Source organism: Vitis riparia, chromosome 18 (genome assembly GCF_004353265.1).
Source record: "Vitis riparia cultivar Riparia Gloire de Montpellier isolate 1030 chromosome 18, EGFV_Vit.rip_1.0, whole genome shotgun sequence".
Classification (NCBI taxonomy): domain Eukaryota; kingdom Viridiplantae; phylum Streptophyta; class Magnoliopsida; order Vitales; family Vitaceae; genus Vitis; species Vitis riparia.
Window position 1 is genome coordinate 29,734 of NC_048448.1, and position 121,896 is coordinate 151,629.

General features: G+C 35.9%; 5 protein-coding genes across 9 annotated transcripts; 3 read left to right on the plus strand and 2 right to left on the minus strand.

The window, feature by feature from the left end:
• Positions 1-872: 872 nt before the first annotated feature.
• On the minus strand, positions 873-2,641 carry LOC117906915 (protein FAR1-RELATED SEQUENCE 5-like). Its single transcript, XM_034820192.1, has 3 exons — positions 1,847-2,641; positions 1,255-1,713; positions 873-971 (listed from the first exon to the last, which is right to left on the minus strand). The coding sequence occupies exons 1-3, from the start codon at positions 2,639-2,641 to the stop codon at positions 873-875; spliced, it is 1,353 nt and encodes a 450-aa protein (XP_034676083.1).
• A 275-nt stretch (positions 2,642-2,916) lies between these two features.
• On the minus strand, positions 2,917-3,432 carry LOC117906917 (protein FAR1-RELATED SEQUENCE 5-like). Its single transcript, XM_034820195.1, has one exon. The coding sequence runs from the start codon at positions 3,430-3,432 to the stop codon at positions 2,917-2,919; it is 516 nt and encodes a 171-aa protein (XP_034676086.1).
• A 65,880-nt stretch (positions 3,433-69,312) lies between these two features.
• LOC117906374 (chaperone protein dnaJ 10-like) lies at positions 69,313-99,317 on the plus strand. 3 transcript variants are annotated; one of them, XM_034819372.1, is made up of 11 exons: positions 69,313-69,426; positions 69,579-69,728; positions 80,511-80,570; positions 82,695-82,777; positions 82,910-83,069; positions 90,864-90,993; positions 91,483-91,641; positions 92,309-92,487; positions 92,594-92,674; positions 92,764-92,922; positions 98,765-99,317. In XM_034819372.1, exons 2-11 carry the CDS (start codon positions 69,642-69,644, stop codon positions 98,882-98,884), a joined length of 1,218 nt encoding a protein of 405 aa, XP_034675263.1. In that variant the 5' UTR covers positions 69,313-69,426; positions 69,579-69,641; the 3' UTR covers positions 98,885-99,317. The 3 variants fall into 3 exon arrangements, with proteins under 3 accessions (XP_034675263.1, XP_034675261.1, XP_034675262.1); XM_034819370.1 differs by having other exon boundaries at positions 69,595-69,728; XM_034819371.1 differs by lacking the exon at positions 69,313-69,426 and having other exon boundaries at positions 69,444-69,728.
• A 949-nt stretch (positions 99,318-100,266) lies between these two features.
• LOC117906679 (UPF0496 protein At3g19330) lies at positions 100,267-101,937 on the plus strand. 2 transcript variants are annotated; one of them, XM_034819818.1, is made up of 2 exons: positions 100,267-100,569; positions 100,717-101,937. In XM_034819818.1, exons 1-2 carry the CDS (start codon positions 100,512-100,514, stop codon positions 101,784-101,786), a joined length of 1,128 nt encoding a protein of 375 aa, XP_034675709.1. In that variant the 5' UTR covers positions 100,267-100,511; the 3' UTR covers positions 101,787-101,937. The 2 variants fall into 2 exon arrangements, with proteins under 2 accessions (XP_034675709.1, XP_034675710.1); XM_034819819.1 differs by having other exon boundaries at positions 100,268-100,569; positions 100,720-101,937.
• Positions 101,938-106,033: 4,096 nt separating this feature from the next.
• On the plus strand, positions 106,034-112,300 carry LOC117906680 (UDP-rhamnose/UDP-galactose transporter 1-like). 2 transcript variants are annotated; one of them, XM_034819820.1, is made up of 5 exons: positions 106,036-106,579; positions 107,172-107,356; positions 109,183-109,383; positions 111,147-111,308; positions 111,421-112,300. In XM_034819820.1, the coding sequence occupies exons 1-5, from the start codon at positions 106,453-106,455 to the stop codon at positions 111,778-111,780; spliced, it is 1,035 nt and encodes a 344-aa protein (XP_034675711.1). In that variant the 5' UTR covers positions 106,036-106,452; the 3' UTR covers positions 111,781-112,300. The 2 variants fall into 2 exon arrangements, with proteins under 2 accessions (XP_034675712.1, XP_034675711.1); XM_034819821.1 differs by lacking the exon at positions 111,147-111,308 and having other exon boundaries at positions 106,034-106,579.
• Positions 112,301-121,896: the final 9,596 nt, after the last annotated feature.

Genomic DNA, 121,896 nt, shown 5'->3' on the forward strand with positions numbered 1-121,896 from the left:
AGTTGAGGAATTTTCTCAACCGGTTGAGGAATTTTTCACCAGTGGCTATCAGTTGAGGATTTTTTTAACTAGTGGCAACCAGTTGAGAAATTTTCTCAACCGGTTGAGGCCAAATCTCAGCCAGTTGCCTCCTGCAATGCTATTGTGCAATTTAGGAGTACGACTACCGTCCACAAAAAGAGTATGAGTTGTACCAATAACTTTTCACTACGTAAACATTCGACAGGGTACCATTAAATTCAATTAAAAGGTTTGAAATTGATGGAAACTGGCATTACAAATTACCTAACTACGATTTACCCATTTTGAGTAAAATCACTAAATTTACCTATTTCATATGAATTACATCATATTGATTACTTTCCTATAGTTAACTCATAACCACCTAATTGTCAAACTTTAACCACAATTGAATTTAATTAAATCCGCATAATTAACCGTTTTTTTCGACATGATATAAATGAATTGGTTTCTCCATTTACCAATCATTTTATCACTTGTTATCAATTAAATTATAAATGTAGAGGATATTGCATTCTATCAATCAACTTGACTGTTGATCAAAATTCAAACTTTTCATTAAATAGTTAAGTTAAAAGTACACATTAGTGGAAGTGATAACGTTAACTAATATAAATATTAATTTAATACCTACCATCCCTTACTCCGTTAAGGAATAAAAAAAAGGTTGCATATCCTTTTCATTTGGATATTTGTTTGGATCCCCACCTTGACATGGTGTTGTCATATTTTGTTCATGTTGTTGAAATTCTGCTATCTGCACATGCACATTCCATTGTTTTTTTCAGCTGTCCAATTCTATTCCAATTAATTAAACCTAATCATTAAATAATGCATAGCTGAAATTTATGTCAAAAGTGTTTCTTTATTCCCGATCTTACATTATTAAGTTCACCACAATCTATGTACATGTCAGATTGGTCATTCGACAAATGCTCCCCTAACATTCCCTGCATTTTTCAATAATTAAGTGTTGTCAATTATTATTGAATTAGATGTTATCAATGTTTGGAAATTATATAACAAGCCTATTGTACATACATGTACGGTTGCACAAATGTCAACTGATGAATTTGTTGAAGGCATCATTTCCATTTGAATGTCACATTGGGAAGACAAATTAGTTTCCTCCTACGTACTCATAATGCCATCAAAACAATTATGTTAGTTTTTTATGTAAGTACAACTACAAAAATTAATCTTAGGGGCAATTTTTTATTAAATATGACATACCATATAACCCTGCTGAGCATTTTGAGGGATTGTAGCTTCTGGACATTTTCGAATTGTGTGACCCACTCTTTTACAACGACTGCATCGTCTTCCCTTTTGAACATTCATTGCCACTTTGCCTGGATTCCCTTTAGTCTTCACAATATTTGGATCACGAACTTGGTTAGTACCTGTCGCTCCATCTGCTGCTATTTTCTTCCCTTTCAAATTATAGTTATAGAGTTCCTTCATTCTCGCCGTCAAATTTTGTATTTCATTTTTCGCCTCTATAAATGAAGATGACGTATTTGACGCAAAGTAAGAGAGCTTGTTGCACATCGAACTCAATGAACCATATCGTACAAACCGATCCATGTCGTTATCCGTCTCATTCTCTGGTACTGATCTTGTATACACCTTTGCTAACTTTGTCCACCTCTTCATAATACATGACTGAGGAATCTCTTCCAAATGCTCCACCTTCATAACAATTGACTCACATCATGCATGAGCATTTTAATGTTACAATATCCGGGCAAAATTGTACTTCCCAATTTAAGTTCGGGTGTCTAAACTTAGATAATGTGTATGCCCACATTGAATGATCACTTACAAGACCTACCACAAAGAATAACTCTGCATTTTTCATCTCCTCACGAAATTTAAGGAAAGATTCTTTCGTGTATACTGTCGCAACATGATTTTCAAGTATGGATAGTTTGGTTGAAAGCACGGGTGAAGAATTGTTCGACTCGAACTCTGCCTTTACCTCGTTTTGCCGTATTCTCAGTATGGCTCTGTCAAATTGTTGTACAAACTCATACAGTCGCAAGCGAATTTTTAAGAATCTATTTAGATATGCATTCATACTCTCACACCTTTGTGTGGTTCTCATCCCTCCAAAGAAATTTCCACGTAAATACGCCTCTACCCATCTTTTACGTTTCCTATATATCTCGGTCACCCAACGATTCTCATTAAGTCCCAAATTTGCAACCATTTCATGCCAAACCTTTTCAAATTCTTCTTCATTCCCACGCATGAACATGCACATTGCAAAAATGCTTGAGAAGTCCTTAATATGCACATTCGTGAATGCATTTCGTTGCAAATGCCATGAACACAATCGATGACACGTATCGGGTAATACTTTTTTAATTGCCTTATGCATAGCTTTATCCCCATCGGTTACAACAAATATGGGTTTCTTATTCATCATTGCATCAAGAAATGTCTCCAACACCCATTCATATGTCCCAACACTTTCATCTATCAATAACGCACAACCAAATACAACAGTTTGGTGGTGATGATTAACACCGACCAACACTACTAGAGGCTTTTTATAGGCATTTGTCCTATAGGTTGTGTCAAATGCTAGGACATCTCCAAAACGCGCATAATCCATTCGAGCAGTTGAATCAGCCCAAAACAAATTTGCTAGTTGACTTTCTTCATCAATGTTGAATTTATAAAAAAAAAAGAATCCATTTCTGCCTTTCCACACAAATAAGCCAATGCCGCTTCTGCATCACCGTCTTTAATTTCACTTCTATGCATTGCATCAACGTGATTGTATATATCTTTTTGTGTGAAACCGACGTGCTCATGTCCCCCTGATTGTTTGACCATATAGTCTATAATTTGTGTGGTTTTAACACCTACTTGACGCAAAACATCAACTTATGCCTTATCTGGATTACTTACTGTTGGATGAGAGCGAAGGAATTTTCTGCTAATAGGATCGACCAAATTATGATTATGATCTCCTATAAATTCCTTTACAATCCACTTTCCATCTTTCCTATTCAAGCCTACACGAAATGAAGCTTCACATCCAACTCTAGTCAATGATTGTGGCTCATGTTGTCGCTTGTCATTTTCAATAAACTTTGTCGCTCGCTGTCCTTCTCTAAAACACACCCACTTTCGAGATATTATATCTCCATTCTTGTCTCGCTTCAAATCATTTTTTCGAATACTAAATCCGGCTACTTTTGCTAACATGTTGTAAAATGTTTCAGCCTCATCTATGCAATCGAATTGCAATTTGTAGACTTCTTCATCTGAAATACCCTTCAACACATTCTCTTTCAAACCGTTTCCACCCAGGTGGTAAGTGCCACTGATATATGCATCGTCATTGACGACGTCCTCCTCCTTCACTTCAAACTCCCGCTTGATTGTTTTCTCCTTCATCGATTGCATCAGCTACATTACATAAATAACGTAAAAAAGTGCCCCAATAATACTTTAACAAATTATCGTATCACTTTTGTATAAATTGATTGCATACTTGAAGATAAACCGAATTCGACAACTTCATCTATTCTCATTTTTGGATAAAAATTGAGAATTTGAGAAATTATAGAACCGGTGTAGACTGTACACGTGATAATTTCCCATGCTTTTCAATTTAAAAGGTCATAGTTGCAAAATTGATACTTGTTTGCTATACACAATCATAATCAAAACTTTTTAAAATCATTAAATATCACTTCAAAATCATTATGTTGAGGAAATAACTTGTGAAAATGCAAATGTGACACCAATACCCTAAAAAGATGGCGTTAGACAATGATCGACGTCTGACATCTATAGAGAAACGCACCATAATTTAAATTGACCTTAGACAACCAAGTGAAGGAATAGTTAAAGTCAACTTGCTAGACATGGTTCTGCTATTGAGGCTAAGGTTATAGTGCTTTTGGAGGTCCTTGTGCAAGAACAATATTTCAAATTGTCCAACTTTTTAGTGGTAAGGGATGGTGTTGTTGGTCTTGATGAGCATAAAAAAACAATCGGTTCAATTGTTTGGTTCCTCGTAAACCGAATCTATTATCTTCCCTTGCTCTAAGCCATTATAATGTGGAAGAAAGTGGTTGACCTACAAATTAACCGGATGCATTTTGGTGCTGCTTAAAAAAATTGGCAGTGTCTACCGGTTGAGAAAATGTATCAACCGGTCTTATTTAACCGGTCGACCTCTACATGTTCACTATTATAATATGTTAACAGAGTAGCTAATTGTTTGTTTTCATTGTTCATTTCATTAAGGCCTTCATTCCTTATCAGAACGTTAGAATGTTGCCCTATTTAGGCGTACTATGTTAACAAAAATTCCATCATTAATCTTAGTTGCCATATTCAAGGAGTTTGGCAGTCACAATAATTAATACCTCTCATGCACATTATTTAAAAACATGGAAAATCACTTTTATATAATTCTATCTAAAAGCATGGAAGCTTTTGGGTACGCCGCTAAACTTATTCCAAACTTACCCCATATTGGGAGTCAATAATACACATTTCTTAAGGTTGATTCTCTCCTTTTAAGTCAGTTGAATATGTATTACCCTATAATTTTGATGATAGTGTGATTTTTAAAGCCAACATGAATCACTTATATTAAATAAATTAATGTCAACTGTTCTTCAATAACAGATAATAATGTCATTATGCTGGAATCATGTCTGATTGGGGGAAAGCCCATAAGAAAATTATTTAGAGCTCCCTTTTGGTAGTCTTGCCTTAATCTGCATAGCCTCAACATTAACTTTCTATACATCTCAAGTCAACCACACGCATTTCCTAACTCCAATCTCATTAAAATCCATCCAATCATTGGAAATTAAACTTGCCCCTCCTTGTAGATTTTCACCTTGTTGCTCTGACCTTGTTTAGGTGTATGGGAGGTCAATATTGTCAAATATATAGTTGTACCTTTTCTTAGTTGAACACAATCCTAATTGTCAAATTATGTCTACTAAACCTGATTGGTGAAAACAATTTGTCGAAGGTTATCTCTACACGTAATGAGAAATTATTCAACCACTACACACTGATTCAACAGATCACTGATGCATATTACTAACAATGTGCTATAGACAATCAAAATCCAAACTCTTTAACATCATTACATACCATTTAAAAATCACTATTAGGTTTTGGGAATATTTCCCCATCCATTTGAAAGATGAGGGCATTCAGCTTAAGAAATGTATTATGGATTTGTTTACCTAATCTTTATTGAGTTAAAGATCATACCGTTCAAATGGAAAGTCCAAGTGTGATGCAGCTTGACCTGAAGATTTGTCTTCTGGATGTTTTTTGTAACCTGTTCTCCAATATATAGCAAACCTCGTTCAGTCTCCAAGCTCCTTACAATATGTTCCCTTCCAAATATATACTAACATATGTATGTGGTTGGTTGATGGAGTTATTACATTTTTTAATAGGTTGCCACATGTTGAAAACCTACCACCACAATGGTACACTTGGTGGTTGATAGCTTGGATATTTGCATCAGTTTTTTAGGTGCCATTAAATATAACATTTATAGCAGGTGGGAAAGTCAGTCTAATGTGGATATTTTTTACACCCATTTGAAATGGATATATGTATAACTTAACAAAATATAAAGGGGAGATATGGACTTAATTTATAATATTGACATTTCTTACTGTTGTTTAGCCTATTTATTGTAACTATGTTTTCATACCGTTTCCTACTTACTATATTTTTTCATCAATTAACGTGATTTATTTTTAATTAATGCTTCCTAATATATCCTAGATATGAGAAAGGTTAGTTAATTAGACTTAATTACGTAAAATGAGATATGTTATGATATTCTACTTATGGAAATTTTAAATAAAATCAGATTCATTAATTTATTTCACTCACCATGGTATATCGTACTTATTCGAACAATTTGTCATACAACCATAATTAATTTTAATGCCTCTATGGTAGTATATGTTAGTTAATTAAAATTTTAATCTAATAGGTGTGACTATATATTAGTAGGTTCATTATACTATATTTTTTCATGAATTAACGTAATTTATTTTTAATTAATGCTTCATAATATATCATAGATATGAGAAATGTTAGTTAATTAGACTTAATTACGTAAAATGAGATATGTTATGATATTCTACTTATGGAAATTTTAAATAAAATCAAATTCATTAATTTATTTCACTCACCATGGTATATCGTACTTATTCAAACAATTTGTCATACAACCATAATTAATTTTAATGCCCCTATGGTAGTATATGTTAGTTTATTAAAATTTTAATCTAATAGGTGTGACTATATATTAGTAAGTTCATTATACTATATTTTTTCATGAATTAACGTAATTTATTTTTAATTAATGCTTCATAATATATCATAGATATGAGAAATGTTAGTTAATTAGACTTAATTACGTAAAATGAGATATGTTATGATATTCTACTTATGGAAATTTTAAATAAAATCAGATTCATTAATTTATTTCACTCACCATGGTATATCGTACTTATTTGAACAATTTGTCATACAACCATAATTAATTTAATGCCCCTATGGTAGTATATGTTAGTTAATTACAATTTTAATCTAATAGGTGTGACTATATATTAGTAGGTTCATTATACTATATTTTTTCATGAATTAACGTAATTTATTTTTAATTAATGCTTCATAATATATCCTAGATATGAGAAAGGTTAGTTAATTAGACTTAATTACGTAAAATGAGATATGTTATGATATTCTACTTATGGAAATTTTAAATAAAATCAGATTCATTAATTTATTTCACTCACCATGGTATATCGTACTTATTCGAACAATTTGTCATACAACCATAATTAATTTTAATGCCTCTATGGTAGTATATGTTAGTTAATTAAAATTTTAATCTAATAGGTGTGACTATATCTTTGTGAGTTCATTATACTATATCGTACATATCAGAAAGGTTAGTTAATTTATATGATTTAATTAACTTAAGTTGTCATATTTTATTTTCCTTAATATAAATTTTGTGAAATTAACTTCAATTAATTTATTTAAGGTACATCAAAAGATTTATTCATTTAATCCATTATATGTTAAATGAGTTCATATGGAAACTATTAAATTAAAAGTGTAGCAAATATAATGTAAGACATTAAGTTAATTAAATTTTATTAGTTCATAAATTGGATGTCTTTCCATATACTAGGAAGGTCGACCAATGTTCAAACCACTTGTAACCCTCAGCCCCTTTGTCTTCTATTCCATTCTTCTTCATCCTCACGCAAGACCTGAACCCGTCCGTCTTCCACTTCAGTCTTCTTCATCATCACGCAATACCTAAAGGCCACTCGGAATATTCATGGCTCCAAAATGAGCACCGGCCGAAGCATCCTCCACCGACAGGAAAGGGAAGAGAACGGCGGTATCAAGGATGCGCGGGACCAAAAAAAAGACCTCCGACCGACAACAACCCAGCGACAACAACCTGAACACCTCGGATGGAGCACAACACACCACCAACAAAGGAAAACGACCGGCCGTCGAAGCAAGTGCGGAGGTTCGTAAGAAGGCCACCTTTGATCGATCTACGTTCGCAACCCCTGACTTAGCACAAATATTTCATATTCTTTTTACCAATCGAACCGTAATCCTGAGTAGGAACATTAATTTTGTAAAGCTCAATTTTTTCCATTTTGACGTGCTTTTCGCGAGAATGGGTTGGCTTCCTATTGTCTCCGTGAAAGAGTTTGTTTATCCTAGGATTGTCAAATGTTTCTACTGCAATATGAAATTTGAAGATGAATGACCAATTACTACGAGCATTAATGGTGAACCGATCAATTTTGATGTTGCTGAGCTTTGTAAAATTTTAGAAATTCCAAATGAAGGGGTTTGTTTATATGAAGGAAAGAAGTGGCCACGGGTGGAAGGTTTCAAAGCTACAGAAGCTATGCAGAGGCTATGTGGTTATCCAAAATCTGGTAGACCAACTTCTCAATCATTGACCGTGTTGAGTCGCATCCTACAACACATGATATTGTACATTTTCATCCCCAAAGGAGGCCATCGAGACGATGTATCTTTCTTGGAGGCATTTTTGGTTGACAGCATTCTCACAGAAAGAAAGGTTAATATGGGTTACATATTTTTCCGGCATATGAAAGCTTCTTCATTAAGCGAAGATTCAGTGCTCCCATATGGCATGTTTATCACAAAGATTGTCAAATACTTCAATGTCAATTTGCGGAATGAGACTGACGGGAAGCAACTGAAATCATTTGATACATATAATGCAGCTTCACTAAGGCGCATGCATTTTGTTAGAAAAAAAGATGGTTCATGGGCAAGGAAGTCGACTGTCCCCCCTTCAGAGGTGGATGTGTCTTCGGACAACGGGTCCTCCGAAGAGGACGAAAATGAAAATCAGACTGTAGAGGCAAGAACTTCTGAAAATGCAAATGTGACACCAATACCGTCAAAAGAAGGTGTAGGAGCTACGACGGATGCATATCATCCTTCACATATAAGTCGGAACGAGGTTGAGGCTTCGGATAACCTGACAGCCCAAATTAGCTCTCTTGGTACCCACTTAGAGGAGATGACCTTAGCCAATGATCGACGTTTGACATCTTTGGAGACTCGCATTGATGGCTTCCAAGAGGAATTCAAAGCGGGTATGCAGGTTATACGAGGGCAGCATGATGAGATGATGGCATTCCTGCGAGGCCACTTCCCGCTTCATGGCCCCTTCTACATTTTGCATAGAAATATATTAAGTAACGTTTGGGGATTTTTTTTAAACATTTGGATTATGTAATATGTTTTTCTATTTATGACTTCATTTTAAGACGTGTTTTGTTACTTATAGGCCATTGACAAAAATGGCATTAACGTTTTCCTTCTATGCTAGTGATGGGAGATGGATGATGTACTTACATTTAGATTTATGGATTAAATTATGCATCCCTATATTGTTATTACAAAGTTTGTTTTTCATTTCCATTAATTTCATATTCGTTGTGCATCTTATGGAGTAAAAGGACTACCTTCCTTCATGGAATTTGACTATGATGGTTTTCGTTTTGGTCAAATATTTCTTTGAGGTGTCCTCCTAGGAATTTTGCTGCTTTTCCGACTATGATGGTTTGGTTTTCAAGCTTTTCATCTAATGTGTGTTTCTTATGGAAAACATTCTTGGTTAAAATCCTTATCATTGACCGGTTGATGAAAAAATGGCATGTCCTGAAAATGGTGTTGTTTATGCTGTTAATGCCAGTGTTCTACTAGCTGTAACTTACTTCATTGCATTGCTCTCCATCTTTAGGAGACTATTTATGCTTTGCTTCATCAAGTGAAAGATTCCCTTTTTAGTTATATGCTAGCTTTATTTGAAAGAGGAAGCAGAAATCTGGAAAACTGCTGTCTAAATGTTGAAAAGTATATTCCTCAGGTCTTTGGTTTAATTGTTCACTGATTTTTTAGGGAGGTGTATTATGTTCCTTAAAATGTTTTGAATAGGCTGTTATTGGATTGACTTAATGCTTGGGGATTTTTATTGCTCTTGGTCTTCTCCTTTGGTTCTCTTGTTCATTTGTGCTTCCTAGGATACCCACACCCATCCTCAACCCGTGTTTTATTGGGTTTACCTCCTTTTGATGTTTTTAATATATATACTTGCTTAAATTTGTCAAGATGGAAGGCAATTGAGTAGAAAATTGTAATTTGGATTTAGGGGACTAGGAACATTGAATTTATCAAAATCATTGAGTAGAAGCTGGATCCTTGAATTAAGGATTGAGGGAGTGATATAACTGGAACCATTTTAGAGGTGTATAGTTCACTGTTAGAGTTGAATGGGAACAAGGCTGTTGGAACGGATGGTTTCTCTTTGAATTTTTGGCAATTGAGTTATGATTTGGTGAAGAATGAGTGATTGGTTTTGTGTTATGAATAGAATAAATAATTTACAAACTTTAGCTTTAGAAACTTAAAAAAGATTTAATGAGTTGCATTGTCTTATATAAAGGAGTGTGGATGACTTTGGTTACTTTAGCTTTGGTTACTTAGATTGATAAAGATAATCTATCTTCCGGGAATTATATTGGTTTTGTTTGATTGCAAGTTAAGGGCTTCGTTGGTGATGATGCATGGTTACTCTTGATTGGCACAACATTTGTGTGCTACATAATCACATTGGTAGTGTCTACCGGTAGAGATAATTGCTCTACCGGTAGCACTTTACCGGTCGACTGGTACACCCTCAATTTTGTAAGTTGCAATATGATGTAGTGAGAAGCAACATGTGTTTTATGCTGAAGGCTAAATAATATTTATATACATATTTCCTCACTCCTATGAGCCATGCCTAATTAGGCATGAATGAAGCTCATGTTTTCATGCTCTATATTTGTTTTCCTTCTTACATATTTGTCATGTCATGAGTTTTCTCTTCAAAACCTAGAATATATCTAGAAATCCTAAACTTAGTGTCTCATCCAATTAGAAATCCTATCAATATAAAGACTTATCTTTATATAAGAAAACCTTAAGACAATTTCATCTTCTATAAAATAACTCTAAAACTATAATCCTTAACTAATAGAAACTGAAACAAACTATGAATTTGAGGGACAGTCTAACAATATTGATTTTTCCATTAGTTATGCAATATGTAATTTGTTTTACTTAGATTACTTGTATCATCAAATGCTTTTCTCTTTATTCATAAAAACTTTTCTACGGACTATATGAAATAAAAACCATAATCTTTAGAATTTTTTATGGCTAATGTGAACATTTTGAACCATTGAACCCTGCTTTATAAAATTAGGACACCTCCTTTTAATTGAAAAGCCATGTAAAATGTACGACATTGAACCTATTTCTGATGATGTTTCCTTGTAAATATGAGGCTCCTAACATTCAAAGAAGTCTACATTGCTTGTAATCTTAAACATAATATGAACATGTAATAGTCCTTACTAGTTGCCTTGGTATTTCTTTGCTCTTCCATGTTACATGTAAAGGTTGTAGACGTCAAGGAGTCTACATTAAACCTCTAAAGTATTTATATTAAACTACTTTTAAGTTAAGAACTAAACCACTTTTAAGTTAAATATCATTGATAAATAGTGTTAGTATATTCAATAAATATAAATTACCGAATTTTTTTATTCTCTAATATTTACCAATCGGTCGAGAAAATGCATCAAACGGTAGCAAGTTGTTTTGCTACCGGTAGCCACTGGCCATTTTGGGTGGTGCATCAAGAAATGACCAGTGTATATCGGTCGAGTGCACAGGTCAACCGATTGAATATAACCGGTCGATCGGTTCCTCATTAATACAATAGGTTGAGATATGCTTGCCTGCTTGCATAAATTATCGTACTAAGTTTTGACCCTCTTTTTCCTTATTAAAACCATTCTTGATTTACTATTTTAAATAGATTTTGGGCACAATTAGATCATCTCAAATTAATTTGTGTAACTTGTGAATTTAGGTAATGGAAGTTCCTTAAAAGAGACTTCAGATTCACCTCCTCTTGTTGGTGCTGCCTCTCTTGGGCTCATGGGCCTCGTAGGTGTAACTGTGGACAAATTTGTGGAGTTTTTGGGTCTGTAGTAGAAATTTGGTATGTGGGGTGTTGAAGATTCTTTAGGCTTTTATTCCAGTAAAATGCATGAGATCAATTTTGATCCATGATTTTCCGTTTTCCTTTTGTTTTCATCAGTGTTCTTGGTGATCGGGTTTTCTAAGCATATATTTGATGCTGTTGTAACTTCTTACTAAAGTCCTTTTGGAAAACATCAATGTGAACAGTAGTTGTCTACTTAATATCCAAAAAATATTCGTAATAATGAAATTTGTTCTTTCTCATCCCTAAACTTTGCTGAAAAGAGCTTTCAAGCCTAAAACCCTTGTACCTAGATGTGTTTTTGTTGTAACTAAACACACTGTAATGCTGTTTTAATAGCTAGAAAGAGATTAAGGCAATAAAAAGTTGAAGCACACAAGGCTCAAGTTGATTAATCTCTTCTAGTTAAGCATTATGTTATTCCATCTTCTGCTGTTCTTGCAATCTCAACGGTTTTATTTTTTGCTCTCCTGATTTTTCTATTTGTTATTGTACAATTTTAGTTATCTACATTTAACACTCTGTGAGTGCTTTGAGTTGCAAGTTTTCTTTGATATTGCAATTATGAAAAATTTATATGTGGAAAATACTTATAAAAAATAATCAATTTTATAGCTTGCTATTTGTGTTTGGTGCTTTGACATATCTAGTCTTCAGCTTGAAGAGTGAAATCTAGAAAAATACCAAAGTCAAATTTCTGGGAATATGAGTCATGAAATTTTGGTCCCAAATTCCTCTGTGCAGCAATAATTTCCAAAAAGAAGGATTAGGAAACACAACCTATAATTGAGATATGGTTTCTTCAGCGGAATCTAATTGAATTTTAAGTTTTGGCAAGCAACTGACCATGGTGAAGCAGGTCCTAGCTAAAGTTATGCAGCAGAGATGGTTTTGCAGTGGTTCAAAGTGTGTTTTGGGCTTCTGCGTATTGGACTTATAATGGATTTTGATGTAAAGCTAAATTTTATCAGATGAAATTGCTTCATCATCAATTGGTTAGGCTGCTCAGCTAAGCAATTTTCATGTTTATGATGATTGGTATCTATAGCAGCATGAGGAAGTTGTGAATTTTTCTCATACATTTCTAAATATGTTTCTTGATAAGTGGTTATAGCTTAATGTAGAATGGTAAAAGAGAAGAAAGTAGAATTGGTGACAAAATACATAAATATATGGTTTACTCAAATATGGCTAATTATATGATTAATCTGAAGATTACAATTTGTGTTTCAGAATTGGGATATCTGGGAGAAGGCATTGCCCATTGTGAAAGATATATAGTGCAGCTTTGTGATGTTTTCTTATATGTTTAATTGTAGAGAATGTTATATTAGTTTGGAATATGCTAATATTCACTGTGTCCTATAAAATTCTTTATGCTATCTCTTTTACTTCTTTTCATATGTATGACAATATCATGTTGATTTTCTTTTACCCTAAATGTTATTTGGAAAGAATCTATCTAATAGCTTAATGGTAGGAAGTAAGGATGCTAGCAGCTAGCTCCAAGGGTACTCCTAAAAACCATGGAGAGTTAAAAGATGATACAAGCTCATCACGTGAGGAAAAGAAGGTAAAATTGGTATTTTCTGTTACACAATAAATTTATGTGTGCATATGTGCTGAAATCTATAACTTCATTTTATGCATGTATGAAGCTGAATTTCTTTACCTATCAAAAAAATAAAAATAAAAATCTCATTTTCTTTGAGGTGCATTTGGATGTCTTATGAAAACAAATATCTCCATTGTGTTTTGCATAGATTTGAAGTTCAAATCTCAATTCTAGAATGGTGCTATAAAAGAAAATGAGATTCCTGGTAACAGGCCGATGGCATGGGAGCAATTTTGACTTCCCCAAGAGGGGCACTGTTTTAACTTTTAATTTTTAATCCTCACTTGTGAGCCATTGATTTCCATCGTTGTGAGCCTTTAAATTTCCATTAGACATCTAACTGCAGTTGTAGTGTTTACTTCTGACCAACAATTTTCATGCTCAACACATGTTAATGGTTAGATGGAATTTTACTAGCAATGGAAACTTATTGTTTGTCATGTGCATTATATATTACATACTTGCCTATTGTTATGTCCAACACTAGGTATAGTAGTTAAGCGTTTCCCATCACTTCCATTCCCACAAGTGTCATGTCTAGAACCTCATTTTTTGTAAAGCTGATCTCAGCCTAGGAGAAATGAGGAGGGTCATATTTGGTTGACAATGAAAATTAAATCCTCAGTAGAAGTCTTAAATCCTCAAGAACATTTGTCCACAAAATTTTCAAGTTAGTGCATGGCCATTTGGTGTGACAGAAGATGATTCTAGATGGGATTAAAAAAAATGTCAAAAGGATAATGTATAGCTGACCCAAAATTTTAGAACTTGTTTCAAGGTTCAAGAGGACCTAATGCCCTTGAGGCCTTGTTCAAGTGGTAAAGGGTTGGGGAGGGTTTGTGGGAGGTTCCAAGTTCAAGCCCCAATGGGGATTCAAGAGGACTTAGGTCTGTGTTTCAACTCAAAATTCAGAATGGTCACATTGATAATGGAATCATTCATTTGAAAGGAAAATAGTTGACTCCATAACATTTTATGCCTAAGTATTTTAATCAGGGAAGTGCAATTTTTTTCTTTTTTCTTTTATATTTATTTATTTGTGGGGGGTGGGGAGTGTGGATGGTGTTCTCAATTGTTATGATAACCTTGCTTGGCATTTTAATTGGTGGTGTCCTGAAGAATTACCAAGTTTCGAGGATTTGATGTGATAATTTTTGTGAGTATTCAAGAAGATGCTCCAATTATCAAGATATGCTTGAGGTTTTTTTTATGGCACCATTATGTTTTATATCACTTAAGCTAGAATTGATCTGCACTAATTTGATGAAGACAAGAAAAAAACTCTCTGATGGATCTCCAAATTGAATATAATTCAACAGCATGAAGATTTAATCCCAAGTATTGGGGTTGGCTACATGAATCTTGGTTTTATGTTCTGCTCTTTAAGCCATACTTATTTATAGTTAGTAATTAAGGATGATTTGTTGTTTTTCTTTTTCTTTTCTTTTTTTTTTTCTTCTCTTTTTGTAAGTTTGAACATGGTTTGAGGGTATTCTATGTATTTTAGCTCAAAATGGCAGAGAAAGGATCACGAGACAAGGAAATGCACAAAAATTGAAGCGTTGATCGTTGACCAGGAGGTCGACCAGTTTAGGAACCGGTCGACCGGTTCGTCGGGGCTGATAATTTAAAGAGCCTCCCGTGCCTTAATTTCTCACCCATTTCTTCTGGTTCTTCAACCCTTGTGCCGTTCCAGCTGCCCTCAAGGGATTTTTGATGCCATTATAGCCTTCTGAGAGGTACGGATTGGATTTTGGAGGCTAGGGTTTTGGATTTTGGGACCCAGGGCTTCGCATTTGGGCGATTTCCTCCTCAGTTCGCGCGTCAGAGCCTGCGTCAGTGTCTTCCCGCGCTTGAGGGCTTTCAAGTGTGTGTGCATCCCTCTCTTCAGCCTCGTCTCCTTCATCTCAGCCTTTCGGATGGCGCCTAGGAGAGAGTCAGTCGCTTCTAGGGCTCAGGGCAAGCGCCCTGCTGAGCCATCTCAGCCCGAGGCTCGCCGAAAGGCGAGGTACGACACCGCTCTTTTCAGCTCTGTCGAAGACTACCAAAGATATAAACAAAAATTCGCCCAGAGGAAAGTTGTTCCAGGGAGAAGCATCAATTTCTCCTAGCTTAAGTACTTTGGATTTGAGGAGATATTTGGACGGATGAGATGGCTGCCTGATTCATGCCTAATTGGTGTCTCAGCTGATTAGTGTCCAGCTGGTGCTCCTTAATTGAGGGAGTAATCAACAAAATTTATAACCTATTACACCATATACTAGGGTAGCAAAGACAAAGCTACTATAACATAGTGGCTCTAGGATCGTTCACTGGGATGGGTTTTCACTTCACAAATGATATTAATTCAAAGCTGAATTGGTGTCTTTTCATTTCAAGGTTAGCTTTAAAAGAAAACATAAAGACGTTTGAATGAAAAAGGTTTGGTTTTAAGCTAACCAAAAATAGTAACTGATTTTACTTAGAAAAGTGTTTCTTGGAGTTTCAGATCACTAGGCTCAGATTCCTCATACAAAAAGGAAAGTTCCGGTCACTTGTTTCGTTTCCTCGCATTGGAGAATTAACATATAGTTTCTTCTCCAACCGGTGTTGTACAGATGCTTCCCATTAATGGGTTCAAACACTAAATCCCTTTCACTGATGCAACTTGCAATGGCTCATACCTCTCACCTAGCACTTGCCATTCAAGGTGATCTTTAACCTTGGATTTCCCTTCACAAGCTCGCAAGAGATAACTAATGGATGTCTCCTTAGAGTCCAAAAGCTTACCAAGTGTTGGCAATTCTAGAAAATCCTACCTTCAAGTCACCTCCCAAAGGCTCGCAAGGGATAAACTAATGCATCTCCATGGATGGAGATCACTTGCCTTACCAAGTGTTGGCCCAGGTGATTTAAAGGAGTTTTAAGTTAACTAAAAAGATAAAAACCATCAACGGGTCACACTTTCTCTTCATTAAAAACTAAAACAACAAAACTTCCAATTTATGCCTGAGGAAACTTACCCGGTTACCTTAGCTCCAAGAGACAAAGAGCCTAGCCTCTCATCCTCTGAGAAAACATCTCAGAGAATGTTTGGCTAGCAAGAAAATGAAAATGAAAGAGAAGACAAGAATATATAGGAAAAACAGAGCAAGTGCTCTGTATTTTTACTTCCTTCCCAAAACTGTACAAAGGATTCAACAACCAGCACCCTCCCGAGAGTCCTCCTGAGAGTTTATATAGGAAGGTAATTTACCCTTCCTTGCATACTTCCTACCTAAGGAATTACATGAGTGGCTGAATACAAGGAGAAAATGGAAATTTAGACACAAAAATATCAGAAGAAAAGATCTAAAAGAGTCGGTGCACAGCTATCGGGAAGCTTCAGGACCGTTTCGCAGGTGAAAATGAGGTCTGCGAGATTTTGCAGATGCACAAGAAGAGCTGCGAAATTTCTTCATAGCAACCAGCTGCTTCAACACCTTTGCAAAGTGGACTTCCAACTTGAGGTGTTTGGCTTCCATCGCGGCGTGAAGCTTCAGGGGAAACTCCATAGCACTGTGCAAAAGGCTGCGAAACCATTCCGCAACAAAATGGTGATTTCGCAGCACTTTTCTGAAGCCTTCCTTCAGCTTGGAGCAGTTGTCTTTAAAAGGCTGTAACTTCCTCATTTCAACTCCAAATTGCACACGGTTTGAAGCATTGGATTGTTGACTTCCTAAGCTTTCAAATGACATATTGTATGCATAATTTGGACTCCAGGAAGTGCTCCAAAAGTGGCTGAAATGACTGTCATCAAGAATGCTTCCTCTGTTTTCTTCACTCTGTTTTTTCCTCTTTGCTTCTCTCCTTGCATACTTTGAACGACTTTAGCAAAGGGCTATGGAGCTCCAAATCTTGGTTCTTCATGAATTTGAGCTTCCCATTGCTTGCCAAGGATTCCATAAAACTCTCCTCAATCTCATAATGCTTTGGTGATCAATTTACTAACAAAAACACCAAAACTTACACAATTTGATTAGAATTGATTGAAAGGGGCCTTAACATGCTAATTGGGTTAAAAGGCACTAACTACTACTCAAAAGTGTTTAAAAGGATTAATTACAAGCTATCAAATAGCACTTTTGAGTAGTAATCACTCCCCCCAACCGACATATTGCTAGTCCCTTAGCAATAAAGGAGAGAAAAACAAAACAAAAATACCTTAATTTACAACATCATGCTGATCACTTCAAAAAATGTTTAAGTGGCATGACTGATCAAACTCTCACATGGAACATTAAAGAAATAAAACTCAAACTTCAATAGGAGCTATCAAATAATTTGTCTAATCACAATTCATAAAGAGTAGGCATTATGCAAATTTAAGCTTCAAAATAATTTCCACTCCCAAAGGTCCAAACCTTACTCTTCCACAAAAATCTAAGTGTTATTTATTAGTTTCCGAATATAGTATGTTGAACTAATCTCTCCCCCCAACCTAGTTCTTTTCAAAGCTTAGCAAACTAATCAACCTCCAATAGGCTAAGAACGCACCTCTTTTTTCACAATTTTTTTCATTGTAGGAGTACAAAGCTTAAAGGTATTCTTTTTCTAAATTGTCCATGTAACGGGGGTCCATCGATGACTCCCAACCAATCAAGGCTTAGGGCATCAAGCTTTAAGGATCTTTCAACCACTAGCTCCTCGGATTTTACCCCGGACTTTTGAGAATGAATTTTAATACCCAAGCACCTACAGTATGTTAAACTCCACCTATCCACCCTTGTAACGAGCATTGAGGTCGGTGACTCCCAACCATTGAAGGCTTAGGGCACCAGGTTTTAAAGATTTTCACCATATACCCCTCAGACCTTGCTCGGGTTTCAAGGCAAGCAAACATTTTGCTTTCTTTCTTTTTCTTCTCTTCTTTTTTTTTCAAAGGCTCATTGGCCTTTCATAAGGTGTCTCAATATCATTAAAATGAGGTCAAAGATACCAAGTCCCAAAATTTTCCTAAGTCAAGAGGGAAATAGTTTTTCATCTTATAATCGGAACCTAGTGTGCACAGTGTGTGAATAGCTTAAAGTGGAAGAACTAAGGTTGAATTCAATAGATGTTTCAACAATTCATCAACTTTAGTAAGCATAATACAAACTCTAAGTCAAGTAAAAAGATAAAAATTCAATTTCTCCCTTTTCATTTTGAAAATTTTTCCTTAATAACCATGGAGAGTAGAATAAAAAACTTAAAATTTTTAAAAATTAAGCAAAAAACAACTAAATTACCAAAATAACTTAGCATTAATAGCAATACTTACTTCCTCAACTCTCCCCCCAACCAAGCTGAACATTGTCCTCAATGTGACAAAAACGATTAAAAAATAGGGAAGAAGTGGTACCTCCTTAGTGACATGGAGTCTGAGTCGTATAGGAGAAACCACATGTTTCAAAGAAAACATAAGAGTTAGTGAGTAGAGAAAAATAGAAAAATGCCAAGTTTAAACAAAAAATGATGTCTATATATGATGTATCATCAGTAATACATCCAATCCCAGAATATAAGATATCAAAACATGGAATTATCTATACTAATATAATAAGTAAATACAAAAAATAAAAAGAGATGATCAAGTAATGGTAGAATCCTGTGGAGCTGATGCATCTGTGGTGGCCTCTTGAGTGGGCTGGATCAGCACTTTGGCCTTTGTTCTGGTAGTCTCCTTAGATGGCATAGTCTCCTCAACTGGAGCTCTCAGTTGGTAGCTATGGGATTTGATGGTTTAAGGAGGTAAGAAATGGAATGAGAGGCTTCATGTGTGTGATCTCAGGGTGCCGTGGGGCTTTCCTCTAGTCTTGGCCATGGCTGAAATGGAGAAAGGTGGCTGTTCATGAGTTCCAGAGGGTACTCAGCTGGTGCGTGGGGCTCTGTTGGCATTGTAGCAACTTCCCTTAGCTTTGCAAGGTGTTTTTGCAAACCTCCCTCCATTTTTCAAGTCAATTTCACAATTTGAAGGCCATTTCTAAGCTTGGAGGTGATTTGGCAGTCATTTTGAAGCTTGGAGATGATTTTGCAGCTCAAAAGTGATGAAAAGAAGGAAAAAAAATTTCGCAGCCCATTTCACAGCTGCGAAATGAGGGTCACTGTGCTGCGAAATGGCACTCGTGTGCCAAGAAGTGGTTTCGCAGCTGCGAAACACCCTGCGGAATGGAGAAATCGCTGAGAAATCGCTGCGGAATTGCATTTTTTTTATGCCTTAGTGGTTCGCAGAGCACTTCGCAGCTGCGAAATGGGGGCTCCTGTGCTGCGGAGTGGCACTCGTGTGCCAAACACCGATTTCGCAGCTGCGAAACCGTTCGCAGAGGAGTCAATTGAGTTGCGAAACGGTTTTACAGCAAAAGACCGATTTCGCAGAGGCTGCGAAATCTCGCAGACCCCTGTTTTTCCCCTGTTTTTGCTCTGTTTTTGCTCTGTTTTCGCTCCGATTTCTTCCCAATTTCTTCCTTTGCAATTCCTCTTGATTTTGATCATCCAAAAACCTATATTACATCAAAACAAAGTAGAATTAAAGCATTAAAATCAAAATTAAAGCATTTAAATCAAAATTAAAACATTGAAACCAAAATTAAAACAAGTAAAAAGTAAAACAAAAAGGTATGGACTAGCTAGTCTTTAAAAAGACTAAGTCCATCAAAAAATTTGATCCTGATTCAGCTTGCCCGGATCCCATATGAAGTTTGCATCCTTCACTTGGGGCTTGTTGAGTATGATGGCAACAAAACCAATTCCCCTTTTGCCATACAAAGCTTGGAGAAAAAGCGGATGCATGTGTTTCTTCATTTCTTCCTTGATGACTATCCTCTGTGGTTCTCCTTGTACATTAACATCATAGCCATCTTTCTCTATCCTTTTCCCCTTTCTCTTTCCTTTGATTTCCTCCCTCTTATCTTTCTCTGTTTCACTCTCTACCTTATGCTCTAGCTTGCATGTGGGCAGATCAACCTCTTTACCACTCAAAGTGATCACTTCTTTGACTTCCCTCTTTTGTGAAGATTCTCCCTCCTTAGCCTCCATTTCATGGATACTCATGGAATTTTGATAAGGTTGAGAAGGAGAGTTTTCTTTTTCTTGCACTGTGTTGAGGTTGGCAAACCTTGAGATTGAATCTTGGAGATTATCTATCTTTTGAGATAGATCATTTTGCACTTCATCCATCTTTTTCTCTACACAGTCATTTCTTTGACTGAGCTGAGGATTGATGGATTTGTTAGCTTCAACAAAGTCTTCCATGACCTTGTTAAGATTCATCATAGCTTGTTCAAGGTTTGAGGCTTGCTGTGGTGCTTGAGTAGGTTGCTGATACTGAGGTGGCTGTGGTTTCCAAGAAAAATTTGGATGGTCCCTCCAATTGGAATTGTAGGTGTTGCAATCACCAAACATTTCCCTCTCCGTTGGAATGATAGGACACTCTTCCACTAAGTGCTCATAAGATAGACAAATGGCACAAGACATAGCTTGCAATGGTGTCTGAGAGATGGCTTGCACTTCTTGCATATTCTTCATTTCTAGCTCATCCAATCTCCTTTCCATAGCTGCAATCTCTGCCTTCATGTCCATGCCATCATTTAAAATATACATCTCACCCTTAGCTTTAGGTTGAGACATCATTCTTCCCATATCTCTAGCATTTGGTTCATCCCATCTTCTTGAAAATTCAGCCACATAACTCATGAAGTTCATGGCTTCCTCTGCTATCTCGTATTCAATATGGCATGCACAATTAGCAATTTGTGAATTAAGAACAGAGAACACAAAAGAAAAACAATTCAAAAACTTAAGACTAACTAAAACTAGCTGAAAGGTTAACTAAAACACAAATAAAGAAAAAAAACAACTAAAAAGAGTTAGTAAAAAGAAAAGAAAAGTCACCAAACTTGTGATGAAGATCACAAGTGTTCTCAAAAGATCATATCACTGCAAAGTGGCACCATCCCCGGCAACGGCGCCATTTGATTCATGCCTAATTGGTGTCTCAGCTGATTAGTGTCCAGCTGGTGCTCCTTAATTGAGGGAGTAATCAACAAAATTTATAACCTATTACACCATATACTAGGGTAGCAAAGACAAAGCTACTATAACATAGTGGCTCTAGGATCGTTCACTGGGATGGGTTTTCACTTCACAAATGATATTAATTCAAAGCTGAATTGGTGTCTTTTCATTTCAAGGTTAGCTTTAAAAGAAAACATAAAGACGTTTGAATGAAAAAGGTTTGGTTTTAAGCTAACCAAAAATAGTAACTGATTTTACTTAGAAAAGTGTTTCTTGGAGTTTCAGATCACTAGGCTCAGATTCCTCATACAAAAAGGAAAGTTCCGGTCACTTGTTTCGTTTCCTCGCATTGGAGAATTAACATATAGTTTCTTCTCCAACCGGTGTTGTACAGATGCTTCCCATTAATGGGTTCAAACACTAAATCCCTTTCACTGATGCAACTTGCAATGGCTCATACCTCTCACCTAGCACTTGCCATTCAAGGTGATCTTTAACCTTGGATTTCCCTTCACAAGCCCGCAAGAGATAACTAATGGATGTCTCCTTAGAGTCCAAAAGCTTACCAAGTGTTGGCAATTCTAGAAATCCTACCTTCAAGTCACCTCCCAAAGGCTCGCAAGGGATAAACTAATGCATCTCCATGGATGGAGATCACTTGCCTTACCAAGTGTTGGCCCAGGTGATTTAAAGGAGTTTTAAGTTAACTAAAAAGATAAAAACCATCAACGGGTCACACTTTCTCTTCATTAAAAACTAAAACAACAAAACTTCCAATTTATGCCTGAGGAAACTTACCCGGTTACCTTAGCTCCAAGAGACAAAGAGCCTAGCCTCTCATCCTCTGAGAAAACATCTCAGAGAATGTTTGGCTAGCAAGAAAATGAAAATGAAAGAGAAGACAAGAATATATAGGAAAAACAGAGCAAGTGCTCTGTATTTTTACTTCCTTCCCAAAACTGTACAAAGGATTCAACAACCAGCACCTCCCGAGAGTCCTCCTGAGAGTTTATATAGGAAGGTAATTTACCCTTTCTTGCATACTTCCTACCTAAGGAATTACATGAGTGGCTGAATACAAGGAGAAAATGGAAATTTAGACACAAAAATATCAGAAGAAAAGATCTAAAAGAGTCGGTGCACAGCTATCGGGAAGCTTCAGGACCGTTTCGCAGGTGAAAATGAGGTCTGCGAGATTTTGCAGATGCACAAGAAGAGCTGCGAAATTTCTTCATAGCAACCAGCTGCTTCAACACCTTTGCAAAGTGGACTTCCAACTTGAGGTGTTTGGCTTCCATCGCGGCGTGAAGCTTCAGGGGAAACTCCATAGCACTGTGCAAAAAGGCTGCGAAACCATTCCGCAACAAAATGGTGATTTCGCAGCACTTTTCTGAAGCCTTCCTTCAGCTTGGAGCAGTTGTCTTTAAAAGGCTGTAACTTCCTCATTTCAACTCCAAATTGCACACGGTTTGAAGCATTGGATTGTTGACTTCCTAAGCTTTCAAATGACATATTGTATGCATAATTTGGACTCCAGGAAGTGCTCCAAAAGTGGCTGAAATGACTGTCATCAAGAATGCTTCCTCTGTTTTCTTCACTCTGTTTTTTCCTCTTTGCTTCTCTCCTTGCATACTTTGAACGACTTTAGCAAAGGGCTATGGAGCTCCAAATCTTGGTTCTTCATGAATTTGAGCTTCCCATTGCTTTCCAAGGATTCCATAAAACTCTCCTCAATCTCATAATGCTTTGGTGATCAATTTACTAACAAAAACACCAAAACTTACACAATTTGATTAGAATTGATTGAAAGGGGCCTTAACATGCTAATTGGGTTAAAAGGCACTAACTACTACTCAAAAGTGTTTAAAAGGATTAATTACAAGCTATCAAATAGCACTTTTTGAGTAGTAATCACTGCCAGTGGTGACTATTTCAAAGCCTATCTTCCCGACTCTGATTCGCGCTTTCTACTCACGGGTGACCTACGGGCTTGGAGGACCGATCACTTCCACTGTCAGAGGAGTTGAGATCACCTTGAGTCCGGAGAGCATTTGCTGGATTTTCGATATACCATCAGTTGGACTCAGGGTGTATGAGTCCAAGGTGTGGCCCACGGTGCCGGGATTTGAGCCTAGAGAGGCTATTCAGAGGCTGTGTGGACTTGCCGATGCCTAGGGGATGGGCAAACCCTCTGCACATAGCCTGACAGTGATCAGCCGTATCCTGCATCACATGGTCTGCTCCATTCTGTTGCCACGCGGCGAACATCAAGACGAGGTATCCTACCTCGAGGCTTTCATAGTGGATTCCATTTTGACAGGGAGACGGATTCATGTCGGGTACCTGATGATGATGCATATGATATCTTGCTGTGAGAGCAAGACCTGCGTGCTCCCTTATGGTAGCTTCCTCACAAGAGTATTCAAGGATGTCGGGGTTGATTTGAGCCGCGAGACAGATTTCGAGGCCCCAACCACGTATGACACATATGACGAGCAGTCTCTGGGGCAGATGAAGTTTGAGAAGGCTTCTGATGGCACTTGGATCAGGAGAGCTGAGCGACCACCGGCACAGGACCAAGGGCAGGGACAGATGCACCCTGGAGATGAGGAGGAGGCCAAGATTCGAGAGATGGAGGGTGGGTTAGACCCTCAGAGGGACTTTGAGCAGAGCATGCCTGAGTGTGACATTCCTCCTCCACTTCAGACGGAAAGTGTTCAGTTTGAGGCATCCTTTCCTGAGCCGATGATATCTGAGCCGGCATACACAGCTGGACCATCTGAGCCATTCTTCACTGAGCCTTCTCACGTAGAGATACCATTTCAGGCACCTCACGCACCTGATCATGCGGCTTTGATGGATTTATCCACTCAGATCAGTTCTCTCGGGACTCGTATGGAGGAGCTTGCAGTCGTCAATGATACTTGTTTCCACTCTATGGAGGATCGCATAAATGAGTATCAGACCGACTTCACCTCTCAGTTTGAGTATCTCGATCAGAGACTTGGGCGTCTTGAGGAGTGTATGGATCAGCAGCATGAGGAGATGATGGCCTACCTTTGCTCAGTGTTTCCTCCACCTCCGCCTTGATATCTTCGAGACCCCCCCCCTCCCCCTTCCCCCCTTCGTTTCTTTTTTATGTTGCCAAAGGGGGAGAAATTTTAGGATCTAGGGGGCACACACATGCATGACATTTCCATATCATTAGTCTTGTTTTGTGTATATGCGATATTATTATATATGATATGATATTTTCAGAATTCACATTGTCTCTTATTGAAATTTTGCATGTCATTTAAAATTTTCGCTTTAATTGATCCATGTTTGGTTTGAGGGGGAGATTTCTTCTCTCCTAGATAACCAAGGTTCTTTAAAACCCGAGTTTTATCAAACATACCTTAGGTAAATTGATTCAAAAGTGGCATATTAATTCACATAAAGACCTTGCCTAAGTAGTAGAAAAGAAAGGAATTTCAAAAGGAAGGTTTTCGAGGCCAAAAAGCTCAACCGGTAGAGGCTATGGCTAACCAGCTCAATCGGTTAGGGAACCGGTCGACCGGTTGACCCTGTCCGGTCGAGGACTGGTCGAGGAGTGTCAAAAACACTCTCTCTCATCCAGCAGCCTTCTCTTTCCGGTTGAGGTTCACACCCTTCCCGGTCGAGGTCCGGTCGAGGCAACAATAACCTGTCATGCATTCAATGCTCCAACGGTTAGTGAACCGGTCGACCCCTAGATCGACCGGACGAGGTTGCCTTTTGCTGTTTTTGACTCCCGGGCTTAGGAACCTATAAATTGAGAGCTCCACTTCATTTATGACTAAGAGAAAAATTGCATTCAAAGCCTACATACCTGTTCTTGATCAAAAAGCTCTCAATTTCTTCCTTAGTGCATTAAAACCATCACTTGCATATTCTTAGTGCACTCTTGTAAATCATCTTACATTCATTTCCTATGATCTCAAGTCTTCCAAGCATCTCGATCATGTATCCATTTGGTCCTTTGATGAATTTTCGAGTTTATACCTGAGATTCTTAAACATTTAAAACAATTAGTCACTTAACCATGGTTTGTTATCATCAAAACCTGATTAGGGGAACCCTTGGGCTAACCAGAATTAATGCCCGCACTAAGCATAGGATCCACTTCAATTCCCTCCAAAATTTTACCAAGAAAGCAAAATTTTTGTGATGTCTATACTTTCAAGATTCCTCAATATCCAATATGTGGAAATAATCTAGAAGCACCAGCACAATAAACAGTGTAATATACTTTTCAAGAGTGCATACCAGCAAAATCTTAAGATCATGTCCTCCATCATCCCTTTTCCCCTTCCCCTCTCTGAAACTGACTTAAACACAGGAACAGTCTTGGTCCCTTGTGTGGGTGGACAGCTTACATAATTTATGTATAGAAAGAGCGAAGAAATGAAATGGATTTTTTTTCTTTTTCGACGGTGAGAAGATATTAGTAACATAAACTAAGGTGATTCATTAAAGTCCCCAAGCAAACCAACCATACCTAGAAACTATCTTACATGGTAGGATGGATAGTTTTGGTCCTTTCAGTGGAGAATGATAATCTACTCCAACAAGTGAAGAGTTAACATATTTTGTGACAGTGAGACGGAGGGATGCTTTTATTTGTTCCTTGTTTTCTCTATCCTTTTCCATGGAAGTTGTGCCCAAGGCATTGAGGGAATCATCAAAGAAATAACAAGAAGTTGCTCTACACTTAGACTCACAATTGAAGTATATCCCTAATCAAGAAATTGAGCATATTGATATTTGTCAAATCACAACCAGGAATTGAGTCTCATCCTGATGATGTGATTAGTCCTCACTTTTCGTGTTATGCATTACTAATGTATAAATGGCTCATTGAATTACTATAAATTCATTAACTTCTGAAGCCCAATTTGGGATATGCTGGTAGCCAAGTAAATGCCTGTAGGTTCTATGAACTCAAATCGATCTTTAAGATTGAACAACGTTTAATGTAAATTCAGGCCTTAATTCCATGATCACTATTACTTCGGTCTATCAGCGCCACCGCCTTGACTACACCATCACAAATACCACTACAGGTGAAAAGTTTCAAAAAATTTACTAGAACTGAACTCTTTCCTGATTGGTCACAATGAAACTGAACACTCCTCAGAATACCAAATAACCTAACAGGCATTTGTAGCAACTATGGTCATCAACTTCATTCTTCATTTATATTTTTCTTAAAAAAAATTAGAAAACAATGTGCATGCTTAACGTATCTCTTATTGCCCCCCTTTTATTTATGTGCTAGAGAACCATCGCAATTTGATTGATGTGTAAAATTTCTTTGGTATTTTTCAATTTGGCCATGCCAAACAAACGATTGTGAATCAGTGGGGTCAACACTTACTACATGGCAAAGACAAAATTTCCTTCCCTTGGAACCCAACAAGTCAGACAAGAAACAATGTCGTTTCATGTCCTCGTGTGCCCAATTGAAAGGAAACGAAAACAAAGCAAAACAAGAGATGTTTACCGTAATTTAGAAAATGATAGTCATGTACAGTTAAAAGTAGTGTCCTAAGCTGAAGGGAACATGGGGAATGTTATTAAATTCTGAAATCTTAGGGATTCCACGAAGATGGCAAGGCATATCTGTGATTGCTCTATGCCCAACATTGCTCTATGCTTTGCTTGTAGCAAGAGAACTTTCAACCCATTTCTTTTTGCCTCCTTTGCTCAGTGTGTGTGTATTTCAGAGGTACTCTAGTTATGATTTGCCCTATTTTAACTATCTCTCTTTGATGCTTCTAAAGGAGTGTTCATATATGTATTTGAGAGGTTCTGCATTTGTGAGTTGTCATCTCTAACTTTCTCATTTATGCTTCTAAATGAATATGGTAACCTTAGCAACACATGAACATTGAATTAGAAGAGGTACTTCATTTTATTATTTTCCCAAATTTCTAATTGAACAATATCTTTGGCATTTTATTTTCTCAAGTTGTAATTTGTATGGAAGCTGGTCTCAATCAAAGTTACAATGTTTTCCAAAATATTTGTGGGCAAGTTGTGGGACATTAAGTTTAATTAGTCTTGATAATCGTCTAAGGATTTTACCCTTTTTATAGGCCTCCAAAAGGGACAGTAGACTTGTGACTAGTTCCTTAGGGATTAGGTAGTTTAGTCATAGTGGGTAAACAATACTACCTTTTTATTTGGGAAGGCCTCAAGGTTGGATGGTTGGAGGGTAGTATTTTGGGATAGTCTGTTTGTGTCCACTTCATTGCCCTTTAACCTTCGCTTCTTATTAAATAAAGAGTTTGAAGAGTGGATGTTATTTTTAAGGAGAATGATAACTAGAAATGATGATTATTTGAGTGCTTGTTTCTTGTCTTGGTCCTCTATTTGAAGGACCAAACTTCAAAGGTTAAGTTGTTTGTTTTTTATGAATTATCTATAGTGAAGTAGTTTTCTATAGATGTTGAGCTTGCCGAAACAAGTTTATTATGAAAAGTCATATTAGGGTGCGAGGCATAAGCAAAAGTTAACGTGGAGACCTTGGTTGTTAAGGGCTTGGTTCGTGATTATGCAACTCTTTTGAGATCTATACATGATAAGGTTGGGTTTTTTAAGGATCACATTACTATTGTTTGGTGTTTGATGTGAGCTTGTCTGTGGGTAAGCCTATGTCTTGATCTATGTTGGGAATAGTAACAAAGAGAAGTCATTTGTCTTGATCTCATCGCCATATCACATACCTAAATGAAAACAAAATGAAGTATATGAACCGGTCGACCGGTTATCTTCTACCGGTTGCATACTTATCTCAACCGGTAGCCACTGCCCCTTTTGGTTGCTGCATTGTCAAAGGGGCAGTGGCTACCGGTTGAGATAAGTAGGAAACCGGTAGAAGATAACCGGTCGACCGGTAGAAGATAACCGGTCGACCGGTTAATATTTCCTTGTATAAGTTGTAATTTGTTTGGATTCCTCCATAGATTCGTGTATTGATTGGCCATTTGGTATTTTGCTACATGTAAGACTTCATATGGCTTGGATATTGTTTAAGTAGGTTGATTCCACTTAGGCAGTGTTCGAATGAGTCCCGAAAAAATTAAAAGCCAAAAATACTAAAAAAATTAGACAAGGTACGAAGAATGTGAGCAATCCTCACATTCTTCGTACCCTCCCAAATCTCGACTTCTTTGAAGTTTTAAATATTTTTTTGGACTTCATATGACTTGGATATTGTTTAAATAGGTTGATTCGACTTAGGCGGTGTTCGAATGAGTCCTGAAGAAATCCAAATGCAAAAATACTAAAAAATTAGACAAGGTACGAAGAATGTGAGGAATCCTTACATTCTTCGTACCCTCCCAAATGTCCACTTCTTTGAAGATTTCAAAAAAAAATTTGGACTTCATATGGCTTGGATATTGTTTAAATAGGTTGATTGCACTTAGGAGGTGTTCGAATGAGTCCCGGAAAAATCCAAATGCAAAAATACTAAAAAATTAGACAAGGTACGAAGAATGTGAGGAATCATCACATTCTTCGTACCCTCCCAAATCTCCACTTCTTTGAAGTTTTAAAAAAATATTTGGACTTCATATGGCTTGGATATTGTTTAAATAGGTTGATTCCACTTAGGCGGTGTTTGAATGAGTCCCGGAAAAATCCAAATCCAAAAATGTTAAAAAATTAGACAGGGTACGAAAACTGTGAGAAACCCTCACCATTCTCCGCTTGTATGAGGGTGTGAAATGGATTCTTCAAAATTCAAAATGGAAATTTACGGAAAAATATTGTGAGGGGTTTGGATTTCCATATGGTTAGTAATTATACATTTTCATATTTTCAATATTTCAACTAATTTTTTTGTGGAATTCAATTTAAACGTTAAGAAATAATTTAGTCATATATTATCAATTAATAATTAGTACACAACTAATTTAATATAAAGTTAATATTTATATTTTATCTAATTTATTTATATTTTTTCTTTTTTTTTCACTTCATAAACAAATTATATTGCTTTTCACACTTCAAATATTCCTCAAATTTTGTCAACAAATTATTTGATGTTAAAATAAATTATATTTACTTTTCCTTAATTTATAAATTATATCACCAAATTAGTTTGAAATTTTTTTTGTTTATTTAAAATTTAATTTTTATCTTGGGTTTAATCACTTTATATTACAAAAAAAAAAAAAAAAAAAAAAAAACTGCTATTTATTTTTTCAAATTTCTCTTTATTTTTCTGTTTCATAAAAAAAATTCCCCAAACAAAATAATTACATTAAACAGGAATTTATAATTGGTTATTGTAATGGATGTAAAAATGTGTGTTGCATGGGATTAATTCCCATGATTTTTGCATGCCATGTGTCTTAATTTTATTAGCCCAAAAAAGTGGGTATGGTACCGAAAAGCACTTTTCGGTACCCTAGCATCACCCATATATATATATATATATATATTTGAGATTTTTATCCCAAATTAATACTATGAGAGAAAAAACTTGAGGATTGAGATTTTTATCCTAAATTACAACTATGAGAGAAAATTAAACCTTTTTTTAAAATAAATTGAACTCTAATAAATTATGAAGATCGATGACAAAATAATCACATACAAGCGACAATATTTTTATATAAAAAACCTCCACACAAAGTGCATAAATAAAAAATTGTAAGCGTGGATATACAATTTTCATATATGCCAATTATTTTTATTTTTTTTAGAGGAAAAAAAATAAGAAATAAATCCCTAATAAAAATGAGTTCTCGAAGTTTGGAAAGTGTGGTTTTGAAAAATGCGAATATAGGTTTGAAGATCAGGCTACCTATCGGAAATATATATCAAAAGGTAATAATCTCTTAAGCACTAAAAAGGTCTCTACTAACTAAGTTAAGGAAAGTGTAGCAATTAATTGATTGACCTAAGTACCAAGAAAGCAAGTGTCTACTTAAATCCTAATAGCATATTGAGATAACAAACAATCATTTTTAATCACATATGATAAAGCAAGGTTAGTAAGCGTACATATGGTGCTTCTTAAAGTGCTATCATAAGACAATTACTTAGATTAAATAAAAATGAATATAACATGTATCTCATCAAAAGAAATCAAACAAACTAAGACAATTAAGAACAACTTCGAACATGGATATAATTCACACAAACATACACAGTCATAAAATTTAAACGTGTAAGGTAGAAAGTATACTTAGATAGCATGAGTAATTTACAAAGTGCTTCCATAAGATAACGAAAGTTAGAGTACATTACAAAGGCAAATCATGTTATTCTAAATCCTATCAAACATGGTATTTAAATAGCTTAATAGAAATAACTAAGGTATATGAAATCAACAATTATCACATAAGTCATGTGTATAATTCCTAAAATAAGCAATGGTTATGATTACAAGTGGCAAAAGTGGCAATAAAGATGAGTTTTGAAAATATTCTTTTATGTTGAGGTCCATCAAGTCCCCAATTAATATTCATAAGTTTAACCTATGTATTCCCATTAGCTTGAGAGTACACCTATGTTAAGAAAAAAAAAGGTTTTGGAAAATCAAGCATTGTTGCCCTAAAACCTAGAACTATTTTTTATTTTTTGAAAAAAAAAAGTCTTTAAATGAATTAAATTCTTTTAAAAAATGATTTTAAGAAAGAAAAAAAACCAAGTGAATTAATAAATTCAAAACATTGGATACAAAATAGAGATTTTTTATTTCTAACTTAAAAGGATTTTGAAAACAAGAGAAAAGCTATCTTGGATCCTTTTTTGGCTACCTTTCATTTATGATCAAGGATCCAAATCCAAGATGGAAAAAATAAATAAAAATAAAAAATAATCATTTTTTCGAAAAGAAGACATTTTAACTCCACTGGCGATATCAACTTAAAAAAAATTAAAAAAAAAACCCTTTTTTCTTTTAAAAAAGTTTGAATCGAAGAATTAAATAAATTCGATCAAAAGCAAAATTATCAACTTAAAGGCATGACATAGATTTAATTAAAAATAAAATTCTTAAGAACCAACAAGAATCAATCAAACTAAAAATCAATGCTAAATCTTTGAGACCAAACACTAACATGAAATATTATAAAATAACAACAAGAGATATTGAAATTGTGAATCAAGAAGAGATCAATTAAAACTTGCTCTACAGATATAAACATCATACATTGTCATGAAGATTGAAAATTAACCAGAAGAAATACTAAAATATGAGGTATCAAATTAATGAAAACTAACTCTTGAAAGTTAAGAGCATATACTACCGTAAAACATTAAAACTAACAATAGGGAATATTGAAACACAAGATACAAATAAGTGGAAACTAACCCTAAAAATATTAAGTGCATATAAATAATACCGAACTAACAATCATGAATTTTAAGAATCTCGAATAATATGATCAAAGGAACTTAAGCCTAAAAAAATAAGAAAATGAAAAAACATTAAAGTTAGCAACAAGAAATATTAAGAACCATACATTAATAAGATCAATGGAATCTAGTTTGCTAATATTCTAAAAACACATAATTTACATTTGACAAATCAAAATTAGAATTAATAAATTTCAAAACATGAAAATAAAGGCATGTAATCAATTAAATTAATAATCTAAAATCCTAAAAATGCCTAATTTACATAGAATGAATCCAAACTAAAAATTAAGAAAAACTTAAAAGAAAAAAATTAACTTTCAATCTATCACCATGAGTTTTTTAAAACAGACATTCAACTAAACTCTATTTTTTAAACTAATACTAAGAATCCAAATTAACACTAACAAAAAAGAAACCTAACTTTCAACCTATAATCAAAAATTAAAATTAAATATTTTTCTAGACAAAGTTCTTTCTTTCAAACTATCATTAAGAATAAAATATTAACATTAAAAAAAATAACTTTTAATACATCAAAATCTCAACTTTCAACTTAATTAAAGAAAATTAAAACTAACAAACAAAAATTCTACTTTCAAACTAATTAAAAAAAAAAAAAAAAAAACCTTCAAATATAAAACTCTATTTTCAACCCATGGAAATCTCCTATGGTAATGCGTTGAAAGAAAGTGGCAGCCCCTTCAATTGATACAGGCTGCGTCTTCTATGGCTTCGTGGTGTAAGTGGATTCCCCAAAGTGGGTTGTATGTGGTTATTCTCCGTGCATATTGCTGCGTGGTCCTCCAATTGCAGCCCGTGGAGGTGCGTGGCTGTTTGTCTTGAAGAATTCTCCTCTATGGTGCGTCCAAATGGTAGTCCGCATAGAAGAAAATTCCCTCTTGGAACGTGATGGCTTCGGGGATGGCACCCTCTCTTTTTGCCTTGCCCTCCAGAATGGAGAGAGGTTCCCTTCTATGTACGTACGTTGCTGCTAATCATCCGCATTCTTCCCTCTAGCGTCCCATAATCTTCCGAATATATCTTCTTTTCCCTTTTCGAATGCACACCAAATCTTATGCAAAATAAAGTAAGGATTCAGCAAATGTCATGAAATTGAAAATTAAAATAAATTAAAATTATGCAATATAAAAAGAATGACAATCACACACAGATATATATATATATATATATATATTTATGCAAGACATCTATTTATGTAATTAAAAACATCAATCCCCATGCAATATTCTATAAAATAAATAAATAAATAAATAAACAAATAATAATAAACAAATAAGTAAATAAAATAAACAGATAAATAAATAAATAAATAAGAAATCAAACACATACAAGTGTTAAAAATGCAAATTATGTAAGAATTACCTAAAAAGTGACTTAGGTGGGCCAAAATGTGCTTAAGTGGACCAAAATGTACTTCAATGGGCCTAAGTGAATCTAAGTGGGTGAAGGTGGACCTAAGTGGGCTAGGTGGGCCTAAGTGGGCTTAAGTAAACCCAAATGAGCCTATGTGAACTTGAATAGGCTTAGGTAAACCTAAGTGGGTTAAGGTGAACCTAGGTGGGTCTAGGTGAGCCTAAAAAGTGCCTAAGTGACCCAAAGTGATATGAAAAGTGCTTAAATGTGCCTAAGGTGATAAAAAAAATGTGTCTAAGTGACCTAGGGTGCACCTAAATGGGACAAGGTGTGCTCAATGGGTAGGAGCATGCCTAAGTGGGCTTGAGTGTGCCTAAACGGGTTAAGGTGTGCTTAAATGTGCCCTAGGTGACCTAGGGTTAGCCTAAGTGACCTAAGGCATGACTCAGTGGTCCTAAGTGACTTATAGTGACCAACAAGGTGCTTGAGTGACATAAGGTGAGTGTGTGTAATTTGGAAAGTGCCTAGGTGACCTTGGGTGAGTGTGTGCAAACTAGAAGGTGTCTAGGTATGTTTAAGAAGTGTTTAAGTGAACACAAGTGATTTGGGATGTATCAAAGTGACCTAAAAAAAGTGTGTCTAAACATGCCCAAGTATATTATCCTAAAGGTGTACCTAAATGAGTTATCCTAAGAAAAAAAGGAAAATCCTAAGTCTAATTCGGGGGTGCCAAGGGTCATAATGGGGCCAGATAAATCTCTTAACCAGAGTCTTCAAGGTGGCTGAAAAGTTAGGTTGTACGAGTAGCAATGGGCTACTAGGGAATTGCTATACAATACTGAAAGAACACCTAAGGCATGTGTTAAGGGGACAAAATTGAGGGTCTATAATAGGATAAAAAATCTTGAATCAACAATCCACTATACAAGAGGAATAATACACATAATTACCTGACAAATGCTACTTTTAAACTTATTCTCTAGAACCTATACTAAACTTCACATCTGTAATGTAGTTCTTCATAAACCCCAGTGGATCGCGTTTGAGCACTTGAGGGGATGCAAGTCTCATTCACAACTCGATAGAAGTACTTGAATCTTCTTTAAGAGCTTTGAGAACGAGAAAGCAAACTAGATTTTTCAAAATATTTGTGTCTAACCTAAAAACGAATTTAGAAGGAGTATATATGAGATACAAGTACGTTGTTGACTCAATTTAAGATTTTAAAAATAAATACAATTACAATTGTAAAATTAATCCAATTATAGTTGTAAAAATAGTCCAATTACAATAATAATAAATTCTTTTTAAAAAAATATTTTTGTTCAATTTAAAAAACCTTGAGTCTATTAAGCCTCATATGAATTCTATTAGCCTTTCATGAACCTTACTATAATTACCTGTGTCATTTTAATTGATCACGTAGCAACCTTGAGTTTTCAATGGAGAGTATGACACATAATTGATTGGAGCCAAAATATGTGCTCTAATGACACATATTCAATATGATTTATCCACCAAAAGATACTCAAATCACCCAACTTGACCTAAATCGATGCTAAGACCCTAGCCATGAGTTTAACTTGTGTTTTAGAGATTTATCTCAGGTTCAAGTGAAGAAAAGGATGCAAGTTGAATCACTTTAGATTTTGAAAGATCAATAAAAGGTTAAATAAGGAAATAAACAAGTCAAAACTCATGGACCATGAGGAAAAGAAAAATGAGGATATCATGAGTTTTGGAGATGAGAAATGACCATTATAGAGTAAGAAAGAAGGCAAGAAAACATGGAAAATGAGGCATGAAGCAAGATTCGGTTGTATGGAAATTTAGAACTCAAAATCTGGTGGCAACATGTACTTTGACTTTGAGGAAAAATTTGGAGTACTTCCTAAAGTCTATTTTATGCATGCTATATATTTTTTCGAAGCTTGGGAAGTCAGGAGTCCAACGCTTCAAATGGTATACAAATTGGAGTTAAAATGAAGAAGTTATGGCCATTTGGAGAAAACTATGCGAAGCTAAAGGGTCATTTCGACATGATTTCGAAATTCAACTTATGAATTCAAAATCCAATTCGAAATGACCCCAATTTCAAATTCACCCACTACCACTTTGATGTTTCGCCTTCTCTATCTTGGGAATTGCATCTAAGGCACTTCATCATCCCTAAGTGGGCCCCACACAAACTAGAAATCACTATTTTGTTATTATTTTAGTCATTTTAGGTAATTAGTTGTAAAATAAGTGGCCAATAAGAACATGCCACATGTTAGGTTTTTTGGTAGAAACTATAAAAACTCAATATTTAGGTTTTCTAGGGAGTTTTCGATTTTTTTTTTTTTTTAAGAGTAGAGATGACTTGACGATTCTTGGGGGGAAAGAAGAAAACTTTGAAGGTTTTTCTTGGTTTGTTTTCTTTCTTCTTTTTATTATTGAATAAGTTATTGTTTTTAATTTCTTTGAAATCAATAATGGTTCTTTCTTATTCTTTTATGGCCTATGTATGTGAGGACATGCCCATAAGAGGCTAAAATGTCATCTTCGAGTGAAACACGAAAACCTAAGGTTAGATCCAAAGGGAAACAATGAGTGAAATCAGATTAATAATGGAATGAATGAAAGGTTAGGGCACTAGTATTGAAATAAAAAAACCCTCTAAAGTTAGTTTGACTTAGGAAATGATACAATCACATATTCCTTGATACTAAGCATTCTTGGTAATTTTTTATCTCTAGTTATCAAAGGTTTTGTCATTGTTATCTACCCTAAGACAAATCTACACAAAGTGGTAAAAGCCTAAAAACCTTAAACCTAAACCTAGATTTTATGTCCATTCATCTATTAGGTAATTCAATGAAATAAAATATTAAAAATTAGGATACGAATCAACTCTGAGGTGTGGAACTCAAGTTGATAACGTTAGACCATGTATTTTGATTACCTTAAGATTATTAAATTATATACCCTTGTTTGGCCTAAAATTTTATACTCGAAGTTGGATTGTGGACTCCCATTATTGATTGATTGAATTAAAAATCAATAATTACTTTATAATTTAAATAGGTTTATTTAGGAAATTTTCATTCATATTTTATTATGATTTATTTGAATTAGATATTTTTTACCTTTAGTAAATAATTAATCCTTTGAATCTATAAACAAATAAACATATTAGAGTTGATCTCAGAGGACAACAACCCGAAATACTACAAAGTCGTTGTAACTCTATCTCTGGTTTTTCTTGGCCAGAGTTATCATGTATTTAGACTTTAGTATTTTATTTTCAACAGAGATTTACGGTTAATAATCTAGAAAAGTCTTATGCCAAAGTGAAAAGGAATAAATTTGTCAACGAACAACAATGATGCATAATGCCCTAACAATGTAATTAATTTGTTTTAAGAATATCTCATTTACTTGACTTGATAATTACTTGATTTAGTTCATTACTTGACTTGGCTAACTATGAAATAAATGAGGTGAAGATTTGGTGTCAAATTTTAAAGAACATGGTTGATTTTATATTGATATATATTTATCCAACATAAAATAGAATCCATTGATGAAAATCTTTAATAAAGCAAACAATTCATATGTCTCTTAGTTATATTATCAAATCATTTTTGTTATTTTTTTGTCATCTTTATTTCATATTAAAGAGTTTGAAAACAAATCAATTGAGGAGTTTGAAAAGGAAAATGAGTAAAGAGTTTGAAGAAGAAAAGAATTAAAGAGTTTGAAGAAAAAAGTATTTGAAGACTTTGATACAAATAAGGTTATTTTGTGACTAAACATTGGTATCAAAGCCAACTTAGTCTTGTACATCATGTCAAATCACACCAACTAGCATTTTTGGATTTACACAATTAGATCAGTTCTTTCTAGTTAATTAAATATGATCTTTAAAATTATTAGTCATGAACTTATCAAGATAAAGTTGAATATACAATTGATTTTCCTTTATCATTGTTATAAAAATTAGGCTAATCCAACCTATGGTAATCACCCTAGAGGGGGGGGGGGGTGAATAGGGTGATGGTCTATTTTGATAAATTTAAATTATGTGAATGTAAGAGATAATTATATTCAAATATATAATTAAACAATATAAAAACAATTGCATATAAATTAAGAGAATAAGGAAGAAAGAATGCAAACACAAGATTTTTATAGTGGTTTGACGCAACTCAGCCTACGTCCACTCTCCTCTAGCTTCAATCCCAAGCTTGAGGTTCCACTATTTCAAGGTTTCCAAACCAAGTCTTCAAGCAATACAATTGGATTATAGTTCCAATCCACCATCTTGGACTTTTGGCTCCAAACACCCTTTACAATCCTTAAGAGATATCCCACTCTTGAACAACCTCCCATGTGATACCCTACACTCGAGAATCCTTAAGTGATATCTCACACTTAGAGATTCTTTCTCTCAAATATATACAAATAATTTCATAAAATCCTAGTACAAAACTTTAGGCTCAAATGATACAAGAAAACTAGGATTGAATGGTGCACTAAATATATGCAAGTTTTAGGACAATGCTCCACTAAAAAACACTCTCTCAAGGCTCAAATATATTCAATAAAGATTTAGGAAGGTAAAACTCATGAAACAATGAAGATTAAAGCCTTTTTATAGAGGAAAAATGTCAAACTAGCCGTTGAGGGTTCAATCAGTCGAGTTGGGGGTCGACCAGTTGACTAGTCGTTAACATTTAATGCTTGACAGGTGACCATTGGACCTCGACCGCCCCTTGATCGGACCTCGACTGGTTGAGGTGAGGGTCGACCGGTTGAGGTTCAATCTTAAACGGTTGAACAATTATTCTGGAAGAGAGATAAGGTTTTTTGTACCCCTCGACCAGTTGAGTTGGGGGTCAACCGGTTAAGCTATGAGGTCGATCGGTTCCTAATTCGGTTCAATCGGTTGAGACATTTTTTGCTTAACAACCAACTTTTTCAATTTAAAACTTTTTAAACAAGTTTGGAAAACATTTGACACAAGGTTTTAGTTGAAAACATGAAATCATCCAATTTTAAAATATTTAAAGCAAAATAACTTTTGCATGATTTTGGTACATATGTAAAGAATGTGTAATGTATGAAAATCCTAATGCACCAACAACCTTATAAAGAGATCTTATGAAGTTTGGGTCTTAAAAAACACTTTTATTTGAGGTCTTCTTCTTCTTAATGATTTCTCTTTGGCTTGATTTGTCTTTATATGATTGTCACTTTGGAAATCGTCTTGCCTAAACACACTTGAAATATAATCATTAGTTCTAAACCTTGTTTTGTTATCATCAAAACCAAGATTAACCAAACCTTGGTTTCACAATCACCACCCAAGAAAAATGTTTTAACCACTATTAAAAAATGATAAGAATTCTAAAAAAATCCTAGAAGATAATAAGACTATTAGGGAAATCATGTTGACCTATATGGAACCAAATGGTGATTATGCTTAAAGAATATGAAATTGTTAAAGCGATATTTGATGTTATTTTTGTAGCTTATGTAACTACTTTTGAAGCATAGGTTCAATTACTTATAGAAAGTTACAATGGAGCTAAAATAAAACAGTTAAATTATGTAGTTGAGCATGTTAATAAGATGATTGTTCTTGCTAAGAAACTTGATGCATGTGATAATCTCATTTCCGATCATTTGCAAGTGTTGATCATTCTACATCATTTTTTTTATTCGTAGGAACTTATAGTAGTTGTTTTAAACATTAACAACACTTTTATCTCTATGAAAAACCTTTATGTGATTTTAGGAATAAAGACAAAAAAAAAATAGTGAATCATTTTTAATACTAAGACCAACTCCATCACAAAGACCCTCATCATTTAATCCTAAACAAGATCAAAAACCTAATAGGAAATACTTTTAAAAATGAGGAAGACGTTTTAACAAGTTTAATAATAGTAAAAAATTTTCAAATCCTTTATAAATAATTGCTATGATTGCTAGACACCTCAAATTTAATTGCCCAAAGAATAAAAATGATAATAAACAATATTGGAAAAATAAGTCATGATATGGTTTGTGTGGTATCTAAGTGTTTACTTGTTGATAATGACATTGTTGTTTGCGATATTGACTTTGTAAATTCAACGCATGTGTCAAAGGGCAAAAAACACTTTCTTGAACTCAAAAAGATGAAAGTCGGCAATCATCATGTTCACATAGGTAACAATACATATTGTGATGTTTTAAGAGTTGACACTATAAGAATCAACTTGCCTAGACAAACAAATCTTCTTCTTATTGATATGTTCTATGTGCCAAACCTAAGAAGGAATTTATTGTTTTACATCACACCTTGATGAGAAAGGTTATGAATTTTTAGGATCAAAAAGGTGTTCATGGGAAAACATGGAAGAATGTTGGTTTGGGGGGTTAAGTGTGATGGTCCTTATCATTCAATTAATTTTTTTTTTCAAAATTCCTAAATTTGAGATATTCAAGGATATACAATTTTTAATTAAGAAACGATTTTCCTATTTTAAAGTCTTTATAAAAGGAATATTCCCTATAAACAAAACTGTTCCAATTTATGAAACTAAATAATAATTTGAAAATCCTCATGATAAAGAATTTAATTTTATGAAATTTTCCAAAATCAAATTTATGTCTTTTATTCCAAAATATTAAGTAAGAAAAAGCCATTAATAAACTTGTAGTCTTCAAAATCAAACTCATCCTAATTTTGGATCCATTATTATCCTAAAAATGGGTTGACTTAAGTAATCAAGGGATATAAGCTTTTCTATTAGAACACGACTATATATGCTTAGTGGAAGTGGTCGATTCTAGAGATGGAACTCCTTACTTTGTAACATTAATGTTAAGGATCTTAGTTATACACTTAACTTAGGTGTAAAACGGTAAAATCACCTATAGTGACCTTACTTACATAGTCTAAGGGCTAAATATAAAAGACATATTAATCATTATCTTATAATAACTTTTCAAGTTTGAGGTAAGGTGATTAATTAGAGAAGGCTTCTACCTAGTAATAAAAATCATGACCTACCTAAAGTGGGTCTAATTCTTACGATACTAGGATACTTTGTATGGATACATGTCGTTTGAAAGCACTGCATTTTTACTAAACTTACCAATATGCCTTAAATGCTCAAACCTTAATTAATGCATGGGTTTTCATTTTTTGTAGGAATCATGTCTTGCAACCCAATCACCCTTATTCTCACTAATAATAAGTTGAATGAACCTAACTATGTTGACTAAAAAAGAAACTCAACATAGTGCTCTCATTATAAGAGCTAAAATAGGTAACTCAAGCTTTATGCCACTCATTCCTAATGAACATTCCATGTAAAAGATAAGGATGCTCATTCTAAGTGGAAAATGGTAAATGAGAAGGTCCATTATATTATACTTTCATTTTTTAATAATGTGTTACAACAACAACACATGTCAATTGCCAACACTTATGAAATTCTTTGTAGTTTACAAGAGATGTTTAGTGATAACGGTAGTTTAACTAGACAAGTTGTTTTAAGACTATTATAAGCACCGAGATGACGAAAGGAACTCTCCTTAAAGATTATATAATTCATATGATTACACTTTTTAATGAAATGAAAACCCTTGGCATGGAATCGACGGTGAGATCAAGGTTGATATGATTTGAAAGACTTTGTCATATTCCTTCAAGCAGTTTAAGCTCAACTATTTTATGAATAAGTTGTTGATGAACTTGCCAGAATTGATGATAGAACTCCAAACAATTGAGAGGATTCTCAAAGATAGTAAAAGTGTTCACATGGTAGTCAAAAGGTTTTTCAAGTTTTTCTAGCAAAACAAAAGAGAACAATTTCAAGCATCTAGGGAAAGTCCAAGTTTGGGAAATGTAAGAGCAAAAAAAAAGGCAAATGTTTCATTTGTGGTAAAAAAAAAAAAAAAAAAGGTCATTGGAAGAAGGAATGCTCTGACTACCTAAAGAAAAAAGATTCTGTGTTTCCTTCACTTTTAGTTGAGTCATGTTTAGTGGTAGATTTTACCAACTCATGGTGGTTAGATTCTAAGGTCACTAAAACTAAGAAGAAGTTCAAGGAAAGAGACATATAACTGACTCTAACAGTTAATATGAGGAGAGTTGTGCAAGTCATAATATTGTCCCAGTTTTATAAAATAACTGTCATTTAGAACTCAAGGATTATCTTTATATGTTTAAGTTTATAAATAAGCTTGTTTTGGTTTCTAGTTTAAATAAATATAATTATTCATTTTATTTCAATAAAAGTGTTTTTATTAGAAAGAATGATTTTGCTAAACCCATTGGTTGACAATCTCTTTCGTATTACTCTCATTTTTTTATTACCATGTGTTGAAAATAACCATATCTCATTAAAGAGGAAAGTACCTAACACTAGTAAATCGCACTTATGACATCTATGTCTAGGCCATATAAATCTAAATAGGATCTAAAGTTTGGTTAAGTTTGAAACTTTACACTCATTTCCAGAAAATCTTTCAATTGATGAATTCTATATAAAGGGTAAAATGACTAAGAGACCCTTTATTGATGAAGAGGTAAATGCTAAATGATGGTTGGAGTTAGTGTATTCTTGCATGGTTCCTTCAAAAATCACATCAAATTTAAGATATGTGTTGTCATCATGTTTGAGTTCTAAATTTCATTTTAAGTTTGCCTCACGGTTGCTTGCCTTCTACCTCTCTTAATAACATTAATTTATTATCTTTAATACTCATAATTGACTCCTTATTTTACTTTGGTTGAAAATGACTTCTGCAACTTGCATTATTTTCCTCATTTAAACTTGAAATTAAGCTCAAAATGTATGCTACATCCATAGGTAGGGTATTAGCATTAATATGAGTTAAGTTGGATAATTTAATTTTTTTTCATATTGCATAAATCATATCATATATGTGTTATTTGAGCACATATTTTATCTCAAATCAATAACCTTATGTATAGGATGTTATGTGCTAGATCGAATATTTGAGTAGGTATAGTGGGTAGATATCAATCTACTATAGACTTTGAACATTGGACAATAATCAAACATATACTTAAGTATTTTGCGAGAATGAGAGATATATGCTTGGTTTTTAGAGTGGTGAGTTAGTAACCACAAGGAACACAAATTCAAACTTCTAGTTTGATAAGGATTCTTGTCAATCTACTTTCGATTTTTTAGTTACTGTTGGTGGTACTACTATTAGTTGCAAAAGTGTGAAACAATTTTTCATTGTTGACTCTATCACGGAATTTGAGTACATTGCAACTTATTAAGCAATAAATGAAATCATTTAGCTTAGGGAGCTTTTGAAGGGATTTGGGGTAGTATCCTTAGTTGCATCACCTATGACATTGTTTTGTGACAATAATGAGACAATGATACAATTTAAATAACCAAGAAACTACTAGAAAGGTAAACACATTGAGAGAAAGAACCATTTAATACAAAATATATTACAAATAGGTAAACTTTTGTGAAAAAAAAACTATTTGAATTGATATAATATTAATAATAAATATATAAATGCATGAAGAATTTATTTCAACTTTTATTAAAAAAAAAAATGATTTCAATTGATATAATAATAATAATAATAAAACAAATATATGAAAATTTTATTAAATAGATTAGTTATAATATATTATTATTTTCAATTAAATTATAATATATATTGTGGACCCATATTTTTCACGTGCGCTATCACTCCATCGGCGAGACTCACTTTTATTTGGTGAAAATTTTGGTTTTGGAAAAGTCGGAGTTGCTACTTATTTTATTTTATTTTAAAAGGGAAAATAAAACAAGAAAGAAAACCCTAAAAAAGTGACTCCATAATTTTTGGAAAAATATGTCTTTGAAAAACCCGAGTCTAGGTCTGGGGATCAGGTTACTTATTGGGAAGGTACCTCTAAAAGGTAGCACTTCCTAAACCCTACATGAATCTAGTCTAAAATTATCTCATTTATTTGGGACCACAAGCTAGGATTCGTGTCTTACTCAAAACCATAGCTTTTATCGAAAACTGAGAAATATGAGAACCGATCAAAACATAGTTGCACATTATTTAAGAAAATGAGATTTTGATTCCAATGACTCTAAATGAATTTTTAAAATAAATTTTAATGAGGTAAATTTTGGGAAAAAGTTTGTTTTTTAAAAGGAAAGACATTATTCGCAAACGACAATACATAAGGATCAAACATAGGCAAGCCAAAGGAAAATAAAATCATAAAATAGAATTTTAGACAACTAAGCCGACTAAAGTGGTGAGAGTAGAGCCAAACATCATTATTTTTTTATGGCCTCTAGAAATTGAATTTGACAAAGGATGACCAAAGTGATAAACCAAAACCTGTTAGATATTACAAGCACCGGAACTTTAAAACATTTAAACTTAAGATAAAATCAAATAAGTGCTAATATTATTTGACTTTTAAAAAAAAACTAACAACACATATCAACTAATATTGATGATTTTAAGTCATAAATCTAACAAGATACAAAACAGTAAACTAATCAATTAAATAAAAGAAAATAAACACATAAACTAAATAAAATCAGTCAAAACTAAAATTAACTATCTTTAAACACGAAACAATGACATGGGGATAGATTAAACTAATTGACTACAATTCTAAAGCATAGAATTAGTAGAAAAATGAAATTAACAATCTTAAAATATAAACCAAATAGTATGAGACCAATCAAACTAATTAAAATTCTAAAAAAAAAAACTATCAACTAAAACATGATCAATCAAAACTAGAGTCAACAATTTTTTTTTAAAACATGAATATAACAACGAAACATGAAATAAATTAACCAACTTAAATTCTAAAACTTATAAACCAAAAAGGATGAATCATGAATTAAAATCAACAAACTTAGGATATGAAAATAGTAGCATGGAATCAATTGAACTAATAAACTAGAATTTTAATAACATCTAAACTAAAAGATGAAGTGAAACTAAACTATATGAAATTATGAATTTCCCAACTAAGAACGAAGCAAAACTAATATTAATCAAAATTCTAACTTTTAAACTATCATAAAAAATTATCCAAACACTTAAAAATCCTAACTTTTCCATTATCATCAAGAATTATCCAAACCAATACTTAAGAATTCTAATTTGTCAAACTAAAAATAATAAATCATAATTAAATTAAACAAAATCATAACTTTCAAACTAAAATAATGAATCAATAATAATTTATTTATTTATTTAAAAAAAAAAATCAAAACTAGGAACCAAAAAATTAATCAATCAAGAATTCTCAAATATATCATGTCATTACACAATTAAATGGATATCAAAATTTGGAATCATAGAATTTGAAAGTAAGTCATTAACTAAAATATACATGAAATAATCAATTTGTAATAAATAAAAAAATTAACCATAAACCGAACCTTCAATACGCAAACCAAACAAGTAGATTGAAATTAAATTAAAACAAGATCAGTACATGAATTTTACTAATAGGATTACTATAAACTAAACTAAGATTAAAAAAATTCCTTAACTAAAGACATAATAGGACAAAACAAAATCAAAATTAGTTTAAAAGAAAAACGTAAACTTACATTTTCATAGTTTTCTTCCCTATATGGAATTTGCGGCCCTTTCTTCCGAATTAGTGTGCGATGTTCAGGTGGCGGAACTGGTAAGCTGGTACAGATCTCCAATGGCAGTAGTGTGTTGCCGAAGATGCGCGGGTGTGGCACAAGGTGCTGCGGCGGCACAAACAGTGCAGGATCATGCTTCAGAACTCGATCTGTAGTTGTTTGGATGGAAGACTCTCTCGTTTGCCCTCTTATCTCAGTCACCAAATATATTCCCCTTACCTGAACTAAAATTGCCCTCTCAAAATCAGCGTGCTTCTATCCCTCCTTCCAATGTTGGAGTCGTCCCACGTAACGGATTGACGAAGATCCAGAAGCATGAGACACAAAGCGGGATCTGTCACGATGGCAGCACTCCGCCGGTAAACGCACAGATGATCGATGAATTTCGCTCGCTTTAGAAAAAGAAGTTTGCATCAACCTCTCTCATTCAAGGGTCTGAGGGAGCTTTTGCCACCATTTCGGATGGAGAACGTCAGCAGCCACAGCTCCAGTCAATCGGCGCATCTTTGGCGTCTCTGATGAGGGAAACTGGACCCAAGATCGTCCCCGAAAACTCAGTTTTCTTTCATTCCTTCTTCTTTCTCGTTTCCCTACACCTTTCTCTGGATATCTGAATGGTGCAACTGTACCTTTTTTTTTTTTTTTTAATCTTCACGTTGCCTCCGTCATCTTGCTCCTCTATTTTTTTTTTCTTCTTCTTTTCAATCGATTCCTCATCTTGTTTTTGGTGCTGCCAATTCTCTTCTCTTTTTGGTGTCGCTAATCATTTTCCCGTTTTGGTGTCGCCAATCCTTTTCCCGTTTTGCTGCCGCCAATCTTCCTCTGTACTGAGAAAAAAATCCTTTTTTTCAGCCCTCTTCTTGCTCGTTGACTCCACCAACATGGGAAGACAACTCACCAGCTCGAAGAGAGCCAACAATGTCATCTATGTTTCCCCATCACGATCAGAACTTTCTTCTTGAACACAACCCTCATCCCGTTTGCATACACAATAAATCCCTTCTTTCCACATGCCATACAGCTTTGGTAATTTACCATTTCAAAAAATGACATCTTGCATGTGTTTCCATGCTAGTGGGCTTTCTTTCCTCTTTTTATTTTTTCAAACACAGTCTGAATATCCTATCCAATCACAGCTCCCAAGTTTCCTTTCCTACGTTGATTCTCTTCCCAACGTGGATTAAATATGCCCCTTGAAAAGGTCGCCTATCTTTCTTTCCCAAAAAATCCAAACTCTCCATTGATAAATCTCCCTACAAAATTCCAAAGTTAATAGGTTAAATTAAATAATAAAAAAACGTGTTTTAGAAAATGAGTAAAAATTATTAGATTGACAAAAAATGTATATTTTACAATTATTAGATTAAATAAAGTATTTGATGAAATTATTAGATTAAATTAAACAAAATTATTATACAAAATTATTAGATTAAAATAAATCAAAGTGTTTTACAAAATTATTAGATTAAAATAAATAAAAGAATTTTACGAAATTATTAGATGGAATAAAAATGTTTTATGAAATGATAAAAAAAAAATACACAAAGTAACATACAAATGGCTAATAGATAATAAGAAAAAGGAAAGTCATGCAAGCCATGCAAAAATGTAAGATGTGCCTAAAAAGTGACCTAGGCAAGGCTGGTAAAACTAAGTGGGCTAGTCATACCTAAATGGGCTTAGAAAAAGTTTAAATGTGCCTAAATGAGCCTAGGTGAACTTAAGTGGGCCTAGATGAACCTAAATGGGCCTAAGTGATGCCTAATGGGCCAAATGTACCTAAATGGTCGAGGGTACCTAAGTGGGTCTAGGGTGGTGCCTAGTGGGCCAAGTGTACCTAAATGGACCTAAGGTGCCTAAGTGGGTCTAAGGTGATGCCTAATGGGCCTAAGTGTACCTAAATGGGCTTAGGGTGCCTAAGTAGGCCTAAGGTGGTGCCTAATAGGCCAAGTGTGCCTAAATGAGCCTAGGGTTGTACCTAAATGGGCCTAGGGTGCCTAATGGACCAAGTGTGCCTAAATGGGCCTAGGGTGCCTAAGTGGGCCTAAAGTAGTGCCTAATGGGCCTAAGTGTACCTAAATGGGCCGAGGGTGCCTAAATGGAAAAGAAATTACTCTAGGTCATAAATGAGAAAAACGACTTTGGGTCGTGAGCTCTGGGCTCTAAATGGAAAAATATGACTCTAGATCATAAATGAGAAAAAAGACTCTAGGTCGTCAACTCTGGACTCTAAATTGAAAAGAAATGACTCTAGGTCATAAATGAGAAAAACGACTCAGGGTTGTGAGCTCTAGGTTCTATGTGGAAATAAAATGACTATGGGTCATTGATTGCTTGATTGTTCATCGTTTATTGGATCAAAACAAAATTTATAACCTAATTCCCTATTCTAGAGTAGCTTATACCCGATCAAAAAGTGGTTTTAGTACAAACTACTGTAGTATAGTGATTTTTAGGTGTCGTCCACTAGGATGGATTATTCTTGATAATTAAGGCTTGAATGAGAGGATAAGAAATGATTGTGATCAAATGAAATTGATTTGAAAATTCATAGTGAAAAATCAATTTAACAATGGTCTAAAATTAAGAAGAAAAATGAAATGTAAAGTAGAAGAAAATTAATAGAAAATGAAATTCTTGGAGTTAGGATTTCCTAGAAAACAATTTTCATGGTGAATAGATGTTGAGATATAATTTTTATCAAGTTAGATTGAAAACCTAAATTTTCATCTAAACCTATTTTTTATTTAACTTTAGGTTTAGATCTAATTTTTCTTCAAATTAGGTCATTTAATCCAAGAGATCAATTCAAATCATATATTCAATTCATCTTAAATTATCTTCCAATGAGTCACACAATGTAACTATTCAATCTCATCAAATCTAGCATTAATAATTTGATAAATCTACCTAGCTTGCATTGTAGTAATCATCCAAGACAATTTGAAGAGAAAAATCCCCAAATTTCAATTAATCAATCAATTGGATCAAATTACCTTTGTAATTCAAGCTCATTTCTCTAATTCACCATAGATCTTGCCTCTAAATCCTCCCTATTCCGAGAAAAATGAGATTTAGCCACTCATGCTTGGAGATTTGGTCTCACAAGGCATGTTTGGCTAGCAAGAAAATGAGAGAAAATGAAGGAAATGAGAGAATTCTATATAAAGAGAAAATCTTGAAAGTTTTACAATTAGAAAATGTATATATCTCCCCAAAATGAGTAAATCAAGTTTCTATTTATAGGGCAAGGTCAAGTGGACACTTAGCATCATCTAAGAGGTCTTCCAAAGGCTTCTTCACCAAGAAATCTGGAAAAAAAATACAATTTTGCACGAGCTCCAACAATTTCACACGATTGTGCGAAGTGGAAAATTCATCACCACCATTTTCGCCTTCCTAGATCATTTTGCATGACTGTGCGAAATTTTTGCATGGTCATGCGAAATCAGTTTTCACTTTTCCTCTTTGAACTGCAGCCAAAATCCTTTCTATTCCATTTCGCACGACTTTGCGAATTTTCCGCATGTTCATGCGAAATGGAAAAACATAGTTTTTCAACTCCTTTTTGTCATTTCTTCCATTTCTTTCTTTTGATTCCACTTCAACTACCTCCAAATCCCAATCCAAACCGATTGCATTGCTTCTTTCATTATGCATTCGGATCATCATCAACTTTATTTGTTCTTTTCAATTTGATTCATCTCTTTTATCGCCAATATATCAAAATCATACCTTGAAATGACTCTAAAACTTCATAAAACTTGTTAGTAACTCTTGCAAGGGCAACAACATGTTAATTGAATGTTTTAGACATAATTACAACTCAAAATATGTGAAACTCATGAGGATTATTGTTAGGAATTTGAGGCTAATCCAAACTATGGTAATCACCCTAGACGGGGGTAAATAGGGTGATGGTCTCTTTTTCACAAATTTAAACTATGCAAAAATAAGAGACAATTATATGCAAATATATAATAAACAAAATAAACACAATTGCATATAATTTAAAAGAGTTAGGGAAGAGAGAGTGCAAACACGAGAGTTTATAGTGGTTCGGCACTTTCTTGCCTACATCCACTCTCCTCAACCTCTTAACTGAGTGAGGGTTCCACTATCTTGAAGCTTCAACCAAGCTTCCAATCTCTTTACAATTGGATTATGGTTCCAATTCACCCTCTTGGACTTTTGGCTCCAAGCACCCTTTACACTTCTCAAGAGTTATCCCACTCTTGAACAACCTCTCAAGTGATACCCCTCACTTGAGAAAATTCCTCACAAAGATATACAAATAATGATCTCTCAAAATCCTAGTAATAGAACTTCAGGTTCAAAGATACAAGAAAAACTAGGATTGAATTGTGCACTAAAGATATGCAAGTTTTGGAATAATGGTGCACTCAAAAATACTCTTCCAAGGCTCAAATATAATCAAGAAAGATTTGGGAAGGTTTTTCTTATGAAACAATGAAGTTTGGAGCCTTTTTATAGAAGAAAAAAGTCATACTAGCCGTTGGGGGTTCAACCGATCGAGCTAAGGGTCGACCGGTTGACTAGCCGTTGGGAAAAGTGATCGTTGGGCCTCAACCGGACCTTAATCAGACCTCGACCAGACCTCAATCGGTTGAGGTTCAACCTTGACCAGGAAGAGAAGGCCACTGGAAGAGAGAGAAACTTTTTGGCCTTAACCGGTCCTCGACCGGACGAGCACAACCGGTTGACCGGTTGAGCCATTTTTTTGGCTCAACACTCAACCTTTTTCAACTTAAAACCTTTTAACACAAGTTTGAAAATCATTTAACACAAGGTTTTAGTCGAAAACATGAAATCATCCAATTCTTAAGATATTTAAAACAATATTACTCTTGGATGATTTTGGTGCATAAATAAAGAATGAAATGCATGAAAGTCCTAATGCACCAACAACCTTACAAAGAGATCTTAAGAAGCTTTGGTCTTGAAAAACTCTTCTCTTTGAGGTGGTCTTCTTCTTCATGATTTCTCTTTGGCTTGATTTGTCTTTGGATTACCACTTTGGAAGTCGTCTTGCCTAATCACACTTGAAATATGATCATTAGTTCTAAACCTTGTTTTGTTATCATCAAAATCAAGATTAACCAAACCTTAGTTTCACGATTATTATCTAAAATATGTTCTTTTTGAGTAGTAATGAGTCATAAATGAGAAAAAATGAGTCTAGGTAGTAAGCTCCGGGCTCTAAATGGAAAAAAAAATGACTCTATATCGTAAATGAGAAAAATGACCCTGGGTCGTGAGCTTTGGGCTCTAAATGGAAAAGAAATGACTCTGGGTCATAAATGAGAAAAACGACTCTAGGTCGTGAGCTCTAGGCTCTACATGGAAAAAAAATGACTATGGGTCATAAATGAGAAAAACAACTCTGCACCGTGTGTTCTAGGCTCTAAATGGAAAAGAAATGACTTTGGGTCATAAATGAGAAAAACGACTCTAGATCATGAGCTTTGAGCTCTAAATGGAAAAAAAAAAAAAAAAAACTATGGGTCATAAATGAGAAAAACGACTCAGGGTCATGAGCTCTGGGCTCTAAGTGGAAAAAAAATGGCTCTAAGTTATAAATGAGAAAAACGACTCAAGGTCGTGTGCTTTGGTCTCTAAATGGAAAAGAAATGATTCTGTGTCATAAATGAGAAAAACGACTCTGGGTCGTGAGCTCTGGGTTCTAAATGGAAAAAAAACGACTTTGGGTCATAAATGAGAAAAACAACTCTAGGTCGTGAGCTATGGCTCTAAATGGAAAACAAATTACTTTTGGTCATAAATGAGAAAAACAACTCTAGGTCGTGAGCTCTGGCTCTAAATGGAAAACAAATTACTTTTAGTCATAAATGAGAAAAACAACTCTAGGTCATGAGCTCTGGGCTCTAAATGAAAAAGAAATGATTGTGGGTCATAAATAAGAAAAACGATTCTCGATCGTGAGCTATGGCCTCTAAATGGAAAAGAAATGTCTCTAAGTCATAACTGAGAAAAACAACTCTAGGTTGTGAGCTTTGGGCTCTAAATGGAAAAAAATGACTTTGGGTCATAAATGAGATAAATGACTCTAGGTCATGAGCTCTGGGCTCTAAATGGAAAAAAATGACTTTGGGTCATAAATAAGAAAAATAACTCTAGGCTCTAAATGGAAAAGAAATGACTCTGGGTCATAAATGAGAAAAACGATTTTAGGTTTTAAATGGAAAAAAATTACTCTAGGTCATAAATGAGAAAAATGACTCTAGATCGTGAGCTCTTGGCTCTAAATGGAAAAGAAATGACTTTGTGTCATAAATGAGAAAAACAACTCTGAGTCGTGAGCTCTAGGCTTTAAATGGAAAAAAAATGACTCTGGGTCATAAATGAGAAAAACGACTTTGGGTCCTAAATAGAAAAAAATTACTGTAGGTCATAAATGAGAAAAACGACGCTAGGTCGTTAGCTCTAGGCTCCAAATGGAAAAAAAAAAAAAAAAAATGACTCTAGGTCACAAATGAGAAAAACGACTCTAGGTGGTGAGCTCTGGGCTCTAAACGGAAAAAAAATGACTTTGTGTCCTAAATGAGAAAAACGACTCTGGGTCGTGAGCTCTAGGCTCTATGTGGAAAAGAAATGACTCTAGGTCATAAATGAGAAAAAACGACTCTAGGTCGTGAGCTCTGGGCTCGAAATTGAAAAAAAAATGACTATGGGTCATAAATAAGAAAAATGACTCTAAGTCGTGAGCTCTAGGCTCTATGTGAAAAAGAAATTACTCTAGGTCATAAATGAGAAAAAAAAAACTACTCTAGGTCGTGAGCTCTAGGCTCTAAATGAATAAAAAAATGACTTTAGGTCACAAATGAGAAAAACGACTCTGTGTCGTGAGCTCTTGGCTTTAATTGGAAAAGAAATGACTCTGGGTCATAAATGAGAAAAACGATTATAGGTTGTGAGTTATGAGCTCTAAATGGAAAAGAAATGACCTTGGGTCATAAATGAGAAAAACGACTCTAGGTCGTGAGTTCTAGACTCTAAATGGAAAATAAATGACTCTGGGTCATAAATGAGAAAAACGACTCTAGGTCATGAGCTCTAGGCTCTAAATGGAAAAAATGACTATGGATCATAAATGAGAAAAATGACTCTGGGTTGTTGGCTTTGGGCTCTTAGTGGAAAAAAATGACTCTGGGTCATAAATGAGAAAATTGACTTTGGGTCATGAGCTCTGGGCTCTAAATGAAAAAAAAAAAATGACTTTGAGTCATAAATGAGAAAAACGACTCTGGGTCGTGAGCTCTGGGCACTAAATGGAAAAAAATGACTCTAGGTCATAAATGAGAAAAACTAATCTGGGTCATGAACTCTAGGCTCTAAACAGAAAAGAAATGACTCTGTGTCATAAATAAGAAAAACGAATTTGGGTCATGAGCTCTGAGCTTTAAATGGAAAAGAAATTACTCTAGGATAAAATGAGAAAAATGACTCTAGGTCGTGAGCTTTGGACTTTAAATGGAAAAAAATGACTCTAAGTCATAAATGAGAAAAACGACTCTAGGTCGTGAGCTCTGGGCTCTAAAAGGAAAAGAAATGTCTTTGGGTCAGAAATGAGAAAAACAACTTTGGGTCGTGAGCTCTGGGCTCTAAATGGAAGAAAAATGACTTTTGGTCATAAATGAGAAAAACTACTCTAGGTCTTGAGCTTTGGGCTCTAAATGGAAAAGGAAAAAAATGACTCTTGGTCATAAATGAGAAAAAGGACTCTGGGTTGTGAGTTCTGGGCTCTAAATGGAAAATAAATTACTCTGGGGCACAAATGTGAAAAACGACTCTTGGTCGTGAGCTCTAGGCTCTAAATGGAAAAAAAAATGATTCTGGGTCATAAATGAGAAAAACGACTCTAGGTTGTGAGCTCGGGGCTCTAAATGGGAAAAAAATGACTTTTGGTCATAAATGAGAAAAATGACTCTAGGTCGTGAGCTGTGGGCTCTAAATGGAAATGAAATGACTCTATGTCATAAATGAGAAAAATGACTCCAGGTCATGAGAGATGATATATCGAAAAATTTCATAAACTGAATCTCGAAGTGTGTACATCACAACCCATCTAAAAACAAATTTCAAAATGCACAAGATACTACTCATCCGGATCTACAATGTAAATATGATGGAGACAAACTATCACATAAACACCTTACTAAAGAACCCATCAATGCTCCTCAGGTGAAACCTGATGTGATCCATCTCTATACCAAACCGTGTAGGACGGTCCTGATATCATAAATCATCGGAAGTCCTAGACTAATGCTCAATCTAAAATCAAGTTGGCAGCCATCTCAATCCCAAGAATACTTAAAGAACATGGGAGAAATATGTCCATGTACAAGATCTAATGTCAAAGTCATGAGGTAAATAACCAATTCCTATCATCTATCCTCGTACTACCGCCTAATCAAACCTCATCGATGAGAGAGAGAATATGCCCCAGTATGGATATCTGGTACACAACAAAGAATATGACATCGCCAACCAAACATCTGTCAACGTCAATCAACCATCTGTTAACATCAATCAAGCATCTCGATAATCAATATCAATGATAGCCACACAACCCAACCACAACTAAGGATCTCAGAGTAGAAGGGAAATATGCCTTAGTGTGGATATCTAATGCACAACAAAGAATATGACATCGTCAAGCAAATATCTGTGAACATCAATCAACCATCTGTTAACATCAATCAAACATCTCAATAATCAAGATCAAGGATAGCCATACAACCCAACCATGACTAAGGATCTCATAGTAGAGGGGAAATATGCCTCAATGTGGATATATGGTGCACAACAAAATGATGACTCCGATATCATCAATGGACTGTCTCCAAACTCAAAAATCCATCAAACATCGTTATGCCAAGCAAAATAGAGAAACCAAATGCTTCCAAAAGTATCTCTCATAAGAGAAAACATAGTAACGACTATACTTAAACCAATCTACAAAAACTCGTCCAAGTGAAAACTGTCAAAGATAACGTCTGATCTCATGGCTTCAAGGTGGTCTTAGGACGCGGGACGTAATGTAGGTCAGGGTGATAGGGTGAAAGAAATGAAGAGAAGCTAGACTCAAATACCTAATGATCAAATCCATACCCTCGTGTATAGTGTAATGCACAGAAAAATCTCATTTGCAAGTGAACTTAAGGAGAGTCAACAAACAAGCCATCAATGGATCATGAAGAAAGGTGTCAAATCAGGAAGGTGTATAAGTGTCGGAATGAGATAAAAAAATGGAATAAATAGTAAGAAAGAAATTATGAGAAATCAAATGAAGGTAATGAGAAAGTAAAAATGAATAATGAACAACACATATTAGTACAACAAGGTAAATCATATCACCCCTGATAGAGTAGTAAAGAAGACACTGATTCAAAGACCTTAGTGAAAGGTTACTCAACTCTCATACCTATAAAGTACAACAACTCTGATCCAGGAAACAAAGGATCTCACAAAACTGAAAAATCTCATGAAAACTTCTATCCTTCCAACTGTATAATAGAAGTGACTCAAGGAGTGAAAAGTCCTCATGGAAAACTCACACAAACCCTCAATGATAAACCCAATAAACCCTTAAATAGCAACACATGCTCAATGGAGTGGGATATCAAGTACAAACATATCATTGCACTTTTTTTTTTTTTTTTTTTTTTTTTGCGAATGCGCATACCCTGGTCATCAATAAATCATACTCTAATGAGAAACTACAAGGAACGAATAAACTCTCTCAAATCACTGATGAATACATGAATCCCATCCCATGAGACAATCTCTCAAACTAAAATCTCTGAATCAATGTCAAATGATGGGATGAAGGGAGTGATATGACTGCCCTCTATGCATTAGTATATGAAAAATCATCATTCCAAGTGAAAGAAATATGAAATCTAACAACCAATGGCAAAAGCCAGGATTGAGATGAAACTGTGAAAATAATGGAACGTAATAGATAGGGTGATGAGGTGATAATAGCTAAGATGAAAAAGATAAGCCTATAAGTCCAAAGCTTATGAGACTTTCCTAACAAAACATAACTATACTTCAAAGGGCCCCAATCCAAGTGTAGAAATGATGAGCAGATCTATAGAAAAGAAAAGGCTATAACATACCACATGAGGCTCAATGGGCTAGCTACGGTATAATATATCAATAAATATGGTAAGGTGTAAGGCTAACCGAAATAATGGCCACCCATTCTATGACCATAATCTCAAACATAATACTTCTTCAACTGATCCACATTAGTAGGCTCTGAAAATTGGTTTCCATCTAAGTCAGTCAACCATGCAGCCCCTTCCGGAGTTAACTCTCGAATAACATAAGGCCCATTCCAACTTGGTCTGAACTTCTCTCTAGGGTCTCCAACTAAGCCTCTGAGAACCCTCAAAACCAAATCCTCTTTCTGGAATAGTCTAGGCTTAACCCATTTCATGAAAGCACGAGCCATCTTTCTTTGATAAGCCTGGACATGATCTGCTGCTCTCAATCTCCTCTCATCTAAAAGGTTAAGCTGATCAAATCGAGTCTAAGCCCACTATGTCTCAGAAATCTGTTGCTCGAGAACTACTCTCAATGAACCCATCTGTGTCTCAACTAGCAAAACATCCTTCATACCATACACTAGAGAGTAAGGTGTAGCTCCTGTAGAGATGCGAAAAGAGGTACGATATGCCCACAATGCAAAAGAAAGTTCATCTGACCAATCTCGAGAGGTTTCAACCATCTTTCTCAAAATCTTCTTAATATTCTTATTTGCGGCCTCTACTGACCCATTAGTCTGTGGCCTATATGCAGAAGATCTATGATGTCGGATGCCATATTTCTGCAACAAAGTGTCAACCTCAGCTTGAAAGTGTACTCCTCTGTCTAAAATCAACTCATGTGGCACCCCATAACGACAAATGATGTGTGACCTGATGAAACTGGCGACTCTAGCAGATGTCAACCACGCATTTGATGTAGCTTACACCCACTTGGTGAAATAATCTATGGCAACTAGGCTAAACTCATGACCACTGGAAGATTTCGGTGAAATCTTCCCAATAATATCAATACCCCATACTGAAAACGGTCATGGCAAAGTCAAAGTGTGTAACTCTGATGATGGTGCATGAATGAGATTACCATGAATCTGACACTCTAAACATCTCTGAACAAATTGAAAACAATTTGTCTCCATAGCTAACTAGAAGTAACTTGTCTTCATAATCTTACGAGCTAGCATGTGTCCTCCCACGTGTAGACTGCAACCTCTCGCATGAACCTCTCTCATCACTCGATCTGCAGAGGCTCGACCTAAACATAATAAAAGCATACCATTAGTTGATCGCCTATATAAAGTCTCTCCACAAATTACAAATCTAGTGGTTAACTGCCTTAGTGCCCTCTGATCCTTGGCTATGGCGGCCTCTAGGTATGTGTCAGATCTAAGAAACCGATAAATGTCATGATACCAAGGTAGATCCTCCTGGACCTATGTCTCTCCAATCAGACAACAGTAAGCGGGTGCAAAGCTCAACTCAATCAGCAATGGATGTATAACCACATTAGTCGAAAAGTCCACGAAATAAGCTAAGGTAGCTAAGTCATCAACAAACTAGTTTTGCACTCTAGGTAGACGAGTGTATCTCAAGATCAACAAAATGTCTATCCCAAACCTTGAGTGGTTGGTTGCACCATCAAAGTACATGCGCCAACCTGATAAGCTATTCATAGCGATGAACTCCTCATTTGGGAAATCATCGTCAACTGGTCTACCCTCAGATATCAGTAATAAGGCTAAGTGATCGGCGATAATGTTTTCCTTAATAGACTTTTGAGAAACATACTGAATATCAAACTCTATCAAAACTACGAGTCATCTCATCAATCTACCAGTCAATGCGGGTTTGTTAAACAAATACCTCAACAAATCTAGGTAAGAAATCAAGTGCACTGAATACTCTGTCATGTAATGTCTCAATCTCCTGGTGGCCCAAACTAACGCTAAGTAAAGGCGCTCAATCATATCATATCTTATTTCATACTACAACATCCTCTTACTCAGATAGTAAATAGCTCGCTCATTCCCTGAGTCATCAAGCTGAGCTAACATACATCCCATGCCCATGTCTGAAACTGACAAATACAGAAGAAGTGGACGTCCCAACATATGAGGCACTAAAACAGGAGGAGAAATCAAGTACCCATTGATTTTCTCAAATGCAATATGGCAATCATCATTCCAAACTGTTGGTTGGTTCTCCCTCAAAATATGAAAAATGGGCTTACATATGTCTATCAATCTGGCTATGAAATGACTGATGTATTGTAACCTGCCTAGGATACCCCTAATCTCTTTCTTAGTCCTCGGCACGGGTGTGTCAAGTATGGCTTTGATCTTATCTGGGTCAACCTCTATGCCCCGCTCACTGACCATATGTGATTACTACTCAAAAAGAGCATATTTTAGATAATAATTCTCATGAGTTTCACGTCTTTTGAGTAGTAATTATACCTAAAACATTCAATTAACATGTTGTTGCCCTTGCAAAAGTTACTAACAAGTTTTATGAAGTTTTGGAGTCATTTCAAGGTATAATTTTGATAAATTTGTGACAAAAGAGATGAATCAAATTGAAGAAAACAAATAAAGTTGGTGAAGATCCAAATGCATAATGAAAGAAGCAATGAAATGCACTTGGACCAAGCTTTGGAGCTTAATTGAAGGTGGTGGAGATGGATTAAACATGAAGAAATGAGAGAAATTGTAAAGAGGAGCCGAAATAGCATGATTTTCGATTTTGCATGACCATGCGAAATTTTCGCACAGTCATGCGAAATGAAACAGAAAGGAGGTGGCTGCAGCACATAAGGAAAATGTGAGAAAGTGATTTCGCATGACCATGCGAAATTTTCGCACGGTCGTGCGAAACGCTCCAGAAGAACGAAATTGAAGCTGTTGGATTTTCCACTTCGCACCATCATGCGAGATTGCTAGGGGCTTGTGCGAAAATGCATTTTCTCCAGATTCCTTGATGAAGAAGCATCCGGAAGACCTCTAAAAAGTTGCCAAGTGTCATTTTTACCTTGGCCTATAAATAGAAACGAGATGGACTCATTTAAGGATTTTTAACTTTTGATACATTTGATAATTGTAGAACTTTTTAGATTTCTTTTCTCTATATAATTCTTTACTTTCCTTCATTTTCTCTCATTTTCTCGGTAGCCAAACATGTCTTGTGAGATCAAATCTCCAAGCATGAGTGGCTAAATCTCGTTTTTCTCGGAGGAAAGAATATCTAAAGGCAAGATCTATGGTGAATTAGAGAATTGAGCTTGATTTGCAAAGGTAATTTGATCCAATTGATTGATTAATTGAAATTTGGGGATTTTTCTCTTCAAATTATCTTGGATGATTACTACAATGCAAGCTAGGTAGATTCATCAAATTCTTAATGCTAGATTTGATGAGATTGAATAGTTGCATTGTGTGAATCATTGGAAGATAATTTAAGATGAATTGAATATATGATTTGAATTGATCTCTTGGATTAGATTATCTAATTTGAAGAAAAATTAGATCTAGACCTAAAGCTAAATCAAAAATCGGTTTAGATGAGAATTTAGGTTTTCAATCTAACTTGATGAAAATTAGATCTCAACATCTATTCACCATGGAAATTGCTTTCTAGAAAATCCTAACTCCGAGAATCTCACATCTTATTAATTTTCTTCTCTTTTACACTTCATTTTCCTCTCAATTTGAATACATTGTTATTTTGGAATTTTATCATACAATTTCAAGTCAATTTCACTTTATCCAATCATTTCTTATCATCTCATTCAAGCCTTAATTACCAAGAATAATCCATCCTTGTGGACGATACCTAAAAACCACTATGCTACAGTAATTTGTACTAAAACCACTTTTTGATCGGGTACACATTGCTATAGAAGAGTGAATTAGGTTATAAATTTTGTTTTGATCCAACAAACGACAAAATCCGAGCGATCAATATGCCCTAACAATTTCCCAAAAGTCACTCCAAATGTGCATTTCTTGGGGTTCAACCTCAATTTAAATTTCCGAATCCTCTCAAAGAATCTCTCTAGAGTTGCTAGGTGATCTGCTCTACCTTGGGATTTCACAATCATATCATCCACATAAACTTCCACATCCCTATGCATCATGTCATGAAACAAAGTAGTAGTGACTCTCTGATAAGTGGCTCCTACATTCTTCAACCCAAATGGCATAACTCTATAACAGTAGGTACCTCATTCAGTAATGAAGGTTGTCTTCTCCATATCCTCTAGAGCCATCAAAATATGATTATACCCTAAAAATTCATTCATGAAATACAACATTGAATGGCCTGTAGTGCTATCGACCAGCAGATCAATATGTGGGAAAGAAAAGTCATCCTTAGGGTTGGCTTTATTAAGGTCTTTGAAGTCAACACAAACTCTAACTTTGTCATCCTTTTTGGGAATAGGAATGACATTAGCCAACCACTTTGGATACTCAACCATTGATATAAATTCGACACTGGGTTGTTTCTGAATCTCCTCTTTTACCTGTAGACTCCAATGTGAGTGTAATCGCTTCAATTTCTACTTAACTGGTCTGGCATGCGATAGGATAGGCAAGTAGTGATGGACTATAGAGGGATCAAGACCCGACATGTCCTCATAAGACCATGCAAAAACATCCAAGTATAACCTAAGAAAATGAATAAGTCCATCTCTCTCGTCTGAAGACAAGGGTGAACCAATCTTCAGCTCTCTAGGTTGATCTTCTGTACCAAAATCAACAGTCTCAACATCCCCTATAGTAGGTGAAACTCTCTCATCTATGGGATCTAAGTCATGATCAAAAGAGTCTCTATCTGAATTAGGCAGCGCAATCTCATCATCTATATCAAATATCTGTGGAGTGGGTGAGTGGGGTGTAGATATACAAATACTATCACAAGAGACAGGAAAATACTCAAATCCATAGATGCAGAATCATAAACATCGTCAGGACGAGAAATGAATCTCGATAAAATGTCAAATGAAAGGGATGGATCCACAAAGTAGGACGCTCCCTCAATAGAGCTAAAAGTGACCTCAAACAAATCATCACCAACTGTAACATCCTCCATAATCTCTGGAGCAAGAACTGTTTGGATCTCTTCGGCAACCTCGATAGCAAACATCCCGAACAGATCGAATGTTGAAGCAGGCTCAGGCTGAACCATCTTGGCAATCTGACTCTATTCAACATATCCATCTCATCCTGATATTCATCACGAGGAACAACCCCATCAATCACCTCAGTAGGCTTAACAACTGCTCCACAATCAATAGTCTCCTCTGAAAAGCACAAAGATAAGAAACTGGCTCGATTTGGTGACGAATGAGCAATCATCACTGAAACTAGTGTGCTAGAAGTCTCATCTTCTAACTGTAAATAGTGAAACTGATGCTGAAGTTCATCCACTCCATCTATATCAGTCATAGCGCCAAAATCTCCCATATGAGGATGGACCTCTGATCCTCTGACGAAATAGTCTGCCAAGCTCATCTTATAAGGACGAACAAGATAATCAAATGGTGTGCAAGTCAAACGAGCTCCCACCCTCTCCCTGTGCAGTCGCGCCATATACTTATAATTAGCCTCTGTAGGAACAAACCCAAGCCCAAATGGTGTATCATGATCAACAGTAGCTACAAACTGCATGGGTCCATGTTGATGTCGTCCCAACCCCATATCTGGCAGAAAAGACATACCCCTCATCATGTGAAGCACCATCGTGCTACTATACTGATCAAATGTCATAGCTACGAAATCTCTGTAGAAGTCCTCAAGCTTAATAGTATGCATCTCATCAAACGTAAACCCGGTCAAAAATAGGTCATCCTCACTATGACTGATCTGAAGCATCGGCTCAGAAGATGCAAACATATCTCTAGGAGATTATACCGTGATGACCTGCTTGTTATGTATAAACTTCACTTTCTGATGAAGGGAAAATGGAATAGCCCCGGCCCTATGAATCCAAGGTCAGCCTAGTAGCAAGTTAAATGATGTGGGAATCCTCAAAAACTAGAATAGTGTGGAGAATGTACCCGAACTGATCAACAACTTTATCATCAAGGTACCCATGACCTTCCTCTTGGTACTGTCATATGCATTAACCGTCTGTGTAGAGGGACCAAAGTCTAAATGTGAATAACCAAGGGCAATAGTAGTAGCTAATGGGCAAACGTTCAAGGCCAAGCCATTGTCTAATAGGACAGATGGAACTCTGTGGCCTAAACAACCAACTGTAATATATAGAGGGCATGTATGGTCTGAACCCTCAAGTGACAAGTCATCATCTGAAAACACAATACATGTGGCCCTGTCGGCCGTCATCATATGAATCAACCCCTCCGGAGTAGTGGTGGTCTCAATGCGGATCTGGCTCAAAGCCCAAATCAATGCATTTCTATAAGTACTAGATGATGCTAGCAAACTCCAAATAGATATGTGAGCTTATGTATTCTATAACTGCCTCAGTAGCTCATCATTCTCCTTCCTAACCTCCTCATGAGAAACTACACCATCAAATGGCCTAGCTATTAAAGGTGAGGGTTGAACTACTCTTCCATTGTGGGTCACAATCTATATATCTTTCCCATCTGAATCATCATCATCTGGCCATATGATAAATGAGACTAATAAGCCCTGACGTGTTGTAGCCAACGATGCAGTAGGAGTCAACTCAAACGGTACCCAATCTGAAATCAAACTGAACGATGTAAAAGTTCGAGAACCCACTGTGTCAATCTCATAACCATCATCCAAAACAATCGGCTCTGGAAAGCCATCATCCCAACTCAACATGTGTATGTTGTCATCCTCTACAAAATCTATGTGATAGATACTGCCCGGGGGTGGTGGCACTGCATGCATAGAGTAAGTCAGTAGAGGGTTCGTGGTTACACTTGGCTACCCCAAGTTAACCAAACCCTAGTCTATCAAGTCTTATATAGCGTGTCTTAAAGCAGCGCAATGGTCCGTGTCATGCCCTGGACCCTGATGGTAGAAACATTGTAGATCCATCCTAAAGCTCGGTGACATGGGCTAGGGTATAGGCCTAGGAGTTAACTGAGTCAACAAGCCACCCCCCATGACCTTCTGGAAAGCTCGGCTCAAGGGCATACCTAGTTGGGAGAAATGTCATGTCGGCCTTTATACAAGAGGAATAGTAGTCTGTGAGGCTCGGGGCCGAGGTTATAAGGTAGGAGGTTTCTCTGAGACCTATGCAACAAAAACAGGCTCTGGGACCGAGTGTAAGTATGTAGGAGCCATGGGTCTAGGCGGTCTATATTGAACATAACGTTGTGGGTAATAAGCTCCTGAAGTCTACCCAAATGTCTGATAGCACTTGGGAGATCTCGATCCTGGTGAATTGATAGTACACACATCTCTTGGTCTCTATCCTCCTGAGGGCTTCTTCCTTTTTGAATCAAAAGAGGAAGGTTTAAGCCACAATCCTCTAGCAATGTCTTCCTCTATACCATACAAAGCTTGTACTAAGGATCCAAAATTCGTATGAGGAAATCCCATCAAATGTTTGGCAAATCTGGGCTGTAAGTTCCTCAAAATCATACTAATCTAATCCTTCTCTGAAGAACGATCAACAATCTAAGCGATCTTCTCCCTCCATTGGGAAATAAATGAAGTCACCGACTCCTCTGGTCCCTGTCTCAAGGCCTTTAGCTCTCTCCTCGAGACATCAATGACATTGTTAAACGCAAATTGTCTCAAAAACTCTTAGGCCAAATCATCACAAGTCCTATAGCATGAAACATCTAAGGAAGCAAACCAATGTTGTGTTGTACCACTCGAAGACATGTGGAAAACCATAATCAATTGGGTCTCATCCAACCGTGGGCCCTCATCATGTATAGCCTCAAATGAATCTTAGGGCAACCTATGCCCGTATACCTCTCAATCTATGGCATCCTGAACTGGACCGATAAACTGGTCATCGGTGCTCCATCAAAATCATCCCAATTGATAGCTCCATCTGAAATCCTCATATGTCTCATCCTCTGCTTGAGTCTATCCATACGAGCACGTGCATCCTCTGAGGTCGGAATGGGTGCTACGCTAAAAAGTGGGATAACATCAATCTTACTATGCAAAACATACGATACAAGGTGTGGAACCGAGTGACTGAGTGGAGGAGGTGGTGGTACTGTAGGGTCATACTGTGCACCATCCTGATGCGGGACCTGTTGGGTCTACTGCCCATCTATCTTTTGGTCAAGGCCGGATATAGCCTCCTAAATCGAAGCCATTGCCGCAGTGAACTGGTCAACGGTAACTACCTGGGAGTCCATGTCTCTCTGATCTAATCTCTGGTCTGGTTGATCTGATGCTCTGGTCAACCTACCTCTAACTCTAGTCCACGAAGGCGAATCTAAATTGGGCACGAAAATACTCCTATAAACATAGAAACACTGGATGAGACATGGTACAAGGGTAGCTCTATAAGAACTGTCTAAAAGGTAATCAAGCATACAACCCATGTATACTCAAAATGATACTTGTATCTGATCACACCAAAATGAGACTATGGAGAGGGTATCCAGAAACAACTATGACCAAGGCAACTCTGAAGGTCCACAGATGCACCCATGTGTAGGGATGAAATCTTAATTGGGTCTAGGTTAACCTACAAGGTTGAGGTGGCTCTATAAGATAAAATGAGTGGGTTAAAGGATCCCTAGCAGAAGCGATTGTATCATCCAACGATATGCAACCCTCTATACGCCTCCAAGGAGACGGGGTGCTTCCATGCAAGGTGGTCATCACCTTCACGCATGCACTTCCTCGCTTTCCCATGGGGATTTCTTAATGGTGAAAGCTCTTTCATATCTCAACACTCGTAGATAATCTAAAGTGCATAGTGAAGGATGTGGGTGCATCCGAAAAACCTAAGATCTAAAGTGAGATAGTGAACAAAGACAAACAATCATACAATCATGTAGATATATGTATCATACAAATAAAGTCCTATCTAACATATGCGAGAGTGAATCATGCTGAAGTGACAAGTAACCAAGTGATTATTCAAGGCAATCAAACATGTTAAGATAGCAAGTAAATCAAGCAAACAAACCAAATCACCTTGCATAAAAAAAAAAAAAAAAAAAAAGGTACCCTCTAGTCGACCAATTAAATGCCACATTTTCCTCAAATAGTGTTCAAGTTTGATCCTCAAGATCCCCAATGGTGTCGCCAATTTGTGGACCCGTATTTTTCATGTGCGTCTTCACTCCATCAACGAGACTCACTTTTATTTGGTGAAAATTTTGGTTTTGGAAAAGTCAGAATCGCCACTTATTTTATTTTATTTTAAAAAGGAAAATAAAATAAGAAATAAAACTTTAAAAAAGTGACTCTATAATTTTTTGAAAAGCATGTCTTTGTAAAACTCGAGTTTAGGTTCGGGGATCAGGTTACTTATTGGGAAGGTACCTCTAAAAGGTAGCACCCCTCTAAGCCCTACAAAGGTCTCTGCTGACTAAGTTGAGGGAAATGAGGCAATTAATTAATTGATTAAGGATACCTAGGTAGGCTAGGTGATTTCAAAAATAACATGTCAAACAGGATAACCAATCACAATCATGAAGAAAATTTAGGGTGTGTTCCTGGACTGCTTCTCAAGCACTATCATAGAAACATCAAAGTTAATTCAAATAATATATCACCCAACATGCGCTTTTATCAGAGATGATCGAACAATGAAACAATATGTCAAGACACCCAAGCACTATCAAGCATAGGCACGGTTCATAGTGACAATCATATTCACAGAATTTAGAAGGTGGGTGTTAGGGGGCGTACTTGGATAACATAAGTAACTTGTAACGTGCTTCCACAAGACATGAGAGGTTAGATAACAAATAATAAAATAAAAAAATCTTAGCATGCTTGTTATCTAATTATCATAGCAAAATGATCAAAGTATATGAAATCATCAATTATTACACACATCTTGTATATAATTCCTAAAAAATATAAGATAAACATGATTTCAATAAGTAGCAAAGGTGGTAGCAAAAATAAGTTTTGAAAAGATTTTCTTATGTAGGGGTTTCGTCGATTCCCCAATTAATATACATGAATCTAGTATAGAATTATCCCATTTATTCGGGACCACAAGCTAGGATTCGTGTCTTACTCAAAACCATAACTTTTATCGAAAACTAAGAAAGATGCGAACCGATAAAAACATGGTTGCACATTATTTAAGAAAATGAGATTTTGATACCAAGGACTCTAAATGAATTTTTAAAATAGATTTTAATGAGATACATTTTGGGAAAATGTTTGTTTTTTAAAAGGAAATACATTATTCGCAAACAGCAATACTCAAGGATCAAACATAGGCAACCCAAAGGAAAATAAAATCACAAAATAGAATTTTAGACAACTAAGCCGACTAAAGTGGTGAGAGTAGGGCCAATCATCATTATTTTCTGATGGCCTTTAGAAATTGAATTTGACAAAGGATGACCAAAGTGATAAACCAAAACCTATTAGATCTTACAAGCACTGGAACTTTAAAAACATTTAAACTTAAGATAAAATCAAATAAGTGCTAATATTATTTGACTTTTAAAACAAAACTAACAACACATATCAACTAATATTGACGATTTTAAGTCATAAATCTAACAAGATACAATCGAGTAAACTAATCAATTAAATAAAAGAAAATAAACGCATAAACTAAATAAAATCAGTCAAAAACTAAAATTAACTATCTTTAAACACGAAATGATAACATGGGGATAGATTAAACTAATTGACAACAATTCTAAAGCATAGAATTAATAGAAAAATGAAATTAACAATCTTAAAACATAAACCAAATAGTATGAGACCAATCAAACTAATTAAAATTCTATAAAAAAAACTATCAACTAAAACAGGATCAATCAAAACTAGAGTCAACAATTTTTTTTAAACATGAATATAATAACGCAACATGAAATAAATTAACCAACTTAAATTCTAAAACTTATAAACTAAAAAGGATGAATCATGAATTAAAATTAACAAACTTAGGATATGAAAATAGTAGCATGGAATCAATTGAACTAATACACTAGAATTTTAATAACATCTAAACTAAAAGATGAATTAAAACTAAACTAAATGAAATTATGAATTTTCCAACTAAGAATGAAGCAAAACTAATATTAATCAAAATTCTAACTTTTAAACTATCATAAAAAATTATCCAAACACTTAAAAATCCTAACTTTTCCATTATCATCAATAATTATCCAAACCAATACTTAAGAATTCTAATTTGTCAAACTAAAAATAATAAATCGTAATTAAATTAAACAAAATCATAACTTTCAAACTAAAATAATGAATCAATAATAATTAATTTATTTAGTTAAAAAAAAATCAAAACTATGAACCAAAAAATTAATCAATCAAGAATTCTCAAATATATCATGTCGTTACACAATTAAATGGATATCAAAATTTGGAATCATAGAATTTGAAAGTAAGTCATTAACTAAAATATACATGAACTAATCAATTTGTAATAAAAAAAATAATTATAAACCGAACCTTCAATATGCAAACCAAACAAGTAGATTGAAATTAAATTAAAACAAGATCAGTACATGAATTTTACTAATAGGATTAATCTAATAAACTAAACTAAGATTATAAAAATTCCTTAATTGGAGACATAATAGGACAAAAAAAATCAAAACTGGTTTAAAAGAAAAACGTCAACTTACACTTTCACAGTCTTCCTCCCTATATGGAATTTGTGGCCCTCTTTTTTGAATTAGTGTGCGGTGTTCAGGTGGCGGAACTAGCAAGCTGGTATAGATCTCCAATGGCAATAATGTGTTGCCGGAGATGCGCGAGTGTGGCACAAGGTGTTGCGGCAGCACAGACAGTGGAAGATCACGTTTCAGAACTCGCTCTACAGTTGTTTGGATGGAAGACTCTCCCGTTTACCCTCCTATCTCAGTCACCGAATATCTTCCCCTTACCTGAACTAGAATTGCCATCTCAAAACCAGCGTGCTTCTATTGTTCATTCCAATGTTGGAGTCATTGCACGTAACGGACTGGCGAATATCCAGACGCATGAGACATAGAGCGTGATCTGTCACGATAGCAGCACTCCGCCAATAAACGCACAAATGATCGATGAATTTCGCTCGCTTCAGAAAAAGAAGTCTGCATCAACCTCTCCCATTCAAGGGTTTGAGAGAACTTTTGCCACCATTTCAGACGAAGAACGTCAGTAGCCACAACTCCAATTAATCAGTGCATCTTTAGCGTCTCTGATGAGAGAAACTGGACCTAAGATCATCCCCGAAAACTCAGATTTCTTTCCTTCTATTTTCTTTCCCGTTTCCTTACACATTCCTCTGGATCTCTGAATGGTGCAACTGCACTTTTTTTTTTTTCATTTTTTTAATCCTCACGCTGCCTCCATTGTCTTGCTCCCCTCTCTCATTTTTTTTTTCTTCTTTTCAGCCTACTCCTCATCCTATTTTTGGTGCTACCAATCATCTTCCCTTTTTGGTGCTACCAATCCCTTTTCCCGTTTTAGTGCCGCCAATCTTCCTCTTTACTAAGAGGAAGCTCCCTTTTTCAATCCTTTTCCTGCTTGTTGACTCTACCAACATGGGAAGATAACTCACCAGCCCGGAGGGAGCCAACAATGTCATTTACGTCTACCCGTCACGATTAGAACTTTCTTCTTGAACACAACCCTCATCTCGTCCGCATACACAATGAATCTCTCATTTTCACATGCCATACAATTTTGGTAATTTACCATTTCAAAAAATGACATCTTGTATGTCCTTCCATGCTAGTGGGCTTTCTTTTCTCTTGTTATTTTTTCAAACACGGTCTGAATATCCTCTCCAATCACGACCCCCATGTTTCTTTCCCTAAGTTGATTCTCTTCCCAACGTGGATTAAATCTACCCCTTGAAAAGGCCGCCTATCTTTCTTTCCCAAAGAAGCCAAACTCTCCATTGATAAATCTCCCTACAAAATTCCAAAGTTAATAGGTTAAATTAAATAAGTAGACCTAAGTGTACCTAAATGGGCCTAAAAAATGAGTAAAAATTATTGGATTGACTAAAAATGTATATTTTACAATTATTAGATTAAATAAAGTATTTGATGGAATTCTTAGATTAAATTAAACAAAAGTATTCTACAAAATTATTAGATTATATTCAAAGTGTTTAAAAAAAATTATTAGATTAAAATAAATCAAAGTGTTTTACAAAATTATTAAATTAAAATAAATAAAAGTATTTTATGAAATTATTAAATTGAATAAAAGTGTTTTATGAAATGATAAAAAAATACACAAAGTAACATACAAAATGGCTAAATAGATAATAATAAAAAGGAAAGTCATGCAAGCCATCCAAAAATGTAAGATGTGCCTAAAAGGGTATAGGGTGCCTAAGTGTACCTAAATGGCCTTAGGGTACCTAAGTGAGCCTGAAGTGGTGTCTAATGGGTCAAGTATGCCTAAATGGGCCTAAGTGTACTTAAATGGGATGAGGGTGCCTAAATGGGCCTAAATGTACCTAAATGGGCCTAGGGTGCCTAAGTAGACCTAAGTGTACCTAAATGGGCATAGGGTGCCTAAGTGGGCTTAAGGTGGTGCCTAATGGACTTAAATGTACCTAAATGGGCTGAGGGTGCCTAAATGAGCCTAAGTGTACCTAAATGGGCCTAGGGTGCCTAAGTGAGGCTATGACGATGCTTAGTGGGCCTAAGTGTACCAAAATGAACTTAGATCTAAATTAGGGCTGCCAAAAGTCATAATGGAGTTAGATAAATCCCTCAACCAAAGTCCCCAAAGTGGTTTAGAAAAGATGGGTTACACGAGTAGTAATGAGCTACCAATGAATTGCTGTAAAGTACGGAATAAATACCTAATAGGATATGTGCTAAGAAGACAAAATGGAGGGTCTACATATATATGTTAAAATACATTATCTAAATCAATTTTAAGTTGTTTTATAAGTTTACAGTTTTAGGAATAGAAAAAAATATTTATTTTATAATTTTATTCACCCAAATTTTTTTTGAAAATAATTTTTGACTTTTTATATTAAAATTATTTTAATTAAATTATAATAATTTTTTTAAAAAATAAGTATTATCTAAACCAAATTTTAAGTATCTTAAAAAAAAAATTGAAATATTATCCAAATTAATTAAATAAACTGTATAATTGAGATGGTAAGAGTACTTTGAGAAAATAAAGTTTGACAACCACTTCTGTTAATCTATGGTATATGCATAAATAAGGTGCACGTGTAGAGATATTATGTGTATACGTCTGAATAAACTATAAATTTCACTGTGCATCTTATAAAGGACAACTGAGTGGTTTATATAAAAGAAGCGGAAGTAAAAAGAGCCATGTATTTTTTATTTTCGTTTCCATATTTAAAAGGGAAGAGTAAATACAAGGAGCCACGGCTGTTTGGGATGTACGATATCTCATAAGAGGGAATTGTAGGGGTTTAGTCTAATGCCACGAAGAAAAGTACGAAGCAGGAGATAGTCAACGCGAAGGAATCCGAGGTCAAGGCAGACAGGTGATTTCCAGAGACTAATTGCCGGTGTAGCATTTGTGTGCCATCGTTCATCCTACGCGGAGAAATTAGGATTGGGGAGTTTTATTATTTCCCCGTTTGGTGATTTGTATAGCTCGTTTCTTGTATTTATTTTTTTGTGGGTTCTCACCTAGGGGGGCTCCCTTGTAGCTTTAATCCACCGGCCGTTTGATCCAGAAGGAGGAAGGCACCCTCCAATGGTGAAGGAGACAGAATACTATGACGTCCTGGGAATCAGCCCCTCGGCGACCGAGGCAGAGATTAAGAAAGCTTATTACATCAAGGTAACTTTTTAATTTCCATACTTGAGTGATCGCATGCGATCACTCTCGCTCCACCGTGATTATCTCACTCGCTATTAACAGAGAAAGAGAGGTCCAAAACGGGTAGGTTTGCGATACTGCTGTTTGGTTTTATTTGAGAAAAAAATTAATAAGGATTTTCTTTATCTTTTAGATCCATTAACGTAGGTCGACGCATGGGGAAAAGTTAGATTCTTATTTTACTTATTTTGCTACTATATTTGAGCGAAAATTCAGAACCTGAAGTAGCATTGAATCCATTACTGGATTTAGGGGAAACCCAGATACAGACAAGAATTCTTAAGTTTTCGCCAGACTCTCCTTCCTTGATCCCTCCTCCCCGTTCCTGTTTTTCATCAATTCTTATTTGTCTTGTTTCTCCACAAAATTTTGTTTTCTCCCATAAAGCTGCAGTGCCATTTCAGCACAGTGCATTCAAGTGTGATGTTCCCTGTTTGTTTAATTAATTTGGGATTTAAGGAAAAATAGTCCAAGTTAAGGCTAGATCGGTTCTTGGTGTTAAAACAGTGACAGAGTCATGTAAGTGGGCTCATGCAGAGCACATTGTTGAGGCTAGTGTCAGATCATTCTCTCATTCTGGTAGATGAGGGAGGGATAAGATGAGGTAGCTTCCCTTTCAGATTTGAAAATATGTGGTTGAAAGTAGATGAGTTCAAAAACTTGAGGAAGAGTTGGTGGATGGAATATTGGTTTAGTGGTTTGTGCAGGTTTGTTTTGCCTTTAAAGCTGAAAGCATTGAAATTTAATTTGAAAGTATGGAATAAAGAGTTTTTTGGCAATGTATTTATAAGAAAGGATATGACTTTTATTCAGGTGGCCTTTTATGATGCAAAGGAAAGGGAATCTTCTCTTTTTCTTGAGGAGGTTGAAGCAAGAAGAACAACTAGGGAAGAGTATTGTAAGTGGGCATCTTTGGAAGAAGTTTCTTCGAGACAAAAATTGAGAGAGATTTGGTTAAAGGATGGAGATAGAAACACTAAATTTTTGCATAAGATTGCTAATGCACATTGTAGAAGAAACTTTTGAGATAAAATCAAAATAATGGGGTTTGGCTAAATAAGGAGATTGAGATTAAGGGATTGCTCAAGCTTATCGCAATTTGTTGTCTAATCCAGGAGTTTGGAGACCTAGTGTTGATGGGATGTCGTTCAAAGCCTTAGAGCGTCAAGAGGTTGATGGGTTTGAGGTGTCTTTCTCTAAGGAAGAGGTTTTTTGTGCGTTCTTAGAATTGAATGGGGACAAAGCTCCTAGCTTTGATAGGTTCTCTTTAGCCTTTTGGAAATTTTGTTGGGATCTTATGAAAGAGGAGGTTTTAGGCTTGTTTAGGGAGATTGGTGAAAAGTTTGAATGCCACTTTTTTTGTGTTAATTCCTAAAAAGGGTGGTGCCAAGGACAAAAGATTTCAAGCCTATCAGTATGGTTGGTGGGTTTTACAGGTTGTCTAGGATACAAGGTTAAGGGGTGGGAGGGAAAGGGAGTGGAGGTCTGGCATTTTTTGTTTGCTAATGACATCCTAGTCTTTTATGAGGCTTCTTACTCTCAATTGATTTACTTATATTGGCTTCTTATATGGTTTGAGGTTATCTCAGTTGTGAAAATCAACCTTGACAAAAGTGAATTAATCCTTGTAGTCAAGGTTGGCAATGTTGAGGATTTGACTGTAGAGTTGGGTTATCAGGTGGGTAACCTTCAATAGACTCTTAATGTGGAAAGGATAGGAACTTTCTCTAATTCATAGCACCTTATCCAATTTGCTTATCTATTTTCTGTCTGTGTTTACTATCCCTTACTAAAATAAAAATGAGGTTCGAGAAAATTCAAAGGGGTTTCCTATGGAGATGGGGCACATTAGAGAAAAAACTACATTCAGTGAATTGATCGATCATATGTAGAGAAAAGAGGAAGGGAGAGCTAGTCATTAGAAGTTTATCTTCCCTTAATAGGGCCCTGTTAGGAAAGTAAAGTTAGAGATTTACCTATAAGGGAAAGGCCTTTTGGAAGAAGGTTATTCACGGAAAATATGTAGGGGAGGTAGGAGGCTGGAAACCTTGCATTGTGAGAAGCGAGTATGGGATGAGGCCTTAGGAAGCAATTAGAAAGGGTGGGGCCTTAGAGTGAAGTTCTAGGTGGAAAACCTACTTCCCCATGTTGTTTCTTTGGTTTGATAATGTGAACAATTTATGTTGTAGGTAATAAGATTGTGATGTGTAAGAAGACCAACATTTATTTTGAATCTCTCAACACCTGGGAGCATAAACATGAGGAGATGAATCTCTACAACTATTCATTAAAAGGAGTTCATATTGATAAGGTTGGAGCATGAGAGGAAGACGATGTTGGTTTGCAGTGGACTCTAATTCCTTTGATATTTCTAGGAGGCTGGTGGGAGGTTAAGAGGGGTGATTGTGGAGGGAGGCAGGGGTTTCTCCACTTGGATGAGGTTTGGGGACATCGGTCTTCTTTATCTGTTGGAAAGGGTGGAAGCTTGCTATAGAGATGAAGGGTTGTTGAGGTAGAGCAAAGGGTGGGAGGAGGTTCAAGTTAGAATGTTAGGAGAATGAGGTAGAGAGGTTTATTTTTTGCCTTGTAGCTATGACAAAAAGAGATTTTCATTGATATTTCCAGAAGGGAGTGACATACATGGAGGGCAGTCCATTTTGGTGGAAAAGCTACACTTGCTAGGGGTTGTCCCTATAGCTAAGAAAAAGAAATTGGTATTTCCATTTGAGAAGGGGTGTAACTTGAAGATAGTGAATGGAAGTGATTCCTTCGTGAATGTAGAAAAAAATAATATAGGTTTGGTGGGGGAAGCGGCTTGGCTTCAACTTGGGGAGGGAGAGGTGCAAAGTGGGGAGGAGAAGCTTAGGAAATGTCTAGTTGGGAGTTTTGGAGATGGACCCTTACTGGCTCTAGAGTTATTTGCAAAAAGGGGGTTGAAAGTCTCTATTTTTAGGGGTTTTTTCTTTTGTTTTACTTTGAAGATTGTATAGAGGCAGAAATGGTCTTTGTTAGAGGATTGAGAAGGTTTAAGGAGAAAATTCTACAACTGGTAAGGTGGAAGCCTGAGACTAGGTGCATGGTTAAGGAGGGTTCCTGTAAGGAGGCGTGAGTGAGAGTGTTGGGACTATCTTTGCATTTGTGGAGTCGGGAGGTCATTAAGAAAATTGAGGACTATTGCGGAGGGTTTGTCCTAGTGGACGAAGACACAATAGACTTGAATCAATTGTAGTAGGCTAGGATCTTGGTAAAACTGGATGGGAAGGCCTTGCCAACCTCGTTTTAAGTGGTGATTGGGTCTTCAAGTTTCTCCATCCAACAATGGTGGGAATTTCTTGCTAAGTTTTCTAAAGTGATTTCAAGAAGTTGTAGCAGTGGGTTGTTGGTTCTGGAGGTTAGAGGAGATGAGATAGGTGGGTCACATGCAGGCTACAGTGTGGGGAAGGAGAACTTGTTGCAGACTATTGGGGTAAACGTGTTGACCCCTAGAGGGAAAAGAGTATGTTTTAGTGAAAGAGTAGCTTTTTGCTTTTCAAAAACTACTATAGGAGGGGAAGAAAATGAAGGCGGTGGTAGGGGCACTTTAAAAGGGGGAAGAGACTGTTTAGAGGAGGTTGTTGCTTTAGGAGTTTTTGGAGGAAAAGTAAGTGGGTCTTAGATGGCGAGCCCATTGGCATCCAAAAAGGCCCATAAGGTAGTCAGGTTGATGGTTGGAAAAGGCTTTTGAGCCCCAGGATTGGAAAAGGGGGAGGGTTCTTTTTTGGGCTGGGCCCAGGACCATGGGTCTAATTTAAATGGAGCGAAGAAGTGTGGGGATGTGGATGGCTCCCTAGGACTTCTTATTGGGAGAGATGGTTCTGCAAAGGGCTTCGTGTTAGAGAAGAGTACTTTGTAAAAGTCTTAGATTGCGCTCACTAATGTGGCCCTCTAGGCTGAGGTGTTAAGGCACCTGTCTTTTTCTCATTCTTCTTTGGTCTTTTTGAAGGTGCGGGGCCTTTTCTTCTACTCATTTTCAGGAAAGGGTTTCGATAAGGGTCTGTGTTTCTAGTTGTGGCTCGAGCACGGAGATTTAGGAAGTGGAAGCTAGCTTTTGAGAGTGATTATGGTTGACTGTAGCTCTACAACATGTTTTTCTAGGGTGGAAAGGGCTTTGGTAGTGGTAGGAAACGAGAGCTAAGAAGAAAGGGACTCTAAGGTGGGGCGACTAGAGGAGGAAGAGACCGATGAGGGTTGGTAATTTAGTTGCCTTGCTTAGTTTAATAATTTTCTAAGCGTGCTGACTAAGGGCTATGAGGAGGAAATCTTAGTTTTGCTTAAAAAAATGAAAATGAGGAAGGATCAGAAGACACAGATAGCTGGCATTAAAAGGAGTAAGATTGGGTCCTTAAGGTTTGATAGGGAGCTTAGAAGGTTGGAGTACTCAATTAAATTCAAAGGTTCGGGCAGTGGAAGAGTTCACTTTAAAGCAATGTTATCAAAGGGGATCGCTTGGGTCGCCTAAGCCATTAGGCAAGGTGGGGTAGAGACCTAGGCAAGGCGACTTCAAAGAGGTGACGCCTAGGCGGTCGCCTTGTGATAAGGCGCAAAGTATAGAGGCAATTGCTTTTGACCATGAGTTAAGATTAAACATAGATTATAATTTCATTTAGTTTAACAAAAAATGAAATATTATATTATCAATCATAGTGATAATGAGATGGAAGACTGTCAATATAGTATTGGTGAAAGTGATGACAATTTTAATTTTAATGATGACTATGATGGTGATGCCCAAAGTTTCTTTAAAATGTTTATTATCTTATTTTGGTTTTTATTCTGATTTTTAGATGTTTGAAAAAGTAGATTATGCATTTAGATAGGATGGATATCTCTAAACAATATGATGCTTCTTATGATGTGGAGTATAATATTTAACACTTTGTTGAAGATGACGCTTGTATTGGTTAAGCATTGATGAGGTAAATATATGTATATTTTTCTCTTACTATTGTTAGGCTATCACATTATTTTTTGCCTTTTGCCTTAGGCTAAAAGGAGTTTTATGACCTTGACATCACCATATGTTTTTGACAACACTGCTCTAAAGAGAGCTAAAGTTTGGTTTCTATTGGTAAATGAGGCTAAATTTTTTATCTTGGAATGTGAGAGGGGTTAACGATGGCGATAAAAATAAAAAAAATAAAAAATCATCAAATCGATGATTACATCTCAGAGAGCGGATTTGGTCTATTTATAGGAAACCAAGTTCCAAAGTCTATCATGTAGTTTGATTCGTTCATTAAGGGTGGCTAGGTTCTTGGGGCGGGGTGCTCTGAATTCTCGGGGTATGGCAGAGGGAGTTCTAGTTTTATGGTATAATAGGGTGTTAGAGAGCTGAATGGTATAGAAATTGGAGAGTTTTCAATTTCCTATCAGTTTAAAAACATCGAGGATGGTTTTTGTTAGGTCTTTATAGGGGTGTATAGTTGTATGGATCAGAGGCTTAAAGAAGCTTCTTGGGAGGAGTTGGGGGCTATCAGAAGTTTGTGGTAGGATCCTTGGTGCATAGGAGGTGATTTTAATGTTATTCGATTAATAAGATAGTAGAATAGGGTTTCAAGGTTTTGTCCTCCGTAATGAGAAGATTTTTTAAAGTTATTGAGGAATTGGAACTGTAGGGTCTCCTCTTGCAGGGGGGTTCTTTCACGTGGAGGGGAGGTTTGAACAATCAATCTTAGTAAAGATTGGATAGGTTCTTAGTTTTGGAGGATTAGGAATGTTATTTTAGTGGGATTGTATGGTGCCTTCTTCCTAAACCTATGTTTGACCACTTTCCAATTTTGTTAGCTAGTGGAGGCTTAAGGAAAGGTCCATTCCCATTCAAATTCGAGAATATGTCGTTAAAGGAGAATGATTTAAGGATTTGCTAAGAAATTGGTGGTTGGGTTTACATTTTAGAGGGTCTTTTAATTTATTTTCTCTGAAAATTTGAAAGAGCTAAAGGCTAAGTTGAAGGTTTGGAATAGAGAAGTGTTTGGGAATGCTCTTGCTTGAAAGGATATGATCTTGAATTAGGCTATATTTTGGGATGCTATAGAAGGGACTAGGGCTTTGTTTGTGGAGGAGCAAAACTTTGGGAAGCAGGCTAAGGAGGAGTATAAAAAGTAGGTGTTGATGGAAGAAATTTCTTGGAGACAAAAATTAAGGGAGCTATGGTTGAAGGAAGAAGATAGAAATACGAGTTTTTTTTTTTTTTTCATAAAATGACCACTACACACAAGAGAAGAAACTTCATGGTGAAGATCAAGATCAATGGGGCTTGGGTAGTTGAGGAGAGAAGGATTAAAGAAGGGGTGGTTCAGGTGTTCCACTCTCTTTTGTCCAAAACAGGGGAGTGGAGATCAAGTTGCAATGGATTGTCGATTGAGGTTTTAGGAGGTGAGGATGCAGTGATGTTAGAGGTCCAGTTTTCTGAGGAAGAGGTGTTTTGTGCTCTCTTGGATCTTAGTGGGTATAAAGCCTCTAGTCTCGATGGTTTTTCTATGGCGTTTTGGCAATTCAATTGGGACTTTTTAAAGGAAGAAGTTATGGAGTTCTTAAGGAATTTCATGAGCAGGGCAGGTTTGTCAAGAGTATTAATACCTCTTTTTTGGTGCTAATACCTAAGAAAGGGGGAGTTGAAGATCTTAAGGGTCTATAAGCTTGGTGGGTAGTCTTTACAAGTTGTTGGCTAAAGTGTTAGCTAATAGGTTAAAGAAGGTGGTGGGTAAGGTGGTGTCTAGTTCCCAAAATGCTTTTGTGAAGAGTAGGCAAATCCTTGATGCTTCTCTAATTGCTAATGAAGCTATTGATTCGGTGTCGAAAGGCAATGATGATGGTATTCTTTGCAAACTTGATATTGAGAATGCGTATGACCATGTTAATTAGAACTTCTTAACTCTGTTGCTAGAAAAAATAGGTTTTAGTGTTAAGTGAGTCAGTTGGATACAATAGTATATTTCTACAGTGAGCTTCTTAGTTCTTGTCAATGGAACTCCTAGTTTTTCTCAAAGCTCTCAGGGTTTGAGGTGGAGGGACCTTTTCTTCTCTTATCTCTTTTTGATTGCCATGAAGGCCCTTAGTCGTTTGTTGAAGAGAGTTGAGGAGGTTTTTTGTCCAGTTGGAGGATCAAAGGTGGAGGAGGAAAGGATATGGAAGTCTCTTGTTTGATGTTTGCTAATGACACTTTAGTCTTCTATGAGCCTTCTCTAAATCAGTTGACTTATTTGAGTTGGTGGTTTGAGGCCATGTCGAGGTTGAGGGTTAATTTGGAAAAAAGTGAGCTTATTCTAGTGAGGAGAGTGGAGAATTTAGAAGAGCTGGCTCAAGAGTTTGGTGCGTGCCTGTCTTTTTACTTGGGTCTTCCTTTGGGTGCTCAGTTCAAGTCTCTGGCAATTTGGAATGGCATAGAGGAGAGGCTTTGAAAAAGATTATCCATTTGGAAAAGACAATATATTTTCAATGAGGGTAGGTACGTTAATTCGTAGCACTCTTTCCAATATGCCTATTTAATTTATGCCCCTGCTTTGTATTCCAAGAAGAGTTAGATTGGGATTGGAGCAAATCCAAAGGGATTTTCTTTAAGGTAGAAAGGCCCTTGAGTGGAAGCCTCATTTAGTAAGGTGATCTATTGTTTGCTTCAATAAAAGGAAAGGTGGTTTGGGAGCGAGGAATTTTTTGTTATTGAATAAGTTCCTCCTATGCAAATGGAGTTGGTCTTTTGCAATGGAGAGGGAGGCTCTTTGGAAGCTAGTCATTTGTGGTAAGTATGGGGAAGAAGATGGAGGGTGATGCTCCTGTGAAGTAAGTGAAAGGTATGAGGTAGGTTTATGGAAAGTCATCAGGAAAGAATGGGATATCTTGGGTGGTAATATGACCTATTTTATGAGTAATTGGAGGAGGGTGAGATTTTGAAAAGATAAGTGGTATGGTGACGATCCTTTGTGCATCTCTTTTCCCTTCTTATTTGCTATAGCGTTATCCAAGGAGGTTTGGGTAGAGGATGTTTGGAACCATTCAGAAGGGGGAGTATGGGCTCCTTGATTCTCTAAGTGGCTCAACGATTGGGTGGTGGTTGTTGTGCAGTGTTTTTTTAAAGATTGCAAGGAAGGAGAGTGTGTAGGGATGTGGATGATCAGGTGGCTTGGACAAAATCAAAAGATGGTAAATTTACTATTAAATCTCTCTACAAGGCTTTGGAATTGGAAAGACAAGGTGATTTCCCTACAAGTGTAATTTGGAACTCATGTGTGCCACCAAGGGTAGGTTTTTTTGCTTGGGAGGCTACTTAGAATAAGGTCTTAACCTTGGATAGGATTTAGAGGAGAGGGTGGCCTTTGGCCAACCAATGTTACCTGTGTCATTTAGAGGAAGGGTCACTTGATCACATGCTATTGCATTGTGATATGACAAGTATTCTTTGGCGCTTGTTGTTTTCTCTTTTGGGGGTGTCATGCGTGGGTACTTCCTTTCTTAGTTAGAGAGACGTTATTAGGGTGGTACGATTCTTTTATGGGTAAGAAGAGGAAAAAGTGTGGAGAGCTGCTCCCCTATGCTTTTTCTAGACAGTTTGGAAAGAAAGAAACAATAAGGCTTTTGAACATGAGGGGTGTTTGGTCCAAGGGTTTAAACTTTCTTTCCTTTGTAACCTTTAGGTTTGGGCTAAGGTGTATTTAGTTTTCGGACCTTTTTCCATTGTTGATTTTGTGGATTGGTTGTACTCTGTTTGAGGGGTTATTGTTTTCGTTGTTGTTCTTTTTTTTTTCTTTTTCTCAGGCACTCTTAACTGTCCTTTGTGTACTTCCTGTGTACTTTTGGGCCTTTTTTTGGAGTGTCTTGTTTTAATATATTGCTTTTTACCCATAAAAGAAAAAAAGATATAGGTGGATAGATGGTGGGATGAGGAACTCATGTGTTTTTCTTTTCCCACCTTGTATGCTTTAGTTTTGAATAATGAGGCTTGGATGGCAGATGTTTGGGAAGAACACGTGGGGGGACAGGAGGGGTGGTGGCACTAAAACCCTTGTTTTGCTAGACATTTGAGTGAGTGAGAGTTGAACACCATGGAGTTTCTTTTCTCAATGTTGCATGGGATGTTTGTGAAGAGGGAAGAGAAGGATGGGGTGAATGAGCTCAAGAAATGTTGCTTTCTCTATAAAATCTCTGTTTTCCATGCAGGAGCTAGGGTGGTGAGTTTTTTCCCCCGAAGGCATTATTTAAAATTTCATGGGTCCTAACCAAAGTGAGTTTTTTCGCTTGTGAAGCTTGTTGGGGGAAGGTTTTGACTTTAGAACAACTTCAAAGGAGAGGTTGGTCCTTGACAAACAAATGTTACCTTTGTAAAAGCAAAGTAGGGTTTATTGATCATATCTTTCCTTCTTCCTTCTTCACTGCCTTAAAGCTAGGGAGCTGTGACACTTACCTTTTGCTTTATTTTGAGTCACTTTTCTTCCTTTGTCAGTTAAGGAGGCTTTGTTAAGTTAACACGACTCCTTTGTGGGAAGAAAGTGAAAGGTGGTCTGGAGAGCTGTCCTGTTTTGTATTTTCTGGACTTTGTGAAACAAGAGAAATTGAACAGCATTTGAAGCGTTCATCTGTGATTAATTTGTTGTCACGGGTTAGGATGTACATTACAGAAGGATCTTTGTGTTTGTTCAAGTTTGTAGATTGGGTGGGGTCTAATTGAACTTAGACAGGATTTGGGAAAACAATGTTTAAGAAGTTTTTCCCTCCAACAAGACAAACTAATCTAGTTGACTGCTTACTATGTGCAAACAAAAACAAGCATGCTTCTTTGACCCTCTAACAAGACAGACTAATCTAGTTGACTATTTACTATATGCAAACAAAAACAAGCATGCTTCTGTCTCCATTGTTCTACCATAGTGCATCTCATTTATTTATTAATATAACCTAGCAAACACAAAGTACCTAACAATCCCTTCTGTACTTTGCACCTCTTGGCCATGGAAAGAACAACAAAGATGCAAAAGAAGAAGTAGGTTACCAACCATAATTCTACATAATTTTCTTTGGAAAAAAGACCAAAAGTACCAAGTGTGGAATAGGTTTTGTGTTTCATCTAATTTTACTGAAACTTTAAATTCATTAGTCTTAAAAGATGCTGTAGTTTTCAACATTTCTGGATCCCATGGTTAATTTTGTCTCCTGACCAGTGGTATTCCTAGAATTAAAGCTGCTCATGTACATGGGCATGTTTTCACAGAAAGTTCCTATTATCATCTGAAGATAGGAATGTGCATATCTGGCCACTATCCTCTTCTTTTGTCAGTTTATTTACTTTTGAATTTTTCCTGGTAGTTGTTGCAGAATTTTTCTCAGTTACTTCCACTTCAATTAACTATTCTGCAAGTTCATCCATAGGATAATTTTCTATTGGTGAGAAAAAAAAAATATTGGCAATTGAGAAAAAGAGGGGAAAATCCCATTTATAGATGAAGTGTTGGAAGAAAAAGGAACAAAGAAAATGAAAACACATAAATTACCAGCAAAAAGGTCTACAAAAATCCAATCTCTAAATCTTCAACATCGTAACAAGTTGAGTTACCAAACTTTGAACAGGTCCAGCTAAAAGTATTAAATAATTACCAGATTCAATTAACTTATTCTAAAAATATCTGTTAATTCACCATCAATTTAAGGTTCTAGGCTTGCTATAATTGCTGCTTTATGTACATCTGATGAATCATTTTTCTTTGTGGCTTGAAGGCACGGCAGGTCCATCCAGATAAAAACCCCAATGATCCTCTTGCTGCACAAAATTTTCAGGCAAGACCTCTACTTATCGTTATAAACTTTCTTATTGTTTTCTTTAAGAAGAATTTGTTGTTTACTTGACATTTTGTTTTCTTTGGATTTGCACCTTAAAAGCTTCAATTATGGCATGAACCATGTACCTTGGGGAAAAAATGTAAGGACAATAAAAGAACAAAGTTACCATATCTAATGCTGAAACAGTGAAATATTTCAGCCCAATCATATGCCACAAACACACATGTTGCAGAATGAGTTTCCCTCTATAAGACAAAAAAAATTGTACTTTGAGAGGCAAAGAGAATGAAGATGATATTAAAAGTGCCTAATAGAGAAAGCGGGCACATCCAAGTAGATTGGGAGTATAGAGAATGCATTAAAGGCAAACAAAAAACACCTCTAGAAACTACAAAGAAGTATGCTACTTATCATTAACTATAAAACCATTTGCAGAATCCTGTGAAGTAAGATCAAACCTCCAAGGGATCATTAGATGTCTTTTTTTTCTTTTTTCTTTTTGATAAATTAAAACCAAATTCATTAAAAAATAAAAAACGCTCCAAGGACACTACAAAGTATACAAGAAGATAGGGCCTAAAAACACAGAAACGGGAAAAGAACCCTTACAATAACTCCCTCCCTTAACCAAAACCCAGCCACTCAATAAAATCAAAGAAAGACAAAAAATCTATCTCTAAGTACTGCTTTACTCAAAAGAACAAATTACTAAGAAAGAACATCTTTAGAAAAAGAGTAGAATTCTCCTCATTATTAAACACCTTGAGATTTCTTTCCTTCCAGACCATCTAAAAAAATACATAATGGAGCTACTCTCCAAACTTTTTTTTTCTTTTTTTTTGCCCACAAACGAACCATTCCATAAGTGATCATTAGATGTCATTGTACTCCCTCCATAAACACCAAAAGGACAATTGGAATTTTTTTGTTTGAAGGAAAAAGGATGATGCTTACACTATTCTATCATAGCTACTAGTAGGTAGCACCATCTTAATATAACAAAGATATTGGAGAGATGACCTTTAGCATTGACTAGACTTTAATTGTGCAAAGATTTCACAAATAGTCTGACATGTTAGTTTAGCTCGAGGGTAGTGCTCTCTAGCAATATGCTAAACATGCCAAGTTTGAACTTCCCCAACATGTTAGTTTTTAGGTTTTTTTTTTTTTTTTTTTTTTTTTTTTTTTTTTTTTTTATAGGTAAATTTTTTCCCCCATTGGGACTTGAACCTAGAACCTCCCACAAGCCCTCCCATCCCTTTATCACTTAAGCTAAGCCTTAAGTGTATGTTATAGTAAAGCTCTCAAGTGTACATTTGACTACACAAAAGATTTAAAGTGATATGTACAGGAAAAAGGTGATTATCCATTTAAATGTATACTTCAATGAATCGGTGTCCTTTTGCACACTTACGTTGATAGTTTATATATCTGGGCATATCATGGTTTTGATGTTTCTAGAGAAGGCCATCACCTCGATTTACTAGTGTTCTTTTGCACATTAACGTTGATATTTTATACAATGTGTATAGGTACACAAGCCTTTTGTTGGGTGGTTTTAGTATATTCTATCTCTGCCTATCATAAAAATAATAATAATAATAAAATAAATAAATAAATAAATAATGAGGCTGATAATTTATGTGTGTAGACATACAACGGTTTTGGCTTTCTTCTAAAAGGCAATTGCATAGAGCTGGTCCCATCAAAGTTGGGGCTAGGTAGTTCATTGTGGAAAGAAGGATTTTACTATTATCATTTTGAGGCTTCTAGTGAAAGGTGACCTTTGAGGGATGATCAGAACATTGATCTAGGGAAATAGAGGGAGAGAAGGAAAAACCCAACTATCCTAATTCTAAAAAATTCTTGTAAATGCTAAGTTGCATGGGCATTCTTGATGTAGTTTTACATGTTTTCCTTCAGTAAATTATTTATTTTGTTGTGAGTCATGACATACATAAGATTCAGAGCCAGCAATTTTCGATCTTAATAGATGTTTATTTATGATTTTGAACTCATTTTCCATAAATTACTTTTATTCTGAGCCTGATTTTTGGGAATTGATAGTGCTGAAAATCATCAGTACAATTCTATTAAAAAGTTTCATTCATTTGGATGCAGGTTTTGGGGGAGGCTTACCAAGTATTGAGTGATCCATCCCAGCGGCAGGCTTATGATGCTCATGGGAAGTCAGGAATTTCAACGTGAGCTGCTTTTTCTTAATTTATGACTAAAATGAATTATAGGAGTGTGGGCTTATATGTGGATCCTCATGAAATTATGGTAATTTGATATTCATTTTCTGATACTAATTTTCATATTTTCTTTTGTTGCAGAGATGCCATTATCGAACCTGCAGCAATATTTGCAATGCTTTTCGGTAGTGAGCTTTTTGAGGAATACATAGGCCAGCTTGCAATGGCCTCGATGGCTTCACTGGACATTTTTACAGAAGGCGAACAGTTTGATGCTAAAAAGTTGCAAGAAAAAATGAGGGTACAATGTCCTAGTATCTCATGAATTGGATTTTCAGATTATTTTTCTTTTATAATTACGTTTTGTGCTTGTTAATTGTTTGTTTTTATTTTTTGGGAGAATTGAACTAGGTTTTAAATAGAAACAAGAAGAGAAAGGAATTAGTTAAGAAAAAAAAAGAATTTTAGCACCATGAAGAGTCCTACTTTTGAATGATCTTTCTTTTCTTCCTCCATCTCTCCCCTATTTTCTTGGTTTGTATCTCTTTCAGAACCCCGACTTTCAATATGTTCCTTCATTTTAAACAAATAATGTTTCCTTTATTTCAAATGTATGAAGTTGCAATCAAGGAAGTGACTTGAATAACTTTCTTAGCATTTATGGTTTATTTTTCTCATTTCCCTGAATCATTTCGCCTTTTTCTCTCCCCTTTTATCCCTCTTTGCTTATTTTAAATCGCATAAGTCATACATTCAACATTTGTGATTTCCATTTAGTTCATCTACAATAATCTAACAATATTGGGTGTCTTTGTTTGGCGGGAATGATTTGATAGTTTGAGAATCTTTTATTCCATTAGTAACTCATTCTGGGCCTTAGTTGCAGGTAATAGTCTGGAATGGAAATGAAATTTTCATTCTCATTCCATACTAACTCCATCTTTTTTTCATTTCTTCCCACCCTTACTAATTCTTATTCCTTCTACAAATAGGAAAGAAGAAAAAAAAATAGCAAGATATCTATACAAAAAATGATAGTGAGTGTTAGCTGTATATATCTGTACATACCATAATTTGGTTGTTTCCTTAGGGATAATACCTTCCTAATCAGGACTCTCAAGTGTATATATATATATGTATTATTCCTCTGATAAATAACAAGGAATTGAGAAATACCTTGATTCGGTTACATGGTATTAGAGCCATTGGCTCAAATTCTGGGTTTGTTCTTGGGTCACGGGATAAAAGTGACCTGGTAGTGTCACTGCCTTCGGAGGGAGAAGCGAGGTGTCAAGATCGGCCGGTACCCGAAGTCCGGCAACCTGAAGCTGAACGCGTGAAGCTCACGCGTTCGGACTGAGAAGCAGGACGCATCAACTCACGCGCCGGCGCGTGGCGGAGCGCGTGGAGGAGCGTAGCAGCTTCTGTTGACCTCCGATCAGTTGCGTTGGCGTCGCAATCCCGTCTTGTTCTTTGAGATTCCTTGGGGTTCCGTGACTGAGCCCTTTCCCGATCCCGATCTCTCTGGTTACCGCGAGTTTGAGATTCCTTGGGGTTCCATGACTGAGCCCTTTCCCGATCCCGATCCCGATCTCTCTGGTTACCGCGAGTCATCGCTGCAATCCTCGAGAAAGAAACAGAGAGATTTGTGGATGGTGTTGAGATTCCGCCATTGGGACGCGTCGACGGAGATTTGTCAGATTTGTCACCATCGCGAGTCCAGTGAACCTTGCCCCTCGATCCACCCTGCCCCTCGATCCACCTTCCTGAGACGCCTTCTTCTCAGATCCCGCCACCCTCTCACGCCTTCTCTCCACCGTCGAAGCAACGCCGTCTTCCGAAATCATTGAAAGCCCTGGCCTTCACTGCCTAGGAGCGCCTTTTAGGGCTCGCCGCTGCTGTTACTTAGCCGGACGCTGATCACCGGCGTTCCTCCTGCTCCGCCGCAACCCTAGATTCGCACTTTGCTCCGAATCTGGCCGACTGTTCCCTGCACATCGCAGTCGCCGGAAACCGACGGTCGTGATTCTCCGATCCAGTCTCCTCTTCCACCCACCTTGGCAGCCACGACAGCAATCCATTTTGTCAAGGGTTTTATAGTTGCTTTTGACGCAAGCTTTGACGCTTTTGACGCCTTCGTGTAAGAGAGGTACTTGTCTTTTTCTTCTTGCTGTGTGGTGAATTGTAATTTCTGGTCTGGGCTGATTACTTTGGAGATTGAATTTTATTATCATGGAAGAAAATAAGAATTCTGTTGCTGATATAGTGCCCATTGTGTCAAAAATAACTGAACACAAATTAAATGGGTCTAATTATATTGAATGGAGTAAGACTATCAAAATTTATCCGAGAAGTGTTGCTAAAGATGACCACTTGACTGAGGAACCTCCTACTGATATCACTAGAAAACTTTGGTTGCAAGATGATGCACGGTTATTTCTGCAGATGAAAAACTCTATTAATAGTGATATCGTTGGTCTGCTGAGCCATTGTGAATTTGTTAAAGAGCTAATGGATTATCTTGATTTTCTGTACTCTGGAAAAGGAAATGTCTCTTGGATGTATGATGTATGGAATGCCTTCCATTGTCCTGAAAAGGGAGCTAAATCCCTCACTGCATATTTTATGGACTTCAAGAAGGTATATGAGGAATTGAATGCACTTATGCCTTTCAGTCCGGATGTTAGAGTACAACAGGCTCAACGAGAACAGATGGCTGTTATGAGTTTCTTATCCGGTCTCCCATCTGAGTTTGAGACTGCAAAATCTCAGATTCTTTCTGGTTCTGACATTGGTTCCCTTCAGGAAGTTTTCAGTAGAGTTCTACGAACTGAGAATGTCTCATCTTCTCAGCACACCAATGTTCTTGTTGCAAAAGGAGGAAATGCAGAAAATACAAGAAGGGTGAATAACAGGGGAGGAAACAGGGCATTCGAAAATCGTGGCAATGATTCAAGTACTATTGTGTGTTTTTACTGCCATGAGGCTGGCCATACCAAGAGAAACTGCAGGAAATTGCAAAATCGAAATCGGAGAATTCAAACTGCCAATGTTGCTACATCTGATACTGCTACATTTTCAAACTCCTCAGACAAGATCGTCACAATGACAGCAGAAGAGTTTGCTAAATATTCACAGTATCAAGACGCACTGAAAGCATCTACTCCTGTTAGTGCTCTAGCAGAGTCAGGTAAAACATGTCTTGTCTCCTCCTCAAACAAATGGATAATTGATTCAGGTGCCACAGATCATATGACAGGTAATCATAAAACTTTCTCTACCTTCAGAACACATTATGCTCCTCCTGTTACTGTTGCTGATGGTTCTACCTATGAGATTAAAGGGTCTGGGACTGTGAAACCAACATCTTCTATTACGTTATCGTCTGTGTTAAACTTACCAAATTTGGCCTTTAACCTAATCTCTGTCAGTAAACTTACCAAAAATCTGAATTGTAGTGTCTCATTTTTCCCTGATCATTGTGTGTTTCAGGATCTTATGACGAAACGGACATTTGGTAAAGGACATGTATCGGATGGGCTCTATATTCTTAACGAGTGGGTACCTCGACCAGTTGCGTGTGTCAGTACTGCCTCTCCTGTTGAAGCTCATTGTCGGTTAGGACATCCTTCTCTATCGGTGTTGAAGAAATTGTGTCCTCAGTTTGATACTTTACCTTCATTAGATTGTGAGTCATGTCATTTTGCGAAGCATCATCGTAGTTCTTTAGGCCCAAGGATTAATAAACGGGCTGAGTCTTTGTTTGAGTTAGTACATTCTGATGTTTGGGGTCCGTGTCCTGTTACTTCTCAAACTGGGTTTCGATATTTTGTTACCTTTGTGGATGATTTTTCTCGAATGACTTGGATTTATTTTATGAAGAATCGTTCAGAAGTATTTTCCCATTTTTGTGCTTTCTCTGCTGAGATTAAAACCCAATATGATGTGTCTGTGAAAATATTAAGAAGCGATAATGGAAAAGAATATGTGTCTAACTCATTTCAGAATTACATGAGTCACCATGGGATTCTTCATCAAACATCTTGTGTTGATACTCCTTCTCAAAATGGGGTTGCTGAAAGAAAAAACAGGCATTTACTTGAGACGGCTCGTGCACTCATGTCCCAGATGAAGGTTCCGAAACAGTTTTGGGCTGATGCCGTTTCCACAGCTTGCTTTCTGATCAACCGTATGCCCACTGTAGTGCTTAAAGGTGATATTCCGTACAAAGTAATACATCCATAGAAATCACCTTTTCCCCTCGAACCAAGAATTTTTGGATGTACATGCTATGTTAGAGATACAAGGCCTTTTGTTACTAAACTTAATCCTAAGGCGTTACAGTGTGTTTTCTTGGGGTACTCAAGACTGCAAAAGGGCTATAGATGTTTCTCGCCTGATCTCAATAAGTATCTAATATCAACGGATGTTGTGTTTTCCGAAGACACATCCTTCTTCTCTTCACCCACAAGTTCTGCAAGTGAGGAGGATGAAGAATGGCTCGTGTATCAAGTGGTTCATTCAAGACCAACTGTTGGGCAATCAAGTGTGGTTGATTCTGATGCGTCTCTTGCTCATTTTGGACCTGTTGTTAATATTCCTCCTGCTCCAGACAAACCACCCATTGTCCAGGTGTACTCTCGGCGCCCAGTAACAACAGATACATGTCCTGCACCAACTCCTTCGTCATCTGATCCTTCCAGTGATCTCGACCTTCCTATTAGCCTTCGAAAAGGTAAGCGACACTGCAAATCTATCTATTCCATTGCTAACTTTGTGTCTTATGATCACCTGTCATCTTCCTCAAGTGTCCTTGTAGCCTCTATAGATTTTATTTCAGTACCTAAAACTGTTACAGAGGCCCTGAATCATCCTGGGTGGAAGAATGCAATGCTTGAAGAAATCTGTGCATTGGAGGATAATCATACATGGAAACTTGTTGATTTGCCTCAAGGAAAGAAAGTTGTTGGCTGCAAGTGGGTCTTTGCGGTAAAGGTTAATCCTGATGGCTCTGTGGCACGATTGAAAGCCAGACTTGTAGCTAGAGGATATGCTCAGACATATGGAGTAGACTATTCTGATACTTTCTCTCCAGTTGCCAAACTCAATTCAGTTCGACTATTTATTTCTATTGCTGCTTCCCAACAGTGGATGATACATCAATTAGACATCAAGAATGCTTTTCTTCATGGTGATCTAGAGGAAGAGGTCTATCTGGAGCAACCTCCTGGGTTTGTTGCTCAGGGGGAGTATGGGAAGGTTTGTTATCTGAAAAAAGCCCTCTATGGATTGAAGCAGAGTCCCCGTGCTTGGTTTGGAAAATTCAGTAAGGAGATTCAAGCATTTGGCATGAACAAGAGCGAGAAAGATCACTCCGTTTTCTACAAGAAAACAGCTGCTGGTATCATACTTCTTGTGGTCTATGTCAATGATATAGTTATTACAAGAAATGATCATGCAGGAATCTCTGATCTTAAGACATTCATGCATTCCAAGTTTCATACAAAGGACTTGGGTGAACTGAAGTATTTCCTGGGAATAGAAGTATCAAGGAGCAAGAAAGGGATGTTCTTATCACAGAGGAAGTATGTGCTTGATCTGCTTAAAGAGACCGGTAAGATAGAAGCAAAGCCATGTACTACCCCGATGGTGCCTAATGTACAACTTATGCCAGATGATGGAGATCCCTTCTACAACCCTGAAAGGTATCGGAGAGTGGTTGGGAAGCTGAATTATCTCACCGTGACGCGACCAGATATTGCATATGCAGTAAGTGTTGTTAGTCAGTTCACATCTGCGCCTACAATAAAGCATTGGGCGGCTTTAGAGCAGATTTTGTGCTATCTAAAGAAGGCTCCTGGTCTAGGCATACTATATAGTAGTCAGGGACACACTCGCATTGAGTGTTTTTCTGATGCGGATTGAGCAGGTTCTAAGTTTGATAGAAGATCCACTACAGGTTATTGTGTGTTCTTCGGCGGGAATCTAGTGGCTTGGAAAAGTAAGAAGCAGAGTGTTGTATCCCGTTCGAGTGCAGAATCTGAGTATAGGGCCATGCCACAGGCTACTTGTGAAATCATATGGATACATCAACTCTTATGTGAAGTGGGAATGAAGTGCACAATGCCAGCAAAGCTTTGGTGTGACAATCAAGCCGCTCTTCATATTGCCGCGAACCCAGTCTATCATGAAAGAACCAAACACATTGAGGTCGATTGTCACTTCATTCGTGAAAAGATTGAGGAAAATCTAATCTCTACTGGCTATGTGAAGACTGGAGAGCAACTTGGGGATATTTTTACAAAAGCTCTAAATGGAACTCGAGTTGAGTACTTTTGTAACAAGCTGGGCATGATCAACATCTATGCTCCAGCTTGAGGGGGAGTGTTAGCTGTATATATCTGTACATACCATAATTTGGTTGTTTCCTTTGGGATAATACCTTCCTAATCAGGACTCTCAAGTGTATATATATATATGTATTATTCCTCTGATAAATAACAAGGAATTGAGAAATCCCTTGATTCGGTTACAGTGAGATATAGAAAAAAAGGATGAGTAACGAACAAAAGTTCTTGCCTTTATTAAATTTTATGTTTGATGCTATTTTGATTAGGAGAAAGTGGAAATATTTGGTTACTTAGACATACAATAAGAAAAGGAGAGAGAGAAAGAGAGAATTTTTACTTATTATGTTTCCAAGTTTCATCTTTTGGAAGAAGGTGATTATAGGGAAATATGCGGAGGAAGAGGGTTTTGGTGCTTAAGAAGAGTTAGAGAAAGGTGTGGAGTGGGAGTGTGGAAGACAATAAAAAAGCAAGGGGGAGACTTTTAATAGTAGAATTGGTTTTAAGGTTAGCAATGGAAGGAGAGTAAAATTCTGAAAGGATAAGTGGTATAGGGTACTTACCCCTTGCAGAGGCTTTCCAGTGTTGTTTTCCATAGCCACTAACAAAGATGTATGGGCAATTGATGTGTGGGAGCAAGAGTGGGAAAGGGGTATTTGAAACCCTTGTTTTTCAAGAGAAATCCATATCTGGGAGCTAAATGGGGTGGAGGCTTTCTGTTGGAGATTGCAACTGCAGAAAATTAGCAAGGATGTTAAGGATAAAATGGTTTGGTTAGACTTAGAGTGCAATTAAATCTCTCTACTCTTCTTTATCCAAGGATGTTGAGGATAAAATGGTTTGGCTAGACCCAATTTTGAATCCTTGGGTCTCATCAAGAGTAAACTTTTTTGCTTAGGAAGTTGCATGAGGAAGGCAATATTGATGTTGGATCAGCTCAAAAGGAGATGGAAGATGCTAAATAGATGCTATATGTGGAAAAGAGAAGACGAAACAGCTAAAACAGTCATCTTGTTAACAGATCGGGTAATGCACTCCTTAATAAGGGTTGCTCTCTTGAGCTGGCATGGATCTTTCTTTGGGAAAAAATGAAGAAAGCTTGGAGAGTTACTCCTTTATGTCTATTCTAGACCATATGGACGGAGAGCATTTAAAAATATTGAAAAAGCAGATCAAGTGGTCAAACAATCATTTGTGTATAATTTTTTGGAGCAAGAGTGTAGATAGGAGATTACTCTTTGTTTGTGGTAGACTTTATTGATTGGTTGAACTCTATGTGGTGTGCGAGAATTTTTTTTTTTAATGTGTGTGTATCCCTCCAATAGTGTGGTCTTTTGCATACACTGTATATACTTTAGAGTTTAGTGCCTCCTTTTGTTAGCTGTTGTTTATTTCAGGAATATAATGATTATTTGTCTATGAATTTTTTGTATTATTTTTTTGGACACAAAGTAGGTAGTTTCTACTTAATTACTGACAAAACATAAAGCAAAAGGGAGAGAATTGATTTCTTGATTTCTTGCTTTGATTTGCTTCATCATCAATAAGATGGAAACATATTTCCTCTCTGCCTTAACAACTGATTGAATTCATAGCCATGTACTCAGCATTTACAAGCAATATGAATTTAAACTTATTTGCTTTTTGGAAACCTGCATTTTGCTGTTGTTTGTATTACAGTTTGGCATGTCCTTAGATTTAGTTTTACTTTTCAGTGGATGATTCATGCAGATTTCTTCTGGCTGCAGGTTGTTCAAAAAGAAAGAGAAGAAAAACTTGCAGACATACTGAAGGACCGATTAAACCAATATGTTCAAGGGAACAAAGAGGATTTTGTTAATCATGCTGAAGCTGAATTATCAAGGCTCTCAAATGCAGGTAAAATTTTATTAAGTCCATGCTTCTGGTGTTGTGAGATTGTGTGACATGGAAACTTGCAAGCAAACAAACTAGTTTTGTTTTTCAACTAATTAATTTACACTCTCATTTCATGACAACATTTTTACCTATAAATTTTACTGTAAAGTAATAGGAGTACTCAAAATTTCAAACTATTTGATGTCAATGAGGGGAGTGATTAGTATCGTTGTGTAAGTTAAAGAAAATTCATTTAAACCAGGGTGAATTATTAGTCTATTTAGAAGAAGGCTTTCTAGGCTTTCGTAATTCATCGAGCAACTTAAAAGTGGGGCTTCAGATGAGTGCAGGTATATCTAGGGAAAGTTTAATCTTTGAAAGAAACATTGCTCAACTTGTCCACATATTTTTGCACTTTTTTGTTTTCATCAGACTGCTTTTCTCTATCCTTATCAATGCAAAGTCAAAAGAGGTTTTTTTCTGATCAAGTTCATGCTCTGTTTGCTACAGCTTATGGTGTTGATATGTTGAATACAATTGGCTATATATATGCAAGACAGGCGGCTAAAGAGCTTGGGAAGAAGGCGATATATTTGGGTGTGCCGTTCATTGCTGAGTGGTTCAGAAACAAAGGCCACTTCATAAAATCCCAAGTAACTGCAGCAACTGGTTAGCACACACTAGCTTCAATGGCCAATAGCCATGTTTAGTTTGTTCTTTTTCTTTTCTTCTTTCTTTCTTCTCACAAGTGTTACTAAATTATGCTTGGGCACCCTGGATTGTTGTTGATTTATATTTGAACATTATAGCAGCTGCTCTAATCATTGTTAATATTTTTGTCCTTTGATATTGATTGATTGTGGTTAATTAAAAATTTTCAGTGCATGTAGAGGAACTCAGAGAATGAGTTCTGGGTTTGATCTGGCCAGGTTTCTGTTACTTATCTGTTGGCATTTCCAACCAGTCAGATTTTCATCACCTTATTCTTGATTTTTCAAAATCTCTTATTTTCTTTTCTGTTTTGTTCATGACACTAATTTTTATTTTTGTAGTTTCCTGATTACAACCTTTTCTTCAATATTCTCATTATGTACGAGGCCATAACCTAGTCATCTTGTGATCTAGCCTATTTTAATTTCTGAAATTATATAATTGTGCATGTGACTATCTGCATGATTTGTTCATGCATGTTAATAACTTTGTTTCCTCTAGTCCCAAAATTGTGGGATTTAACAGGCTTAGTCAATCGAATATTTTTTGTCTGGGAAGTTGCTGCTTAAGATAAATATTTCTATGGCTTGGTGAAGTGCTTTTTTCTTGCTGCTGCTGCTGGTAGGTGCTATTGCTTTGATTCAACTGCAAGAGGACATGAAGAAGCAGCTGAGTGCAGAAGGAAACTACACGGAGGAAGAGCTTGAAGAATACATGCAATCTCACAAAAAGCTAATGATTGATTCTCTGTGGAAGCTTAATGTAGCTGATATTGAAGCTACTCTTTCTCGTGTTTGTCAGATGGTTGTTTTACTATTAGCTGTTATATTTTTTTGGGTGTTTCCTACTGCTAGATATATAATGCTTTATCCAGTTTGTCTGGTGGTAATCTATTAAAGGACTGTTGCAGGTTCTTCAAGATAACAATTGCAAGAAAGAGGAGCTTCGTGCACGGGCAAAGGGATTGAAGACTCTGGGAAAAATTTTCCAGGTTGCAACTCCGTCCTCAACTTTGTGTGGTTTAGAAATTTTTTTTGTTTAAATGCCTAATACTTTTGGAACCATGATATGCATATATAGAGGGTTAAATCATCCAATGGGAATGAGGATGAAGCTATGCTAAACAGTGCAGTCCATAAACTGAATGGAAGTGAACCAAGCCATGATGCTTGTTCTCCTAGTACCTCACCAAAATCTTCAAACCTTGAGGAGCAGTCTTATACTGCATTTGCATCACAGGTAACATTTTTTTTTTTTCTCCTCACTGATAATGTGATCATGTTCATTATGCAAGATATATTAGGATCATTTTTATGATCACATGAAAATTTCAAAATTTAAATGTCACAAGGTGGATTGATTAAAAATAAAGAAAGAAAAAAAATCACTAAGAAATTCCAATTAAAAAGTCTGTAAAGAGTAAACTCAAACTTGGTGCAGATTAAGTGGACCCCCTTCATTTATAAAATTTTGATCTTGTTAGATAACTATGTATAAATTGAAAATTGGCATACCTTTGTTTGAAACAAGACTACCAAGATAATACAGAAAATCGGTTTCTTTTTGTGTTTACTGGTCCATAGAGGATTTAGTTTCAAGTGATGGATGATATACTTGAGAAGGCATGGTCTATAATCTAATTAATTTTCATCAATAATGGCATCAAATTCTAATCACCAAAAAGATTTCAGAATAAAAAATGGAGGGAGGAAAAAGGGTTACCTTCATCAAAGAACAATTCTAATTTAGAGTCTTCTCCATCCATTAATAAATACCCAATCAGTTGCCACCAAAAAGAATAGTAGTGAAATGCATTCACATATGTGTGTGTGGGAGAGAGGGGGCTCACTTATTTGCACGTGTCACATATATATGTACACACATTACATGCAAAGAGAATTTTTACAACGAAGTGGGGAAGTTAAAAAGTAGGAGAAAGACACACATTCATATGTCTACATACATAGGCTTTCCATATATACAAGAGAGAGAGAATTATAGAGTATAGAGAGTTAAAATATTTGAAAAGTCACATTGCTAATTTTTTGGGAGAGAAAAAGGAAATACTAATTTTAGGAGACAAGCGCACTTTAGTAAGAAAGGACATGAGTGTTTCATGGTCCTCAATCTCCAAATTAGTGAGGTTGTGACAATAATTAAGTTTTCAAGAAAAAAAAAAAGAGGTGTTGCCAATAATGGCTAATACAGTGAGACTTTTTATTGTGACAACTCTATAAAAAGTTGAAAATTGTGAACACAAAGGTTGATCCCTTTGGCATAAATCTTAAAACCCTAGATATGAACTCTAGCCCCTATCATTAATCACCAAGTGAGTGTGTAGAAAAAATTTGAGAAACCTATGCAATGACCTTCCAAGGGCACCAATGTGACCATTTGATTGAAATGTTGGTGTCCTATTCATTAGGATGTGTCCTATAAAGGCTCAAAATAATCTGATACCAAAGGGTATAACTTTCCTTAGGGAGTCTCCAAAGTCACTTCCCTTAGAAAGCATGATTCTTTAAAGAAATATTCCTAAACCTCAAATCTCCAGACTCCCTAGGCCTACACATTAGGTCCCAACAAATATGGTGATCCTTTTTACCCTACTTGACCCCTAACCAAAGAAAATCTTTTTGCAATTTCTTAGTCTTTGATGTTACTGATGCTTGAATCTTGAAAGAGACAAGAAATTGCTTGGGATGTGAGATAGACATAACTGAATTAGGATTACAATGTTGACTCTAGAAGAAAGGCAGGAGTAATTGGATGGATAATACTATTGTGTGCACCATTGCTTTTTTCATCTTACCTTTTATTTTATTTTATTTTATTTTTTGAGAAATGAAAAATAATTAGAAAGTAGGAAAATTTGTTGAGCACTAGAAAGATATATAATAATTATGAGAGAGATTTAATAATTATTACAATGCTTAAGAGTTCTTTTAGATTTTTTTAATGGATTTTGACTTCCAATTAAGTTATTAAAGTGTGAGAGGAGAGAGATTTACTAGGATTAGATAGCTTACTTTGGAATGGATGCAAGAGTTAGGACCTTCATTCTTTGTTTTAATATTTTTTTTCCTAAATTTTTCTGGAGAGAGTAGCAACAAAACTTTTAACTTTCAATCAAGTTATTAAACTATAAGGTCATGTTTGGAACAGTGGAATTGAAAATGAGAATGAGAAACCAATTCTATTCTCATTCTTTAATGTGTTTGGATTGTTTTTTAAAATGAAAATAAGAATACAAAATTCATTAGTATGAAAACAAAATCTCACTCTTACTAGGATTTTGATTCCCGTCTTCTACATCTTATTATGATTCACCACTATTTCCATTCCTATTCCCACATACTAAATACACCCTTAAGACATGTTTGATACGAGGAAATGAGGAGTGGGAATGAACATCTCACTCTTTTTCTTATACATTCCCATGTTTGGATAACTTAAATGACAATATGAATAGAATAAAAAATTTCTAGTTGGAATGGAATCTCACTTAAAAGTGAGATTTCAATTAATCTTCAACGAGAGGTATTTTGATTCCCTTGGTGTAGGCAATGATATAGAACATCTTAAATTATTGTATGATTTTTTAGTTTTGTATGATTTTTTATGATTAATTTTTATTTATTAACTAAATATTATTTTTCTTAATCTTATTATTTAGAAAAAAAAACTCTCAGGTGGTGTTTTGGGATGAAAAGGAGAAGGTCACAGCTTTGTCCCTAAAAGAGACTGAAGCCAAAAAGGAGGCAAAGGAGAATTATAGAATATGGGTGCTCAAGGAGGAAATTTCTTGGAGACAGAAATCAAGGGAGGTGTGGTTGAAGGAGGGTGACTGCAACATCAGTTTTTTCCATAGGATGACGAATGCACATGGAAGAAGAAATTGGTTAGCCAAAGTGAAAGTGAATGGTAGTTGGTATACTGAGGAGAAGACATAAAAACTAGTGTGGTTGGGGCGTTTCAAAATCTCTTATCCAAGGTAGGGAAATGGAGACCCTGTCTAGATGGTTTAGCCTTTAAGATTTTAGACAACCATGAGGTTGAAAGGCTAGAGCTTCCTTTCTCGGAAGAAGAGGTATTTGCTGCTCTCTCTGATTTGGGCAAAGACAAAGCACTAGGTCTGGATGGGTACACTATGGTGTTTTGACTTTTTAGTTGGGAGTTTGTGAAGGAAGAGGAGATGCGTTTTTTAGGGAGTTCCATGAGGGGGGCACATTTGTTAAGTCACTAAATACTACTTTTCTGGTTCTTGTTCCAAAAAAAGGTGATGCTGAAGACTTGAGAGATTTTAGGCCAATCAGTCTAGTGGACAGTAAGTTGTTAACTATGATGTTGGCCAATAGACTTAAGAAGGTAATGGGCAAAGTGATCACAAGTCCCAAAACGCTTTTGTGGAGGGTGGACAGATTTTAGATGCAGTTTTGATCGCTAATGAGGCCGTAGAGTCAAGGTTGAAAAGCAATGAAGGCGGTGTTCTTTACAAGTTTGGTATTGAGAAGCCGTACGATCATGTGTAAACTGGTATTTCTTGTTTTCGATGCTAAGGAAGATGAGCTTGGTGGAAAGATGGATTAAATGGGTAGAATGGTGTATCTCAACAGCAACTCCGTTCCAATAAACGGATCCCCAACTAGTTTTTTTCAAAGTTCAAGGGGATTGAGATAGGAATTTCCTCTCTCCCCTTATTTATTTGTGATTGTCATAGAGGTTTTTAGTTATCTCTTGAAGAGGGCGGAGAGTGGTAGTCATTTCTCTTGGTGGAGGGTGAGAGGCAGGGGTGGTGTTAGGATCCAGATCTCTCATTTATTATTTGTTGATGATACTCTCGTGTTTTGTGTGGCATCGCAGGACTAGGTGACTTTTTTGAGTTGGCTTCTTATGTGGTTCAAGGCTTATTCTAGTTTGAGAATCAACTTGGAAAAAAGTAAGCCAATTCTTGTGGGGAGGGTGGACAATATTGATGACTTGGCTTTGGAGTTGGGATGTAAGGTGGGCGGTCTCCCTTTCTGTTACTTGGGTATTCCTTTGGAGCTCCTTTCAAATCCGTGATAGTTTTTGGATGGGATTGAAGAAAGATTTCACAAAAAGTTAGCCATGTGGAAAAGACCGTATATCTTGAAAGGAGGGAGATTCACTTTAATTTGTAATACTCTTTATAATATGCCTATCTATTTCATGTCTCTCTTTTGCATGCCAAGGCAAGTGAGGTTGAGGTTGGAGAAGATTTAGAGGGATTTCCTTTGGGGTGGTGGGGCTTTCATGCAGAAACCACATCTAGTAAGGTAGAAGACGGTCTGTTCGGAGAAAAAAAAGGGGGGCTTGGGTGTGAGGTGCCTCTTTGGGATGAACAAAGCCCTCTTGTGCAAGTGAAGTTGGTGTTTTGCCAACGAAAAAAAGGTTCTTTGGAAGCAAGTCATTAGTCAGAAGTATGGAGAAGATGTTGGGGGATGGCAGTCCCGTGAGGTGAGAGAAAGGTATGGTGTTGGGTTGTGGAAAGCCATAAAAAAGGAGTGGGATTTTTTGAGTAGTTGATTGTCTTTCCAAGTGGGAAATGGTCGGAGAGTGGGATTCTGAAAGGACAAGTGGTGTGGCGATGAGCCACTTTATGATTCCTTCTCTTCCTTATTTGCCCTTTCCTTGTCTAAGGAAGCTTGGGTGGTGGAGGTTTGGAACCCTGAAGGTGAAGAGGGTGGTTGGACCCCTAGGTTCCCTAGGCCCTTTGATGATTAGGAAATGGAAAGTGTGGAACGCTTTTTGTTAAGGCTCCAAGCAACACACAGGGATGTGTATGACAGAGTGATTTGAACAGCCTTGAGGAGTGGGAACTTTTCGATTGAATTTCTCTATTCGGTTTTGGGGCCCGGTGATCCTCTTTTGTTCCCTAATAGCATCATTTGGAGATCTTGTGCGCCACCTAAGGTGGCTTTCTTCGCTTGGGAGGTGACTTGGGGGAAAGCCTTAACTCTGGATCAGGTCCAAAGGAGAGGGTTTTCTTTGGCTAACAAATGTTTTCTTTCCACTTCGAAGAAGAAATTGTCAATCTATTCTTCTTCATTGTGCAAAGTCGTAGGTTCTTTGGCATCTGATTTTTTTCTCTCTTTGGGGTATCTTGGGTTCTCTCTTACCCGATTAAGGAGACTTTCCTTAGGTGACATGGGTCCTTCGTGGGTAAAATTTGTAAAAAGGTTTGACAGGTGACCCTTTATGTATATTTTGGTCAATGTGAAAGGAAATGAATTTGTTAGCGTTTGATAATAAGGAGTTATTGGTCCAAAGGCTGAAAAACTTTTTTGTATGTAATTTATGGTCTTGGTCTAGGGTGTCTATAGATATGAGCCCTAATTCTTTTGTTAGTTTCATTGATTGGTTAGACTCTAAGGACAGGTGATGTTTTTTATTTCTTTCCCTTTCCCTATTGGGTCAACCTTTAGACTTATGTTGTATACTTCCTGTATACTTGGGGGCGTTGTTGTAGCGTCTCCTCTTTATATATAGACTTTTTGATCTTACCTATCAAAAAAAAAAAAAAAAACCCTCTGAACAGATGTTCTTTTAAGATGAAAATAAAAAATTATTTTAATCTATGTAAAAAAATATTGTTGTCAATTTATTTCCTTTTTAATCCACATTCCCTTTGTTACCAAACATTGAGATAAAAATAAATAATCATTCCTTGGTGCATTCACATTCAAGAATTGGAATCATCAAATTCATTTTTTATTCATGGAGAAATGGGAATGGAAACAATATCTTCATTCTTGTTCCCCATTTCCACATACCAAACGTGACCTTAGAGTAGAGAGAATTTTCAAAATGGAGGGAGATTTGGACCAGAACCGAGCCTGATTAGATGAATGCTGCTGCTGCATGGACATTTAAGAAGTTGAATTTATACTTCCACATGCTATAAATAACCTGTTATTCCATTTTCACTAAATGCTAAAAAAGTGCCATGAGGATTTTACGGAAAACTTATGCGCCTTAACATCATTCTCCTTCCTTTTCAATGTATCTGTATTGATTAATTGTCTTTCGTCCTTTTCTTACTTTTTTAAACAATTGGCAGTTCCAGAGCCCGTATGTGGAGGCTCCCCAGTTTGCAGGTGCTCAGTATAACTACAGTAATTTTCCAATGCCGACAGCTCCGCCTGGTGCCCAGAGAGATCCTTCAACAGGCAGAGAGTGAAGGTGAAAAAAAAATTAATCTCATTTGGGAATTGCCTGTAGTACAACACTTATTTGATGTATCATTACTGTTATTGGTATAGGGAGAGGGGTTTGAGGTTTCCTGTGTTGGATACATGTCTGTTAAGAATAGATAATACCATGCTGGCTGTATTGTATTTATGGAAGACTCGTATTTATATACATATAGAGAGGAAGAGAGATTTGTAGAAGGGTAGTGTCTTTCACTGTCACTCGTCAGCTACGATTGGACTGCCTTGTGATTTGGATGTTGTATTTTGTTGAAGTGGCACCTTTGCATTTTGGATTCAAGCGTGTAGGTAGGGGTTAGATTCAGTGCTTCCTTGAAGAGAAATTTCGGCCAAACAAATTGAATATGCAGTCAGAAACTTGAATTGACCGATTTGTGAAGAGATTCACACTTGATTGTGTAATTTTTTTTTTCCTGATATATACACAAATGATATTTAAACCTAGATCTACGCCAACTTTACTCATCCTTCCACGAGCAGGTGGTTATTAAAATATCACAAGCGTAACTTCGAGATATATTACAAATTTACAACTGCGAGGATTAGGACAGAGGAGTATAGGAACAGCTATAATAAAAAAAGAAAGACAACACTGTAGAATAAACCAGCTAAAAGAAGGTTAAACGTCCAGGTTTTCCTTGAAATTAAAATGTCACATAAAATTACTTAATTTCAATTAAGGTCGAGCTGGTGGAACGCTCTCGCACGAAACAAGTATTAAATAGCGCTACACTTTCTAATTGAGTTTATGAATGAATCTTATATGATAATTGATTGAATTCATCAACAATTACATTGGGCAATCTTGAACAAGTGCTAACAATAAATTTGCTTAAGAAATAGTGATATAGAAAACCCCATTGCTCAGTTTGTTTTTTTACTTAGGTGGTGTTTGTTTTTTTACTTAATTCTAAATAGAACCTTAATGCTTAATAGTGTTAAATACTAGGTTGTTTGTTTTTGTAGTATTTTATTTCTATTAAGTATTAAAAAGTAAAACAAATTAATATGTTATTTTTTCTATTTAGAAAAAGCTATATATTTTGGCTTTTTCTATTTAGTAAAAAGTTTATAATAAGTCATGAAAAAGTAGAAAAACAAACAATCTAAATTCTAAAACTAAATTGCTTTCAGCAAAAAGCCAAAAAAACAAACACCACCTTAATTTTTTAATATTTAATAGTATTAAGTATTCGATTCTTTGTTTTCATGATATTTTATTTTTGTTAAATATTAAAAAAAAAATTATAATGAGTCATAAAAATAATAATAATAATGATGAAAAAGTATAAAAAAAAGGGAAGAGTGGTGATAAAAATCGAAAAAGATAAAAAGGCGAGAGTGATGATCGAGTTGCGACTTGCGAGGCAAGGGAGCTTAGGGAACCTGGTAAAAGACCTAGAAGAAATAGTCAACGTCATTTTTGGCCGATTGGTGGCTAAGACTCAAGAGATCCAAGCGACTCAAATGAATGAAGAGCATTGAGGAATGATTGGGGTGGTAGAGAAGTAGCGAAGATGTACTGCTGAGGGATTTCAAGGAGTCCAGTCCAGTTCAAAGTTAGGCTTGGAGCGTGGGAGCTTGGAGGGGCACGAAATGCTGCAATGCTTGTCCCTCAAATCATGGGCGTCAACTTCAACAACCACAGCTCCTGGTAAACTTTTTTTTTTTTTTTTTTGTCTTTCTAATTTTTGTGCTTCCAATCCTAAATATATGAGTGTATATCACGTGTTTCCTTAATCGTGTGTATTCCGCCGAGTGCATTCCACGTGTTTGCTTAATTGTCTGAACAACTTTGAAGCAGTTGAGAATTCTAGAGAGGACACACCAAGATCGATCTCTCAAACTTCTCCCACCGTCAATCTAACCCGCGAATACACCCTCGCTGTCCAAACCAATTCCTACAACGAGATATGGTCCAAGATTCACGTCCGCCACCAGGATGACTACACAAACACAGACCCAGACCAAGACACAGACGGGGAGCGAGAAGAGAATGTCCAGCAGTTGCGGTTGGCCCATGTCCTTCGACCCGACCGAGAATGTGTCCAGGATGCCCTTCAGCATGCAAGGTCCAACACCCTCACCCGTCTTGTCTCTGACTACTTCGATCACAGCGAGAACACATCCAAACTCTGTCTCCTTCTCCACCGTAGCGTCCATCACGCCCACTCTCTCTATTCCCCTCTTCATGACCTCCTCGATATTCTTCCCCTTGATTCCGATTCACTTACCGAATCCCAGTGCAATCAGGCCTTTGATGTCTTCCTCCAATTCGATAGTCTTGACAATCCTTTCCCCTGTCCTGACTCCCATAATTTCCGTGACATGCGCCGCTGCTTCTCTCAACTTAAGGAACAACTTGACGGCCATATCCGAAAGTCCCGGTCTAAGATTCGCCTTATCCGCCGTGCAACCGCTGGATCCGCCTTCTGTTTCATTGGCACTGCCGTTGGGGTTGCCATATCTGCTGTCGCAATTGCTACTCATACACTCGTTGCCCTTATTGCCCCACTATTCACTGTATTCCTTCCTCCCAGGCTCTCTAAGAAAGAGCTTGCCCATGGGGCACAGCTTGATGCTGCAGCTAGGGGTACTTATGTTCTATGCCATGATCTGGGCACCATTGACAGCCTCGTGGCATGGTTGCACACTGCTGTTGAGGGTGACAAGCGTCTCATTCGCCTTGGATTGGAGGGGGGCAGGGATACCATCCAAGTGGTGGCCAAGCATCTCTGCAAAAACCATCTCTATTTCCTCCAACAACTTAAGGATCTTGAGGAACATATATGCCTCTGCTTTACCACAGTCAACAGAGCCAGGTCTCTACTCCTAAGAGAGATCGATCTTCATCAAAGTTCTAATTCCTAACCAATTTGCCTATATGAACCATCTCTATTTCTTTTTAACATTTACTTCCCAGTCCGATTGTGTATATTAAAGATGCCTGTCAATCCTAAGGAAGAACTAAAAACTTTTCTTCATTTATATCTGCTTATAATTACTGTTACTGCCTACAAAATTTTCCAATTCTCCAATCTTATTTATTGGATGCTTTTTCGTGTTATTACAACCATTTGAGCAAGAACAACTTGTTCCTACACATTGCAACACCTTCTTTTTTTAAAAAAAAAAAAAAAATTCTGGCAAAAGGGCATTATGTTGCACAGAAGCTGATTATTAGCAGCTGACAAAGAACTAGAGACTTCATTTCCCATATATTCATATAAGCTACATTTGGGTCATTCGAAAGGGACCTGTTTCTCTATAAACAACATTCACTAGCTCTTATGGAGTGCTGGGGTTCCTGGAATTGATTTGAAGTTACCAATCCCCATATTATGAATAGATCTTGCATGTGTCAAGCAAACATTTGAAGCTTAAGTGAAGGTAATTAGGTTATACAAGAAGTGGTTTGTCCAGCACTTGGAACTTGTGCTTTTAGGATTTTCAAAAGGAGAAAGTTAACTGGGCTTCTTTTTTTTTTTTTTTTTTTTGTGGGTGGGGGGTGTTGGGGGCCGGTTCTGGATTTGCTAGACTGGTGGCTTTATAATTGAAAGTCATAAAGCACCATGTCCAAAACTCCACACCATTTAATGAAATAAAGCAATAACTGAAAGAAGTGATCAACTCAATATGGCAATTAGGTGCTTGACTAATGCCAAATACTATGAAGTAGTTGTGATTCTTCACAAATGAGTTGGTGACCGAATTTGTTTTTAGCACATCCAGTTGTTCTTTGCATATAAACATTAGAAATCCATTAGGAGATGTACTCAATAAAAAGGTGCAATAGTATTTTGATTGTTTAAGAAGTTGGGGTGCAGACATATTTGCTCCAGACTTGAGTGGGGTTGTTTAAGAGCGATTTATTAGTTAAATTGGTTTTTTGTCATTACTTCTTCCCATTGGATTATTTGTGCATTTGTAAGTGACTTCTTTCTAGGATACGGAATTTGGATTCCCTTTATTCTTCAGTTGCTGAATGGTATAACATGTATTATCTGACTCTGTAATCCAGTTGGATCCTTGGAGTTTTTGTGTTATAAGTTTAGGGTTTGTTTTTTTAACCATAGTTGAGATGTAAGAACAAGGATGCTAAACTCCTGTTATTCCTTCTAGAGCATCTAATTATACCTAATTTTCATATAAATTCATGGTATAAGATGTTTATCCAGCCCCTTAGAATTTTGAAAGCAAAGCTGTTGTGCACTTCCGCTGTTAACAGACCAAACATGCCTCTTATTCCTCTTTTAATTCATGATAGCATGTATCATATCAGACTGTTTGAACTTTCTCGCCAAAAAAACAGAGCGAGAGAAAAAAAAAAATGCATATCTGCTATTTACCTATCACTGTGAATCCCTTCCCTATGTATACTTTATTTACCGTTTGTTTCTACTGAAATTTTCTAGGAATTTTTTCTTCTATTCTTCGGAGATAAGTAGATGATCATGGAGGATATTTTGTCATTCTTTTTTGTTTTTTATCCCCCCTTGAGGGTGTTAAAGAGGACTAACTTGGATAGGGAAGCTCAATGTAGAATTTGAAAATAAAAGAAAGGTATTTGTAAGTAAAAACTGGCTCAAATTTTTTCTTTATTTCCACTTAGGAGAGTGCATTTTAATGGTGTTCATGGTAGATGCAATCTTAGCGACTTGATTCATGTAGTTCAACTTGTGTTTGATGATATTTGACTTGGGATTGACCCCACATCATTATATTACTGAATTTAGTCTGAGTGCATTTGGACCTTCGCTCTTTTTCAAAAAGCTGATTTTGCAACTTCTCTAATACAAACACTCATTGGAAACGATCATGATCCCATGCCCTGGCTGGGAAATAAAGGAAAACAGTTTTGGAAGTGTTTTTCAGCCAACTTTTCATAGATTATTTTGGCTATATTCCAATTGTGTCATTCATTCAGCCAACCATTCAAGGAAATATTTGGCAATGTTCCAATTGTGTTAGTCAAATTCCTATATGAATTAATTAGGTTGGACACACGAAAATTAGAAACATTATCAATTTCTATCCCACAACTTACCAACAAAATCCAGCAGCGAGTACTTGAATATGGTAGATCTTCCTAAAGTTGGATTTTTCACCAATTGAATTTGGAAGGAAGGCGGTAACACCCGGATAAAGAGGCTCTGTTCGTTCTAATTGGGTCAGTTAATTATGCTTGGATGCGGTGAACATGTTCAGCCTCGTGATGTTGGTGGGATGGGCACTGGGCGTCATAAAAAAATAGCTTTAAAGTTCTTGAAAATTAGGGATATTTATAATTAACTACTATCATAAATAGAGCATAGAGGAGTCATCAAAAAGTAGCTTTAAAGTTCTTGAAAATTGGGATATTTATAATTAACTACTATCATAAATAGAGCATAGAGTTGATAGGGATGACTCACCTTTTAAACACCGACTGACCTCCATCATTGATGAAACATTTTTTTTAATTAATTAGCAATAATATTGCAATTAGTAGCCGTGTTACTCACAAGTAGCATACTAATAATTCTATTTTCTCATTTATTTAATTATTTTTTATTAATTTTGAAAATTAATCATAAAAGTATATACATTAGTAGTCCATGGTTTGAGTTCTAATGCAAGAACAAATATTAGAATTGCTTGACAAAGAACAAAGGCAGCAGTGAAATGAGGAATGGGAAGTAGGAAAATTTTGGCAGAAGCTACCTTGTATATGTGTTGGTTCAGGAAAGTATTAAAGAAATAAAAAATGTTCAAAAAAAAAAAAAAAGTAATTTCGTGTGTGATTTTATTGTAAAGAATATAATATAATTAAATCTAGTTAAAATTTTATGTATTTTTAGATTATTTGGTTTTTATATAAGAAATTTAAAATAAATGAAATAAATTTGAAATAGTGTATATAAAAAAGGATAATTATAATAAAAGGGTAGATAAACTTAATAATGCACAGCATAATTGTTGATAAAGGTATAAAATGTGGTAAACCAAAATGCCTGGTCCATCCATACTTTCTTTTTGGCATCCCCCTATCATCTTTATCAATGAAACACTATCTCTTGCTTTAATCCTTTCATAATCCAAACCTCCATTATCTTCAACTCTTGTAAGCTCGATCACAACTCTAGACCATCTTAGCCCACCTTAGTCTCCCATTTTTAGTTGTTCTTTGAATTCGTTCCACAATATTCATAGAAAACCCACAAAGCTCCTATTTTTGCCCTTCATTTTACAACTTTTCTTTCTATAATTTTTCTTTCACGGGAAAATAAAGGAAAAAGAAAACGAAAAAACATATACATGGTTTTCCTTCAATAAATATAAAAATAGAAAAAAATAATAAAGTTAATTTTTCTTAAATTTTTATTTGATTTGTATATATTTAAAAAATAAATAGAAAAATTTTAAATTTATAATTTGATTTTAAGATAAAATTTGAAAACATAAAACAATAAAATAGTTTGATAAAGTCACGTTAAAAAAGGTAATGATTTAAAAAATTATTTAGAAGAAAAAGGTTGTAAATTTTTTATTATTATCTCACATTTAAAAAAATTTTAAAGTAATCTTTAAGGATATAAAACGAGCTTATATTTTTCATATATTATTTTTAAAATTGTAAAAATTATTGTTATTTTTTATTTTTAAAAATAAAAATACAAGAAATGTATTTTATAGAAACTTGGGTATTCAAAAATTTTTAAATGCCTAATTTTAAAAATAAAATTATTTTAAATTTTAAGGTAGTAAAGGATATTTCAAGATTTTAGAGATTTTGAATTTTAAAATTATAACCATATTTAAAAAAATTTCTTACATCTAACTCTCTACCTAAAAATTTGCTCTACTCCTTCAAAGTTATGCACCTTCAACTACTCCTTTATCATAATTATCCTTAAAAATAATTTATTTATTTTATTTTTTACGTTTGACTTTTTCTCTTTATTTCCTTTAAAATATCTAGAATCCAAATACATCCGATTTTTTCTCATTAACAAGGTTAATTTCATTTATTCAAATAAGGATAAGTTTGAATATGAAGCACGATGTGGTGGTGGAAAAAGCAATAGAAAGGAAAAATTAAACGCGGTTCTCAAAATCGAAGGAGAGAAGGAAAAAAAATAGAAAAGTAATAAACGAGAGTGGAACAGAGGGGATTGGACTGAGGATGGCCGGGCTTACCAGCGTAGTCACACGTAATACGTTTAATAACGGGGAGAGACTAGAGACATTGGGTTGAGAGCGAGGGGAAGAGAAAGCGTGAGATACAGATCCACGTTCCACACCAATACACACCGCTTCCCCGGAATCCAGATCTTCCCAATTACAAACCCTACCCCCACTCCTCTGAACGATAGGTTCAAAAGTATTAAGCAAAATAGAGTCGAGCCAAGCCTTCTCTATCAATCTGCCTCATCTTCTTCGTCGTTTTTCTTCTTCCTACCCAAATTAGTAAATTGAATTGCTCCATCTCTGCACCGCTTGTCTCCTTGAGATCTAGTATTTCTATTGCGGATCCTCCCTTTTCTTTTCCAAGAGCATGGAGAGCGACAAGAAATCCTCCGTTTCCGATGTGGGTGCCTGGGCCATGAATGTTATCAGCTCCGTCGGAATTATCATGGCTAACAAGCAGCTTATGTCCGCCAGTGGTTACGCATTCAGCTTCGGTTAGTCTCTCTGATCTGGCTTTTGTAAATTCTCTTACCCAATCTAATTGTATCCCCACTACAAATTACAGCTGCATTCTTAGGTTTCCGCGGATCTTTCGTATTATTTCCCTTCTGAGCTTTTTTTTTTTTTTAAAAAAAAATAATTATTTACGTCCTTGTTTTAAAGTTATTAATTTTTTTTTTAATTATCATTTTTCCTAAAGAGGTGTTTGATCTGATGCTTTCTTCTTTCGAATTTCAATCTTACCTTCTCCTCTTTTCTTTTCATAATATTTTTTTTTCCTTTTTCCTTTTGTCTGTTGTAAGTTATCTTTTCGGATCTCTTGACCCTTACTCAAATTCGTCACGGAGGAAGTTCCTTATTGGGATAACGGGAAGATCCATCACTTCCCAACTGCTCGCCAAGTTAGGAACTGACTGGAATACTGGGAAAAAATTCCGGCCAGCTAAACATAAGAATTATAGAAATGACCTGGAAATTTTTAACCTGTTCTCTTTTGAGGATCAGTATGATTTATTCATTCACCTGATTTCTAATTCCTGACCCAAATGTTCAACTCTAAACTTATTATCCTGTATTCTTTTTCAGCCACCACTTTAACTGGGTTTCATTTTGCGGTTACTGCACTGGTTGGTCTGGTGTCAAATGCTACTGGCTATTCTGCATCAAAGTATGTTCCTTTGTGGGAGCTTCTCTGGTTCTCAATTGTAGCCAATATGTCTATCACAGGGATGAACTTGAGCCTCATGCTAAACTCAGTTGGATTCTATCAAGTAAGAATTACTAAAACGCTTCATTGGTACGTACTTATGTAATTTTTTTTAACGGTAAATTTGAGTACCTTTATACACGGGTATGATATTAACTAATTTTGGGGGCTTCCCTCGGGCAAGGTAAGGTATGCCAGTCCAAGTGGACACCATTCTAATGTGCCTGAGTTGTATTTATCTAGTTTTTCATCTAAGATGTTAATTTAGTTTTTCTTTCAACGCTTTTGGAAGCTTGTTCATTTGTTAGAATTGTGATCTTTGTTAGAGCATTCATACTCCTTTATATTTTTGTGGTCATTCCCCTAGTTTTATTCCATGTTTGCATTTACCAAGGATGCTTCATTTGCTCTTAAGAAAACCAAATCTTCACCTGAAATGATTCTTATGTTTACCTCTGATGTTCCTACTAGAGTGAGAACTGCCTGAACTTGCTCTGTTATAGTGTACTCTGTTTATTCCCAAGTTAGTGGAGACTAAGGGAATATACTCCTTTGGATGTTGTGCTTTTAGAATTTTTTTTGTTAGGACTTGGGAGCATGCCATTGGGATTTGATTTGTACTTGATTTTGCACTATACATGGTTGCAATCCATAGCTCAAGGACAGATGATAAATATAGATATTTCATTTCGAAAAGAAGCTGTTTTTAGCAACTTGAAGGTCGAATCTCTTTTTCAGATTCTGCAACCATATATCTCGTTCATGTACATTTTGAGGGCTTGCATTAACTTTGAAACCCTTTTAACTGCACTACTTTGTGCTTTTATCATATGCCAAATGCAAAGTTTGCTTTAGGAGAGACCTTGCATTGGAAAGAACCTAGTCCTTTTCTGGCACCTTAGGGTGTGGCTTTATTTTATTCAAGTTAGCTTCTTTGTTTTGGTGGCTTGCTTAGTCTTGGTTAGTAATTTGGTGCTGCTGCAACCAATATTTTTTCTTGCATTTAAATCATCTTGAGATGCTACTTACTCTTGTATTCTACTAGAATTTTCTTTTGTCTGGGTGCTCTGATCTTTTTTGATCATGGATTACCATCTGCTATATAAGAGAGATTTTATTTCTCCATTTTCTTGGAGGTCAAGACTTCTAATGAAGATGCCAAATTATTAGCCAAAAGGGAGCAATGATCTGTGGACTTTTAATTTTTCTCCTTTTTTTCCCCTAGTCTCTCTATAAATTTCAGTTTTTTTTATCCAAACAGAAATAAATCAAGGGTAGAGTATGATATATGTCTTTCCACCAAAGGAAAATTGAGGTTTCTTCCTGGGTTTGGGTTTGGAATCAGCATGGTTGGTTTCAAGAAGGAAAGTTTCAGAAATACCCCACTGATTTTTGTACTAGTTGAACACATTGGTGCAATTCTAGATGGATGATACTGCATTTATGTTTCTGAAACACTAACTTTGCTGTTATTTGCTTGCTAAAGATTATTGCTTTTCTTGGCGAGGGGTGGTATTGCTGGTGGTGTGTGGTTGTTGAGGTGACTGAAGCAAACTGAGCATCAATTTGTTTAAGAACAGAGACATGTGATCAGTTTAAACAACTGGTTTTTTAAGGTTTTCAAGGATGAAGACCTTGTTATTAGTGGCAATTCATGTGACTTTAGTTTCACTAGTTATACACATTCCCTATTTTAGACTAAAATTCTTGATGCAGTGGATGGTGATTTGGACAGGTTCTTTGTTTTTTTGTTCTCTTAAATAATTTCTTGTACGGTACAAAAGTGAAGTCTGTTTCAGAAGCAGCACTTAATGTAATTTGTTCAAAGAAGTGCAAGAATTTGATGCTAACTCTCCATGTAAAACTTGCCTTGTTCTATCTGTGGTGCAGATTTCAAAACTGAGCATGATTCCAGTGGTATGTGTGATGGAATGGATCCTTCATAACAAACACTACTCTAGGGAAGTGAAGATTTCTGTGGTGGTTGTGGTTATAGGAGTGGGTGTCTGCACTGTAACTGATGTGAAAGTTAATGCTAAAGGTTTCATATGTGCCTGTGTAGCAGTAGTGTCAACATCTTTGCAGCAAATTGTGAGTATATGCTAATTTCCTCTTGTTTTGCATTTATTATGTAAATAGTCCTGTCAAGGCTGCTGAATTGATCGGTTTACAAATTATTTTTTCCCTGAATTTTACAGTCCTGTTCTGCACTATTTTATGTTCGTCCAACATTGGTTTTTCTTAGGCACATTTTAGTATTTTTCCATACATTTTGGTAGCTAAAAAGTAATGAAATCACTTCGTAGTGAAAATAAGTTTTTGTTTTTCAAGGTTAATGCTTTTCTGTTTCTTATTGTCACTACAATCATTGGCTGCTTCATATTAGATTTTCATTGGCTTGTTTAGATCCTGAGGAAGCAATTGCCTCTTTTAACACCTAAATAAGAATTTTATTAAAATGACACCTAACAATAAAGGGGAACAACCCTAGCACACAAGAAGTGCACAAGGCATTTAAAGATTTAAGGACAAAAAGAAGGTAAAAAGCAACAAACTCTTAGCTACCATGTAGCAAGCTATCTACTAAGTGGAGAAGGAAAGACTCTCAATTCCAATTCCTTAAATGCTACTAGACCACAAAAACAGAGCCTTGAGAAAGCTATCCTTCATAGCCCATCTTGACCTTTCATGCATTTGAAGAAACTTCTATTTCCTTCTCTCTAGGTAGACCAAAACAAATATAATGGCATCGTCCCCCTCACCATCTTGCAATTCTTGCCCATATTTATGCCATGCCAACTAAATAACACATCTTTAACTAATGAGGCAAGGACCCAAGGAACCTTGAACAAGGAGAAGATAGGATGCCACAAGCGCAATACCTATTTGTAATGATGAAGAATGCATCCCTAACTTTTCATTTTGCTTGTGAAGGCAACACCAATTTACCATACTTCATCCTCTAAACATCTAATGTAGGACAACCCTAGGATGGTTGGGTACAATTAAATAGGTGGGATAGGGTTTTTATTTTTTAGGGTTTAAGGAGAAGTAAATGCGAAAAAGAAAAGATAGAAACCTTAGAGTCTCACTAAAGCCTTTTAGGAGTGTCATCTAGCAGAAAATCAATGGAGTCTCACCATTGAGAATTGCAACACTTGCAAAAAAAAACTAATATTATTTAATCACCAACTAATACTTTGGTTTACATTAATTAACCTTATTTATAGACTTCTCAAAAAATCCAAGTCTACTAGGAATATAACAATCCATTCTAACTCTTAAGTCTAATGTCTTATAACCTAATTACCTAATCCTAATTTGACTCTAACAAGTACTAATTCTAATTAAATTCAAAGTAGTAAAAATCCTTCTTTAATCGCAACTAATACTAATTCTCTTTCTTGATGTATATCTTGGAGATTCATCCTCATCACCATCACTTGATTAGTCATTGGAATTCCTCCCCCCTCCCCCCCCAGCTACCTCCCATGTGGAAAAAAGCCACCTTTGAAGTTATCTTTGAAACCTAAACCACAAGGTAGGCATAGCCTTCATCTTGTAGTATGATCTAACAGAGAGAGGGCCTTCTAAGAGCCTTCCAAACTTGCTTAGCCAGCAACTTCAAGCTCAACCACCTCCCACCACCACACATGCACAAACAAATCTGTTTTTCTTCCATCAGTGTTTGTTCACTTTGATAGCACAAATAGATTGGATTTGAGGGGAAAAAACACACTTTTAAACAAAAGGAACATCTTATGCTTAATGGATTTTGCTGGTTCGTGATGTTTGTGTGGAAAGAGTTTTATTCATGTCCTCTGACAATGAGTGGAAAATTTTCTGTGATACAGTCAATAGGTTCTTTGCAAAAGAAGTACTCAATTGGATCTTTCGAATTGCTGAGTAAAACTGCTCCGATTCAGTCCATCTCCCTCCTTGTGCTTGGTCCATTCATTGATTACTTCCTTAATGGCAAATTTATTACAAACTATAAGCTGTCTTCTGGTGTCATTGTAAGAACTTATCTTTCTATGCATATATTATTTCTAATGGATTACTGAGCACAGCCACATATTATCAGTCTGTATAGATAGATTCCTGCTAACTTAATCCAATGGTGTGCAGTTTTTCATACTCCTTTCATGCTCCCTAGCAGTGTTCTGCAATGTGAGCCAGTACCTCTGCATAGGACGCTTCTCAGCAGTTTCCTTCCAGGTTTTAGGTCACATGAAAACAGTGTGTGTTCTTACACTGGGGTGGCTGCTCTTTGATTCAGAGCTGACTTTTAAGAATATTTCAGGAATGATTGTTGCAGTTGTTGGAATGATAATTTATAGCTGGGCTGTGGAGATTGAAAAGCAGGCAAATGCGAAGACAATGTCCAATGTTAAAAACAGCCTGACAGAAGAGGAAATTAGACTTCTGAAGGATGGGATAGAGAAGACACCAGTAAAGGATATTGAACTTGGTGAATCTAAAGAATAGATTGACACATGGCAGGAAAAACAGGTACTTTGTGTGAGTTCACTTCAATTTGGTTTGTTTTTTGCCTCATTTACGGCCGTATCAAGACTTAATCTGCTGACCGTTACACACCATCACACATTCATCTTAGAAATTGTCATCAATTTTATAAAATTTCTTAGTTTCATTTTAAATTATTCTTCTTTTTATTTATCTGTGTGTATGGTGCACTGATGAAGGCACAATGGGTTAATATGTAAAATCCGTTTTGTTCAAGCTGGTAGTCTAGCTACTTTAATGTCTCTCGTAAGGTCATGTACTATGGATGGTGGAGGAAGCATTTTATTTTGATTCAGCTTATGTATATTGCAAGATTAGAGACGGGGTGATGCTTGGCTTTTGCATGGTTTTGATGACAATTTTCTATGTATATTGCATGGGTTAAGGGAGAAAATGGGGCATGATAACAGTGCTATGTATTATCTAGCCTTTTAATCATGAATGTTATTAATAAAGATGGGTTATGGAGCAATTTTCAAATAATACTAAATATGATATTTAATACTTTTTTTTAATAATAAATTTTAGGATGTGATATAATTTCTTGTAAACGAATATTAAACTATTGAAGTATGATCATTTCCTTTTTTTATTTGAAACCAAATATCAGTGTTGTAGAAGTGGAAATGAAGGAATCTCTTCATCCAGTCTCTTTGATGGCGTACGTTAACCATGCGCTTGGAAGGATACTACATTTCCTTTTCTGTACCCTGAAAAGCCCCTAAAACGGTAATAGAAATATCATAACTAGTTCATTTTCCTTTTTGTAAAGACTGCAAGCAAAAGAGAAAAACCGAAATAAGAAAGGGAAATGTGATGGGACCAATCCAGTGTCATACCATACTGTTCAAATCTTCAAACGTATTGAAGAGAAAAGGGGGAAAATAAATTTTAAATTAATAACATATATTTTCTTCTTTTACATGAAAATTAAAACATATAAGTTTATAACTAATTCTAATCATATGTTATTTTCTTTCTTATTTAAGAATATGTATAAGTTTTTTATTTTCTTGTTAAATTAAAATTAATATTTTTTTTCCCTTTTAAGGATCAAAATAGTATAAATAAAATTATTAATACATAAGATTATCATATAAAGAGAAATCAGATCGAGTCAAAATTAGAAGGGAATGGACCTATTAGTAGTTACAAGTAAGGGGGTCATCACACACATAGGATGAGTTTTATGATTAATGCATTAAAAGGGAATGGACCTATTATAAGTTACAAATAAGGGAACTATCATGAGTTTTATGATTAATGCATACTTCTGGGTCTTCTTGGCCAAACCCTCAATGGAAGGAGTTTTCTACACGAGGAAAAACATGACTATTTAAAAGGCAAACAGCCAACGGCCCTGTTTGCTGGAACGCATTGGACTTATTCCAAGGCAAATAAATCATAAATCAACTACCATCTATGGCCGGTTATAACCTTCAAAGGATTCAACCCAAAATGGGATGCGTAAGCTGATTTATGCACATGAGTGAGTTGACTCTTTCAAAGAATTTGAAATTTGATTGAAAGAATTTGAAATTTGATTTGTTTTTTTTCCGTAAGCATGCATCCATCCATCCATATATATATATATATATATATATATATATATATATATATATGATAACTTTTCTTTTTCTCAAATTCTCAATTGTGATAGGCACGGATTTCCCCTCAAATTTTTCGCATTTGTGCGGCGCTTAAATGCCCTTTAAGCTAACCTAAAGAAAGCCATATGAGATTGTAACAAAGAAAGACTCATAAAATACATGAGGTTTACGAGGTTCAATCCCCTAACTTGTATTTATTTACTCTATAAAAAAAATACAAGACATGACTCTCAACATAACTACCACAATATGCTTGGTGTGTTCAATGCTTTTCAAAAGGCACTCCAACCCTCTCTTTTTATAGGATGGTCACACCAACTGCCCCTCTTCTCCTATTCAAATTACAATTACAATTACAATCCAAATTCATATTCAAATCCAAATTATAATTAGAATTTGAATCCGAGTTCTAACTTTTCATGCCTTAAGCCCATTCCTCATACATCTAAAACTCTCATGTTACTGCCACATGTCCAAGCTCAACAAAATCCCCCATGTTTTTAAGGGCTTAGTTGTTCCATGTCCTTATTTAGTCAAGAGGAAGGCTCAACCCTAGCCAAGCACCAAGGTTGGGTACATGTCTTCTTGGGCCTTATCCTAATCCCAAGAGGTCACTCTTGTGTTTTGCCTTAAATCAACCCACTCATATGCCTTGAGTCAACTCACTCATGTGCATAAATCAGCTTATGCATCCGATCAGCATGTTATATGCGTCTCTAAGTAGCTTGTTGCATGTGTCTCTAGGTAACCTGTTGCATGCACCTCTAGGCAACCAATTGCACACGCTTCTAGGTAGCATGCTGCATACGTCTCTTAAGTAACCTACTACATGTATCTCTAAGCAGCCTACTGCATGCGTCTCTAAGCAGCCTACTGCATGTGTCTATAGGTAGTCCTTGTGTGTGCCAAGTCCTCTCTTGGCCTGCATATCTAGCAACATGCCTTGGTGTCAATCCGTCTCTTAGCTCATGGCCCATGCTATTCCTTAAGTGTGCCATGCTTATATGCATTCCCACATCTAGATCAAGTCCAGGTCGAGGCATCTAACACATTTTTTTCTATGCCCACACCCTTTGTCATTATGCCCACAATTTGCACTATACATCATGACTTAAATGCCCATAAGTGTTTGCTTGGCAAGGGTTACCATCACCCTTTGCCTTCTTTTGAAGCCCTCATGTGTGCCCTTGGTCAGGCATGGGTCCTACCACTTGCTGTCCATGCATGCTAGCAATGTGAGCCATGTACTACTTATGCCACCTACTTTCCATGTGTGATGGCAACGTGGGCTATGTGCTACTCATACATGCTAGTAGCATGCACTCATCTCGGAGCCACCGAAAAGCTTTACAAAAGTCCTTGTTAGCCCAAGGGTTCTTCTAATTAGGTTTTAATGATAACAAACCATGATTAAGTTACTAATTTGTTTGAATTGTAAAGAATCTCAGGTATTAATTTGTAAATTCATCGAAGGGCCTAATGGATATAAGATCAAGACGTTTGGAAGACCTTTAATCATAAGAAACAAATGTAAGATGAATGCATAAGTACACTTAGGTTTTACATATCATTTCATGCATCTTTGGAAAACTCAATTTACTCTTTAAAGTTATAGTTTCATTAAAACCCAAGTTTTATCAAATGTGCATTAGGCAAAACGTTTCAAAAATGACATATTAATTTACCTAAAGACCTTGTCTAAGTGTTAGAAGAGAAAATAACAAAAAAATATAGGTTTTCGGGACCAAAATGTTGAACCGGTCGAGGCACTAGGTCAACTGGCTCAACCGACCAGGGTACCGGTCGACCGGTTCTCTTTGCTCGGTCAAGGTCTGATCGAAGAGTGCAAAAACACTATCTCTCTTCCAGTGGTCTTTCATTCCCGGTCGAGGTATCCTCCGGTCGATGTCCGATCGAAGTCCAATCGAAGCAACGGTAACCTGCCAAAGCATTAAATGCTCAAACGACTAGTGATCCGATCGAGCCCTAACTCTATCGGTTGAGGCTGCTTTTTGTTTTTCTTGGATCTCGAGTTAGAAACCTATAAATAGAAAGTTTCACTTCATTTATGAGATATAGAACACCTACATTTATTTGTCTACCCACTTGTTATTGCCTTAAAAGCTCTCATTTCTTTCTTGATGTATTAAATCTTCACTTGCATATCCTTTAGTGTACCTTTGTGATTCATCCTAGCTTTGATTTGTATTTGAGCTATTATTGAATTAGGTTTAGAGAAGTTCATTCTTGTAAATTGAGTGTTAAAGCCTTCAAGTGAGTTGAATCTTGAAGAGATTGTGTAAGAGTTCATTGGAGCCGGAATCCAAGTGTAAAGGAGATTAGAAGCTTGGTTGAAGCTTCAAGTTAGTGGAACCCTCACTCGATTAGGAGCTTGAGGAGAGTGGACGTAGGCAAGGAAGTATCGAACCATTATAAAATCTAAGTTTAATTTCTTTAACTCTATCTCTTTATATTTGCTTCTATTGTGCTTGAATTTGTTGTGTTCAAAAATAATTTTTAAAAACCTAATTCACCCCTCATCTTGGGTGTTTTTCTCATTTAAGTTTAACCTTTATTTTTTTTAGTCCTTACTTGCTTGTTCACCTTCTCTTAGTCATAGGCCACTCATGAAGTCAATGTGTCACCCCATGAGGCCTTGGTGTCACGTGCTTAAGGTAAAGCGGTAACACATGGCTCTTTAAAAGGCTAAACGGTCAACTGCCCTATTTGCTAAAACACACTAGGCATATTCCAAGGCACATAAATCATGAGTTAACTATCATCTAAGGTTGATGTAAATGTATGTGTCTGTGTGTAAACTTAATAATTTTTTTTCCTCAAATTCTCTTTTTTTTTTCTCACATACATTTTTAAGCATACGTTTGAGAACATTAAAATGAAATTTTTTTTTTTCTAATTTTCATCAAAACAATACAAAATAGAAGATAAAAAAAAAAAAACTATTTTCAAATAGAATGTCGAGAATCCAAAATAAATAATGTATTTCAAAAAAAAAATCATCTAAATTAGGTATTATGAAGCAATAGTGTCATGGAAATCAAAGATGAGATCAAAAAGTTGCATGTAATGTGCAAAGGGATTATTGGACTTGAGGAGTTAAAGAAGGTTTTGAAACATATCTACCTCGTTGGCAATCCTGAGGGCTTCATCATAAGAGTACCCACACTCTTCACTAAATATTTGAAGCAAGTTCTCGAACAGAGGATGATTTAGGTCATTGGCATCCATGTTGAATTTGCAAAGGATTTTCTTTCCCACGTAAACTCAAATATAACGTTCTAGGACCCCATCTAATTCCGAGGCAACTTTAATTTCTCAACACTACAACTTTTTCACTATTGGATCATATATTTTCTCCTGATTAATCATCCTCAACCATTTTTTTCCTAAATCTTATAATTTTCTTTACTGCTTTGATGTCATGCTTCTTTACTTTCACTATCGTGGTTCAAATGAAAAGCAACCCCAAAAGTCCATACTTATATAGGCAATAGAAGACGTTAAAATTAAAATTAAACTATGGATGATTGCATTGACTAATCGATTAGGCCAAAAATATAAAAAACGGTTGGAGGTGGAAGAAGTTGCTAGTTGCATGGTTGGCTTGGCTTGGCTATTAAAGCCATTATGCTAAGTGTTAATGATGAGAATTTGGAAGCTTAACTTTTTCCCAACTTTAAGTCAATTTTGCAATTGTAGCCTACATGTATGGATATGGCATATGGCAAGTGAGATGGTTAGTGGCTGAACTAGGAACGTGGTCTAGGAGGAGACAATAAATGGAGATATATTGATGTCTAGTGTAATGGTAAACATACTTGTCTTTTGTTCATGAGGTCAAGGGATCAAAGCCACCACTTTGATTTTCTTTTTTAAGGCCTTTGCTAGCTTTACTTATTTTATTTTTCAGGTGGGCACATGCGTCTTAGATTTTATATTTTTATATTAATTGATTAAAAGGGATGAAAAAAATCTCAAATTTGTAAAAGTAACATCTCCCATTTTTTAACTATATTAAAATTGATCCAACATGAACACTAATGATTCTTGATTATAAGAGATTTAATAATAAGTGTGGAATCCCAAGCTGATGAGCAAGATGCTTCCAATAAAAGTCAAGACTAAAGCCAACTAATAAGCATGCACAAGGAGGAAGGGTATGTTGAAAACCACAACAAAGAATAATAATAGGGAGAAAATAATAATAAAATAAAAAAATGAAAACAAAACACAAAACATTTTATATGGTTTGACGTCAAGCCTACATCTATAGGCGAAGACAAAGAAGAACTTCCACTATTGTTGAAGAAGATTATAACCTTTTTAGCTCTTAAATCCCAAAGTCCCAATTTATACCCAAAAAAGAGACTCACTATTTTGGTCAAAATCTCTTCCTATATTTTTTTGTAATTACAAAGGAAGATTCTATATAGGAAACTAAGTGTATAATTGTCAAATATGTTTTTTCCTAAAAGAAGATATGATAATATGATATTTCCTTTATATTAATAGGAAACCTACTTACAAAAACATCTTCTATTAGGAAACTATCAATAACTTTCCAATTGACTCAAAAATAGAATTTGAGACACTTTCCAACTATCTCCACCTTGGCTCAAATTCCAAATATTCAAACAAACTTGAAAGTCTTCCATGTTACTTCACTCTCACACCCCAAAGAGGCCTTCAGATGCTATTCACACCAATTAAATCCAAGTAATGCGTGAACTTAACTGTAGAAAATGACTTAGTCATCATATTTGTAGGATTGTCCATTGTAGGGATTTTTTTCACTACAATAGTACCTTATGCAATCACATCCCTAATAAAATGCATTTTGACATCATTATTGTTAGGAATTTGAGGCTAATCCAAACTATGGTAATCACCCTAGAGGGGGGGGGGGGTTAATAGGGTGATGGTCTCTTTTTTCACAAATTTAAACTATGCAAAAATAAGAGACAATTATATGCAAATATATAATAAACAAAATAAACACAATTGCATTTAATTTAAAAGAGTTAGGGAAGAGAGAGTGCAAACACGAGAGTTTATAGTGGTTCGACACTTCCTTGCCTACGTCCACTCTCCTCAACCTCCTAACCGAGTGAGGGTTCCACTATCTTGAAACTTCAACCAAGCTTCCAATCTCTTTACAATTGGATTATGGTTCCAATTCACCCTCTTGGACTTTTGGCTTCAAGCACCCTTTACACTTCTCAAGAGTTATCCCACTCTTGAACAACCTCTCAAGTGATACCCCTCACTTGAGAAAATTCCTCTCAAAGATATACAAAGATTGATCTCACAAAAATCCTAGGCTCAAAGATACAAGAAAAACTAGGATTGAATGGTGCACTAAAGATATGCAAGTTATGAAACAATGGTGCACTCAAAAACACTCTTCCAAGGCTCAAATATATTCAAGAATGATTTACGAAGGTTAAGCTCAAGAAACAATGAAGATTGGGGCCTTTTTATAGAAGAAAAAAGTCATACTAGCTGTTAGGGGTTCGACCAGTCGAGCTAGGGGTCGACCGGTTGACTAGCCGTTAGGAAAAGTGACAGTTGGGCCTCAACCGGACCTCGACCGAACCTCAACCAGTTGAGGTTCAACCTTGATCGGGAAGAGAAGGCCACTGGGAGAGAGAGAAACTTTTTAGCCTCCCTCAACTGGTCCTCGACCGGACAAGCACAATTGGTCGACAAGTTGAACCGGTTGAGCCTTTTTGGCTCAACACTCAACTATTTTCAACTTAAAACCTTTTAACACAAGTTTGAAAATCATTTAACACAAGGTTTTAGTTGAAAACATAAAATCATCCAATTCTTAAGATATTTAAAACAATATTACTCTTGGATGATTTTGGTGCATAAATAAAGAATGAAATGCATGAAAGTCCTAGTGCACCAACAACCTTACAAAGAGATCTTAAGAAGCTTTGGTCTTGAAAAACTCTTATCTTTGAGGTGGTCTTCTTCTTCATGATTTGTCTTTGGATTGCCACTTTGGAAGTCGTCTTGCCTAATCACACTTGAAATATGATCATTAGTTCTAAATCTTGTTTTGTTATCATCAAAATCAAGATTAATCAAACCTTGGTTTCACAATTATGTTTGGTCCTCTCATAAAACATCTGATTTTTAGTCAAATGTATGACACTTTAGCTATCACAATACATAATAGTCAACTTTTTTTGTAAACCTAAATCACCAACCAAACCCTTAAGCCAAATAGTTTCTTTCACTGCTTTTGTGGCCGCCATGTATTTTGCTTTAATAGTTGACAAATCAACTATAGATTGTAAATTTATTTTCCAAGTAATAACATTACCACATAAAGTGAATACATACCTTATTAGAGATTTTCTTCTATCCAAATCTCCAACATAATTAGAATCAACATAACCAACAATTTCCATAGAGAGGTCACTACTTTTATCATCTACTAAGTCAACATGTGATGTTTCTTTCAAGTATTGAAGTGTCTATTTCACAGCTTGCCAATGGATCTTTCCAGGACGATCCATATATCTACTCACATCACTAACTGCATGTGAAATGTCTAGCCTAGTGCAAACTATGACATACATAATGTTCTCTCTCCCAATTGCACTAACATAAGGAACATGTGACATGTGCTCCCTCTCTTCTTCAATTTGTGGTGACAAAGCACTTAAAATATTAAAATGAGTTGCTAATGGAGTACTCACTGGTTTTGACCCTTATATTCCAAAGTGTTCCAACACTTTCTTAATGTACTTTTTTGAGATAAGTACAATTTTCATGCTTCTCAATCTCTATAAATCTCTATACCTAATTTTTTTTTTCGCAGCTCCAATATCTTTCATTTCAAACTCTCATTGAAGTTGAGTTTCCAACTTGTTTGATCTTGGACATATTATTGCAGACAATTAACATGTCATCAACATAAAACAATAAATAAATGAAAGAACCATCAAATAATTCCTTGTGATAAACATAATTATCATACTCACTCCTATGGTAGCCATTACCAATCATAAAAGTATCAAACCTTGTATATCATTGTCTAGGAGATTGCTTCAAACCATAAAGAGATTTCTTCAACAAATAAACATGTTCTTCCTTTCCAGAAATAATGAATCCCTCATGTTAATGCATAAAAATATGTTCTTCTTACTCACCATGTAGAAAAACAATATTGACATCAAGTTACTTTAACTCTAAATCAAATAAAGCAATCTTAGCAAGTAATACCCTAATTGAGCTATGCCTCACAAATGGAGAAAACACTTCATTAAAGTCCACATTATCTTTTTGTGTGTAACCTTTTGCCACCAAGTATGCTTTGAACCTAGCATCCTCCACTCTTGGAATTCCTTCCTTTCTTTTGAAGACCCATTTGCAACCAACAATCTTTTGATTTTTAAGTTTCTCAACTAGTTGCCAAGTATGGTTCTTTTGAAGAGATTCAATCTTCTCATTCATAGCAACAATCCACTGTGTAGACTTTTTACTAATGATGGCTTCATGATGAGTGTAAGGTTCCTCTTTTTCAACGCTCTCTACCACACTAAATACATGAGGTTTCATTGATAGCAGAAGAGCCTTACTCTATAAGGGCACACGTTAAAATTAAAAAGAGTATTGAAATTTATTGGAAATTAGTAACATTTCTATAATAAAGAATATGTATCACATATACAATAGGATAATTATCAAATGGATGTCACGTTGAACTCTCAATTTTTAACCCTTGAAGTGTGATAAAAACTAAATCATTGAACACTGTTAAAATAAAACTAAGGTACAAACAAATAAAATTTAAGTCTAATTACGAACAAATGAGATAATTTTCTTATGCAACTATGTAATGTGATGTTGAAAAATTAGTATTTCTATATAGAACGTGAAAATGGGGGAGAGGGAGGGAAGAATCGCATTTGTCGCATTTATCTAGTTTTGTAATTTATGTTTTAATTTTCTCTAACTTTTTTCTTCTAGGTTTTGTTTTAGAGTGCTTGATAAGAGAGAAAGTGAAGGAAGAGTTTTGTAGTAAAAGGAAGAATGTTAGAGCTTTAGGCTTTGTTTGGCAACTATTTTTAAAAATAATTTTGTGTTTTCTATAACAACAAATATAGGAAAATAAGTTTGGCAACCAAAAAACAAAAAACAATTTCCTATTCTTAGAAACAGGAAACAACATATTTTTAAAGAACACCATTTAGTTGTTTTCAATTGGTTTATTTATTTATTTTTTATTTTTTTACAATTGTTTAAAAAAAAACCTATACAAATATAGATAATGATTAAAAATAAAGCATTACAACTAAAATTTATTTTCAAAACATATTTAAAAACATAGAAAATAGATTAAAAACATTTCAAGTTCTCAAATACTCTTGTTTTACAAAATGTCAAAGAACAATTTTCAAAAATTGTTTTTACAAAACTGCTTTTGAAA

Excerpts from the sequence above, each read along its gene's own strand:
- LOC117906915 (XM_034820192.1), bottom strand. The coding sequence starts at position 2,641 with ATGGATTATGCGCGTTTTGGAGATGTCCTAGCATTTGACACAACCTAT. Across the intron at positions 1,714-1,846 it reads TATTCTTTGTGGTAGGTCTT|GTGGAGCATTTGGAAGAGAT; the intron begins GTAAGTGATCAT and ends ATTGTTATGAAG. Across the intron at positions 972-1,254 it reads ATGCTCAGCAGGGTTATATG|GGAATGTTAGGGGAGCATTT; the intron begins GTATGTCATATT and ends TGAAAAATGCAG.
- LOC117906917 (XM_034820195.1), bottom strand. The coding sequence starts at position 3,432 with ATGAAGGAGAAAACAATCAAGCGGGAGTTTGAAGTGAAGGAGGAGGAC.
- LOC117906374 (XM_034819372.1), top strand. The coding sequence starts at position 69,642 with ATGGTGAAGGAGACAGAATACTATGACGTCCTGGGAATCAGCCCCTCG. Across the intron at positions 69,729-80,510 it reads AGAAAGCTTATTACATCAAG|GCACGGCAGGTCCATCCAGA; the intron begins GTAACTTTTTAA and ends TGTGGCTTGAAG. Across the intron at positions 91,642-92,308 it reads CCAAGTAACTGCAGCAACTG|GTGCTATTGCTTTGATTCAA; the intron begins GTTAGCACACAC and ends TGCTGCTGGTAG.
- LOC117906679 (XM_034819818.1), top strand. The coding sequence starts at position 100,512 with ATGCTGCAATGCTTGTCCCTCAAATCATGGGCGTCAACTTCAACAACC. Across the intron at positions 100,570-100,716 it reads TTCAACAACCACAGCTCCTG|CAGTTGAGAATTCTAGAGAG; the intron begins GTAAACTTTTTT and ends ACAACTTTGAAG.
- LOC117906680 (XM_034819820.1), top strand. The coding sequence starts at position 106,453 with ATGGAGAGCGACAAGAAATCCTCCGTTTCCGATGTGGGTGCCTGGGCC. Across the intron at positions 107,357-109,182 it reads ACTCAGTTGGATTCTATCAA|ATTTCAAAACTGAGCATGAT; the intron begins GTAAGAATTACT and ends TCTGTGGTGCAG. Across the intron at positions 111,309-111,420 it reads AGCTGTCTTCTGGTGTCATT|TTTTTCATACTCCTTTCATG; the intron begins GTAAGAACTTAT and ends AATGGTGTGCAG.